Source organism: Myripristis murdjan, chromosome 14 (genome assembly GCF_902150065.1).
Source record: "Myripristis murdjan chromosome 14, fMyrMur1.1, whole genome shotgun sequence".
Classification (NCBI taxonomy): Eukaryota; Metazoa; Chordata; class Actinopteri; order Holocentriformes; family Holocentridae; genus Myripristis; species Myripristis murdjan.
In genome coordinates, this window is record NC_043993.1 from 60,062 (window position 1) to 204,240 (window position 144,179).

The 144,179-nt window shown below is 42.7% G+C and overlaps 2 long non-coding RNA genes and 1 pseudogene across 2 annotated transcripts; 2 read left to right on the top strand and 1 right to left on the bottom strand.

The window, feature by feature from the left end:
- The first annotated feature begins 36,174 nt into the window (after positions 1-36,174).
- Positions 36,175-110,380, top strand: LOC115371558 (microtubule-associated protein 11-like; annotated as a pseudogene).
- Positions 78,119-79,877, top strand: LOC115372084 (uncharacterized). Its single transcript, XR_003929414.1, has 4 exons — positions 78,119-78,208; positions 78,302-78,548; positions 78,759-79,028; positions 79,627-79,877. It is a non-coding gene; the product is annotated as an uncharacterized LOC115372084 (long non-coding RNA).
- Positions 80,068-82,233, bottom strand: LOC115372085 (uncharacterized). Its single transcript, XR_003929415.1, has 3 exons — positions 82,096-82,233; positions 81,832-81,933; positions 80,068-80,216 (listed from the first exon to the last, which is right to left on the bottom strand). It is a non-coding gene; the product is annotated as an uncharacterized LOC115372085 (long non-coding RNA).
- Positions 110,381-144,179: the final 33,799 nt, after the last annotated feature.

Below are 144,179 nucleotides of genomic sequence, written 5' to 3' on the forward strand. Positions count from 1 at the left end.
GCCGCTGTCAAGACTTTTCGACCATTTTGGACCCTGGTGTCCTCTCCTCTGCACTCTGCCCGGTCATGTGACTCACTCTAGGCAACGGACAGTTCCTGCAATACACACCCATTATAAACCGTCAGCGGGAGCAGAGAAAACAGTCAAACTTAAACTGCCATAATTCAAAAACTGGTACAAGATAGCAAAATAGTGTAAATACAAGAATTATAGAGCCGAGTCTTGTGTCTCGTTTAAACTCTGAATAAGTCTGTAACTGCAAGCGATAGTCCGAGCGGCGTTACCTCAAACAGGTGTGGGTTTTTATCGATTTCTCCATTGGATTGAATGTGGATTTCTCTGTCTGCCTGCATTTTGGGCTGATCATGACACAGATGCCAGTACTCATGTATTAGCGCAGTACTCATGACACTCACACACTAGGACATCCTAGGCATTTCAAAATAAAAGCCCAAAACTCTTTCCAACTGAAAGCACCGAAAAATACCCTTACAAATGGGAAAAATGGATGAATTGTCTGCACAAACATCGTGGCGGACCGGCACCGGTGCGAGGGCCGACCAACGCTGCTTGCAGCTTTAATTACTAATTTATTTTGTCATTAATGTAAAGCACTGCAGCATTCTGTACATCCATGCTGTGACAGGCGCTATAGGTCTGTAAATAAACAACAACGCTATAGGTCTGTAAATAAACAACAAAATATGCTACCACAGTTATGCTGACGACACACAAATCTACATAACCATATCACCAGGGGACTATGGTCCAGTTCAAGCACTGAGTAAGTGCATTGAAAAAATCAACAATTGGATGTGTCAGAACTTCCTTCAGTTAAACAAAGACAAAACTGAATTAATTGTTTTTGGAGCCAAGGAAGAACGATTAAAAGTTAGTGCTCAGCTTCAGTCAATAATGTTAAAAACCACAAACCAAGCCAGAAATCTTGGTGTAGTCATGGACTCAGACCTGAATTTCAACAGCCACATTAAGACAGTTACAAAGTCAGCCTACTATCACCTTAAGAATATATCAAGAATTAAAGGACTTATGTCTCAGCAGGATTTGGAAAAACTTGTCCATGCATTTATCTTCAGTAGACTTGACTACTGTAATGCTGTCTTCACAGGTCTCCCTAAAAAATCCATCAGACAGTTGCAGCTGATTCAGAATGCTGCTGCTCGAGTCCTCACTAAGACCAAGAAAGTGGATCATATCACTCCAGTTCTCAGATCTTTACACTGGCTTCCTGTGTGTCAAAGAACTGACTTCAAGATATTGCTGTTGGTTTATAAAGCACTAAATGGTTTAGGGCCAAAATACATCTCTGATCTGCTGCTAAATTATGAACCATCCAGACCTCTTAGGTCGTCTGGGACAGGTCTGCTTTCTGTCCCCAGAGTAAAAACTAAACATGGAGAAGCAGCGTTTAGTTTTTATGCTCCACATATCTGGAACAAACTCCCAGAAAACTGTAGATCTGCTGCGACTCTCAGTTCTTTTAAATCACAGCTGAAGACTTTTCTGTTTGCCGCTGCCTTCCATTAAACCACATTAAGGTTTAATATTTTACACTGCACGGTAACTTTTAACTTCCTTTAACTTTAGCTTCTTTTTATTAATTGTTTTTATGCATATTTTCTTGTGTTGCTTTTATATTGTTTTAATGCCTTTCTCCTTTTAGCTTCTATTTATTAATTGTTTTTATGTGTTCTCTTATATTGTTTTAATGCCTTTATGCTCTATGTAAAGCACTTTGAATTGCCTTGTCGCTGAAATGTGCTATACAAATAAACTTGCCTTGCCTTGCCTTGCCTTGCCTTTTATTTATCTACAGATGGAACAGTGCACAAGACATGTTAGAGAGATTCCTTGAGCAACAACCGGCCATCTGTGCTGCCCTGCTCACGAGTGAGGTGAGGAAGACGGAGAAGGATCTGTGCACACTGACCGAGTCAGACGTGACAACTGCTGAAGAAGTAGTTAGCGCGCTGAAGCCCATGAAGGAGGCTACACAGTACATGTCCAAGGAGAAGACCCCCACACTTTCAGTCGTCGCACCCCTCCAGGACACACTGATCAACGAACTGAAACCGATCGAAGGTGACTCTGCAGTAATAAAAGAGATGAAGGCTGTCATGGCTGGTGATCTTCAGAAGAGGTACATCGCCCTTAAAGCAACGCTCCATGTATGTTCAGTGATGGATCTAAGATTCAAAAGTCTTCCCTTCCTGACTGAGAACGAAAGAGAGGAAGTTTATGATGACTGATTGCAGAGGCTGCAAGACTGAGCATGCAACAGGTGAGGCAATGATGGTACTGCTAGGTTTAACCTTTGGCCTTTTATCCTATCCGGAGAGTAAGCATAAGCCTCAATAATACATTGTTCAAAGTTTAAAAGGCAACATTAACAGTTTAAAATGGATAAATATTGAATAGTTTAAAAATAATAAATACTATGTTAACAGCAGTTTAAAAGGGATAAATATTAAATAGTTTAAAAAGAATAAATACTATAATGTTAACAGTTTAAAATGGATAAATATTAAATAGTTTAAAAAGCATAAATACTATAATGTTAACAGTTTAAAATGGATAAATATTAAATAGTTTAAAAAGCATAAATACTATAATGTTAACAGTTTAAAATAGATAAATATTAAATAATTTAAAAAGCATAAATACTCTAATGTTAACAGTTTTAAAGGCATAGATATTAAATATAGTAATTAAAAGATTTATGACAGTAAAAGCTCATAAATTGCATTTCATGTTGACCTATTTAATTTAGTTGTCACTTTGGAGTGTGGACGAAAATGGGACAAATGCTAGCGCTGATGATGAGGGGGCGGCATCTGCAGAAGAAGCTGTAGATGATGGTGAGTGATGATGGTTGTTATCCAGTGAAGTGCACTGCATTGTCTGAACCTCTGTGTAGGAATTATGCGATGTACTTAACAATAAATAATGTGTTTTTGTTTTTATTGTTTATTTATTTGAAGGTCAGACTCAGCATCCTCCACCACCCAGGAATCCAGGGCCATCTTGTCCACTGGCTGCTCTTCTTGGTGAAAAATACGGTGGTGCAGCACGACCCAAGACATATACCCAAGAGGACGAGGCCAGGGATCAGATGACCCGCTACAAGGAGGCAGATCTCTTGGAAGTGAAAGAAAATCCACTAGTCTGGTGGAAGGAGCACCAGTATGAATATCCACTCTTGTCACACCTTGCTAAAAGATACCTGTGCATCCCCGGCACCAGTGTCTCCTCAGAGAGGGTCTTCTCGACCGCCGGGGATATCATCACTGCTCAGAGAAGTGCACTTCTCCCAGAACATGTTGATCAAATTATATTCCTGAACAAAAATCTGAAGACAATGTAGATCTGCTCTCTGCAGTTATGTGGAGATGAGTTTTTCTGTTTAGTGTTCACTTGTTGGTCAGGGCCTGCAGGCCTTAAGCTACTCTGTTAAGACGGGTACAATTTTAAGTTGGTTTAAATGTTGCTCCTATGGACTTTAATTATTGGCTGCCATGGTTTATTTGGTGGTGACTGGCTACCTCGTTAAAGTTTTGTTCACTTGTGATACTGCACTTTTCAAAGGCTTGTAAGCCACAGTTTGCACTTTCAATAAATCAAACTAATTTTCTCATCACATCTTTGATTCATTTTGTCCAGCATTTGCAAACTGTAGACTCTGTGTCAAGTCAGAGCCATATATTGTGTAACTGATCGATGCTTTCAGTTTTCAGTTCAATTAATTCAATCCAAGTCAATGGAACACTCACAAGATGTCACCAAAATCACTCTGTCCCTTTAAAATCTTTCAGAAAATGATTTAAGTGTAATGAATCGTATCGGATTGTATCGAATCGTATCGAATCGTATCGTTGGCCGAATATCGTGATATATATCGTATCGTGAGCTGAATATCGTGTATCGTATTCTATCGTGAGATTAGTGTATCACTCCAGCCCTACACTTGGGTGCCTCTCATCTCCCTTAAATGTGCCTGGAGTTGAGTGGCATTCATCATCCGGTTCCGCAGGGCACTGTTCACAATGAAGCGGTCATCAGTGTGGGATGTGGCCAAAGGATGTCCACTTCTATGCCTTTCTGTGACTCTTCCAGTCTCTCTGTATCTCTGTTGCAACCTGCTGATGACACTCTGTGACACTCCATCTGAGAACATCCTGTTTGAAGCCTCGCAATGGCGAAGTGCTGCTGATCAATTGTTAGGTGTCGTCTTGGTCTCATGATGTCAAAATGTGAACAGCATAATGAGGAGGACTGTTTAAATACCAATTCTAATTGAACCAGGAAATGTATTGGATCAAATCGATTCATGGATCAAACACCTGTTGTGAATTTTGCCGTTAAACTCCTTGTTAGAGAACAGCAACTTGTGCAAAAAGTACTGAAACATTAAACAGTTGGACATGTGCATTCAAAAGTTTACAGAAGGTCACATTAAGTTCACCTGTAAAGCTTATAATGCATTTTAGGTTCATCCTGAAATTTCACCCGAAAACCGAACATCCCTAACTTTTTGTGAGTAGTGTATATATATATGTGTGTGTGTGTGTGTGTGTTTCTCAGACTGTCAGCCAGAGCTGCCAACTCTCACGCATTGGCTGTGAGACTCACGCATTTGATTGGTTTCACACGCTCTCACGCCACACCTCCGATTTCTCACGCTGAAGTGCTCATCAAGAGCCTTTTTTTAAAATTTTGACTAAAAACGATTCTGTTTATCTGTGATCTATTGGCTGGGCCACTTTTACAAGAGGCCCAGCCAAATGAAGAATCTTTTCGATCAATCAGGGACTTCCACTCACCCCACTGGCATATTATCCAATGAAATGAATGAGTTAGAGGCTACTCACATTACAAAGTTTGTACCGCGCCCAAGCATTCATGCACGAGCACATGCACGGTCACGCACGCAGCGCAAACGTGGATACGGTGTAAATCATGCAACTTACCTCCTTCCTCCGCAAAATTGTTTAATGCGCGCAGCGCGATTACCGGCAAATCGCCGCGTTGCGCAATCAATAATGAAACATGTTGTCTGTGTCGCTGTCCATTGCACAGTAAAACTGACAGAGTTGTATTAACTCTTATAGAGTCAATTTTAACTGTCATAGAGACCTATTGGTCCCGCCCCACAGAGAGTAACTTTCACTCTGCTCCTAGAGTAAATTATTCAGAGTTAAATTTACTCTACAGAGAGTTAGAAAATCGCCAAGATAAACTCTCTTGCAACCAAAAACTCTTTCCAGAGTCAACTTACTCTTAACGGGGTAATCTTAGTTTATCTCTATTCAGAGTCTATTCCTACTTTCTCTTGCTAGAGTCAGCCTATTTGCTTATCTTTTTATTCTAGTTACCATTTAACAAGTTCTACAAATCTTAAGGACAAACTGAGACAAATTACAGAAAAATGTTTATTACAAAACACATTCAACACATGTATATCAATACAAAATATTAACAATTATTTAAAAAGGGTTTCAACATTTTTTAAACTTGTAAATGCATGTTCACAATACATTCAACACAAGCATATCAATATAAAATATTAAAATTGTTTTTAAAGGGTCAACATTTTTTAAACTTTTGTAAATGCATGTCTTACACAAGTGAATTAAGAGAATACAGGTCAATCTGGTGATCTTAAGCATACACACACACACACACACACACACACACACACACACACAGAGGATTAACAGAAAAACTTGAGTGTAGGCACACACTCAGGACAAGCTGGGGCGCACATCCTCCATATTACAGGTCAAGGTCAATCCATGCTAAGTCAACCAATGGCCTACACTAGGGTTTCTCAACGGGGGCGGTACCGCCCCCCAGGGGGCGTTCAAAGAAGGTCGGGGGGCGTTGGAAACAATTCTTTTGACAGGGGGGCGTTGGGGGGTGTTGGGGGGCGTTGGGGATCTTTGAAAAAAATATAAAAATATATATGTAAATATTTAATATAAAAGCCTTTATTATATAACACCTAAAGATTCATATAGGTTGAAATATAGAATTAGGCGTACTTGCAAAAACCTGCCAGTTTACAGGAGTCTCTTTACCTCTGAGTTTCCAGCAGTTGATGATTTCTGTTTCGTACTTCATGCTGCATTTACAAGAATGGGACATCGGAGCATCCTGTATTAAATGTCACCACAAGTATGGCTCTTCTCCAATAGCAGCGGAATTGGGGGGTTCGGGGCCTTTCAGGATTCCCGACAGGCCCTGAATCCCCCATAAGGTCTCGCGATGCTGTTGTCACCGGCGCGCAGTGCTTTTCATAGATATAGAAACGTTTCTATATCTATAGTGCTTTTGGCTAGCAGCGAAGGTGGAGATTTCCCATGAAAAGACTTTCTAACTTGATATTTGAGGAACAAAAACGTATTATTAACTGGGAAATCAACACCAGGCCTCAAATCCAAAGGAAGTGAGGTCTTTTCAAACGGAATGGTACAAAAAGAAAGAGCGGGTTGTGTGGATGTAGTCAAGCTAGCAGGTTGTTGTGCTTTCCGAGTCTCCTTTTCTCGGCGGGTCGCGGCAGCGTCTGGCTGAGAGAGGCTGACTGCGACCTGCACAGCCTGCCGAGGCTTTGCCGAAGCACCAAACCACTACAGCCCACATCCGAGGGGTGTACTACGAAGCAGGTTCAGTGGGTTAGCGAGGTATGTTGAGTCTAAAGCCAGGCTTTCCTGTATCACGAAGGTGGCTCTCTTTTAACCCGGCTAGATCACCATGGTAACTTATGCTTAACTCATAACCTGGTCCCGACCAAGTTATGAGCTTAGTTTAACCCCCCCTGGCTATAAAAGCGGCACTATCTCACCCAGGTGAAATCACGAAAAGTAATTTTTGTCCGGTGTTTGGTGGCACATATGCACAATGCAGGTATACTATTAGTGGTGCACAGACTTCACGTTTGTTAGAAATAGTCCGTTGTATCACAGACTTTGTTATAGTAGGCTACTTTTTTTTTTTAAAAGGAAACCCCTTATATTATAACGGTGACTGTCACGGCATGATGATTGGACGGGAGCAGCCCGTGGTGATTCAAACGCACTCCAAACGCCACTTATTCCCATTTAGAAAAAAAGATTTAACAAAAAAGGAGCCAACAAACATCAACAGAAATGGCTCCATAATTCAAGTTAAACTTCAAATGTAACGAACAGTTATCTGAAACTACTGACAAGTAGCTCTAAGCAGCGTAAATAGTGGTCAAAATTGTCATGTAACCATGGTAACCACCGCCTGCTCCGTCCGACACTGCTAGACTCACCCACACACACCTTCAGTCACCTGACTTAACCTCAGGCTTTACCTCCAATTCCTAGGCAACACTCCCATAAGGCTACTGAAGTTACATATTTCTAAACTAAAATTCATAATACTGAATGAATATTGCAGCAATTATTTAAAATGGCTATAACAGTGACAGAATCCACAAGCTTTGTGCTTCCTTTGAAATTAATCGCCAGCTCTCCTCTCTCGCCTTATTTGCGGCCACAGTGTTGCTCTTAGCATTAATTTTATTTTTGAAATTTTCATAGCTTTCCATGAGGACAAGCTGCTCCTCTTGCGTGAAATATGCAGCCCGTGAACGGTCCATTTTTCACGGAAGTAGAATCATATGACGCCAAAACGCCCCCTTTTCTGTGAACGCGCACAGAGCACAAAGCTGACAGCCGGGCTTAACAAACCTTGATGAGAACCAACGTCGTGATACCACTTAACTTTGACTGGAGCTTTAGGTTTTGTTGAGCCTGATAGTGAACACAAAGCCTGGCTATATTGAGCCTCCTTCGTAGTACAGCCCTCCGCTCTCTGATCAACCTGAACAGCTTTGGGAAGAGCCGGACAGACACAGCGCTGGATTAGCAGCTCAGGCTAACCCTAACATCACTGCACACAACGAAAAGGTAAAAGCTAACAGGGATTTAAAAGTCTTTCTCTCCTGGTTGTGCTCGTATGTGAGTGACTCAGTAGCTTTTTAGGATTTTCAGACTTAGTTGTACTTGGAGGTTTAATGGTGTGTGATCGGAGCGGGCAGTGTTTATAATGTATTGTTGTTGGTCTTATAGACTGCACTGCAGCTGGAAGTCCTGTGTTGTTGAGATTCAGCTGATTTCTTGTTGTGAGCTTGTCTTTAGGATCTCCTGGGGTCCGTTTCACGAAGCAGGTTCAACAAACTCCGAGTCTTACCCCGAACTCTGAGTTGATCTACTCTGAGATAGGAAACTCTGAGTTTTCGGTGCCAGAACAGCTGATTTGAGTTAGTTTGATCAACTCAGAGTAGTTTCACCTGGAGTTAAGCGTGTGTACCACAGCTATAAAAAGACAGCGTCAATGGAGCCCCGATTTGAAGAGTCACCATGGCAACGGGGAAGCGTCGGGCTGCGTTTTTCACCCCAGCTGAATTGGAAATCTTAATGCATTCATACAGCGAGTTTGAAAAAAAGTGCAACACCGCTGCAGCGGCAAAGGAGAGGGAGACGGCGTGGGAGAACACTGCTGCTCGGGTCAGTGCGTAAGTTTAAATGTAGTCCGTTGCAATCACAATAATATTTCTGGGGAAAACTGCTTGAATGGTAGCCTATTAATTTATTCATTTAGGTGCAATCCCGCGGGGGAGAAGCGCACTTGGCAGCAGTTTAAGATGAAATATAAAAACATTGTTCAAACAGGTAAGACCTCGGCATAAACATCTATGCGCGGTCACCATCTCCCGATGAAAATTTAATTCTCTGCGCAGTAACACTGCACCTTCATCCACGGGATCGTTGTCGAAAGGACATGCCATGTTCGTGAAAAAAGTCGCCACCTAACTACTAATGGACTTCTAATAAAGGCCTACTGACTGTTTATTATTATTATTATTATTATTATTTTAAATAACAGACGGCAGAACTGGAAACTAACCTGGTCCCGACCAGGTTAGTTTCATGGAGTCTGTTACTGCGGTAACTGACCGAGAGCTTAAGTTACCTCCCTCTGTGAAACAGGCTAGAGTTAGGCCTACCCCTCTTTCTCTGCTTTGAGTTACCTCCCTTTGTGAAACGGAAAACTCAGTTTCTCTCATTTCAGGGTTAACAGACTCAGAGTTTTCACTAAACCTGCTTCGTGAAACGGACCCCTGGGCTGTAAATCCTGCAGAAATGCAGGTGAATGTTTGTCTCAGAAAATTAAGTGGCAGTAATTACGTGCGCACTATAATTCGCCGATGTCAATTTGTCATTTGACAGTTTTTTCTTTTGCTTTTTCCATAAATGAAAATTGGGCTGTCATAGGCTGTTCTAGTCTAGTAAATGTTGTAATGCTGTTCTTGTTCTCCGTTCTGAAATAAACCCTTTTTCCCCCCATAATTCTGATTGGCTGCTGTTAAATCCAGTTTCTGATTGGCTGTGGATGGTAATTAAGCGACACCTCAATTAAGATTGTTTGTTAAAATTGTCAATTTGTAAAGAGCAGGTTTTTTTTAAAATCAGAAAGAATACTAATTATAGCTACAAAACAAGATAATAATCAACATTAATATTAAGGAAAGATGACCAAACTACATGATATTTACAGGGGGTCGGTAAGCAACCTGGATGATGTACAGGGGGGCGCTGACCCGAAAAAGGTTGAGAACCACTGGCCTACACACTTGCATTTCAAAAAAATAAATAAAAAATAATAAGAAAAAAAAACTAGAAAATGATACCAGGTGTAGGCCTAATCATGTTAATCAGGAGATTTTTTACTGAAGATCTAGGCCTATACTTTTCGAGATAGTTATGTGCGATAAAATAGTGTCTTGAAAATAAGTGAATTGCTTGGAAAGGAGAGCTATTAAGGAGAGCTATTCGCATATTTTATCAAGTTTGTGTTTTGTTTTTGCAGGAAGCTGATAAAAGGAAAATAAAATACCAATGTCAGTAGATTTCTCTTAAAAATCAGGAATTTACTGTTAAAGCTGAAGAAATTGCACAAAGTTACATTCAATTTAGCTTACTAAACCAATATTCAATTCCATACCCATTGTTTTTTTATATTTTCTACATACCTGTATATGGAGCCACCCCAATGGCTGGCATCCATAAAGGGGCATTTCAGCCCAGAATTAACAATATATTCCAAAGTATTCAAAGCAGTTTAGGTCAAGAGTTTGCGATGACAACTAAATGTCATAGAAATTATGTCCAGAGGCCTGTACCATAAAGCTGGATTAACATAGTCGGGCTTTCTCTTACTTATCTGGCTTCACTTAACAAGACATCAGCACTCAGGATTTTCGGTACCATAAAGCCGGCTATCAACTCACTAATTCAACCCAGGCTTTCCAATCTAGATCTGTGTGCGCTCACATAAAAAGGGCGGAGTTTGCTGCATGCGACCAATCTCAGACATGGAAAAATCTATCCGAGCCGCATACGTCACAACCGAGGAGTAGACAATAATCATTAATAAATACGAGGAATATAAATCAATAATCCAGGCAAAAAGCAACACAGTTGCAGCTGCCAAAAGCCGCAAGGAATGCTGGGAAAAAAATCGCCGACTGTGTCAATGCGGAAATTAGTGGGATTATAATATTACTTCCCCACCATGACGGCACAAGTAGAACTGACTACAGTAACCTGTGTGTTCAATAAATGAATGTGTCTCCCACTCAGCCATACACTCCCGCAGAGGAACTGGCCCTCTCTAACAATGAGGTTCAACCCCCGCTGGACGGCTGCCTTCAGTTTGAGTTTCGTCAGAATCGTCACTTTGATTCAACTGGTTTTGATATTTCATTTTATAAAGCATCTGACGCCTCGTATTTATTCTGCTGGTTAAAATATTATTTCACTGTCACTTAAAGACAGTAAAACATTTAGCATCAACTCCCATGTGGACTTTTCAGGGCAGACTCACTAAATACTAAATATGAGCAAACTAATGGAAACCTAAAGGAGCCCAGAGGCTGGCGTGTATTTTATCAAACTTTTATTTAACCCTCTGAATTAAATTCCCCTAATTTATTTTCATAAACATTCTCATTAAAATTTAAGAAGTTTAGGGCCAACCAGGCTTTGATGTCTTCAAGACATGCCAGAAGTGGTGTGAGTGAGAAGGCATTTTTCTTTTTGAGTGGCACATATATCTGACTGTCGTCAGCATAAAAGTGGAAAGAGATGCCATGTCTTCTCAGGATGGATCCTAGGGGTAGTAAGTACAAGGAGAAAAGCAGAGGCCCGAAAATTGACCCCTGTGGCACCCCATGTGGCAGAGGCGCAGAGCTGGATTCTGAGTCACCAAGGCTCACACTCATACTTCTGTCGGCCAGATAGGACTTGAACCACTCCAATGCAGTACCGCAGATGCCCACTAGGTGGCGTAACCGAGCCACTAGAGTGTTGTGGTCCATGGTGTCAAAGGCTGCTGTTAAGTCCAATAAAACCAGAACTACATGGTCACCGGAGTCATTTGCTAAGAGGATGTCATTAAACACTTTTAGTAAGGCTGACTCGGTGCTATGCAGATTTTTAAAGCCAGATTGAAAAACCTCCAGGACATCATGTTCATCTAAATATGATTTGAGTTGAGCATGGACAACTTTTTCTAAGATTTTAGAAATAAAAGGCAGCTTGGAGATGGGCCTGAAATTGGCCAGCACGCTGCTATGAAGGCCAGGTTTTTTAAGTAGGGGCTGGACCACTGCATGTTTAAAACTCAGGGGAACAACACCAGAGGCCAGACTACTGTTGATGATGGCCAGAACTGACTGCCCTATACTGGGAAAAACTTTTTTCAGGAAACCAGGAGGGACCACGTCACAGGGGGAGCCTGAAGGCTTAATGTGGCCAATCAGATCTTCTAAAAATGATAACGACACCGGCTCAAACTCCTCAAAAGCTGCAGAACAAGGGACAGGGACAGAGGGATCAGATGCAGGAGCTGGGATGAGAGCCCTTGCAGTAGCAACTTTATCAATAAAAAAGTGCAGGAAGCTATTGCAAGTTTCAGGAGATGCCTCCAAGCTGACAGGCTGTGGGGCATTTAGAACAGTGTCAATGGTTTTGAATAATACACGTGGGTTATGACGATTTGACTCAATGAGGTTTGCCAGGTATTTTCTTTTAGATTCTTTAACTGTGTCCTGGTAGCAGCACCAACAGTCCTTGAGGATTTGGAAGGAAACCTGCAGCTTGTCCTTCTTCCACCTCCGCTCAGCTTTGCGGCACTCCCGTCTAGCTGCACGAGTTGTCTCATCAAACCAGGGCTCAGATTTAGACTTGGGCTGCACAGTTTTTATTGGAGCCACAGAGTCCAGTATGGTTCGGCAGGAGGAGTTAAACCAGGAGCTGAGCTCCTCTGTGTTAGCAGAGGCAGGACGGACACAGCGCTGATTAAAAGTCGCAGAGAACTGACCAGCAGTTAAAGAGTTAAAAATCCGACGACTCAGAACAGAGGCGCCAGATTTAACATCAGCACAGGAGAAAACAGCTTCAAACACAACAGGCATATGATCAGAAATCACATCGTCACAAATCTCCAAGTTAGACACAGATAAACCATAAGAGAGGACAAGGTCTAATGTGTGCCCATGTTCATGTGTGGGACCAGACACACACTGCACCAAATTAAAAGAGTCAATAAGGCTTAAAATGTCCTTCAACAACGGCTTATCAGGACAACACACATGTATATTAAAATCCCCAAGGAAAATGGCACGATCATACTTTGGCATGATTTCAGCCAGGAAACCAGAAAAGTCCATCAGAAAGTCCTTATTGTATTTGGGGGGTCGGTATATGACACCACCTCAAATAAAGTCACTTCAAAGCTGGAAAGTGGGGATAAAACGGTGCGCTGCTTACATTTAAAAACGTTTTTATAAACCACCGCCGTCCCTCCTCCACGACCCGACATCCGCGGGGAGTTAAAATATAAACATCCAGCAGGTAAAAGTTCGACTAGAGCGCTGGACTCACCGGCACCGATCCAAGTCTCTGTCACACAGAGAAAATCCAGGGCACGGAAGCTAAAGAAATCCCTCAGGATGAAAGTTTTGTTCACCAGGGATCTGGCGTTCACCAAGGCCATCTTGCAGGGGGCTGGGGCCCGTAGTCCAGTGGATCGGGAAGCCCGGGGTAACGTCCTCACGAGCCGATAGTCCACCCAGCGCTGAGAGACCCGGGGAGGGCAGAGGCGGCGGGGCTGGGGTCCGTCAAATAAGCCGGCAACGGGCACCAGGCAGGCGTCGATTGGGTCGAGGAAGCGTCGGGGCACAGTGTGAGGATATAATAATCCATATCCTGTTCGGGAAATGGCCGAAGAGCGTGTCAGCCATAGCTTCAGCTTCACCAGCCGACCACCGCGACTGCCAAGGCGACGGGGGCGCTTCCGCCAAGAAGGTAGGGCCGAGGCCCGGCACAGGTGAGGCGGAATCCCGCCAAGAACGGGGGCAACGTATTTCCACCACCGTGATTAAAATCAGTGAAATTCCCGATTCTCTGCCGGAGAAGTAAAAGAGACTGGCGATCATATACCAGCAGAGACTCGATTTGTTTAGTGCCAATGCTTAAAAATAATAAAAACACAAAGCATTGCAGGAGCAGCAGACGGCCAGCCATACACACTGGCGCCATCTTGCATCTCAAGATGCAAGGAAAAAAATGTTACTGCTATTTTTTTGAACAGCTCAATATTCTTTCTCTTTGCCTCCTGCAAAAAAAATAGCACAAACTTGATCAAATGTGTTATTAGTTTGGGTGGGCACTGAATGTAGGATACTTCCAATGCTTCAGAAATGTGCAAATATCTTTTAATAGCACTTATTTCCACCAAATTCACTGCACTACTATTATTTTGCACATAATTGTACAACCACTTTTGTGAGGAGAGGTGGTATCAATCTAATCTGGCCTCATTTTTCCATGAAGTTTTACAAGTCCATTACTCCAGTGTTCCAACTATTGCCAAACCTACACTAAATACTTCTTTTCAAGACCATAGCTATTCACAGAGGGCGGCACGGTGGTGCAGTGGTTAGCTTCACAGTGAGAAGGTCCTGGGTTTGATTCCCACCCAAGGTCCTTTCTGTGTGGAGTTTGCATGTTCTCCCCGTGTCTGCGTGGGTTTCGGCCGGGCATTCCGGTTTCCTCCCACCGTCGAAAGACATGCAGGTTAGGTGAAGTGGAGAAGCTAAATTTCCCCTAGGTGTGATTGTGTGTGTGAATGTCAGTGTTTGTCTGTCTGCCCTGCGATGGACTGGCGACCTGTCCAGGGTGTTTCACTGCCTTCGCCCTATGTGCGCGACCCTAGTGAGGATAAGCGGTTTAGAAGATGAATGAATGAATGAATGAGCTATTCACAGAAAATGACAGTAAGGGACAATAAACCATTTGTTGTCCTCCATGTTGTGTGCCATTTGTAAATCAAATGGTTTGTGATAGGCCAGAACAGAAACATCAATAACACTATGCAACTCTTTTCTTGGTACATAAACGTTGAAAGCATACACATGCTCATCAAAACAAACCGTTTCTAACTTTTTAACTATTAAGACATTATCATCCTTCACCACCATAGCTGTGATTTTTTGAAAAACTGGCATATCATTTAACACAGCACTGCATATCACTAAGTTAGTTCGAAATTCAGTGCCATAGTATTTGGCCCATTTTACAGACAGTACTTTTTTTGAAAATGACAAGCTTAGAGTAGAAGAAAGCTGCTCCTTAGCAGGAAAAGAAGATACTGGTTTCTTTTTGCCAGGGCCAACTATCAACCTGTCTTTAGAAAATCTCTCCCAATGATATGCCATGTAGTTCTGGTGCTTCTTTGCTAGACTCCATGTCAGGTTTTTGAAACATTTCTTCTGTTTTATTAAAAAAAAATTGTGTTTGCCTTCATACCGCATACACTAAACATGAATAATTGGACCTATGTTTTGTATGCAGCGGGGATAATGAATCATTGTGTGGTGTTTTGGTAACAGATTTTTACCAGGAAACAACTCTTTGAAAAGCTGATGTTCCACAATCAGATACTTCAAGTAGACAGTCATGCCTTTAGTCAAATATGGGGCAAAGACTATGTTAACAGTCTGGAGCAGTAAAAGCAACAGATTCCAGTGCCCATCGTTTCTCTCATCACCAAACATTAGCGGGATGTTACGAAGTAGACACCAGGATTGAATGGCATTAAGGCCTAAGTCATTGCTTGCATCCTCCAGTTTTAGAGCAGACGGCTGATTCTTTCGCTCTATATATCCATAATTGAAAGACTGAATTCTATCACTTATCTCTTTAAAAGAGAGAGACTTCTCAGCAATGTACTTAAGAGTGAGCTTTACCTCAAACTGTGCTACACCTTCCAAAATGTCGTGCATAACATCGACTGCAAAATTATCAACTACGTGGAAGTATTTGAGAGAGCTGAGTAAACACTCACTTTTCACACCAAAAATATTTCCCTGCTCAGGGGAAGCCTTTATGAGCTGACAATGATCTGAATGCAACTCTTTAGTTCTTAAACGCATATTTGGGTGGTCTTCAGAGAATACGTTCTTATAGTCTTCTCTATTTGTTAGACAAAAACGGCAGCAATTTTTGGCACTGAACGACTCAACGTAGCCAAACAAAGCGTGTAGGCCAAGATTGTCACCTGTGACCTGAAAAATGCTCCCATTAATGCGCCCACCGAGTCATGGAATATCAATTCCATCTGTTTCCAAAATCTTGAGATCATTTGCAAGAGGCTCAAGAATGGTTGCAAAACCATATTTCTTAATATCCTGAGTATGGAAAAGCATACATAAATGAATATTGGCAAGACATGAATTGTATCTTGGTGGAAAGTTCCTCAAGGTGAAGTAAATTGCACCAAGTTTGTGTGACCCTTTTTTAGACCCCAATGGGTTACAGGGCTCAAAATCGTCGTAAAATAATTGGATCTGAAGGGATGGAGTGTCCTTGGAAAACAGGGGGTGTTTCTTAAAATAGGTCCCATCCCTTAAATCAGAGTACAGATTTGACCTTGATGATTGAACAGATGTAAACATGTCAATAACACTAGAATGTTTTAGAACGGACTGAAGTGTAAGTAAAAGTGGAATGTAAGCTAACGTATCACAAACAAGAACTTGATCAAATGTCCCAGTGTTTTTGTTCCATCTGTTGTCAAACCTTGAACCAAGCACTTTCTTCACGGGAGCAACTATACCCCATTTCTTAGAAAAATACTGGTGTCGCTTCTCCATAGAATTCAGCTGTGTAAATGGATTGTCAAGATGACTTAATGTTTGCTCAACTTTCTCAACACTTTTTTCATCAGTCAAACAACTTAAAACTGTTTCCTTAATCTGATCCTGTATCCCGTTGACAACTTCCTCCAAAGAGCAAACTAGATTATGTACATTTCCTTGACCAATCCCAGCAGACTGAAGCTCTGCCACAACAGAAGCACACATATTCTGGACATACTCTCCACTTTTCGACAGATGAATTAGAGTGTGCAACAAGTAGATCTGGTTGCATAACAGGAACCTCTGCATCAACATTTACTAAAAAGGCATTACTTCTATGACGACTGTTAATTTCTAAAACTTCTCTGCTCATGCAACCTTTTCATATGTTTCCGAAATCCAGAAAAGGTTCCAAAAACTTGTGCACACCCAGCTTCACCACATTTTAATCTGAGCGTCCTTCCAGGACATAGTCCATGCATCAATTTTAGATGCCTCACCAACACATTTGTGTTGGAGTGACGTGATTTGCAAATAAAACAAATCATGTCAATGTAATCTGGGAAAAAAGTCCATCAGGGCTACTGCAGAAATCTTGATCGGAGCTCAATGACACGAGGATTTTCTTTGACTAGTCCAACATCAATGTTGAAAATGGTTGTCTGAATGGAAGTGTACATGTTTCTGAGGGACTCACTGTACTCGATGCCAAAGACGAAATGGGCTTTGAAGAGCTCATCAAAGGCCCCAAGTGAAGTTGTTGCGCGGCACGGGATGTCGATCCTGTCAATGATGACAAAAAACCCATGGAGGTTGGTTCTAGACGTTCCAACAGCGAGGAAGTATGGCTGACTGGTCTGGGTGATAGCATCTAAATGCCCCTGGATGCTGTTCCCGGTCTGTGGGAGAAAAAAAATCTAATGTAAACATAATTCTACTGTACATATGGGACTAGTATTGTGCAAGGGACTAGTATTGCAGTGGTTATGTATGTTAAATGAGTATCATACATAACCACTGCAATACTTTTCCCTTGCACCTTACTGTATTGTGCTGTCACTGGCAAGTGAAGTGTGGGTGCTGTTTGTGTCAGTGTGAATGTGTAGGATGCTTGTGTGGGACACTTGTACCAAAGCATAGGTGGTGATGTTGTATGACTGCTGCAGTAATTATTTGCTTACTTATTCTACTTAACACTTTATACTTGTGCTCTTTTAACTTTTCTAATGGATGGGTTGACTGTAAAACAGAATTGCTCTTCTGGGATTAAAGGACAATTCCGGTGTAAATTGAGCCATAGCCCTATTCTTCGAGCTCACTACGTGCTGTGTGTACAAAAAGAATAAGAAAATTTGGCACAACCTAGACTGAGTTATGGACAGCTAGTTAAACCTAACGGGGCACAGAAATTGAAGGCTCTATGCCCCTATAGGTCAGCTTTAGCCCAGTCTAGGTTGCTCCAAATTTTCTTGTTCTTTCCTATGAACAGCATGTGGTGACCTCAAACAATAAGGCCAGGGTTTCCGCTACATGTAATTCATCGTGGCGCACCGCCACGGCAAAATAAAAGCCGCCACACCTTTGGAATGATTTTTTTTTCTTCCAGATGTTAAAACAATTTTAAAATGCTATATATACATATATACAGGCTATCTAGCCTTTTTTGCGCAAATATATTTATTATAATCAGTTTGAAATGATAATTTAAATATCATGAAATGGTACATAACACTGCAATTAACTTTATTTTGAAATATGAACACCGGAGTCATCACCCGCCTATTTGATTACTGTCTGCAGCGCGCTCGCAGAGGGAGAGAAAAGGGCAAGAGAAAGGTACCTAGGCAAGATTAAATTTAATGCAGTTTTTTGTTCAAGCCTGTGAAAACGACCCTAATGTTATCATTAATGTTAACACTGTAGGGACTATAATTTCTAATAATTTAACGACGCTGAAGCCCTCCCCCACAGTTTCAAAAAATCCTAGAGGAAACCCTGATAAGGTCTAAATCAGTGGTTCTCAACCTTTTTCGGGTCAGCGCCCCCCTGTACATCATCCAGGTTGCTTACCGACCCCCTGTAAATATCATGTAGTTTGGTCATCTTTCCTTAATATTAATGTTGATTATTATCTTGTTTTGTAGCTATAATTAGTATTCTTTCTGATTTTTAAAAAAAACCTGCTCTTTACAAATTGACAATTTTAACAAACAATCTTAATTGAGGTGTCGCTTAATTACCATCCACAGCCAATCAGAAACTGGATTTAACAGCAGCCAATCAGAATTATGGGGGGAAAAAGGGTTTATTTCAGAACGGAGAACAAGAACAGCATTACAACATTTACTAGACTAGAACAGCCTATGACAGCCCAATTTTCATTTATGGAAAAAGCAAAAGAAAAAACTGTCAAATGACAAATTGACATCGGCGAATTATAGTGCGCACGTAATTACTGCCACTTAATTTTCTGAGACAAACATTCACCTGCATTTCTGCAGGATTTACAGCCCAGGGGTCCGTTTCACGAAGCAGGTTTAGTGAAAACTCTGAGTCTGTTAACCCTGAAATGAGAGAAACTGAGTTTTCCGTTTCACAAAGGAGGTAACTCAAAGCAGAGAAAGAGGGGTAGGCCTAACTCTAGCCTGTTTCACAGAGGGAGGTAACTTAAGCTCTCGGTCAGTTACCGCAGTAACAGACTCCATGAAACTAACCTGGTCGGGACCAGGTTAGTTTCCAGTTCTGCCGTCTGTTATTTAAAATAATAATAATAATAATAATAATAATAAACAGTCAGTAGGCCTTTATTAGAAGTCCATTAGTAGTTAGGTGGCGACTTTTTTCACGAACATGGCATGTCCTTTCGACAACGATCCCGTGGATGAAGGTGCAGTGTTACTGCGCAGAGAATTAAATTTTCATCGGGAGATGGTGACCGCGCATAGATGTTTATGCCGAGGTCTTACCTGTTTGAACAATGTTTTTATATTTCATCTTAAACTGCTGCCAAGTGCGCTTCTCCCCCGCGGGATTGCACCTAAATGAAATAAATTAATAGGCTACCATTCAAGCAGTTTTCCCCAGAAATATTATTGTGATTGCAACGGACTACATTTAAACTTACGCACTGACCCGAGCAGCAGTGTTCTCCCACGCCGTCTCCCTCTCCTTTGCCGCTGCAGCGGTGTTGCACTTTTTTTCAAACTCGCTGTATGAATGCATTAAGATTTCCAATTCAGCTGGGGTGAAAAACGCAGCCCGACGCTTCCCCGTTGCCATGGTGACTCTTCAAATCGGGGCTCCATTGACGCTGTCTTTTTATAGCTGTGGTACACACGCTTAACTCCAGGTGAAACTACTCTGAGTTGATCAAACTAACTCAAATCAGCTGTTCTGGCACCGAAAACTCAGAGTTTCCTATCTCAGAGTAGATCAACTCAGAGTTCGGGGTAAGACTCGGAGTTTGTTGAACCTGCTTCGTGAAACGGACCCCAGGAGATCCTAAAGACAAGCTCACAACAAGAAATCAGCTGAATCTCAACAACACAGGACTTCCAGCTGCAGTGCAGTCTATAAGACCAACAACAATACATTATAAACACTGCCCGCTCCGATCACACACCATTAAACCTCCAAGTACAACTAAGTCTGAAAAGCCTAAAAAGCTACTGAGTCACTCACATACGAGCACAACCAGGAGAGAAAGACTTTTAAATCCCTGTTAGCTTTTACCTTTTCGTTGTGTGCAGTGATGTTAGGGTTAGCCTGAGCTGCTAATCCAGCGCTGTGTCTGTCCGGCTCTTCCCAAAGCTGTTCAGGTTGATCAGAGAGCGGAGGGCTGTATTACGAAGGAGGCTCAATATAGCCAGGCTTTGTGTTCACTATCAGGCTCAACAAAACCTAAAGCTCCAGTCAAAGTTAAGTGGTATCACGACGTTGGTTCTCATCAAGGTTTGTTAAGCCCGGCTGTCAGCTTTGTGCTCTGTGCGCGTTCACAGAAAAGGGGGCGTTTTGGCGTCATATGATTCTACTTCCGTGAAAAATGGACCGTTCACGGGCTGCATATTTCACGCAAGAGGAGCAGCTTGTCCTCATGGAAAGCTATGAAAATTTCAAAAATAAAATTAATGCTAAGAGCAACACTGTGGCCGCAAATAAGGCGAGAGAGGAGAGCTGGCGATTAATTTCAAAGGAAGCACAAAGCTTGTGGATTCTGTCACTGTTATAGCCATTTTAAATAATTGCTGCAATATTCATTCAATATTATGAATTTTAGTTTAGAAATATGTAACTTCAGTAGCCTTATGGGAGTGTTGCCTAGGAATTGGAGGTAAAGCCTGAGGTTAAGTCAGGTGACTGAAGGTGTGTGTGGGTGAGTCTAGCAGTGTCGGATGGAGCAGGCGGTGGTTACCATGGTTACATGACAATTTTGACCACTATTTACGCTGCTTAGAGCTACTTGTCAGTAGTTTCAGATAACTGTTCGTTACATTTGAAGTTTAACTTGAATTATGGAGCCATTTCTGTTGATGTTTGTTGGCTCCTTTTTTGTTAAATCTTTTTTTCTAAATGGGAATAAGTGGCGTTTGGAGTGCGTTTGAATCACCACGGGCTGCTCCCGTCCAATCATCATGCCGTGACAGTCACCGTTATAATATAAGGGGTTTCCTTTTAAAAAAAGTAGCCTACTATAACAAAGTCTGTGATACAACGGACTATTTCTAACAAACATGAAGTCTGTGCACCACTAATAGTATAACTGCATTGTGCATATGTGCCACCAAACACCGGACAAAAATTACTTTTCGTGATTTCACCTGGGTGAGATAGCGCCGCTTTTATAGCCAGGGGGGGTTAAACTTAACTCATAACTTGGTCGGGACCAGGTTATGAGTTAAGCATAAGTTACCATGGTGATCTAGCCGGGTTAAAAGAGAGCCACCTTCGTGATACAGGAAAGCCTGGCTTTAGACTCAACATACCTCGCTAACCCACTGAACCTGCTTCGTAGTACACCCCTCGGATGTGGGCTGTAGTGGTTTGGTGCTTCGGCAAAGCCTCGGCAGGCTGTGCAGGTCGCAGTCAGCCTCTCTCAGCCAGACGCTGCCGCGACCCGCCGAGAAAAGGAGACTCGGAAAGCACAACAACCTGCTAGCTTGACTACATCCACACAACCCGCTCTTTCTTTTTGTACCATTCCGTTTGAAAAGACCTCACTTCCTTTGGATTTGAGGCCTGGTGTTGATTTCCCAGTTAATAATACGTTTTTGTTCCTCAAATATCAAGTTAGAAAGTCTTTTCATGGGAAATCTCCACCTTCGCTGCTAGCCAAAAGCACCATAGATATAGAAACGTTTCTATATCTATGAAAAGCACTGCGCGCCGGTGACAACAGCATCGCGAGACCTTATGGAGGATTCAGGGCCTGTCGGGAATCCTGAAAGGCCCCGAACCCCCCAATTCCGCTGCTATTGGAGAAGAGCCATACTTGTGGTGACATTTAATACAGGATGCTCCGATGTCCCATTCTTGTAAATGCAGCATGAAGTACGAAACAGAAATCATCAACTGCTGGAAACTCAGAGGTAAAGAGACTCCTGTAAACTGGCAGGTTTTTGCAAGTACGCCTAATTCTATATTTCAACCTATGTATGAATCTTTAGGTGTTATATAATAAAGGCTTTTATATTAAATATTTACATATATATTTTTATATTTTTTTCAAAGATCCCCAACGCCCCCCAACGCCCCCCAACGCCCCCCTGTCAAAAGAATTGTTTCCAACGCCCCCCGACCTTCTTTGAACGCCCCCATTGAGAAACCCTAGTTTAGATGGTTGTCATCATTGGACGACAAGCCGGGGCTGAATGCCATGATGCTTGACATGCTGGGAAGAAGGTGTGAGGAAAACCCAAACCAGTATGGACGGGTGGCGTTGACGCTGGATTCCATGGCCATCAAGAGGCACCTAGAATACAACCCTCGAGCCAATAAAATGTGTGGTTATATAGATTTAGGAAACGGCACCAATGAAACTCAAATAGCCAGGGAAGCTCTTGTGGTGATGGTTGTTGGCCTTCAAGGCCATTGGAAGGCACCGATAGGATATTATTTTACAGACACAATAACATCAGACACTCAGAAAGAGCTGCTTGTCCACGCTTTAGAGGCATTGCACGACCATGGCATCACAGCAGTGTCCATAACCATGGATGGACATGCTACTAACATTGGTATGTGCCAGTTACTTGGGGCCGACCTGAGGGGTAATCCGAGAGAGCAAACCCTGAAGACCAGCTTCCCCCATCCCTCTTCAGGGGAAGAGGTTTTCATCCTGATGGACGCTTGCCATATGCTCAAGCTCTCCCGTAACATGCTCGAGGTAATTGATTGTTTACATTTCTCTATTTGTATTTGTGTCAGTCCTTTCTATGGCTATCTATCTCTTCTCCTGTTAGGTGTCACCACAGTGGATCATGATTTCCTTTTTTCCTATCTGTATCCTCCTCTCAGTCCAACCACTTGCATATCTTCCTTATCACATAACCTTCTTTTCCTTTCTCCAAGTAGCTCCTTCTCCTGACATATCCAGTGTGTGTCCTCTGTACATGTCCAAAACATCAACCTTGCCTCTCCCATTGTCCCCAGACACTCACTGGAGCTGTCCCTCTGATTGACTGAGTCCTGATCACACCTTCCCCCTGAACCCTCATCCGACTTAACCTATGTTCAATTCAATTCAATACTATCACGATTTTTAGGTACGGATTACATTTAAATAGCGATTCATTAATATCACAATATTAATGTAGCAGCATTTGATTAATCATGATTTATTTATTGTGATTTATTTTATGACTAATTCATAACAGAATTGGAATTTTACTTCAATTAGCAATTCGATAATTGTCACACCTGAGAATTACAATTTTTTAACATTGCATTTTTTATTTCCCATCCCTAAGTATTAGCACTGCAATACCACACCCGCTCTCTCAGCATCCTTTCATATGGTTGTTCTAAATTCAGAAATTGATAGTGCCTTCTGAACTTCTTCATACTTCTATCAACATTCTCGAAACAAACGTTGCATCTGTAGTGCTGGCATGAAACAAAACTGCTGCTCACTAAACATTACCTTTCCTCTTAGTCCACTATTATTTCCCATATCTTCATGCTGTGGCTGATCATCCTTGTGTAGCTGCCGAAGTTCTGGACATCACCCTTGTTCTTGTACTTGTGTGAGAAGTGACAAATAATGATTCTGATTCCATTTCTGTAGTCATATAAGTCTATCAAAAGCAGCAGTGGTTTCATCCAGTGGAAGCACATTGTTCAGCTGAACAATGTACAGAAGGAAGCAGGACTGCATGTGGCCAACAAAGTGACAGACAAGCATGTCAGTTTCCACAATCAAAAAATGAAGGTATGTATGTACTTGTCTGTTGTATGTAAAAGCACTCAGAGATTTGTGTCAAATGTAAAGTGTAATACAAATAAAATTCATTATTATCAAGGTGTCCCTGGCCGCGCAGACATTGAGCCACTCCGTAGCAGTGGCCCTCCGGACACTGAAAGATCTTGGCTACTCCCAGTTCAACGACTGTGCAGCCACAACAGAGTTCATCGAGGTAATGCAACATGTATCCCTTGATCCCCACTGTCACTCCCACTGCTTTTTTTTTTTCTTTTTTTTTTTGCTCAAGTGCTACTTTTTTTTTTTACCAGCTCATCGAGTGCTACTAAGTAATTTACATATTACGTGTATGTATTTGGGCATGTGTTTGTGAATCTGAGTGTCTTCCGAGTGCTATTTTAAGGGCTCTGCGTGCTAGAGTAGCACGCACGTTACCTATAACCCAAACCTAAATCAGAGCATCAAGAACAATTAATTGATTATGATATATTGTGATGGTAGAGTTGTAATGAGTTGTGATGGTAGACTGGCTTAGTGTAGGGACAATAATGCCTCTCACCCCCTTTCCAGGTAGCTTCCTCTTGCCATTATAACTTAGAGCCCCTGACCATCAGAATGTATCTGCAATACAGTAGTCTATTTGGAATTTCTTTTGATAAAATGTCCCCTTGATGGTGCCAACTACTTAAGCTTTATCCCGCGAGTTGCTGAAGCTCTGGCATCAAAGTACTGTACATGTTGTGGTGATTTAGATGAGTCAGTTAATGCAGACTATTTTTTAGATGATCGACCAGCTCTTCGATTTGATGAATAGCCGTAATCCCCGAGCCAGAGGATTCAAAGCTCCTCTTGGGAAACTCAATTGGCAGCAGAAAGTGTTCATGTCGAGAGCTAGGAAGTACCTGGTCGATCTGATGATGCTGGATGGCAAACCCCTTCACAAGTCCCAGAGGTTAAAAAAAATACTGAATGATCTGGGGTTCATTCAAGTTCAGCAAATAGAGCGAACGTTTGTCACAAACATTTTTGACAAATTGGACGAGCACCTCTTCAGACCATTCGCTTTTGTTAGCTTGTGTTTGCGGTGAACACACAGTTAACAAAAACATGTACCAGCATGAGTTTGGGAGTTATGGGAACACTGCACAGTAGAGCGAACACTGCACAGTAGAGGTCTGTGTAGCATGAGCAGTAGTGATGCAGCATGGGTGTGTGTAGTGCAAATGAGCAGCAAGTAACCACATTTAAGGTAGCAGCATGGTATGACATGACTCTTGCTCCAGTGTGTCTGCGGATTTGTCTGTGTTCGAATTCTCTTGTTTTTCCTCCTAGATACAGGTGTGGTATGTATATACAAGTGGTATGTATTGCACGTTCTGTATGTTCTTGTATGTTCTGCATGCTTGTCTGAATTGATTAAATATAAATTATTTCAAGGACCTTAAACCTGAGACTGACACTTTTTGGATAGGGATGCAAACTAGTAACAGTTGACATTCACTGTTTCTTCTAGAATTTTTCTCAGTAGTGTTGAGTTAAGTACCCAGTAAATTTGCAGCACTATTTTTCAGCATCTCCCTGACAGCAGAGTGGCGCAGTGGAAGCGTGCTGGGCCCATAACCCAGAGGTCGATGGATCGAAACCATCCTCTGCTAGGTCTAAGCTTGTATGGGATCAATAAACTATACCTATCTATCTATCCATCCATCCATCCATGACAGTAGAGCAATGAAAATATTCTCCCCAACAATGTCACCCTTTGTTGTTTCAAATGTCATGGACATGGTAGAAAAGTCAATAACCAAATCACTTGGTGGGTTCTAGAGCAGTGTTTATCAACCACTGTGCCATGGCACACTATGTGAGACCACACGGTCTTGCTGTATTACACAGAGATCATATGGTTAGCACAATTGTAAAGTACTGGCATGAATATTCCATTTTGGGATGGTGCTGAGCGATTTTCTCAATGTCAAGTTTCTCATAGTGTACAAAAGGTTGAAAAACACTGTTCTAGAGGTATCATGTTTGCCATGATCAGAGTAACAAAGCATTTTTCTTTTAAAAGGTACCTGTCTGTCATGGGGTTTGTGATAAACATCGATACGCTGACACAGATGATCCCCAAACTCCTGGAAGAACAACAGTATGTCCTGAAATACAGGTTCAGTCAGGATCATTTGGAGCTGCTCTTTAATTCGATCAGAGCATCAGGTATGATTTCGATTTTGTAGTATTTACAAGTAAAGTGTGTTTGGTTTCATGTTAAAAAAGAAATGGACTTGAATAGTGACACACCCGGGTATAATTTGGTGAATTTAGGTAAAACTTGATTGCTGAAATAGTCTACTGACATTCCATTCTAGCAAACCTTCCAGTCTGATATAACTTTCCAGACTGTTTTTAATTAGCCTGCATGCACCCTATGCTGATAAGGACCTCAGTTTGTGTGCCCCCTGTCTTGTTACATACACCCTCCATGTGAGCAGTGTGCGATGTGATTGGTCTACTTGTGGGGGCAGACAGAGCACAGACAGACAAACCTCTCTGTACCACTCCTCCTGCTACTCTACCATTACTCTCTACTCTACCACTCTACATTATAACTTTTTAGGGTTTCCTTATATCTGTATGATATGTTGTATGTGTTTGTTTGTTTCCCTGTAAGGCGGCTGGAATGACAGCCCAACTGCTGGACAGTTCCAGAGCATCTTTCGCAGGCTGATGTTCCGGTGTGGTGTGAAGCCAGTCGCATCTGGCAACGTGACAGAGCAGGATGCCACTGTGTCCCTGTCTGTTGACCACTTTGCCAGAGTGTCCCCTACCTGCTGCTGAGATGTCCTCTGCTGATGCCTTCTCTGCTGAAGAGCTGCCTTCCCCATTTGCAAACATCCCAGCCCTTGTGGGTGACCACAGCTACCTCCCTACTCGCTTTGGTGGTCTGGTGGACAACGCTCTGGTCTACATGTCAGGCTTCGTTGTTCGGTGCATTCTCCGCAGCCTGAAATGTGATGTGTGCCGGGCCTGCCTGGTGACAGATGCTGTCCCCACATCCATAGATATCAGCAAGAGTTACCACCTTCTTGAGCTGAGAAACAACGGTGGGCTGATGATTCCTTCTGAAGGAACAGTGAAGGTCAGTCAGAATATCCATCTGCCCCTCTGTACCCTCAGCTATCATGCTGCTCTCAATGGTCACGTACTTCGTCCGCAAACACATCGGTACAGAGGATGTCTTTTCACTTGGCCAGCAGGGGACCTGAGAGAGGGGAGGGGGGCATCAGTGTGGGAGGGGGGTAGAGTTTGTTTAGTAGAATCACAGCTCTATTGTAGAAGCTGTTTTTTAGTCTTGTTGTGTGGGCGCTCAGTACTCTGTAGCGCCTACCTGAGGGGAGGGGGGTGAAAAGGTAGTGCCCAGGGTGTGTGCTGTCTTTAAAGATGCCCTTAGCCCTCCGGATGCAGCGGGTCCGGTAGATGTCCTCCATTCTGGGGAGCTGGGTGCTGATGATCCTCTCTGCAGACTTGATGATACGCTGGAGAGCTTTCCTGTCCTCAGCTGTGCAACCAGAGTACCATACTGTAATGCAGTATGTGAGCACTGATTCAATGGCTGACCTGTAGAAGCTCACCAGCAGCTGTTTTGGGAGGCGTGCTTTCTTCAAGCACCTCAGGAAGTGAATGTATAACTGTATGTATATGACTGCAAAAATGTGCATAAAACTAAATAACCAGAAATGAGGTAATCAAAACAAAAAGGTGTGGCGAACAGGCAGTGTGGTGCAGGGATACTTAAAGCCTGTGTGGCGGCAGGGTGGCCATCACAGTGGTTGTTGCTGTTGTTGTACTGTTTTTTTGGTTTTTTTTACTGCTACTGCGGCAGAATCAGTTTCCCCCCGGGGACAAATAAATGTTTTGAACTTGAACTTTTTTTGTACAAAAATGTTTATAAAGACTGAAGTGTTTCGCCTATAGTTGACAGTGTCTGTTTTGTGCTGTAATTAAAATGATATTTAGGTAGACATATACTGCAGGTTTTTCCCAGCATGTATTTGACACAGGTGGTCCACCTATGAGTCTTCACCTACCACCTAAGCCAAATTAACATCTTAAGGCTTTTTAAAGGCATTTTAATGACTTGAGGACCATAGACCACTTTGTGGTCTAATGTTAGTGCATGACTTTCTACTGAGCCATCATTTGAATACTGTGTGTGATCCTTAGTGGTCTGGCAGAGTGTTCACAGGTACAATAACTACATGAGAACCTCAGATGAAGAACCATATTTTTTCACATTTTAGATAATCATCAATATTACACTATTTAGACTATCACATTAATATGTATATATTTACCTTGAGAATTTGATTATATCAGAAAGAAAATGATCAAATGAGGCCCTCTGACAAAGAACCACATATGCATGTTTTCACATTTTAGATAATCCTCAACATTACACTATTTAGACTAATATGCCTATCACATTAATGTGCATATATTTACCTTGAAAATTGATAATGTGTCCTTATTCTACTGACAAAACATATTTCTTACATAGGCCTAATCTTAATATATGGCCATGAGAAATCGAAATTGATAACAAATGGACGGACAGGCATCTTAAATTTCGCCATGTCTAATGATAAAGTATGCTTTCTGATGGGCATCTGAGGGGAAAAAACATGCTTCTAGCGAGAATTCAGCCCGGGTCTATAAATAATAAGTCTTGTGTGATAACAACTATACCACTACAACTTCAAAATATTCAAGGGAAATAGCTATTTATTTCCGAAAGCTTGTAGTGGTTATGCACAGTGAATCGCGGGCTTGACCGCAGCAAGATGGCGCCGCCGTCGGACGTCAGTCTACTGGGATTCCACCAGAGGGCGTCCAGTCTACCTGCAGAGCCCGTCTACGACGAGCCTTGCCACTCTCCATTAACCCCCATTGTATCAAACTTGGTTGCAGTTTCCACCGTAATTCCACTGGGGGGTGATCGTGGGCGAGTGCAGAATGAATGGGGATTAGATGAAAGTTTTATTTTATTTGTTGATTTTTACAAAGCATTTGACACAATAAGTCACCAGTTTATGTTTAAAACTATGAAATGTTTTGGTTTTGGAAGTCATTTCATGAAGGCTGTGAAAACTCTGTACAGTGGATGTAACAGCTCTGTTAAGCTAGCCCACAGCACGACTCCTAGATTTGACATCCGTAGGGGAATAAGACAGGGATGCCCTCTGAGTCCTCTCTTGTTCCTCCTTGTAACCCAAATTATGGCTGTACATATTAAAAAAGGCTTATTCCAAGGTATTAAAGCCTTGGACAGAGAATTTAAATTAGCCCAACTGGCTGATGACACCACAGTTTTTATTTCGAACAGCTATGAGGTGATTAAGTGGTTAATTGTATTGAGGAATTCTCGGCTGTGTCAGGCTTAAAAATGAATTTGAACAAATCTGTGTTACTACCACTAAAGACATGTGATCAAACTGAAGTGAATGGTATCCCTGTAAAGAATACGGTTACATATTTAGATGTTGTTATTGATAAAAATGAAAAACTCCGCAGTGACTTAAACTTTGACTCTATAGTGGAACAAATAACAAAAAAATTCAATATGTGGCTGATGAGAGATCTCTCATTGAATGGTAGAGTTTTACTCTCCAAAGCAGAGGGGATATCTCGAGCGGTATATGTGTCTTTATCATTGGAATTGCCTGCTGCAGTATATAAAAAATTAGACAAAACTTTATTTAATTTTATTTGGAGGAACAGAGCTCATTATCTAAGGAAAGATATTTTATGTAACGTGAGAAGGGATGGTGGTCTCGAGGTTCTAAGTTTTGAAACATTAAATGATACTTTCAAAGTAAAATGGTTAACTAACTTGATCAAAGAAAAAGACAATATATGGAATACTTTCCCAAAATACATTTTTAACTCTGTTGGTGGTCTACAATTTCTGTTAAAGTGTGATTATGAGATTGAGAAATTACCTGTTAAATTAGCTAATTTTCATAAACAAGTGTTGCTTGCCTGGAAACTGGTGTACAAGCATAACTTCTCTCCAACAAGATACTTCATTTGGAATAACAAGAATATTCAATTTAAGAATAAATCATTATACTACAAAAAATGGGTTGAGAATGGTATTGTTTTAGTTCAACAACTGGTGAATGCTACTAAGGGCAGCTGGACAGCTACTAAGGTATGAAGAATTCCTTGATAAATTTAGGTTACCAATTACCCCAAAAGAATATGCAGTGGTCTTTGATGCCATACCAAGAAGTGTACTTCAGCTGATTAGAGTGTCAACTGTTTCTGTGAAAGATCCATCCAGTAATGCTTTGTTTCTTGGAGGTATTGATATTATTAAGAATAAATGTTCGAATAAATTTATCAAGAGTCTCATCCTGACTGTAGCTACAGTACTGCACAACTATTGATGGACTTGAAAGCAAAAAGGTTCTAAAAACTGGCTCCGTTTTGGAAAAATATTATAAAAATTGATGACTGCATATTATGCATCTCTCTATGTATCTAATCTGTACTCTGGTCCATGTTTTATGTTTTTTTTTTTTTTTTTTTAATTTGTTTTTTGTTTTTCTTTGTCCTTTTGGTGTTTCTTTCTCTCTTTGTGTTTATTTTTTGTCTCTTTTTCTCTGACCCCTTTGTGTGATGTATATTGTACGTTGTTAATAAAAAAAAAAAAAAGCTCTTGTCGCGTCTCTCTTCAGTAGCGGTCAGGTTTTTTTTCAGCTCGCTCTTCCCTCGGTCTGTAATCACTGATGGTCAGTAGAGTTTATGCTAAACTTGACTGGTAACAGACGCGCTGCTTTTGAGCAGAGCTAGGGTTAGGGGTTAGGGGTTAGGGGTTGGGGCTGAATGCGACTGGATTCGCGTTCACTGCCGACACAGCGCTTTTTTAATTTTTTAATTTATTTTTTTATACCGTCTGCTCGCTCTTACCGGCTGGTTTCTGATATAAAGTAAGTTGGAAAACTTTGCTCGCACCGGACGTGGTGCAGAGTCACAGTCTTAACACACACGCACCACTTACACACATACATTAGCTCAACACACAAAGTATATTATTATTTTTATTTTATTTTGGCTGCATGCACTGAGAGTCTAACACTTTCTCACTGTAGTTCATAAAAAATAAATATAGTAGTAGTATAAATATTACAAATTAAGCTATATATCTATATAAATATAAATATATCTATATCTATTTATCGTATATATAGATAGATATAGATATATAGATATATATACACTCTCTCTCTAGCACTTCATAATTGCCTACTACATGTGTTGTACTATTCATGATGCACTTAAGAATATTCATGTTCTGTGTTTATAAAAAGCTTGTTCTGTAAATAGTTTGTTTACTATTGTGATCAAAAACATTGATCTGAAGCTTCTGAGGCTGCTCTGTAAATAGTTTTCCAATAAACAATAAAAATAGCAACTTCTGATCAGCCCTTATCAGTTTCAAGCTTTAAATAACCTACCGGTTAAGCCTCACCATTTCCGGTCAAACTCAGCCAACTTCCGGGTTAAACACCGCCCACTTCCGGTTTCGGCCTCGCCCACCATAGACATAATATACGTAGACGCCTCATACCCTGCGTTCCAATACCCATACTACCATACTATTTAGTAGGGAAAAAAAGAATTAGTATGTCCCAATACATACTAAACTACATACTTTGTAAGGGCAGCTGCAGTACATACTAAAAGTAAAAAGTATAAGTATGCGATTTGGAACGCAGGGATAGGCTGCCGCTGCCTATTGGAGCTGACGTAGCAGCGTGGCCGCCATCTTGGATGGGTCTCTAATGCGCTCCCAGTGCATTTATTTCTACTGTATCCCCAACTTAATAATCCATAACTCCCCGAATTTTTACCCGATTTTCCCACGGTTTGGTTTGTTACAAACAGCAGAGTTTCAGTTATGATACAGGATGCTGTCACACATTAAAATACGTACTTTCATGCTGAAAGACTTTGTATTATAACAAAAACATATGGTATGGCATATAGATACATGTATAAATGAATTAATTTTATAATTTAAAAAAGAAACAAGTTTGATTGTTCATTTGAATTTATTTCTCTCTCTTTCTCTCACTCACACACACACAGAGGACATCATTGACAGTCTGACCCGTCCTGCTCACTACAGAGCTTTGACGACTCGGTCGCAACAAAACCCTCCCGTCTTATAGCAACTTCCCACTGCCTCCTCAAGCCTGTATTACTGGGAAACCTTTAAAAAGAAAAAGAAAAAAAAAAACAGCAAGAGTCAAAGAGAGAGAGAGAGTACCAGTTCCTGCTGTAATAACGTTACATGTAAGTAACGATGATATAATATTATAAATGGTAAAATAACCAAAATTATTGTTCAGTCTTACTTCTGAAAGGTAATCCTACGCAATCTGGTTTAAATCCTGTGCCGGTTATTGCAATCATAAGCTGCACAAAATACCGGCATTTTTGCTAGCTCTCCATTGACTCTGGTTGACTCTGGTGCTAGCCTAGAGTGAAGAGACCCATCCAATATGGCGGCGACGCTGCTCACATTCCAGCACGTCATGAGGCGTCTACGTATATTATGTCTATGTCGCCCACTCCGAGTACGGATACGGATATGGATAATGTAGATGGTTAAACAGATACAGATACAGATAGTGGTGTACTCGCTCATCCCTAACACACACACACACACATCTATCTATCTATCTATCTATCTATCTATCTATCTATATATACATATAGATAGATAGATAGATAGATACAGGGTTTCCTCTAGGATTTTTTGAAACTGTGGGGGAGGGCTTCAGCGTCGTTAATCTTGCCTAGGTACCTTTCTCTTGCCCTTTTCTCTCCCTCTGCGAGCGTGCTGCAGACAGTAATCAAACAGGCGGGTGATGACTCCGGTGTTCATTTTTCAAAATAATTAAGTTAATTGCAGTGTTATGTACCATTCATGATATTTAAATTATCATTTCAAACTGATTATAATAAATATATTTGCGCAAAAAAGGCTAGATAGCCTATATATACTGTATGTATATATATCCTTTTAAAATTGTTTTAACATCTGGAAGAAAAAAAAAATCATTCCAAAGGTGTGGCGGCTTTTATTTTTCCGTGGCGGTGCGCCACGATGAATTACATGTAGCGGAAACCCTGAGATAGATAGATAGATAGATCTTTATTGTAATTGCATTGCATCATATACAGTATAATAATGCAACGAAATTAGGGCTCAGTACTTTCGGTGCAGGGCAGAATAGAAAGCATCGTGCAACCTGCTAGTTGAATAGTCGAGTCTCTGATATCAGAGAAATGCAACAGTCACGGAAACACTTGTTGGATGCGATGTGCAGGCACAGTTCATCGATTTTGTTAGTTATGGACCTGGCGTTGGAAAATGCTGGGAGGTGGCGGCTTAAAGGGTTGTCTTTTCAGCCGTGCTAACGCACCAGCCCTGTAGCCTCGCTTTTGTTTGTTTTGGTGTCCTCCGGAATGTCCTGGTAGCAATGAAAGTCCGATGAAATGGTGTTTCGCGCATAATCCCAAGCTCAAAAGGTCCTGATGACTGTTGTTTCCTTGTTGTTTACGTTTCCTCTTAAACTTGTCGCTGGGAAGAACTATCCACGGAGACCCCGGTGTTCTAATGGCATCCTCCGGAATGTCCTGGTAGCGATGAAAGTCCGGTGAAATTGGTATTTCGCAGCGTAATCCCAAACTCAAAAGGTCCTGACGACTGTACGCGTACATTGCCCAACATATGGTGGTGTTTTCAGCTAAAAACACAACCGTTCACACATACAAAAACATATAATACGGCACCGAGAGTGAAGAGCTGTAAGCCGCTGCGTCTATGCGCGCCGCCGTATATATATACACTATATTACCAAAAGTATTCGCTCACCTGCCTTTACTCATACTATGAACTGAAGTGCCATCCCATTCCTAACCCATAGAGTTCAATATGATGTCGGTCCACCTTTTGCAGCTATTACAGCTTCAACTCTTCTGGGAAGACTGTCCACAAGGTTGAGGAGAGTGTTTATAGGAATTTTTGACCATTCTTCCAAAAGCACACTGATGTTGGTCGAGAAGGCCTGGCTCTCAGTCTCCGCTCTAATTCATCCCAAAGGTGTTCTATCGGGTTCAGGTCAGGACTCTGTGCAGGCCAGTCAAGTTCATCCACACCAGACTCTGTCATCCATGTCTTTATGGACCTTGCTTTGTGCACTGGTGCACAGTCATGTTGGAAGAGGAAGGGGCCCGCTCCAAACTGTTCCCACAAGGTTGGGAGCATGGAATTGTCCAAAATGTTTTGGTATCCTGAAGCATTCAAAGTTCCTTTCACTGGAACTAAGGGGCCAAGCCCAGCTCCTGAAAAACAACCCCACACCATAATTCCTCCTCCACCAAATTTCACAGTCGGCACAATGCAGTCTGAAATGTACCGTTCTCCTGGCAACCTCCAAACCCAGACTCGTCCATCAGATTGCCAGATGGAAAAGCGTGATTCATCACTCCAGAGAACGCGTCTCCACTGCTCTAGAGGCCAGTGGCGGCGTGCTTTACAACCATTGCATCCGACGCTTTGCATTGCACTTGGTGATGTGTGGCTTGGCTGCCAGCTGCTCGGCCATGGGAAACCCATTCCATGAAGCTCTCTGCGTACTGTACTTGGGCTAATCTGAAGGTCACATGAAGTTTGTAGCTCTGTAGCAATTGACTGTGCAGAAAGTCGGCGACCTCTTTGCACTATGCGCTTCAGCATCCGCTGACCCCTCTCCGTCACTTTACGTGGCCTACCACTTCGTGGCTGAGTTTGCTGTTGTTCCCAACGCTTCCATTTTGTTATATAGAGCTGACAGTTGACTGTGGAATATTTAGGAGCGAGGAAATTTCACGACTGGATTTGTTGCACAGGTGGCATCCTATGACAGTTCCACGCTGGAATCCACTGAGCTCCTGAGAGCGGCCCATCTTTCACAAATGTCTTGATTCACAGTCTGCATGCCTGAGTGCTTGATTTTATACACCTGTGGCCAGGCCAAGTGATTAGGACACCTGATTCTGATCATTTGAATGGGTGAGCGAATACTTTGGTAATATAGTGTATGTGTGTGTGTGTGTGTGTGTGTGTGTGTGTGTATATATTCCATGTCATTCCATGTCATTTCAAACAATGGCCCATGCACTTGGGTCTCAAAAAATTCCGAAAAATTCACCAGTGTTCCTTATTTATCCAATAGCCACATTGTAAAATTTTAGTTTGCTCGGACTTTTGAGATATGGCCAGTTTAGTGACGGGGGAATGTGTTGATTTTGGTGTGATTTTCGCTTGTCCGTATTTTTCCTCCATTTTCAGGTGTCAATATCTCAGGAAACTACACCGCTTAGGAAACTGAAAATTTTGTACAGTAATACACCTCTACCAACTCTCTCAGAATATACAAAACATCTGTCATACATATAACTGGTAGGCATGCCAGCCCCTCAAAAATGAAATGAAATCATTTCTCACATAAACACGACACTTTTGAAAGGATTCTTAAAGCCAGCACCCCCTGTGTATCCTGCAGAATAGACAGTCCGGACTGTCCCTACAACTCTGGTACAACAAATTGTCACTCAGAGCATACAGATTACATCGTAAGTGATGTCAGCAAGAACGGAATCCGCGGCCGCGGGGCTCCAAACGAAAATTCTGCGGATTGTGAACACAACAGTGTTGCAGCCAGTCAGTGTTGCTGAATGCATCCTGTCCCCCAACACCATCATGTTCTTATATTTTACATACATGGGCGACACGGATCACTGCCAGAGAGAGGGCCGTATGAATCTGCCAGTTTTGTTTATGAGAGCGGGGGAGTGTTTGAGTGTAATGTTTGTCAGCCACTTGGTCATATCTGAGGAAACAGACCACTGTGGAGCATCTGAAGTCCCAAAGACACAACAACAGAAAGAAGAGTGGTTTGACTCAGTAATATATACTTCCTACTAGATGCTTAACAGGCTGAAATCATTTGAAATGAGCCATCGTCACCGCTGATCTAGTTTCTGTCATGCTGACAGCTAACTCCCAAAGCTGAACTCTGTAGTGTGCAACGGTGTCGCACGCGCACGTTAAAATATGTTATTTTTGCTCCAAACACATTGGTTATAGTACTGGATAACTGTCTAAAACCTTAAAAGAAAAAAAAAATCACTCCACAGAATCCCACAGATTTTCCTCTTGAATCAGCACAGAAAACCAGAAAAAAGTCCGCGGATTCCGTTTGGGCTTGTACGTAATTAATAACTCAAACAGGCAAGACTGCCCTCCTTCACAAAAGGAGCCTTGCCCTGCCCTTTCAGACTGAAGAGTCTTATTCTCAGCTAAATAATATCCCGTTCGCTCCTTTATTCTGAAAGCGGAGGTCGGAAGTCTGGGTTGTTTTATTTGCCCATGACTTAACCCTGGTCCTCCTCCTCTTCCTCGTCCTGCTCCGTCACCATGGTGCAAATGATGGAGTCCCAGTGTGAGTATTTCATGTATTTCCCTGCGGTTCCCATCTCGGACTTGTCGGACCCCTCGCGCTATCGTACCCTGCCCCGCCGCAGCCACCTCTACATGGGGGAGACGGTCCGCTTCCTGCTGGTGCTTGCGCTGCCGGGATGCTGGAGCCACGCCGACGTCGACCGAGCACGGCCCCGGTAAGGTTCAGGGCGCCGGCCCGCACCCAAAATGCACATATTTGCAAATATCCATCATTTGGCACCGAAAAAATATTTTATTTTTGCTGTACCAAAATATGCATTCCTATCAATATGTTTCCTGTCCCTGTGTGGTAGCCTCTGTTATTGTTTTAACCACTTTGGAATCCTCGTCAGTGTTGCCAGGTGGGAAATGTAGGATTATCGTACCAGAGGCTCAAAATTATCGTATTTTGAGGGAAATTATCGTACACATGTGATCACCAAAATAACAAGCCCAATGATGCGCTGTTGTCAAATATAGTCACTCTAGTGTTTAATAGCGTCCTGCAGGCACTCAGTGGCGTCAGTGCGGAACGGATTAACCCCCTGAACCCCAAACCCGTCGGCGGGATAGAAAGACATGTATTTTTTAAAAAATAGCGGTAGAAAAAAGGACGAAACTAAGGCTAAAAAAGTGATTTTTCATTCTAATCATTTATTATAAATGCTTCATTCAACAATTCGCCAAAAAATAGTCGTTTACCTCAATCCAGATCATTCAAAAAACAGAAAATTCTGCGGTCTTCAGCGATCTGAAACATCTTGATTGATTCAGGTGAGCCCAACAGTCGTGTGACAAAAATTCACTGAATTTCAGTGTGTCGGCAACAGTAGTAACATGGGAAGGGCACAAGGCAGTAAAAACGCCTAAGTTTATACAGGTTGGAAAAATGTTAATATTTCAGGAAATACATCATGTGAAGCCCTACTTTTTTTTCCCCTGGATCAGCGACACCTGTGGGCACCTGAAAAAATGTTCTGTCCAGTTTTTCTCGATTTTTGTAAAATAAATTATCCAAAAAAATCATACTATTTTTTTTTTTTATTATTATTTATGGCTCTATAACTCTTTCATACTGTGTGAAAGACAGTTTTGGCTTCAGGTGATAGCCACAGCTGTGCTGTTTCCATAGAGGTACAGCACTTGTAAGTGCAGTGAAAAACAAGCCCACAGTGAGCCAAAATGTGAGGGGAGCAGAAAACGCCCCTAAACTGCTTGGGGTTCAGAGGGTTAACAGCAACTGTTTTGAATCGCTGCTCGACTTCCTGACCTGACTATGAGCTGACCATTCAGCCAATCATGCTCGTTGTGCTGAGACAAACGCATAGACGGCATACACGATTGGCTGGAAACACGTCACATGGGGATAGATGCCTTTAGGGTTAAAAAAAAAACAAACAAAAACTCTCCGGCAGACAGTTGCGGCAGGCAATAATTTGAAATGGTCAAATTATCGTACATTTGGCCTTTTTGGGGATTATTGATCGTACATCGTACAGAGGGCCAAAATATTGTACAAAGACGATAATTATCGTACACCTGGCAACACTGATCCTCGTTGGCTTAAAGCGCAAATCAGCGCCGGTCAGCATGAAACGGCCAGAGGTGCGTTGATTTAAGGCGAAAAAAAGTAAGAGGGTAAAATAGTAAATAATAAATTAGATAGATAGATCGATAGATAGATTTTATTGATGCCAAATTGGTAAATTTCTGTCTTCCAGCAGCAGCTTGTCCAGACATTATGAAGAAAGAGTAGCAGACTGCAGAAAATATACCTCTCAACAATAGAAGATTAGAAATATGTATCTCTAGAAAAATTACTCACACAAGTAACAAAATAAAGTGGATCAATACAAAAAAATAATATAACAGATAGAATATTCTAAAACATATCTATAGAATATCTATAAACCTTCACCTTTGAACCTTTGCATAGACAATATCTATAATGAAATACAAATATATGTGCAAAATATCTGTTGAATAGAATATGTGTATAATAAAATAGACATATACTCATATAATTTCATGTGAGACTGTCAGACTTGGTTCAGCCTTATGGAAAACATTTTATATCATGTAATTATAAGTATACATACAATAACTAGTCAATTAAAATATTGATAATTAACAAAAAATGTATATATATATGTTAAATGTATATAGAAATACATAATCCTGTTTGCTACAGGTCCTGCTATTTTCTGTTTCCTGGTGTCACAGTAATATTCCTATAACATTCATTTAATGTTCAAATTATACCAGATAATCACAAACTGTGTTCCCATAGTATGGTATGTTTGGTTGAAAATATATAGGAAGCATATACAGTGGTGGAAAGAAACTATTTTTCAGAATCTCGATTACATTTGCACTTCCGGGATTTATGAACCACCACCCACAGCGGGACATCTTTGAAGCCGAGAATCCGCGTGTCCAGCACGGATCCTCGTTGACTTTCAGTGGACACTGTTTGTGTGGTGACCACACTAATTAAAACCATAGAAATCTATGAGTAAAACAGGTTACGTGCGAGGAGCACGCAATGTGTTATTAAGAGGTCGTGCTCATTTCACGGATTTCTGTGAGATAAGGTTGGGCAGACTCTACTTCCACGTTATATGACGCAGAAAACGTCACGTTACCATGACAACAAAGAGTTAGTTGACGCCCCAAATGCTTCCCGGTGGCGTCTATTTCAGACGTTGTGGGAGTTCTATGTAAGTCTATCGGATTACCCAGCTCGTCGAAAACTGACGAGAAACCGGTGCCTAATGAGTCGGCATGTGACGCCAAGGGACCCTGACCATTTGTCAGGCTGTTGACGCATTGGGAGTGAGAACGTGTTGCCTGTTCAGCACTCTCCCATCAGGCAGGCTGAGAACCATCCGAGCCAGAACCAACACACTCAAAAACAGCTTCTCTCCAAGAGCTGTGGATTCTCTTCTCAAACATAAACACACACCATTCTCATAAAACACACATACACTCATCTGATCAGTACAGTGCAATAGAGCCAGGACAAATGCAATTCACCTGAACATTATTTATTATTTATTATTGTGCAATATATCTGTGCATTATTTTAGCATTGTTGGTGCTGCAAAACGAAATTTCATTGTGTTTTTATATGCATGACAATAAATATCTATCTACATTAAAAAGGTAATAAAATCTGTAGGGGAGAGTGGGGTAAGTAGTGCCAATTTTACTTAACCCTCCTGTTATGTTCACATTTTTGAACATCTTTTATGTTTGTGGTCAATTTGACCCCTGCAGTTTAAACTTCCACAAAATTATTATAACCAAAATTGTTATCAAAGTTTATGTGTCAAGTACTTTATTTTTCTTTGTTGATTACCTAAAAAGCCCTTTGAATAAAACATAACTCCACTCCACCCCACTTATACATCCAGTATTCGTGTTACGTGACAATTGAAAAATATGCAAATCACCATAAAATCTCACTGATTGATCTAAAATTGGAAAGAAATTTGAATTTTGGTGTTTTAATGGCTTTATATTATTTCTAAGTACAGATTTTTGTTATTTATAACCAATGCGTTACAAAGTGTGTACAGGATATTGAAAACATATCATCATGTGAATTTCATCTTTACCCAGTAGTGCCCATTACATTAGGAACACTCATTACATATGAAGCAAAAAAAAATGATGTTAATCATTTATTTAGAGACGTTAAACATTGGCTGGGGTCAAATTGACCCCAAACATAATAGGAGGGTTAAAGTGCCTTTAAAGCGAGGGGATTACAGTAATGCCTCCAACTAAAATATGCACATATAGTTTAGGATGTTGTGCATCCCTGGGGACAATCACTTTGGATCTTATATAAACTGTTTGAGAAATATAGCTTTCGAAAAAAAAGTGGTTTTGTGGCACAACTTGCCCCCGGTGCGGGGTAAATTGTGCCATTAGAGAGAATACACTGGGGTAAATTGTGCCATTGATAATTGAAGTAAAACAGATCATTTTAATCTCACAAATGATAATGCTATATAAAAGCAAAACAAATTCAACACAAAATTATTTATTTAACATTTATTTATTATTTTAACAAGATCACAGACCACTTTTCTATAACAAGGCCTAGCGCCACATGAACACATACCCAGAACAAAATAAAAATTCCAAAATGAGCACCTAAAAATCATCTTCATCTGAATCTGAATAGTTTTAGTGATCAAAGGTAAGAAAATAATGTACAATAACAATAAAATACAAGAAAGTAATATAAAGTATATAATCACAAGTTGTGCCACTGGCACAACTTACCCCAAGGCCCTTTGGCACAAATTACCCCAAGCCCACCATTTTGAAAAAAATGCATCCCCCAGCTGTTTTGAGCTAACATCATGCTAACTGTATAGACTGATGGTGTAGCTTACTAAAGTACTAAAACCTGTGTGAACTGTTTTCCAAAGTTTTCTATCATTGTTCAAACATAGCATCAAAAAACCTCGATCATGGAAATTTTACTTTGGAGGGCAAAAAAATGTTTTTTTGAACTTAATTGTGCTTACCTCTCAAGCCATGTGTCTCCCTTCTTTGCAGGGTGAGTGAAATGGATGCCTCTTCAAAATATGTGGTCACATGACCAACTTCTTCTATGGTTTTTCTAGATAACAGGGGTGGCACCTACTTGCCCCTTGGCACAAATTACCCCCACTCTCCCCTACTGTGAAATTTTTAAAGCAGAATAATGTGATGTATCTTTTGCTATACTGATTTTATAGTGATGTATTTTATTATGTGCTGCCGTGAAAAGGCAACACATCTTATTCTCTTGCATACTTATTAATATGTGCTTGCCTTGAAAAGTCAACACATCTTGTTCTTGCAAATTTAGTATTTTTATTATCGCAACACCAATAACAACACCTAGCAAAGCCTTGGCAACCAACAAGAACACCATGGCACTGGCTAGCAATGCCTTAGAGCAGGGGTCATCAAGTAAAATTCCAAGAGGTCCACTTTGACAAAATGGCCACAGGCCTGGGTTCGGTGAATATGCATGTTTTATATGCCCTCAGTGATATTTTTCCTTGAATATTCCTATCGAATTATTGCATTTGTGTAATTTTACTGTGCAATACTCATTTGAAACATCAATCGCTTCAGCAGTATACAGTACTTATAATCAAGAAAGTACACTACATTTCAATAAATTTTCAACAATATTTACTGAGACCACATTTAAGATGGATTTCACATTTAAAAGGGATAAAAGGGGTGCTTCATTTTCACTATCTATTTTCCTCATTTTAGAACAGGACATGTTTATTGTTACCAGGAGCGCCGGAATTCACTTGAGAAGTCGGGGGCCAAAAAGTGCTGTGTGTTCAGCTTATTCACAGTGCCTCTATTCCGTGCACCTCACCCATGCCCCCTATACTGCAACACTTACGGTATAAAAAAAATAAAAGACGTTTGGCTCGTTCCCGTTAACTCAGACACACATGCCCCAAACCCATCACCAAGATTGAGGTGTCTTTAAAATTAATGCTTTGGACTTGTCGTTTCAATGTATATCATGAATTAAGGCGCAGTCAGGTCCGTGGCTGGGTAGGTAGGATCAGCCAGAGCTTAAATCGCATAGTAGGCTACATGCATGCAAAAATATATATTAAGCAGAACTCAGTATTAAAACCACTGCAAAGTCAATCAAGTTGCAGCTGTCAAAAATGTAGTTATTGACATCGGTGGATTATAGCGCGCACACAATTACTGCCAATTAATTATCTGAGAAACATTCACCTGCATTTCTGCAGGATTTACAGCCCAGGGGTCCGTTTCACGAAGCAGGTTCAACAAACTCCGAGTCTTACCCGAACTCTGAGTTGATCTACTCAGAGGTAGGAACTCTGAGTTTTCGGTTCCAGAACAGCTGATTTGAGTTAGTTTGATCAAACCGGAGTAGTTTTCACCTGGAGTTAAGCGTGGTGCACCACAGCTGTAAAAAAGGACAGCGTCAATGGAGCCCCGATTTGACGAGTCACCATGGCAACGGGGAAGCGTCGGGCTGCGTTTTTCACCCCAGTTGAATTGGAAATCTTAATGCATTCATACAGCGAGTTTGGACATGTTTTTTTTTTTTTTGTGTGTGTGTAACAAAGGAGGGGGAGACGGCGTGGGAGAACATTGCTGCTCGGGTCAATGCGTAAGTTTAAATGTAGTCCGTTGCAATCACAATAATATTACAGGTGAAAACTGCTTGAATGGTAGCCTATTAATTTATTTCATTTAGGTGCAATCCCGCGGGGGAGAAGCGCATTTGGCAGCAGCTTAAGATGAAATATAAAAACATTGTTCAAACAGGTAAGACCTCGGCATAAACATCTATACGCGGTCTTATAACCATCTCCCGACGAATATTTAATTCTTTGCGCAGTAGCCTAACATTGCACCTTCATCCAAGGGATCGTTGTGGGACATGCCATGTTCGTGAAAAAAAAGTCGCCACCTTTTTTTTAAAATAACAGACGGCAGAACTATATGCCATGCCAAAACTCGCCTGCTGATTGAATGAATGAGAAGTTAAATACTGTGTGTGGCTGAAAGAGGGCGGACACAGAGAGAAACGCGAGGTTTCATGAGAAAAAACCTGGTCCCGACCAGGTTAGTTTCATGGAGGTCTGTTACTGCGGTAACTGACTGAGAGCTTAAGTTACCTCCCTCTGTGAAACAGGCTAGAGTTAGGCTACCCCTCTTTCTCTGCTTTGAGTTACCTCCCTTTGTGAAACGGAAAACTCAGAGTTTCCCTCATTTCAGGGTTAACAGACTCAGAGTTTCACTAAACCTGCTTTGTGAAACGGACCCCCGGAGCACACAGGGGAGCTGCGGACTCCGTGCTCGGCCTTGTCATGTAGTAGCGGTCCATTAATCAACTTCGGAATGCTCGGTAAGCTTCGTGACCATGTGTATCGAGTCAGAGGTCTGATTTGATTGGCTAGCATCGCGCATTGGTTTAGCCATCGGGCTTGGGTCCAGACTGGACTCTTTCTGGGTCCCGATGTGGACCGCGGTCCGCCAGTTGAAGGACCCATGCCTTAGAGTGATTCTATAATTAGGGGTACATGTCAAGTCCACAGGCTGTATTTATCAATTTACTGAATATTCACCCCAAACAATGATCAATTTTAGGGCACAATTCTCTTTAATTTAATACAAAAGTCAACAGGTCTTATCATTTATTTTGCAGAAAACTCATATTTTATGCTGAATTTGCTGTTTTGGGCTGTCCGATTTTCCAAATGTCAGGTTTTGCTCTTCCAAATAACACTAAAATGCATGTTTTTGGATATAATTTTCAGATTTTTTCATCCAAAATAATCATTAAAAAGTCAGAAAGATGTTGTCAAAACTATTGGCTCATTTTTGTACATTAAATTATCCATTTTGCGTGTGTCTGAGAATCTCTGTCAACTGTTTTACTCAATGAAAAAGCCCCTATAATCAGCAATGGTTTGCTCCAAAGTCATGTGCCCCCTCATCACATGATGTCACTTCCTTTAGGGAGGGAAATCTGAAGACAGTGTGGTAATTTTCTATTCCTCCTCTTAATATTTATTCAATATTAATGTTTGTGCATAGACCGGGTTTATTGATCGTCAACTGTGTTTTCCACATATTCCCATGAACTTGCATTAAATGTTATATTTTCAAAATATAGAGAAAGTGTAGAAAAATATGAATTGCTCAAGGCCATGTGGTGACAGAGTCTACAGTTAGCACAAGGTCCTAAAAATGGCTGAATGTCAACTGTGTTGCCTGTCATCTGTGTCACCACTCAACTGTAGCACAGTTGATGGGGATTAACACGGTTGTCAATATTGGCAGTTTATTGTCATAGTTTGCTTAAATTTAGTGTTGTTTATATAAAAGATTTATTAACTGTTTGTTATTACACAGAAATACATAATAATTACTTAGGAATTGCCTAAAACATGATTTGCATGAGAAAGGATTAACTTAACTGATCTAAACACTTTATTTCACAATGATTTCATGGAGTATGGATGATTTTGATATTATTCAGTGGTTTGAAATGATCCTTACATAGTATTAAACAGAGTGATTTGTGTTTTAGGGAGATGGGTTTATCTGCTGCAGAGAAGCAGCGTCAGTACAGGGCTCGGTGTAATGCTGATCCTGTGAGAAGGGCTGCATATTTAAAGAAACACAGAGAGAAGTGGCATGAGGACAAAAAACAAGGGAGGTGAAGACAGTGAAAGATTTAAGTGAGAGGGAGAAGAGAAGGAAACAAGCTTATTGGAGAGCACCCAACGCCAGAGCAGAAAGAGAAAGAAAGTGCAGAGAACCAGAATACTCCACCCCAGAGTCCTGAAGTTGATCTACAACCTCAGATGTCAAGGTAGAGATTTATTGACATATTGATAAGGTAGACATTTACTGAACTGTTTAAACAATCAACTTCATTATGAAATAATGAAAAGACAAGAGTAACAGCTTTTTCTGTTCAGTAAGCATAGAACACATAATTAAGAAATGATCTGTGTATCACTTCAGACAGAGAAGTGCTGGAAAGAAGAAAATAAAGAGAGAGAGTCCATGTTATACAGCGAAATTAAGGCTCTGAAAGAATCACTCAAAAAACAGAAAAGAAAAACTGACAAATACAGAAAAAGATGTGCAAGACTACAGCAAGTTTCAGAAACACCCAGATCAAAAAACCCAACGCCTGTTAGGAAGGATTTCTGTGTCTAGAGAAGTGCAGAAAAACTTTAGTTTCCATCATGCCCTAGTGGACAGCATCCGCAAAAAGTAGCAACACACCAAACACAAAAAAACTAGTCATGTGATTGCAAGCTTGGTTCAGGAAATATCCTGAAAAATACAAGTTCAAAAAAGAATTCAGGAGACCCTAGAAATTTCAAGAAAACAGCAGAGTCATAGTGAGATATCACTTGCCAGAAAGTTGACGTATAGATCCCTGTGGCACAGGGTAAGCTTGACTGGTTCCATGGTGTCAAGCTTACCCTGTGCCCACACCATCTATTATCTGATTTTTCATTTTTCATATTATTATTTTCATCAGTATATCCTACATTTCTTACATTTCAACACTTAACATCTCATATTCTCAGGCTACTTTATTGTATATACTTAGCCCTTATTGCCTTTAGTGTATATATTCGCATATTTAGTCTCTACTGTATATACTTTTAATTTTAATTTTTAATTTTTTAAATTTTTGTTTTTATTGATGATGCTGCTGTAACGTGTGAATTTCCCAGTCTGGGATCAATAAAGTATACCTATCTATCTATCTATCTATCTATGCTATAAACTATGCAACAAAGTTATGTCCTTCTTGACAAAGGATGAGAACAGTCGCCTCACAGCTGGAAAATCACAAACAATAACAAGAGGGAAGATAAAGAAACAGAAAAAGGTTCTTAAACGACACCATGAGAAACCTGCATAGGAGATTCCTCCTTGAGAGCCCCGACTGCAGTATCTCATATTCTTTGTTCTGCCATATGCGGCCCTTCTGGGTGGTCCAACCATCCATTGCAGACAGAGAGACCTGCCTTGCAAGGTGCATGAGAATCTATGTTTTCTTGTAGAGAAGCTACATTCTCTCCGACTCATTGGGGGGGACTGACTTGGAGGAAATGGCAGAAGCAATATGCTGTGACTCAAATTCAAAGGATTGTATGTACAATGAATGTCCCAACTGCAAAGACAGAGACTTTCCAGTTGCAAGTGTCAGGGACTTGCAAGCAAGTATGTTTTTCACACAGTGGACAATGGAGACTGTTCTCAGAGAGAAGAACAACAAGAAAGGTGACAAAGAGAAAGTGTCTGTCAAAATCACAGTAAAAAAGAAGACAGAGACAACTTTACAGAATCTGCTTGAGCTCTTCCAATGCCAGCTTACAGACTTCAAAAGGCACCTCTTTAACATAAAACAGCAGTTCACCTACTACAGGGAACTAAAGAGGAGCATGACCAATCATGAATGCTTAAATTTTTCAGAAAACTATGCCTGCAAGTACTCCTCTGAGATCCAGGCTGTACATTTTGCATCAAACCAGCAGCAGGCAACACTCCACACTGGAGTTCTACATGTTGGTGGAGTGGAAGAACATGTGTGCTTTGGCACAATCAGCCCATCAAAGGAGAAAGGCCCTGCAGCCATATGGGCCCAACTATCCCCAATACTCAACCTGGTCAAGGCTCTTACCCAAATGTGAGAGTGGTGCATTTTTTTCAGCGATGGCTGTGCACACAATACAGGCAGAAAGGCAATTTCAACTCTGCAGCAATGTGGGTTTCAGGCAGGCACCTGGAACTTTTTTGAGGCGAGCCATGGAAAGGGTGCTCCAGATGGAATTGGAGGCCTGCTCAAAGAAACTGATTTTCTCACTTTTTGGTTGATACGAAATGTACCCCTAATTATAGAATCAACTCCTTAGCAACCACACAGAACACCATATCACCACCTCGTAACCGCACAGAACACCAAGCAATCGTATAGCAACACTCTTAGACACCAGACCAACCGTCTTACAATCTTTGCAACCATCAGGAACACCATATCAACCACCTAGCAATGCACTAGCAACTACCTGGAAGACCATCACAGCTGCCTTGTAATGTGATAATAATGATAACACCTATATTTGAATGGGGTGATCACATAAGCTTACAGGTCCAAATGATTTACATTTGAGAAGCTCTGCCACAGTTGCTGCTTGCCTCCACAGATTTGAAGGTGAATGACTGAGGTTCAATGATATTATATTAAATACACTTCTATGATTACAATACACTGCTTGAAGGTTGTCAGCATTATGCTCACCAAACAGGTTTTAGTAGCAGCAAACTGCAGCTTTAACCATATAGAACATGAAGCCATAGCATGGTGGCAAAGCTCTGTATATCACTTTGTATACCACAGCAACAGTTACACAAACAAATACACAACCATCTACAAATGGCATAGCAAAGGGGAAGGTGGTTTATCATATGGCCCACGGTTGGCAATGGAGGCAAGCACATTTAAAGTTTCTTCAGAAACATTAGCAAAGTGTAGATGCTAGATGCTAGATTTCATCTAGCATCAAACTTACTTTTGCTCATTGACAAACATCACCAGAAGCATGCTGCTAATGCTAAAATTTGTTAACTCTTAAGAGGTAGTTATTTGTGGTTGTCACAGTGTACTAACCTGAAAAACACAGGAAAACAGTCACTGGCTACAGAGATGAACCACCCGTGTTGTGTTTCCAATGTGTTCTGAAGGGAGGGACCGGAGTCCGTCACCTGGAGTCACCTGGGCGCAACACGAACTAAACTTTGGTTCCACCCTCCTGTTTCCCTGCTGTCTGATCACTTTATCTCCAAACAAAGATGATGTTAATATTTGGGAGTGTAAACCTTAATATGGAAATGTTTAATTAATTAAAATTGGCAAAAAATGTGCTAAAAAATTACTGAAATAATATGTAAACATTAGTCTCAAATATTAAACTCAACTATGACCATATAATTGGATACATATACATAACAAATGTACCACAGCTGCATCAGGAGCCCCGGTGAATATACTGGGGGTGGCGAAGGAGTCGAAGAGATTTAATCACAGTGATGGAGTCCGGTGTGGAGTGGGTGATGAGGTCGCGGAGCTCTGCAGAGGTGTATTGGATCCTTCCCATGGCCAAGGAAGGGCAGCAGCTATCGGTGGCTAATGCTAGTCATTGGTGGAGGAGCAGATTGATAAACCCTAACAGCCACAGCAGATTGGCAAGCGAGTAAAACTTTATCTTTACACGGTAGCTCAGCAGAGTGATAGTAAAGGGCACAAAAAGGCACAAGAAACGACAAAAACCGACTCAGATTCAGACTGAAAAGCGGCGACATACACGCCAGCGTCCTCTCGACCTCTTAACCTGTGATTACACAGAACACATATCAACGACCTAGCAACCACCCTAGAGCACCAGAGCAATCACATAGCAACACTCCTAGACACCGTGTCACCCACCTAGCAATGCCGTAGCAACCATCCAGAACACCAATAGCAACCACCTAGCAATGCCTAGCACTGACCCACAAGATCATAGCAATGCTTATGATTGCCTTTGCAACCACCAGGAACACCATAGCAACCCCTTGCAACCATCCACAACAGAATAGCAACTGCCTAGCAACACCACCAGACACCATAGCAACCACCTTGCAATGTCTTTGCAACCATACTCATTAGGCTCAAGTGTGGTGCGAGGCAGTTGCGTTGCAGCCGCTCTGAAGTAACGTGTGTTACAGTGTTTCTATATCATGTTTTTAAGCGTGTTTTTAATTGTTGTCTGTCACTCACGCATCTTTGATACTTTTTCAGCTGAGCTGAATATGGATACAAAATGCAAAATGAGTGCTGGTGCAAATCGGCTGAAATATTCACTGCATTTTCTCAAAGTCTTCAGGACAAACGCTTTTTCCCTAGCCCCACTACTCCATGAAGGATTACAGCCTACAAAGCGCCAACCAAGAGGGACAGAGAGGCAGTAAATCCAAATGGAGTAAAATACACCATAGAGGGACGCAGATCAAACAGTCAAAGCGGCCAATGTGGGAAGCGATTCTGCGTCCAGTGCCGATCAAAAGCAATGTCAATCCAAGTAAGCAGATGCAAATGCCGAAGGTTCTCGTATGCAATGCAAGATCTTTGTAAAAGAACTTTAGCGAACTTGAGCGCCTCTTAACAGCACAAACAGCAGAAAATGCCTGCATTACTGAAACATGGGCCACTCAAATATTCTGGATCAGTCACTTAAAGTGCCAACCTTTCAGTTGTTTAGAAAAGACAGACAGGCCAAAGTAAATAATGAACAGGGGCATGGGGGCGTGGCCATGTATGTACATCAAAGCATGCAGGTCAAAAGGAGAGCTGACTTTGAAAGAGATGATGTAGAATGTATGTGGCTACTGATCCTCCCAAAGAGACTTCCTAGCTCTGTGTCTACCCTGGTAGTGGGGACACTTTACCATCCCCCAGGAAATGCAAGGCAGTGCAGCAGATGACAGAAAACTATCTTAATGACACAGCGGATAAGATCAGATCAGCATCCTCCCAGATGGAGCTCTTACTCTGTGGAGACCTTAACCATCTGTCAATCAAGATGTTTAAAAGTTCTCATCCAGACATGAAGCAAATTGTAAAGGAAAACACCCGGGGAAATTCCATTCTGGACCTGATTGTGACCAACCTCCACAGCCTCTACCAGCCCCCCAGTGTTCTGGAACCACTTGGCACTGCTGACCACAAATGTCTGTCACTCTGTTCCAAGAGCCAACTAGGGAGGAGAGCGGACATGAACTGGAAGGTGGGGAGATTGAGAGGACATGACAGAAAGGAGGCCCTGGCATGTTGCCTGGCAAACAAGGAGTGGGCACCTGTCTATGAGGCTGAGGAAGTCAACACCAAAGTGGAGAAATTCAACTCCACCATAGAAACGGCCCTGGATGCCTGCATGCCCTTAAAGAGGATAAAGACAAGTCCACTTGACAAGCCATGGATGACAGAAAAAATAAAGATAGCCATCAGGAAAAGACAACAAGCCCTTACCAGATGGGGCCAGACAGCGAAATGGAAGGAGATGAGAAATAGGGTGCAACTTATCAAGACTGCCAAAGAAAATTACTACAAAACTGAAATCCAACATATGAAACCTAAAGGAGTGGTGGGATTTCATAAACAGAAATCTGGGAAGCAAAGCTCAGAGGGGAAGATCAGGCTGGAGGATGTTGAAGAAGACAAGGTAGCTGACACCCTAAACAGCTACTTCGCAGTGGCCTGGACCAGCAGCACCTCCTCCAGTCCTCCATCGGTCTTCCCACTACCACTGCCTACGGAAGAGACGGACCTGTGCAGCATAGGCCTCCTGAAGTGGGCACTCACAGGGCTACACCCACAAAAGGCCTGTGGGCCTGATGGTGTAGTTCCAACTGCATAGAAGAGTTCAAACGTGTGTCCCAAACCCAAAACAACAAATCCAGTCACTCCCAAGGACTGGAGGCCTATCTCCTTAACATCATGGCAGAGAAAGATACAGGAGAGATTTGTCATGAAAAAGCTGATGCAAAAACCAACACGCCTACCTACCAAAGTCCAGCACCAGGATCGAAAATTGAAAAAGCCCCTGAGAAAAAAACATGGTAGGCATTTTTGAGGAAAAGCACTTTATCTGTTGTTTCTGAATGATTTTTTAGTGGTGAATCCATTTCTGCTGTATGCCAAGCTGTAAAAGTTACCGTTGAGTCATAATTATTGACAGATGAAGCTGCAGCGGCTCTACAGGACTGTTTTGAATGCACGGACTGCAGATGTTCAGGGATGCTGCTACCCAGGAGAACCATATTGACCTTGAAGAATACGCATCATCAGTGACATCATACATCAGCAAATGTGCTGATGATGTGGTAAAAACAACAGTTAAATCATTCACTAATGAGAAAGCCTGGATGAATGGAGAGGTGAGAGCTCTATGTAGAGCCAAAAAAGCTGCCTTTAAGTCAGGTGACAAAGAAGCCTACAACACTGCCAGAGCAAAACTGAAAGCTGGCATCAAGGAGGCAAAGCGAAGGCATCAGCAGAGGACTGGAGAGAGACCTCAACACCAACAACAGCAAAGACTTGTGGCAGACGGTCAAAAATGTGACAGGCTACAAAAGCAGGAGCGCTCCCATCATGTGTGAGGCCACGTTACCAGATGAGCTAAACACATTTTATGCTCGCTTTGACCTCCTCAACAGAGAGTCAGCTGTAAAGTCTACTCCGCCTCCAGAGGACCGCCCACTGTCAGTATCCACAGTGGATGTGAGGAAAGTCCTGCTGAAAGTGAATATGAGTAAAGCTGCTGGGCCTGACAACATCCCTGGCCGTGTACTAAAAACATGTGCCAACCAGCTAGTAGATGTCATTACCGACATTTTCAACATATCACTGTCACAGGAGAGTGTTCCCACCTGCTACAAGACAGCCACCATCATCCCTGTGCCTAAAAAGTCTGCAGTTTCTAATCTAAATGACTACCGCCCTGTGGCACTCACCCCCATCCTGATGAAGTGCTTTGAGAAACTGGTTCTCCAGCACATAAAGAACAACATCCCTGCCAGTCTGGACCCTCAGCAGTTTGCATTCAGAACCAACAGATCCACAGAGGATGCCATCTCCACTGCTCTCCACTCAGTCTTCACTCACCTGGAGAAAAGCAGCACCTACATCAGAATGCTGTTTGTTGATTTCAGCTCAGCTTTCAACACAATCTCCCCCATGAAGCTGATTGGAAAACTGAACACTCTGGGCATCAGTACCACTCTCTGCAACTGGATACTGGACTTCCTCACAAACAGACCCCAGTCAGTTCGGATTGGCAGTCTCTCCTCCTCCACTCTAGTGCTCAACACCGGAGCGTCCCAGGGCAGTGTGCTCAGCCCCCTCCTGTTCACGCTGTACACCCACGATTGCAACCCCCGACATGGAGAGAACTCTTTTGTGAAGTTCGTGGATGACACCACCATCATCGGCCGGGATTTCCAACAATGATGAGTTTTCATATCGGGAGGAAATCAACCATCTTGCAGAATGGTGCACAGAAAACAACCTACTGCTCAACGTCAGCAAAACCAAAGAGCTGATAGTTGATTTTCGAAAAAAGGAGGCAAAGACACACAACCCTGTCTACATCAATGGAGCTGAGGTGGAGCAAGTGCAGCAGTTTTAAGTTCCTGGGAATCAACATAACAGAGAACCTGACATGGACTTCACATATCTCTGCCCTGGTTAAAAAAGCTCAGAAACCGGCTGTATTTCTTAAGGAAACTTAAGAAAGCAAAAATTCCCACGCCAAGTTCTTGTCAGCTTCTACAAAGGAGCGATTGAAAGCATCCTGACTGGAAACATCACAAACTGGCATGGGATGTGCACGGCCCAGGACATGAAGACTCTGCAACGAGTGATTAAAACAGCCCAAAACATCATTGGCACCCATCTACCAAGCATCACTGATATTGGGGAGGTGAGGTGCCTGCGCAGAGCCAAAAGGGATCCTAAAGACAACACCCACCCCAGCCACAGCCTGTTCACCCTGCTGCCGTCAGGCAAAAGATACAGAAGTATTCGCTGCCGTACCACCAGACTACAGAGCAGCTTCTTCCCTCAGGCTGTGAGACTACTAAATGCACCATCTGAACTCCTCCAGGCTTAATAATTCTATTTTCTACACAATCAATCAATTAATCAATCAAGAGGGAACCACACTTTAATTTCATTATTCAACCTGTTGTATAATGACAAATAAACTTCCTTGTATCCTTGTATCCTTGTATCCTTGTATGATTATTGATAGTCGCCCAAATTAGAAATGGCTATCAGTTTCCTATTTGTCAATATTCTATATATGATTGTTCGGTATCATTGTAAAGGGGACCTTCTCAGCTTTAAGCAGATTTAAGCCCATGGGTGTCTCTTTCTGACAAACACAGAGGTCACATGACCTCCTTAAACCATAAATTACACACATTTTTCCACATTTTTCACCTAAACTATATAGTTTCTTTTATCCCAGTGGGATCAAGGGATATCAAGGACCCAAAAGACAACGCCACAATACCTAATGGACTTTGAGGATTCAGGAAATGTATGATATACCCATACTATTTCTTTGTGAGAGGTTATTGTGAGCCTTAAAATAGCAGTAACTGACTCAGGCCCATTTACCTCCATTCATTCTCCAGCATTACATAAAAATGGCCTCACCAATTGTTTACTGTAGATATAATGATATTATCATATATAGAATATTGACAAATAGTAAACTGATAGCCATTTCTAACTTTGGGCGACTAATCAATAATCATGCTAATTAATCAATAATTATGACTAAACGGTAACTTTTACAGCTTGGGATATGGCAGAAATGGATTCAGCACTAAAAAATCATACAGAAACAACAGATAAAGTGCTTTTCCTCAAAAATGCTTACAGGGTTACATGATTCTGAAGTTACAGCCCAGTCTACCCTGGTCAAATCCACACACTCCTGGTTTATGGCAATGGATGCAAAAAATGCAAAAGAACAGTCCATGGTGAGGGTGCTATTGGCCGACATGTCTAAGGCCTTCAACAGGGTCGACCACGCCCAGCTGATGCAACATCTTGCATCAGCACACACTTGTGTGTGTTGGTGACCCTGCCCTCTGCCCTCTGCCTTCCATCCCTCCTAAGTAGGAGGGAACAGGCAGCTGTCATCCAACATCCACTCCACGACTTTCCCACAGACCAGGGAGGAAGACACACAGAGACAGCTACGCAGTACAAAGAATCTCACGACCATCACCTGCAATAAAGCCAGAATGAAAGCAGCAACGCTACCCACAGCTATCAGACTATACAATACATCAATGACGGGAAAAATGACACAAAGATGAACACACACTTTTTTCCCCATGCCTTTGTCCTGTTTGAATCTGAAAAATGTGATTTTCTAAGATACATGTTATGTGTTTTTGTTCTGTGGTTATGTTGTTATATGCTTAGCCTTTTTGGCTTATTTTAGACCTTTCGTAAATTTTGCTCTGATTCAGTTTTTAACTATAAAGCAAATGTAAATAAACTCAAACTCAGACTCATCAGGAACACCCTTGCAACTCCCTTGACACTCCTTAGGAACCACTCTAAACACAGCAACAGTTTAGCAAAACTTATACACAACCACCTACAAATGGCATAGCGAAGGGATGGTGGTCTACCATATGGCCACGTGGTCGGCAACAGAGGCAAGCACATTTAAGATAGATAGATAGATAGATAGATATATACTTTATTCATCCCGCAGAAAATTCGCAGTTTTTCAGCAGTATCCACAGATTACAGATTAAATAAATCAATAAAAAAAAGATTTAAAAAAATAAATAAATAAAGAATAAGATCTAAGTACAACAGAATAAGATCTGAGTACAACAGAATAAGATCTAATTTAAAGTTTCTTGAGAAACTTTAGTTCAACTTTAGTTCAAGTCTAGTTTTTCACAATATTGTTTTTGCTTAAGAATTTTTATTTTATTATTTATTTTAGTTTATAGTCCTGTTTCTTTATACAGCATTGTGTTGAGCATATATCTGAAATATTTGTATATTTGAATATGCTGGGGGTTCCAGTAGCTCGCCTGGTAGAGCACATACCACTTGTTAAGAGTCTTGATCACAGCCTCCTGGGTTCAAGTCCTGGGCTGAAGCCCAGGCAGTTTGCTGCATGTCATCCCGTCTCTCCCCTGCCTTTGCTGTCTCTCTCTACTGTCACTGTCAAATAAAGCAGAAATGCCAAAAAAATGCTGTTTCATTGTCACTGTAAGTCTCTGTGGGATTTAATCTGGGATGCCTCTTCTGTTTCTTCTAGCAGGGGGTGGCAGTGGAGGCGGTGGTCTGGCAGTGGGCTTCGGCACAGAGTCTGTGAGTAGCCGTGCATGGCGGGAGTTGGCTGGCTCTCTGTGTGCAGTGGCAAGCGTGAGTCCCGGGGAGAGTGGGCGGCAACGCAGTGGCCAGCAGCAGTTGCACCACGACTACCAGAGCAGCGGCGATGAGGCCAACGAGGATGGCGAGGACGACTATATGGCAGCGGCTGAGGTGGCCATTGCGGCGCTGGGCAGCAGGGTGGACACCCGGTGCCGCAGCTTCAGGGACTGCAAGCCGCTGCTCATCCACAACACCACTGGCACAGTGGTGCGGGACTTCCGCAGGCCGCCGCTCCAGGTAGGACAGCATCTGTCCCATGACGACGTGAGCAGCTGGACTAAATCTGTCTGTTGACATCACACATGAATTTTGACAAAACTGTGGGGAGAGTTGTGTGGTCATTACGCTGTTGTGATTGTCTCAGAATTTCACTGATTGACCAAAGGTGGGCATAGCAGTGTCTGCCCAATGTCTGCACACACACACATGTAATATGTGACAACACTCACAGCATTTTCACAAAACTTAGAGACAGCAGAATGCCAACACCAGCAGAAGACTTCTGCTGCACTGCCCTAGGGTTTCAGGTATGGTACACTTCTGGCCACACCCACTCAGTGGTGTAGCTGTGGGTATTTTGCCTCTGACAGCTGCTAAAAATACCTGCTGCCACATCAGTGATTGGGTGTGGCCAAAAACTGAACATGCCTGAACCCCTGGAGTGCAGTGCAAGTTTTCCTCCTTCTAATTTGAATTAAGTTAGTTAGTATGAGTAGGATTTTTTCTAAGGATGACAAAGTTACATTTTCGGTGTCATTTTATTCCATCACCATCCTAGGAAACGAAAACTCATCGTCAGCGGTTAGCGTAGCCAGGGAAGAGGGGCCAACTTTGAATGCTGTTGTTGTGAACTAGGGCTGCCCCTCCTTATACATAGAGCATGCACTGTGTGTAGGGTCTCCTGTTGTGCTGGGGGCCTCATGCTCAAATGCAGTGCATGCGCATTGCAGTGACCCTGGTGTGAGCAGTTTGTGAGACACATAAACCATTGTTCGCGAGGCCCACATGTGCCAAGTCGAGTCAGTTGAAGTCTGTCGTCTACCACACACATTGCTGTAATGATTGACAAAACAAGTCCTACAACTCCTATGACCATATAAGTAATTTGTTCCAATACGACCCACAGAAGCATCACTAGTACAGCCAGTAGTATTTCCTGAATGAGCTAACCCACTAGCTAGCAAGCTAGCCAGCTAGCTGCTAAAAGCACTTGCTTAAGGTGAAAAACATGTTATGATTAAGAAAAAGGCAACACTAGCAGCTTAATGTTTAACCAAAATGATGCTTGTGCAAGTATGACTATCGAATACTAGCTGTCTAACATTAGCTACATAAAAGCAAATACACTTGCCTGTATTCTACACTTCTGGTAACATTTGTTGTTGAAATATTTTTGTATTATTAATTGATGACCTAAGCTATTTTTTATTTCAGATATTACTTTTTCTTATTAAGAAAGATTGTTACATTAAATGGCATTTTTTAATGCAGTTTTTGCACCTATTGTATTCCTGGTGGGTGGAAACGCTTAAAAGTTAATTTAAAACAGTGGGTTTTAAGAAGAGATTTAAATGTAGATACTAATTTTGCCTGGATTCCTTACTGCATGTTTTACCATCAGGTGACTTGCGCTACTAGTTGTTGGAAGTGCATTATTTGTCTGTGAGATGTATTGATCTCACAGACAAATAATGTAGCAGAGTGATAGTAAAGGGCACAAAAAGGCACAAGAAAGGCAGATTTTCAAATCGGTGGGCAGAGCGGCGACACAGAAAAAGTTCCGAAAAGCTGAACTTTCAGGTGAGATCACCTGGGAAGAGCCAATAAAATTCACGGTTTGCTGTTTTTATCTTCCAAATGGAAACAAGGCAGCACACTAATATCGGGGGCCCGTTGCACAAAAGTAGGATTAAGACATCCGGGATAAGTGACTGAGCCTAGTTCAACAAATCCAAAACAAGAGCGTCCGGGCTTAATTGGTTGCACAAAGACCAAGTCAGGATGAGCAGACACAGATTTATCAAGCCAGCTGAAACCTATCCTGGATAAGTGCACGCACGCGGCTTCTTTCAAAGTAGACCCCGCCATCGATCACAGATTCACCAATCCACCATGGCAACCAGAGCGGCGTACTTTTCCCCGTCAGAGGCAGAAATCCTCATGGAGGCATACGAGGAGGTGAAGGATCAAATCGAAAGGAAGGGCAGCAGGCCACTGCTATAAACAATGAGACGAGCGTGGCAAAGTATTGCAGACCGCCTGAATGCGTAAGTAGTGCACAAATACACACTCACTGCTCCGCTGAAACCATCGCAATTACAATCCAAATAGTTAAATAACATCTTTGAAAACGTAGTTGTACTCTGATTATTAATCAATTGAAATTATAAGTGAAATTGACTGCAGATGTGAGTGAAATTGTGTAAATGTAAGTCCATCAGACTGTATAACACTTTGGTTTATTTTTTTTCCTCTAAAACAGGCTTAGAAATTTTTATGTAGCCTATCATACCTTGACAGTTTTGACTGCTTTAAGTGAAAGCACGTGAAAAAAAGTAATCAAAACAGTTAACTTCAATCTGAGCAATTTCAGACAAATAAGATCCTCAGTAACTGAAGAAGCAGCAAAAATATTCATGCACTCTATGATATTCTCACATATTGAGTACTGCTTCACAAATTGGTCTTTGACGGGAAAAACCATACTTAAACCTGTTGAATCTCTCTATAAAAAAGCCCTGAAAGTTTTTGACAAAAATCATTCTCTTATCATCACTGTGACATCCTTGACAACCTGTCCTGTGACAACCTACTGAGTTTTGACAGTCTTATCACCTTTAAACTTGCATGTTGTGTGTACAAGATTTTGAACGGACTTGCACCTCCACCCCTGAGTCAGTTTCTTGAACGTAAATCCACCAGCGGCTCCAGTACTAGAGTAACTACAAGAGGAGACTGTGCAATTCCATTTAGGCACATCTCCTTCTCACAGTCTGCTCTATCAGTCAGAGGCAGCAAAATTTGGAACGGCCTGCCAACCTCCATAAGAGACTGCTCTACCATTCTTATTTTTAAAAGGCAATTAAAGACTGGCTCAAGTCTAACCAGACCTGTAATCATTGTTGACTGAATGTACATGGCTCCCCATGTCGCTGCACATATTCCCTCATGGACATGCGCAGTGACATGGGTAAACTATAAGGAGCACTACAGCACTTTAATGTACTACCTCTTCTCAATTCACCATAGCACTGCAGCACTTTACAAATGTTACCTCTTCTCAATTCATCTTTAGCACAACTCCCAACAAGAAATCGTGTTCTGGCCCTTGCATTGTTGCACCTCCATACCACTTACTCACCTCTGACAGCTAACCCTTAACCTCAACAATTTTTGTGAGCACTGCAGCACTTTCCATGAGCACTGTAGCACTTTATACACTGTATATCTTTGGTTTCGTTGTGTTTCTTAATCCATCTTACCACAACTCCAGCAAGAAACCCTGCTCTGGTCTTTGCATTGCTGCATCTCCATCTCATTTATCCATCCCTGACAGTTCATCTTGGCCAATTTTATTTAATTGCATGATTGATTGTCTCTCTTTTAGTGTCATTGTCTGCCGGTCTTTGTTTCCTACATGGATATGTTGTATTCTTACTCTAAATTTTTATGTCTCCTGTGTCCTTGTTTTTATGTATTATGACCCTTGTGTCCCGTTTTTGTATATTTTAATGGTTCTTTAACATCATGCTGGAGGACTGCGGTTGTAAACTAGCCTCTGGCTAACACTGGCGCATTTACAGTAATGTTAATCAATGTGCATTGTCCTCTCTAAATAAATAAATAAATAAATAAATAAGTCCTGCAGTGGCAGGCATGCATGCTGTGAATTTCAGTTAAATATGGCCTACATTGGCAGAGGAATTTGAATATATTTTTTTTCTTCTTTTTTTAAAATTCAATTTAAATTGATTTGGCCTCTTATGTTGTGTGTGCTGTATACTGTGTGTATACAAGCCTGCTACTGCATCCATTCATTTGTCTGTTCATTTGTTGTGTATGGATTTGTCCTGCATTTATTTCAGTGTGCAGACATGCAGGGTGTATTACATATAGTGTCAAGCTCTTCAAGCTGTAACTGCTGAACAGCACCCCCTATTGGTTTCTCCTTTATATGTGCACCCAGCACAGTTTCCTGCCCTTTGCCACTTCCTGTTTGGAGCATGCTCCACTGCTGTGAGCAGCTCTTTCTTCTGGTGGGGAAATCTGGGCATATATATGTCTGTAAGTTGTCCTTTTATGTTTATTTCTTTGTTGATTAAACTTGTTAGACATTACCCTTGTCAGAGACCATCTGCAATGTCACTGGGGTGTTACTGTGGTGTTTGTTGCTAAGTACATGAATTGTTTGTTAGCATTAGGCCAGTCATCAGGCAACATGTTAGCACTTAAGCTAAGACTAAAGTCACTAGGGATCAATGCTGTGTCTTTGTTTTCACCCCAGCCTTAGTTTGGTTCAATTAATTTCCTGTGCATCTTATTTCATGTTGAGTTGTATTTATAAAACTAAGTTGTTGATTCATTTGTGGCTATATATGTTCACACGACTGCTTAATTTATTGCATTGTCAATTCAGTTCATTTATTATTTCATAGATAAAAGATTTAAAATATTTACTGTTAAAAACACATTGTTATCAACAATTCATTCTTTGTACCTGTCTTTTCTTTGCAGTTCTACAATATTAAAAGAAGGAAAGTGAAAACAATTAAGACCAAAAACAGACTTTACCTTCAAATTGAAATCACGTCTCCAACTGGTCTTATTTAAAACCACACCTTCTGATGTTATCTGTCTGCCTAGTTGTGCAAAGGTGGTTCACGCACTGCGAGGGCAGAACAGTAGAAAGACATCAACACGACAGATTCGCCTTCTGGAAAACAACTTACCTGCCACAGCATTCAGCTTCCTTCTTCAGTCAGCACGCTTATGAGTATAAAGATGGAAAGCCAGCACTCAGACGACAAATCAGAGAGGCAGACACGGCGCTCAGGCTCCAGGGCTTCAAGACAGAGCCGCATGTCATCAACAAGTGCTGCTGCAGTCATGGCGCGAGCAAAAGCAGAGGCAGCCCGCACACAAGCCGCTTATGCTGAAAAGGAAGCAAAAATCATGATAGAACAAGCTGAGATACAAGCAAAGTTGCATGTGCTGAAACTGGAAAAAGATGCAGCAGCCGCCTCCGCAGAGGCAGAAGTGTTAGAAGCAGCGGTTGAAAATGAAGGCTTAGCTTCTCAAGGTGAACTTGATCTCCAGTTGGACCCACTCCCAGCAGCCCAGAGAACGTCTGAATACGTACTTCAACACTCTCATGAAAGTGCTGGTGAACGCCAAAGTATAGATTCAGAGTCATCGACGCCACCTACACGACCCGAACCTATTAACAACGCTCCAGCTGCAGGAGCCACAGGCAGTAACAACGCTCCAACCACACGCTACACCACAGGAGCCACTAACAATATTCCAGCGACACCCTACCCTGCAGGAGCCAGCCATGCTGAACCAAGCTACAGTTCCCAGCGGGCACCTATCAACACCTATGGTCAGACATCTGGCATGCCCGATGTAGCCAAGTACCTAATGCGACGCGAGATGGTTACATCTGGTCTCCTCAAGTTTGATGATCGCCCTGAAAATTACTGGGCATGGAGATCATCATTCTTTGCTGTAGTTAGGGAGCTGGGCCTGAACTCAAGAGAAGAGTTTGATCTCCTGACAAAGTGGCTTGGCCCTGAGTCAACAGAGCTGGCCAAAAGAATGCGAGCAGCACATATTCACAATACTACTGCAGGGCTTGACATGGTATGGCAGCGGCTCGAAGAAAGTTATGGGTCGCCTGAAGTTATTGAACACGCTCTGTTCAGGAGAATAGAAGACTTCCCGAAGATCTCTAATAGAGACAACCACTTGTTACAGCAGCTAGCAGATCTCTTGCTTGAAGTTGAATACGCAAAATCAGGAGGGCAGCTGCCTGGCTTGGCAATTCTTGACACAGCCCGCGGAGTCAATCCAATTGTTGAAAAACTCCCATACGGCTTACAAGAGAAGTGGGTCAGTCACGGGTCAAGGTACAAGGAAGAACACCGTGTGACCTTCCCCCCATTCGACGTCTTCTCTCAGTTCATTCGTAGCCAAGCTAAGGCAAAAAATGATCCAAGCTTCATCCTCACATGCACCATGCAAAGCCAAAGCAAGTCAATCAAGCCCTGGAGACCCTCCAAGACGCCTGTATCGGTCAGAAAGACAGAGGTCTCAGCTTCAGCTGCATCTATCTCTTCAAGGGCACCTGAGAAAAGGCCTGATGATCCAGGAAAGCTGTGCCCAATGCATAACAAGCCGCACCCTCTGAAAAAGTGCCGTAGCTTCAGAGGGAAACCCCTGGAAGAGCGCAGAGCTTACCTCAAGGAGAAGAACATCTGCTTTAAGTGCTGCTCTTCAACCATACATATGGCCAAGGACTGCAAAGCTGTCATCAAGTGCACAGAATGCAACAGCGACAGGCACATAGCAGCCTTACATCCTGGCCCACCACCATGGACCTTTGCTGGCTCAGAGGAAGTGGAGCAAGGCGGGGAGCGAGACCCGTCGGCAGAGCAAGGCGGGGAGCTTGACCTGTCACCACAAGAGGTTACCTCGAAATGCACGGAGGTCTGTGCAGGAACTGCCAGCAGAAGGTCGTGTTCAAAAATATGCTTAGTTACAGTGTATCCAGCTGAACGTCCTGAACAGGCAGTTCCCATGTACGCTGTTTTAGATGATCAAAGTAACCGGTCCCTGGCACGTTCCGATTTTTTTGAACTCTTTGATGTAAAAGGAGGTCCAGTTCCCTACACATTGAAGACCTGCTCCGGTGTTGTGGAGACGTCAGGGAGGAGAGCGACAAACTTCGTTGTCGAGTCCATGGATGGAGAGTCGCAGCTCAGTCTACCTACGCTCGTCGAGTGTGACATGATCCCAGACGACAGGACTGAAATCCCCACTCCAGAAGTAGCCCGCCATTATGTACATCTCAGGCCCATGGCAGACAAGATACCACCACTCAACCCTAATGCCCAGATCCTAATCCTCTTGGGGAGAGACATCCTGAGAGTTCATAAAGTACGGCAGCAATTCAATGGAAAGCACAACGATCCCTTCGCTCAGCGACTTGACCTGGGGTGGGTCATTGTGGGGGACGTCTGTCTGGGGAGGGCCCACAAGCCTAGTAGTGTGAGCATTTACAAGACAAACGTATTGTTCAATGGACGGGCCTCTATTCTCAGTCCCTGCTCAAACAGCTTCCAAGTCAAGGAAAGAGTTTTCAAGTCAACACAAACTCCATCTCCCCAGAGCAGCAAGGAGTCATGTCAACTCAAAGGGGCTTCAGCTCTTGGGAGCACTGTCTTCAACCAGACACCGGATGATGACAAGCCAGGTCAGTCAATTGAAGATCAAGCCTTCCTCGCCATCATGGATCAAGAGGTCTTCATGGATGAGACAAATAGCTGGGTTGCGCCACTACCTTTCCGCACCCCACGCCACCGTCTCCCCAACAACTACAACCAAGCTTCAAAACGACTTGCCTCTCTGAGACGCACCCTGGATAAGAAGCCAGCTATGAGACAGCACTTCATTGAGTTCATGGAAGACATCTTCAATAACGGCCACGCTGAGCCTGCTCCTCCATTGGCAGAAGATGCTGAACGATGGTATTTACCTACATTCGGAGTCTATCACCCTCTGAAGCCCGGGAAGATAAGGGTAGTCTTCGATTCAAGTGCCAAGCAGGATGGAATCTCCCTAAACGACGTGCTGCTAAGCGGGCCAGACTTAAACAACACACTGCTAGGTGTTCTTATGCGTTTCCGAAGAGAACGTATCGCTATCACAGCTGACATCCAGCAGATGTTCTACTGTTTCAAGGTCCATGAAGAACATCGTGATTACCTACGTTTTCTGTGGTACAAGGACAATGACCTGGACAAAGAGATCACAGAATTCAGGATGAAAGTGCATGTTTTCGGCAATAGCCCTTCGCCTGCTGTGGCCATCTATGGGCTCAGGCGAGCTGCACAGGAGAGTGAGGAAGAATATGGCACCGACAGCAAGCAATTTGTGATGAGGAACTTCTACGTCGATGATGGCCTCACATCAGTCGCCACAGAAGCAGAAGCTATCGACCTGCTGACAAGAACAAGGGAGATGCTAGCAGCCTCCAATCTGCGCCTCTACAAGATCACCTCCAACAGCAGCGTGGTCATGGCATCCTTTCCAACAGTTGATCTCGCCAACGATCTAAAGGATCTTGACCTGGGAACTGACACTTTACCTCTTCAGCGAAGTCTTGGACTGGTCTGGAATCTCCAGACAGACTGCTTCACCTTTCAAGTGTCCAGCGAACAGAAACCGTTCACCCGCAGAGGTATCCTGTCAACGGTCAACAGCCTGTTTGATCCCCTTGGGCTGGTTGCTCCCATCACCATGCAAGGGAAAGCCCTGGTCAGAGAGATCTCGACAGGAGAATTTGACTGGGATACTCCACTCCCACCTGAAAAGGAAATGCCCTGGGCAGCATGGAAAGAATCTCTCTCAGACCTTGAAGGGCTGAGCATCCCAAGAGCCTACATATCTGCATCCCTTACCTCTGCTCGTCACAGGCAGCTGTGTGTCTTCTCTGACGCCTCCGCTATGGCCATTGCAGCAGTCTCCTACCTTCGGGTCATCGATGATGAAGGTCAATGTCATGTGGGATTCATAATGGGGAAGGCCAAGTTGGCACCTCGCCCAGCCCACACAGTCCCACGCCTGGAGCTATGCGCTGCCGTTTTAGCAGTTGAAATGGCGGAGCTGATTCTCAACGAACTGGATGTGAATGTACATGCTGTTGACTTCTACACAGACAGCAGAATTGTCCTTGGATACGTTCATAACACCTCTAGGAGGTTCTACATGTATGTTTCCAATCGAGTCAACCGCATACTCAAGTCCAGCCGCCCAGAACAGTGGCACCACATATCAACTGAAAGTAATCCAGCTGACCACGCCACGAGACCTGTGCCAGCTGCACTCCTGAAGGACATCAACTGGTTCTCTGGCCCAGCGTTCCTTGGGCAGGTGGAAGAGGAGAAACCTTCTCAAGAAACAGTTTTTGAACTTGTTGAGCCAGATGTGGATGAGGAGGTTCGGCCTGAGGTTACAGTGTTCTCTACCAAGTCCACGAAAAGTCAGCTTGGCTCAAGCCGTTTTGAACGGTTTTCAACCTGGAGGTCAATAGTACGGGCCATGGCAAGACTCATTACCACAGCACGAGCCGCAAGCAAAACCCCACAAATGCACACCACTGACGCACTTTGGCAAGCAAAGGCAGTTGTCATCCGAAGTGCTCAGCAAGAAGCTTACATGGAAGAGATTAAATGCTTGGAGAGGGGTAGTCAGCTTCCAAAACAAAGTCCACTCAAGAAGCTAAATCCCATCATCGATGGCGAGGGGCTGCTCAGAATCGGAGGGCGCATCTCATCTGCTCTTCTCCATTACGACGAAAAGCACCCCCTAATTATTCCGAAGAACAGTCACATTGCAACTCTCTTGGTGAGTCATTACCACGAGGAGGTAGCTCACCAAGGCCGCCATTTCACGGAGGGAGCCATCCGGGCTGCAGGGCTGTGGATTGTGGGAGGCAAACATCTAGTTTCCAGTGTGATCCATAAATGTGTGACCTGCAAAAGACTGAGAGGAAGATTGATGGAGCAAAAAATGGCAGACCTTCCTGCTGACAGGCTCACCACAGAGCCTCCTTTTACGCACGTTGGCTTGGATGTCTTTGGACCGTGGGCGATCACCTCCCGTCGTACCAGGGGAGGCAGCGCTGAAAGCAAACGTTGGGCAGTGATGTTCACATGCATGAGCACCCGTGCTGTGCACATCGAAGTAATAGAATCCATGTCCACTTCGTCATTCATTAATGCCTTGCGAAGATTTTTTGCTGTCCGTGGGCCTGCCAAACAACTCCGCTCCGACCGCGGCACCAATTTTGTGGGAGCCTGCAAGGAGTTACAGTTAAACACAGAAGACTCTGAGCTCAAGAACTACCTTGCTCATCAAGGGTGCACCTGGATCTTTAACCCGCCTCATTCCTCCCACATGGGTGGCGCGTGGGAGAGGATGATAGGGGTGGCGCGCCGTATTCTGGATGCAATGCTACTTCGTGATGGTACAGCTCACCTTACTCATGAAATACTTGCCACCCTGATGGCAGAAGTCATGGCCATGATGAATGCCAGGCCTCTGGTGCCAGTATCAGTAGATCCAGAAATGCCTACTCTCTTGACGCCTGCTATGCTGCTGACGCAAAAGATCAGTCCTCTGCCAGCCCCTCATGGAGATTTCGATGAGAAGGATCTTCATAGAAACCAGTGGAGACAAGTGCAGTGTCTGGCAGACACATTCTGGAAGCGTTGGAGAACGGAGTACTTGGCGACACTCCAGAAACGCAGGAAATGGACGGAGGACAAGCCAAACCTCCAAGAAGGGGATGTCGTCCTTCTCAAAGACAATCAAGCCAAGCGCAATGAATGGCCTGTTGGAGTAGTTCAAAAGACCTTCCCCAGTGCTGATGGAAGAACACGCAAGGTCGAAGTAAGGATCTTCAGCCAAGGCGCACTCAAGGCCTTTCACAGGCCCATCTCAGAAGTCGTGCTCCTTGTGTCAAAGCACACTTAATATTAGTTTGTAGGGGTGCTCAAATTATTTTGTGTTTAATAGTGGTATAACGGTGTTATACCAGGCGGGGAGTGTCAAGCTCTTCAAGCTGTAACTGCTGAACAGCACCCCCTATTGGTTTCTCCTTTATATGTGCACCCAGCACAGTTTCCTGCCCTTTGCCACTTCCTGTTTGGAGCATGCTCCACTGCTGTGAGCAGCTCTTTCTTCTGGTGGGGAAATCTGGGCATATATATGTCTGTAAGTTGTCCTTTTATGTTTATTTCTTTGTTGATTAAACTTGTTAGACATTACCCTTGTCAGAGACCATCTGCAATGTCACTGGGGTGTTACTGTGGTGTTTGTTGCTAAGTACATGAATTGTTTGTTAGCATTAGGCCAGTCATCAGGCAACATGTTAGCACTTAAGCTAAGACTAAAGTCACTAGGGATCAATGCTGTGTCTTTGTTTTCACCCCAGCCTTAGTTTGGTTCAATTAATTTCCTGTGCATCTTATTTCATGTTGAGTTGTATTTATAAAACTAAGTTGTTGATTCATTTGTGGCTATATATGTTCACACGACTGCTTAATTTATAACTTCTACGTCGATGATGGCCTCACATCAGTCGCCACAGAAGCAGAAGCTATCGACCTGCTGACAAGAACAAGGGAGATGCTAGCAGCCTCCAATCTGCGCCTCTACAAGATCACCTCCAACAGCAGCGTGGTCATGGCATCCTTTCCAACAGTTGATCTCGCCAACGATCTAAAGGATCTTGACCTGGGAACTGACACTTTACCTCTTCAGCGAAGTCTTGGACTGGTCTGGAATCTCCAGACAGACTGCTTCACCTTTCAAGTGTCCAGCGAACAGAAACCGTTCACCCGCAGAGGTATCCTGTCAACGGTCAACAGCCTGTTTGATCCCCTTGGGCTGGTTGCTCCCATCACCATGCAAGGGAAAGCCCTGGTCAGAGAGATCTCGACAGGAGAATTTGACTGGGATACTCCACTCCCACCTGAAAAGGAAATGCCCTGGGCAGCATGGAAAGAATCTCTCTCAGACCTTGAAGGGCTGAGCATCCCAAGAGCCTACATATCTGCATCCCTTACCTCTGCTCGTCACAGGCAGCTGTGTGTCTTCTCTGACGCCTCCGCTATGGCCATTGCAGCAGTCTCCTACCTTCGGGTCATCGATGATGAAGGTCAATGTCATGTGGGATTCATAATGGGGAAGGCCAAGTTGGCACCTCGCCCAGCCCACACAGTCCCACGCCTGGAGCTATGCGCTGCCGTTTTAGCAGTTGAAATGGCGGAGCTGATTCTCAACGAACTGGATGTGAATGTACATGCTGTTGACTTCTACACAGACAGCAGAATTGTCCTTGGATACGTTCATAACACCTCTAGGAGGTTCTACATGTATGTTTCCAATCGAGTCAACCGCATACTCAAGTCCAGCCGCCCAGAACAGTGGCACCACATATCAACTGAAAGTAATCCAGCTGACCACGCCACGAGACCTGTGCCAGCTGCACTCCTGAAGGACATCAACTGGTTCTCTGGCCCAGCGTTCCTTGGGCAGGTGGAAGAGGAGAAACCTTCTCAAGAAACAGTTTTTGAACTTGTTGAGCCAGATGTGGATGAGGAGGTTCGGCCTGAGGTTACAGTGTTCTCTACCAAGTCCACGAAAAGTCAGCTTGGCTCAAGCCGTTTTGAACGGTTTTCAACCTGGAGGTCAATAGTACGGGCCATGGCAAGACTCATTACCACAGCACGAGCCGCAAGCAAAACCCCACAAATGCACACCACTGACGCACTTTGGCAAGCAAAGGCAGTTGTCATCCGAAGTGCTCAGCAAGAAGCTTACATGGAAGAGATTAAATGCTTGGAGAGGGGTAGTCAGCTTCCAAAACAAAGTCCACTCAAGAAGCTAAATCCCATCATCGATGGCGAGGGGCTGCTCAGAATCGGAGGGCGCATCTCATCTGCTCTTCTCCATTACGACGAAAAGCACCCCCTAATTATTCCGAAGAACAGTCACATTGCAACTCTCTTGGTGAGTCATTACCACGAGGAGGTAGCTCACCAAGGCCGCCATTTCACGGAGGGAGCCATCCGGGCTGCAGGGCTGTGGATTGTGGGAGGCAAACATCTAGTTTCCAGTGTGATCCATAAATGTGTGACCTGCAAAAGACTGAGAGGAAGATTGATGGAGCAAAAAATGGCAGACCTTCCTGCTGACAGGCTCACCACAGAGCCTCCTTTTACGCACGTTGGCTTGGATGTCTTTGGACCGTGGGCGATCACCTCCCGTCGTACCAGGGGAGGCAGCGCTGAAAGCAAACGTTGGGCAGTGATGTTCACATGCATGAGCACCCGTGCTGTGCACATCGAAGTAATAGAATCCATGTCCACTTCGTCATTCATTAATGCCTTGCGAAGATTTTTTGCTGTCCGTGGGCCTGCCAAACAACTCCGCTCCGACCGCGGCACCAATTTTGTGGGAGCCTGCAAGGAGTTACAGTTAAACACAGAAGACTCTGAGCTCAAGAACTACCTTGCTCATCAAGGGTGCACCTGGATCTTTAACCCGCCTCATTCCTCCCACATGGGTGGCGCGTGGGAGAGGATGATAGGGGTGGCGCGCCGTATTCTGGATGCAATGCTACTTCGTGATGGTACAGCTCACCTTACTCATGAAATACTTGCCACCCTGATGGCAGAAGTCATGGCCATGATGAATGCCAGGCCTCTGGTGCCAGTATCAGTAGATCCAGAAATGCCTACTCTCTTGACGCCTGCTATGCTGCTGACGCAAAAGATCAGTCCTCTGCCAGCCCCTCATGGAGATTTCGATGAGAAGGATCTTCATAGAAACCAGTGGAGACAAGTGCAGTGTCTGGCAGACACATTCTGGAAGCGTTGGAGAACGGAGTACTTGGCGACACTCCAGAAACGCAGGAAATGGACGGAGGACAAGCCAAACCTCCAAGAAGGGGATGTCGTCCTTCTCAAAGACAATCAAGCCAAGCGCAATGAATGGCCTGTTGGAGTAGTTCAAAAGACCTTCCCCAGTGCTGATGGAAGAACACGCAAGGTCGAAGTAAGGATCTTCAGCCAAGGCGCACTCAAGGCCTTTCACAGGCCCATCTCAGAAGTCGTGCTCCTTGTGTCAAAGCACACTTAATATTAGTTTGTAGGGGTGCTCAAATTATTTTGTGTTTAATAGTGGTATAACGGTGTTATACCAGGCGGGGAGTGTCAAGCTCTTCAAGCTGTAACTGCTGAACAGCACCCCCTATTGGTTTCTCCTTTATATGTGCACCCAGCACAGTTTCCTGCCCTTTGCCACTTCCTGTTTGGAGCATGCTCCACTGCTGTGAGCAGCTCTTTCTTCTGGTGGGGAAATCTGGGCATATATATGTCTGTAAGTTGTCCTTTTATGTTTATTTCTTTGTTGATTAAACTTGTTAGACATTACCCTTGTCAGAGACCATCTGCAATGTCACTGGGGTGTTACTGTGGTGTTTGTTGCTAAGTACATGAATTGTTTGTTAGCATTAGGCCAGTCATCAGGCAACATGTTAGCACTTAAGCTAAGACTAAAGTCACTAGGGATCAATGCTGTGTCTTTGTTTTCACCCCAGCCTTAGTTTGGTTCAATTAATTTCCTGTGCATCTTATTTCATGTTGAGTTGTATTTATAAAACTAAGTTGTTGATTCATTTGTGGCTATATATGTTCACACGACTGCTTAATTTATTGCATTGTCAATTCAGTTCATTTATTATTTCATAGATAAAAGATTTAAAATATTTACTGTTAAAAACACATTGTTATCAACAATTCATTCTTTGTACCTGTCTTTTCTTTGCAGTTCTACAATATTAAAAGAAGGAAAGTGAAAACAATTAAGACCAAAAACAGACTTTACCTTCAAATTGAAATCACGTCTCCAACTGGTCTTATTTAAAACCACACCTTCTGATGTTATCTGTCTGCCTAGTTGTGCAAAGGTGGTTCACGCACTGTGAGGGCAGAACATATAGACCTTTGAATGTGACTTCAGTTTTGATGTGTATTTACCGTATTGACCCGAATAAAAGACGACCCTGATTTTAAGATGGCCCCTCTTTTTCAAGACCCTTTTTTGGAAAAATACTTTTTATATGGACATTCTGCCAGGAGTGGACTTACCATTAGGCAAAACTAGGCGGTTGCCTAGGGCCCCAAGTTCCTGAGGGCCCCATAAAACTCCTCATACACTTATGGTTAATACAGTTATTACTTATTTGCGCACCTTAATTATGTTTTTGATTAAAATACTTTTGCTAAAATGCCAGCAGAATGCTTATCGTATTATGTGTGTCTCGGGGCCCCTGTTTTGTGTGTTGTCCTCTCATCTCAGAGGGCCCCATGCCTGCCTTTGCCTTGGGCCCCAAATTTCTTAAATCCGCCACTGCATTCTGCAACACCAGCCCATGCTAGCTTTGAACTCAGTGCGGGGTATGTTGAACTCTGTGGCAGCTTCAAGTGCTTTTTGCTGCATCACAGCCCTCGTAACGGGCAGTCCTTCACTACGTTTCTCATTCACAAAATCGCACACCCTCCTGTCAGTCACGTTGAATCGACCAGTTTGTGGACCACGAAAAGCCCTTCTCTGGCTGTGGGCATTTTTTTTAGCTCTTCTTTCTGAGACCGCCACCGTCTCACATTGCACTCATGGCCAGGGTTAAGGAGTTAAGGGATGTTTATTTACCTCGACAGTTTCGGAGGTAACTTCAGAAAGCGTCCAACTGACAGCCGGAGCGGCATGTCAGCTGGCTGCTACATTCAACTGGGTGGCGGTGCACACCGGCTGGCCCACCTGATACCGGCCGGTGCCTCGGTCGGCACCGTGCCCACCCGGTCAGGTCTGCCGGATCTGACAGGTGCGCGGTGCACAGAGACTGCCATATATACCTTTCATCATAAATCAACTTTTGTTTATACGCGGTTGCAGCAGCACCACGGACAGCGACACAGACACCATGGTTGATTATTGATTGCGCGATGCAGCCATTCGCCGGTAATCGCGCTGCGCATTAATCGATTTTGCGGAGGCAGGAGGAAAGTTGCATGATTTACGTTGTATCCACGTTCGCCCGCTGCGTGCGTGACCGTGCATGTGCTCGTGCATGAACGCCCGTACCGTGCTGGAGCACACCCCTTCCAACCATGCCAGAGCGGGGGAAGTGTACTGTATTCAAGCACGGAACATATGCAAGTACAATACATGTGTATTTGCTTAGACCCCCAATATAAGACGAGGGCGTTTTTTCAGGGCAATTTCAATGGAAAAAATATCATCTTATATTCAGATCAATACGGTATATTTATATGGGATGTGTATTTTAGAGTGTATGGGAAACTGTAAATTATCTAATGATTGCAACATCATCTAAAATCATCATTTATCTACAATGATTGAAATTAATGTCCACAAATGTTTAAGTAGCTAATGACAGTGGGTCTAGTTTCGACACCTGCCTAAAATAATCGCCTAAGTCCTGTTTTGTCAAAAATGAGTTTTTTGTCTAAATCATCTCCTCTTGATGCTGGCCACCTCTGGAAGTATAACTCCCTAAATCAAGAGTGTGTAAAAACTGTGACTTAGGTAGTTTTATTTTGCCTAAGTCAAAAGAAAATGTGACTTAGGCAATTTTATGTTATTTAGGCTATTTTAGGCTATTTTAAGCATTTCCAGATGGCAGCGGTATCAAGAAGAAAGAAAATTTTCTCTGCCAATGAAGTTGTTTCAATGATCCAGGGCCCATCCCCAATTGGTAAGTGATGAGGTTTAGTATAACATTGGCATGTAACATATTACAATTGCCTAGGTCAACAAAGGCATGTTCAGAAATTTGCCTAAGTCATTTATTTCTGTTATGTTACATAATTGCCTGACATTGTTTTTAGTATGTCAGTGATCATCTTTTTTATAACCTTTTTGACTGAAATTATCAATAAATATCATACAGTTAATTTTTGGTGATTTTTTTGGGGGTGGGGGGTGGGGGTGGGGTCTCTCCCGAAAAACGTGAAAAAAATGACTTAGGCGATTATTTTAGGAAGGTGTTGATGTGATAATGTGTAGTGGGCAGTGGAATAACTTTTAGTTTCCGTTTGTGGTGACTGTTGACTGAGATAAGGGATGAGCTTAAATAGATCCTGGAACTTAGCCTGGTCTGGAGCAGGCTAGCTCCACAGAATAAATCTGCATGGTAATTGGCGCCACGCGAGGTGGCAGCCTGTTGCAGCAGCTCCCGTGTGTGTCTAAGTTTTTGTATTTTTTCTTTTGCAATTTCTCTACTGCCACCTGTATTTTTCTACCAATCATTGTCTAATCACTAGAGACAATGACTTTATCTCTCTTTTTAAACTTTCTGGCCGTTTTTTTGGACACTTTTGCACTTAAGGCAGCGGAAGGTCACAGACGCGACAGTGAGTGCATTGTTTACACTCGTGACCAGCTGATAGCGCCGCGTAAACCTGTGCTACTGCCCGGAGCGAGGCCTGACATCCCGGAGGAGCTGCTGAGGAGGCACCGGGGGTGCAGAGCTGGTGCCAAACTGAAGGCGAAATACAGGAGATTTTGCCCAGCGGTACCAGTGATTATCATGGGGAACGTGAGGTCTCTGGGGAATAAGACGGATGAGCTCGCCGCGCTGATTAAGACTCAGAGGGAATATCATGAGTGTAGTGTGTTTTGTTTCACTGAGACATGGCTGCACTCGCACATCCCGGACCACAGCGTGGCGGCACCTGGCTTCAGCGTTGTTCGTGTGGACAGAGATGTAATTAGCAGCGGTAAGAGGAAGGGAGGAGGGATTGCACTGTATGTGAGTGAGAGGTGGTGTAATCCCGGACATATGCATGTGAAGGTACGTCTCTGTAACCCGGACATTGAACTGGTTGCTGTGGGAATGCGTCCGTATTACCAGCCTCGGGAATTCACGTCCGCCATTGTGATCGCTGTTTACATCCCCCCCATCAGCTAATGCGCTGACGGCCTGTGACGTCATCACCTCCACCGTTGCCAGTGTACAGACTCAACACCCCAATGCCTTTACTGTGATTACTGGAGACTCACTGGACAAACTACTGCCAACTTTCCACCAGTATGTTGACTGCCCCACCAGAGAAAATAAAACCCTGGATCTGCTGTATGCAAACACCAGTGATGCATACAACACCACAGCCCTTCCTCCCCTTGGCAGTTCGGATCACAACCTGGTCCTGTTAACCCCCAAGTATGTCCCCCTTGTTAAGAGGCAGCCTGTTAACATGGTGAGGAAGGAGGATGGTGAGGATGTGCACTCAGGAGGCTGCTGAGGCACTGCGGGACTGCTTTGAGACAACGGACTGGGATGTACTCTGTGAGCCACACGGGGAGGACATCAACAACATGACGGACTGCATCACAGAATACATCAGGTTCTGTGAAAACACCACCATGCCAACCCGGACTGTACGCTGCTTCCCCAACAACAAGCCATGGATCACCAGCGACCTGAAAGCACTCCTTAACAAGAAGAAGAGGGCTTTCAGGTCTGGAGACAGAGAGGAACTGAGGAGAGTGCAGCACGAACTCAGGGAGAAATTGAGGGGTTGCAAAGACAGCTACAGGAGGAAGCTGGAGGTCAAACTCCAGCAGAACAACGTTAGGGATGTGTGGACTGGGATGAAGCAGATCACAGGATGTAAAGGGAGACAAAGGCAACCATCAGGCAGCCTGGAGAGAGCCAACAAGCTGAGCGTTTTCTTCAACAGGTTCAGCTCACAGCCGTCTGTCTCCCTCAGGGCCCACTCACATTGGCAAGTTTGAGCCCGTATCGTGCTAAACCCAAAACCCCCCCTCCCCAGTCCCCGGCTGGCCTGCACTTACATTACCTAAAGCCCAAACACGCCCAAGCACGATTGCCCCCGGTGTGCACGTCATCACGTTGAAATACGACAACAGGCATGGCCCGACGTCATTATAAATCAATGTAGTTCAAATACATTCATCATGTCTTCCTTTTAACTAAAAAACGTTTTTGGTCCTTTTAATCAGACATGGGATGTTTATTTACCTTGACAGTTTCGGAGGTAACTTCCTCCTTCTTCAGAAAGGTCCAACTGACAGCCGGAGCGGCACCTGTTAGATCGTACAGTGCCAGTGCCGGCCGGTGCCGACGCGGTGCCGGCCAGCACCAGATCTGCCGGATCTCCGCACACAGACTGCTGTACTTTCATTATAAACCGACTTTTGTTTATACGTGGTTGCAGCAGCACAACGGACAATGACACAGACAACATGGTTGATTATTGATTGCGCAACGCGGGCCATTCGCCGGTAATCAAGCTGCGCACATTAAACAATTTTGCAGAGGCAGGAGGAAAGTTGCATGATTTATGTCCGTGCACTGAGTGCGTGACCGTGCATGTGCTCGTGTATGCGCCCGTACCGCGCTGAAGCACACCCCCTCCAACCGTGCCAGAGCGGGGGGAAGTGTGCTGTATTCAAGCACGATACGGAGCGATCACACAGGTCAAAGAATCTGGATTTTAGGGGCAGTCGTGCTTGGGCGCAGATCAAACTTGCCAGTGTGAGTGGCCTCTCACATCCAGACCCCCCACCCCTGTGGTGAGCACTCCTGTGCAGCACCTCTCCTCCCCCTCCCCCTCTACCTCCTCCTCCACTGAAGACACCAGCACCCTCCCCCGCATGACTGTTACTGAAGGCCAGGTTAAGAGACAGCTGGAGAGACTCCACCAGAGGAAGGCCACAGGACCTGATGGTATCAGCCCAAGGATCCTGAGGACCTGTCCCAGCCAGCTGTCTTCAGTCATCCAACACCTCTACAACTTGGGCCTGAGTCAGGAGAGAGTCCCGGTGCTGTGGAAGACATCCTGCCTGGTTCCTGTCCCAAGAAGTCGACTCCATTGGACCTCAATGACTACCGACCAGTTGCCCTCACATCTCATCTGATGAAGGTGCTGGAGAGGCTGGTCTTGGCCCACCTGAGGCCGCAGGTGAAGGAGCTGTTAGACCCTCTACAGTTTACTTACCTATTTGGGAGTTGACGACGCCGTCATCTACCTGCTGCAACAAGCTCATATGCATCTGGATGGTGGTGGCAGCACGGTGAGAATCACATTCTTTGATTTCTCCAGTGCTTTTAACACCATCCAGCCACTGCTGCTGAGTGAGAAGCTGCGGGTGAGGGGTGTCGACACCTCCATTGTCTCCTGGATTACTGACTACCTGACAGGCAGGCCACAGTTTGTCTGTCTGGGCAGTGTTCTGTCAGACACGGTGGTCAGCGATACAGGAGCTCCACAGGGGACTGTGCTGTCCCCTTTCCTTTTCACCTTATACACCACAGACTTTCAGTACAACTCCGAGTCATGCCACCTGCAGAAATTTTCTGATGACTCGGTTGTTGTTGGGTGTATAAGTGAGGGAAGGGAAGGGGAGTACGGAGCAGTGGGAGATAACTTTGTGGAGTGGGCTGGACGCAATCACCTGAGGCTGAATGTCAACAACACCAGAGAGATGGTGATCGACTTCAGGAAGAAGAGGACGGCTTCACAGCCACTGTGCATTCTGGGAGAGGATGTGGAGGAGGTGGAGGACTACAAGTACCTGGGCGTCAAAATAAACAACAGACTGGACTGGAAATCCAACACCGACGCTGTCTACAAGAAGGGGATGAGCAGACTCTACTTCCTGAGGAAGCTTAGATCCTTCAATGTGTGCAGCAAGGTGTTGGAGATGTTCTACCAGTCTGTTGTGGCCAGTGTACTCTTCTTCGCCGTGGTGTGTTGGGGGAGCAGCATCGGAGCCAGCGACACCAACAGACTCAACAAACTGATCAGGAGGGCTGGCTTCGTGATCGGCTGCAAACTGGACACTGTGGAAGCTGTGGTGGAGAGGATGACACTGAACAAAGTGTTATCCATCATGGATGGATACCCTGATCACCCTCTCCACCACACACTGGACAGACAGCGGAGCTCCTTCTCCAACAGACTGTTACAGCTCCGCTGTCGAAGGGACAGATACAGGAAATCATTCCTTCCACACAAGCCATCACACTATACAACAAATCACATCTGTCAGACAGAGACTTGCAACTGTCTGCTGTATAGTTCTGTTTTTAACACTCCACTACTCAGCACCTTAACTATTTATTTATTATACATCACCCAGCACCTTAACTGTTTATTTATTATCCATTACCCAGCACCTTAACTGTTTATTTATTATTTATTATCTATATATTACATCCTAGGTTAATATGCATTCACACTGTTTTTCAGACTGGAGGGGAAGTGGTGATTCCTTAAGAGGTCAAATCAAGTCAGTTGGTTCCTGAATCCCAGTACCGGGCATCAGGTTCTGCCACTTGGTTCTTGGTTTTGGGGTATCATGCTAACTCTCCTTATCTATACAATCATGTATATACTTCAAATCCATCTGTATATTTCATATTCATTACCATCTGTATATTTCACATCTCATATCTCTTTTTCTTAGTTTAGCCCTTATTGTATATTTTTAGATTTTAGCCTTTATAGTCTTTATTGTATATATTTAGCTTTTATTCTATTTTATTTAACTTTATTATATGTTTCTACTGTTGCTGCTGGAACACCAGAATTTCCCTGGCTGGGATCAATAAAGTCTATCTATCTATCTATCTATCTATCTATCTATCTATCTATCTATCTATCTATCTAATGTCATAACATATCCCACTATCCACTATCCCACTTTTGTGCAACCGGATCAAGGATAAGTTAATCCAGGATGACCAAGATATCCCGGCTTAATCCCTTATCCTAGTTTTGTGCTACAGGCCCCTGGTTCCTATTTCCGACACATAAACAATGGATGAACACAAGCAAATAACAGGAGTCTACAGTAACATGAACCTGTATGATTACAGGAACAAACTTTTAAAAACTGATGTCTGGACAGGTGTGGCAACAGCTGTTTGTTTCCGAGGTAAGTTTTGAATTCAACTTAATTTATTTTTATTAATTGGAAATGATAAATAAACCTAGCAATGCAAAATGTGTTTTAACGTCAGCCAGCATTGTTGCAAAATTGGTCTGGCATATATTGTATGATAGTAATGTTATGTGCATAGGTATGGAGGACCAAAAGAGACAGAATGAAATATATAAATACATTTTTAAACTTTCTGGGGAGTTGGTTTTAGATATTTTAGACCTTGCAGAGTATGTGGAAGTGGGACCTGCTGACCCAGAGCATGCGGCATGTAAAGCAGAAGAATTTATTGAGGTTGTTGGAGTTATTTACGCACTTCACGACCAAGATATTGACCATAGAGTGATTGCCAATATAGAAGAAGTGCTCCACTGCTTCACTGATAACCATGGCTCAACAGACCAAGATATTGACCATAGAGTGATTGCCAATTTAGAAGAAGTGCTCCACTGCTTCGCTGGTACCAGGGTTCAACAGACACGAGGACCAGGGCGTTTGGCATTTGACATACCGACTGCAGTTCTGGAGCACCAGGTTCTTTCTGGTATACCAGCTTGTCAAATTGCAGCAATGTTCGGAGTGTCAACGAAGACTATCAGGAGGTGCATGCAACAAAGTGATCTAAGGTATTTATACTAAATGATTTGAATAGATTCAGTTCATGGGTTTTCAGTTTATGAATTGCTGGTATTGTCTGGATATTACGTGTAGTTTAGTATTACTTGTTACTGTTTGTTTTTTTTTTTTGTTTTTTTTTAAATTATTTTTGCAGAAAGAGAGACCTCTATTCAGCTGTGAATGATGAGGAGTTAGACCACATTATAACCGAACCCCACAGAAGACATCCAAACACCAGCTACAAGCTAATGCATGGTCATCTGAAAGCAAGAGGTGTGTGTGTTTCAGGGTAATAATATGGCCACAATGTATAATGTAGAATGACCTGGTCGTTATGGAGAAATAATCTCAAGTAGGATGAATGAAACCAAAGCGTAAAGGGTTTCTTTGAATCTCTTTGCTCCTTTGATAGGAGCGTCCATAGCAACAGTGTATTATACATAGCAACAGTGCAGCGATTGACTGATCATAATGCAGCATTTAACAGAACCGTGTAATAAATACATTTATTGATACTGTATTAGTTTAAGTAAATTATTGAGCTAATTTGAAGATAATATTTATGTAGCCTGTGTCCATTTGCAATATATCAGTCATTTATTTGCAGTTAATTAGAAGCCAATAGCCATGTATTAAAATATCCTATCTTGAACTTTGTAACAACTGCTTATTCTCTGTCAGAAAATGTAGTTAACTCAGGTTATTTTGAGGCTGTGGTGGTTCTGTACTGTAATAGTTTTACATACATCACTTGTCTTTTATTAGGACACCACTTCAAAATAAGTGACCTCACAAGTATCTTTGTTCCAGTACTAGTCAAGTAGATAGTAGAAGGTGAGTGTGTGGTTATTGTTTTCATTCTTCTCTCCTCAGTCTCAAGACTGCAAGAGTCTTTATGCAGAGTCGATGCAGAGGGAGTCTACATGAGACGTCTCAGGCTGTGTGTATTAAGGCGACGGCAGTATTCTGTTCCTGGCCCAAACTCTTTGTGGCATATAGATGGCAACCATAAGCCATCAGGTCAGTGACCCTAGAAGATAAACAATGCATCTTTCTATAGATGTCAGTAGATTTATTCTACAGTACATTTGTGTGTTCACAATTGCCTCACAGGTGGAGATTTCTTGTCCATGGTGGGGTGGATGGATTCAGTCATTTAGTGGTCTACCCTGACTGTGGCGGGCAATAACAGAGCTAGCACGGTCTTACAGAGGTTTAACACTGCTGAGCAGTATGGGCTGCCATCAAGGGTACGGTCTGATAAAGGGGGAGAGAATGCAGATGTTGCAGAATTCATGATCAGGAACAGAGGTGCCAACAGGAATTTGCACATCACAGGCAGAAGTGTCCACAATCAGTGGTAAATAAATGTTTGGCATCAGGGCTCATGCGACAATTATTACCAGTTGAATATGTCACACATAAATTAACACCAATTATCGATTGGTGTTAATTGTTTTGACTGTCGAACTTTATAGTTATATATATGTTATAATTGCACCTTAAGGTCCCTTTTCCCCACTGTGGGATAAATAAAAGTTTATCTTATCTTATTTTACCCTAAACACAGAATAGAGAGGATGTGGAGAGATGTTTATGAACATGCCCTGGACATCTTCTATCAGATCTTCACTTCACTGGAAGATCAGGGAACACTGAATCCAGACAATGAAGTTCATCTTACGCACTGCACCGGATCTTCCTTCCACTAATTCAGCAAAGCCTTGATTCTTTCAGAGATGCTTGGAACTTTCATGGTCTTAGAACTTAGAGAAATCAGTCACCACAGCAACTCTGGAGAAGATACAGAGAGCAAGGCCCAATGGAGGATCCTACTGAGGTTAAAGAAAGATCCATACTTTTTAAACTATCTCTTTCCCCAAGGGAATTATGGAAGAAATAATGTGCTAAATGTGCTACTTTAAATAAATCATAGGTTTAAGTATTTTTATAGTCTCCTGAGGTTTCAAAGAACAACCTCTGAGCTATAGTTTGTATGATCCATATTATTCATTGCTGTATATTTTACAAAACTAAATAGGCCACAAAAAACCCAACAGGGTCCAGATTGCTCAGGGAGTTTGTCATAATGTGGCGACAGTGCTCATTCAAGAGTGACATGAAATCACAAAGAAAAAATCCAAGGCACTCTTCACCCTGAAAAGGATGTTTGCTGCTAGACACGAGTTGCATCCCAGTCTCTAATTTAATTATGCACTGATCTGTTTAAACCATTTTGTCATGAAATAGCCATCCTGATAAAGGTTTTTCCTATTTTTATTGCTAGAGGAATGCCTTGGATTTTTCTTTATAAATCAATAGGACACATTTAATTTCTCACTGACTTGGTGACCAAAATAACAATCTTAAATACCTTGAGTAATAACATGTCAGACTAGTTTTAAGTACAAGATTGATCATGCTCTTCTTCTGTTCAGGTTTATGAAGACTATGGGATTGACTGGAACGGACCTCACAGTCTTCATGGAGGCACTGTGTCAGTACCCAAGATTCAGCTGGCCCGTGAGCGCTTGGATGAGGAGGTTGCCATTCTGCCAGCTCCAGGAGTTTCTGTAACTGATACACTTAGATCATATATAGAGACTGTGCAAGTTTTATCAAGAATCATAGCAGACTGATGTCCAACCTGTGCTTTTATTTGGCATCTTAAAACAAGCAGACATTTGTTGAGGCCTTTAGTTGAAGCCTTTTATTTTCAATTTAAACTACTGTCCAACTACTGTACAGTGTGTTCAATGTTTTCAAACTCAGACTCTGAACTTGTTAACTGACATAAATTGCTGAAAAGTGTATACAATGACATGTCTGGGAAAAAAAAAAAAAAAAAAAAAACTTAAACCAGTCCATGCTTTCATGTAGGTTTTGAAATGAGCTGGCAGCTTTAGTGTTTCAAAGCATTTGGCGGCCGTAGGAAGGGTTCCACCAGAAATCTCCACTTTCAGTACAGGGGGAAGCTTCTCCTAGCCAACCCAGAAAGTCAGCAGCTGAGCCAGTGTACCCGATGAAGCTAAAAGTAATAAGGGAATTCAAGACAACATTAAGATTAGGGCTGCACAATTAATCGAATTTTAATCGTGATCACGATTTTGGCTGCCACGATTAAATGAGCCTGATCGTCTGCGATATTTACATTTAAAATGCGGCTCTGCTGCCTATCTGATCAAGCACTTTCTCAGCCAGTAGTCAGCCAACCACCAGGGGGCGAACGCACGATTAAGGCTTCATTAAGCTGCCTAAATAACAAGCGAGCGCACCCTGCAGCGGCAGCCTCAAGTTACTCGGTGGACTGATGAGAACGAGTCATGTCGGGAGAAGAAGGTAGGCTACGGCAGTTCCTGCAACAAGTTCCCCGTCAGAAAGGCTCCTCAGGGCCATTTGCTGCGTATCATACTAAAGCAAAAATGCCCCCCTCCCCAGTCCCTGGCTGGCCTGCACTCATATTAGCTAAAGCCCAAACGTGCCCAAGCGCGATTTCCCCTGGTATACACATCATCACGTTCAAATACGACAACAGGCATGGTCTGACGTCATCATGAATCAATATAGTTCAAATACATTCACTATGTCTTCCTTTAATTTAAAGACGTTTTGTTTCTTTTAATCAGACATAGGTTAAAGGATGTTTATTTACCTTGACAGTTTCGGAGGTAACTTCCTCCTTCAGAAAGGTCCAACTGACAGCCGGAGCAGCATGTCAGCTGGCTGCTAAATTCAACCGGGTGGCGGCGCAGACAGTGCGGTGCTACGGCCGGTCAGGTCTGCCGGATCTGACAGGTGCGCGGCGCACACAGACTGCCATATATACCTTTCATCATCAATCAACTTTTGTTTATACGCGGTTGCAGCAGCACCATGGACAGCGATACAGACAACATGGTTGATTGCGCAATGCGGCCATTCGCCAGTAATCGCTGCGCGCATTAAACGATTTTTGCGGAGGCAGGAGGAAAGTTGCATGATTTCCGTTGTATCCACGTTCGCGCTGTGCGTGCGTGACCGTGCATGTGCTCGTGCATGAACGCCCGTATCGTGCTGGAGCACACCACACCCCCTCCAACCGTGCCAGAGTGGGGGAGGTGTACTGTATTCAAGCACGGAACGGAGCGATCACACTAGTCAAATAATTTAATTTTTTTATTATTAAGCATTTATTCTTATTAAAGTTTCATTTTGCACTGAAAACGGTTAATATATTGTTTGTTTAAAAGTAGTGCAATAAAAATACAGATGCTTTCCCTAACATGATGAATAATCGTGATGAATAATCGTGATTACAATATTGATCAAAATAATCACGATTATCATTTTGACCATAATCGTGCAGCCCTAATTAAGATTAACTTAAAGGCCATTTTCAGTCATAATCATGTTTGTCTCAGAAATCACGTCACCTATGATCAGTTCATCTCATACCATCCATACACCCAACTGCAAGAATTGATCATTTTGTCAATGTTAAAATATGGCACCGGATGGAATGAGATGAACTGATCATAGGTGATGTGATTTCTGAGACAAACATTGATATGACTGGAAATGGCCTTTAATTCATCATATCAATCCATGACACTTAGAAGCAATGGTAAAGAGAGCACTAAATTAGCCAAATAAGGTGTTTATACCTATTTCAATGAACATTCTTAGAAAGCCAGTGATGTGGCATGTGGACTCAATGTCAAAGTCTCATTGTCCTCAATTGGCCATGTGATTTTGTCCAGAAGCATCTTAAAGAAAAATTTATGTAATTATTTTAAAAGGGATAACTTATTTGTGAAATAATATGCAGATTACATTCTTGATAAAAGAAAAAAGAACCAGTTTAGTCATTGAAGATGTGTGTACATTCATCAAGTTAAGTCACAAATCTAACTAAATTACTGACTTACATGCGGTGTGAACTGCATTTCAGCCATTTTGGGGAGAAGAAGTGGAACGACATCTGGCCTAGATGTCAGCAGGGGCCATACCATCACATCTTTCAGTCCTTTTCCTCAATTGCTTAATTTGGCGCATGGTCCTCCCAATGACCTTAGAGGCACACCAAAAACTAAGCAAATAAGGCTACCGGCTTATTTTAAGTTATCACAGGTGATAACTTATTCACAACATAGACACATGGAAATAATTATGTCTATAAACATAAATACTGAGTACAACTGCATAATAGCCGGTACAATTTATTATGGTTTTGCTGAATTCTTGATACTCACCTACAAAGGTCACTTTTTGCTCTCCAAGTCTGGAAGAAAGTAGGTCTCCTTTAAGCTGTAGACTTGGGACTTTATCTGCTTTGTGATTAGCCAAACAACAGACCATGTGTGTGTAGCTTCTTCGACTGACTTGCATTTGTACATGTCGTCTTATATTCCTTCTGGCTCCACTGTACAGTGCAAAGAGTCTTGCAACCTTGGCTGAAGCACAGAAAAATGTCACAGCTCAATGGTCACCAGTCATATAAAACAGCTAGCCTCACCTTATCTTTGGTGGTTACTGGCTGCCAGCTAACACTATTTAGCCAATTAGCATTTAATGGCCATTGAACACACTTTCGGTCCATCTCCAAATTGTTCGCTAATTTAACCCACACGTGTTTCCTGAGTCACTGATCAATAGCACACCTGGCTAACATTAAATTATTTAGCTTACCTTGGACAGGTGTACGTATTGGAGTGGCATGTGTCTGGTGGGACTGAGCTGCCGGAGCCGGAGGAGTTTTACTGAGAGCCTCTTCAATTAAAGTTGCTGCTTCTCTGAGCAGTTCTGGGCAACTTTTCACCATTTTGTGGCTGCACCTATTTCGCACACATTGAACACCCGCAATAACATTTGCCCCTGCAAGTCCTCCACTTGCTTGAACCGAGTAAAGGTTGTGCCACCTAGTGTGTCTGAATATGTTTACTTGCTCTGCATCAATCGATTATCTGAAGTCGATCTGTCTTGATTTGATGTGCTGGGTAACCAATTAGGTGTTAGGATCCACCCACTGACTTTGATGCGTGAGTTTGACAGATAAAATAAATTCATGAAGCACTGCAACATCGGTCCATGAAATAATTAATTAATAGTGAAATAATTATATATATATGTTTTTACATTAAATGAGCTGGTATTTTAATGAATTAATGACACATTTAATGACGTATTATTTAATTCCCATTTTAATAAATTCATGACACATTTAAGTTAGGGCTGTCAAACGATTAAAAATTTTAATCTGAATTAATCACTAGCTGAGAATTAATCACGATTAGTCACGATTAATCAACATTCCTACATATGACCAAAAAATTCACTTTTCTCTGTATATTGTTGTTGGAATGGAAAGATAAATGACAGGGGGCACACACACACACACACACACACACATTGTTCATACAGTATGCCTGCAAGTCTGGTCCACACCTCTTCTCTTTCACTCTTGGGCAGGCTCTTCAAGTCTTTGAAACGTGGATCCAGTGCAGTTGCAAGCTTGAGCCATGCATTGTTGGTTTTTTCTTGGTGGCAGGCTCGGTCCTCCTGAATGTTGTCTTAAATTCATCACATATGCACGGTCCTCATCAGAGATTTCCATTACATGACGCAAGTGGCAGAGGGCAGGCAGTACTACTGAGCAGGAGACATGGACCTCTCCACCCAGAATCTCAGTGATATACCTGCAGTAGAACACACACACACACACACACACACACACACACACACACACACAGTCATTAGAACAAAAGTTGTTACATTTACAAATAAACATTTATTTTGAATTTAATCAGTTTAATTTAATTTTTAACTTGTAGTAGTGATAAATAATAATAATAATAATAATAATAATAATAATAATTATGATAATGTGGATTTCTTACCTGCAGGGCTCTAGAAGAGTACTCAGTCTCTGCAATTTGTCCCATTCTGGTGGTGTCAGCAAAACGAGTTTGTGTTTTTGTTGTTCCAGGGTTACTTTTATTGCTGCTTGATTACGGTTCAAACGCTTGACCATTCTAGTGTGGAATTCCAGCGTGTTGAGACGTCCTGGATTAGTGGCTCCTGCTGCAGTCCAAAGGCCGCTTGCTGTACTTGAGGCTCCATGGCATTTGCCGGGCTGTGTTTAAAGTGGCCGACATTTTTGAGACACTTGGCCAATACACTGACAATCCATTGTCAGAGAGGCTCACTGTGATACTCCTTGAAGAATGTGAGCTATACAGGGCATGTGCTCATAGGGCAGTCTTCTCGCTGCAGCTGTCATATTGCGAGCATTGTCCGCCTCAATAGTTGTGATTTATTCTTCAATTTCCCACTTGCGTGCTACTGTTAGAAACTGTTCTGCACATGCCTCTGCAAAGTGACGCTCTTCTGTTTTCATTACAGTTAGCGCAAATGATTTCAGTTCCCAGGTTTTAGTGATGTGATGCGCAGTTACACCCAGATAATTATTGTTACTCACTGAGGTCAGTGGTCTCCTGTCAGGGCAACATAATCTGCTGAAGCCAAATCCTCTTACTTTGTTTTCTTTTAGTTTCATAGAGTTCGTGGATTTAGTGTTTACCGTGCCTCTTGACGGTGGCTTGTAGAAGGCGTCGAGAGTTGCAACTTTCAAAACTTCTGTGAGGCCCTTGTCCTCGACAATAGTAATCGGTCTACAATCCCGGGCCATCCATTTTGCGATTGTGTCCGTCAACTTGTCAGAGGTAGACTTACTTAATGACCTGCGGTCGGTGAGGGTTGTCTGGCGTAAGCCAGGGTTGCACCGGAGGTTGAAGCCCCCACAAATGTATGATTGGTGTTGAGATGGTACTTTAAGCTTGAGGTGCTTTGGTGAAAGGAAACCTTCCTGCAGTGTGTGCAAATCACAATGTGTTTATTTATTTTTCCATCTTTGTCTTTTTTATATTTGAACTTTCCATCCAGTGGGCCAACAGTTTCTTCCTCCATCCACAGATGAGACGAGTAGGCGGGTTGGAGTTGAATTGTGGGATATACGAGGCTGGTCGCTCTGCGCATGCATTAATTGCGTTAAAAAAAATTGTCGCATTATATCCAGAAATTAATCATCCCGGGTTAATGCATTAATTTTGACAGCCCTAATTTAATATTTATATATTTCATTCTGTCTCTTTTAGTCCTCCATACATAGGATGTCTAGAAATAATAAAAAAGTGTTGGAGCATGTATGCAAATACGCTCCTGATCAAATTTTAAGACCAGTTGAAAAATTGCAAGAATTTACATTTGCACTGTTGGATCTTAATAAGGTTCTAGGTAGGGCTTCAAAATGCAAAAAGAAGAAATGGGAGTGAGACACAAAAAAAAAAAAAAAAATTGAGTAAGCAATTTATTGCAACAACCATGAACTGAAATAGGCTGTTTATCAGCTGATCAAAGTTTAAGACCACAACCTTTAAAAGCCCAAATCTTCGCAAAAATGTGGATTCAGTTGTCATTTTCTGTCAGGTATCCACACTGTCATGACCTCCTGATGGCAAAGGCAAAGGCAAAAAATAAATAAATAAATAAATAAATAAAGATCCAACAGTGCAAAATGTAATTTCTTGCAATTTTTCAACTGGTCTTAAAATTTTGATCAGGAATGTATGTCCTCATATGCTGATCTGTTAAAAAATATTTTCATGGGATCAGTGGGATACATAAAAAAATGATAAAGGACACATAACAACTACAGTGCATTCAGAAAGTATTCAGACCCCCTTTTGTTATGTTGCAGTCTGATGCTACAGTCCGTTAAATATTTTTTATTTCATTATCTACACTAAGTACCCTATAATGACAAAGTGAAAACAGAATTTTAGAAATTTTTGCAAATTTCTTAAAAAGGAAGTATAATTTAATATGAAAAATGAGCCTGCTAGATCATCTGAAAGGCCGAGTGTAAGCTGAGGCTGCCCATGGCCAAATTGAGCATGAGGGTTATTCTCGGAGTGGCAGTCTCAGGATTGTATGAGAACTACTGCCCCTAGTTTCATGTAAATTGAACTGAAAATTCCCGAAATATAAGTAATGAAGCATAACAGCGCCCTCTAGCAGCCGAGTTGCAAACCAAATTTTGCATAGACCCCTGAGGTTCTTATACATCACTTAGCTGCCTAATTTGGTGTTGATTGGGCATAGTATTAGAAAGATACAAAACACTTCCTGTGTTGTACATCTTGGAGAGGAAGTTAAAAATTTGTAACTTTGGCATTTTAATCAAATCAGGAATTCTTTTGATAAGTTTTGGTTTGAGGATCATAGATTCCATATGCCAGTTTAGTGAGAATCGGACTTATGGCCTAGGAGAAGTTTGAAAAGTTGGGTTGTGCAATTTCATTATTTGCGGAAAAAAATGATGGGCAGACATGGACATAGGCCTATATCATGACATTTGTCTCGACCCACAGAACATGTACATATTAAGCACTTGAATATGTGACGTACAGTTTGGGAGTTACAGGTCAAAAACGCGTTGAACTTGACATGTTGGGTGGACTGTTGTAAATGTTGTTGAGTGAGATTCCTGCACCAGTCTGAACCTCTGTGTAAAATTTCTTCTGATTAAGTCTTACAGGTTGGGCTGCGCGGGTTAAAAAAATCAATTCGGCTGGGGTTGCCGGTGGCCCACAGGGCTTCAAAATGCATAAAAAAAGAAAAAAGCACCACCAAGTGTTTGATTTGTGTCAAAGCTGGTGAGCAGACTCAGCATCGGCAATGGCATTGGAAACAGCATTGGAAACAGAAAGTTTCATGTTAGTCGGGCATATTGTTTCCGAGAAAAATGCAAATTTTAGTTTTTGGCGCCCCTCGTCGCCAACTGGCTCCAAATTTAATCGGACTTATGCTTCCTGTTTAGTGTTGTTCAGGGAGGAAGTTAAAAATTTGTAACTTTTTGGTCATATCAATATTCTTTTCTTGAAGATGGGACTTATGGCCCAGGATGAGTTTGAAAATGTGGGTAACGGCGAATTTTGCAATCTTGCGATTTTTCGAAGATAAATACAGGCAGAATTGGTGTGGCCTATATCATGAGATTCGTCTCAACCCACAGAATGCGTGGATGTAAGGCATTAATTAAAGGTGGAAATGGGAATGGCCTATATCACATGATTCGTCTTGGGCCAACGAACACGTGGATATAAGGCATTTGAATGTGCGACTTACGGTTTGGGAGTTATTGGCCAAAACGCGTTAGGGTTAGGGTTAGAGCCACACGGTGGTGGAAATGTGGAAATTTTGGTGTGTGAGATTGCTGCACTAGTCTAACCTCTGTAAAATTTCTTCTGAATAAGTCTTACGGTTTTAGGCTACACTGAAAAATCATTTTGGGGAGGGTCGCCGGTGAAACCACAGGCTTCAAAGACGCTAAAATCGGCGGCAAAAAAGTTCTCCTCGCATAAAAGCACCATCTAGTGGTCAATTTACGTCAGATTTGGCGAGCTGATTCTGAAGTGGATAGAAAACATCTCCTCCAACTTTCGTGTTAATCGGACATATTGTTCTGGAGAAAAATGCAAATTTTTGTTTTGTCTGTCTGAACAGTATTGTTATGTCTGTTTTAAAGGCCCCGTGGCATGAAAAATGCAATTTTTTGTTGTTTTTTTATGATAGGGAAGGTCTCGGGCCACATAAATACTGTCCCATGCTTTAAACCTGTGATAAATGGAGAAATGCACACAGCCAGTTTTTTGAAACTCTCCCTTTAAGACGCGGACAGCACTGCCTCCTTTTGTGATGTCACATGTAATGCTACTCCGCCCCACTTAAACTAGCCAGCCTGCCTCCGCTCCCCAGGTAACAAGGTAACAAGTTAGCGACATGTCGAAGAAACGTTGTTGCGCCATAGACCGATGCAAGGATACTAATGTTTCATTGCACAGTCTTCCAAATGAAACACACGTTAAGTGGCTGATGTAAATTTTTCCCCGGGTCCCACAGGATTTTAGTCCAAATTGCTTGTCTGTTCGGCTCATTTCAGCACCGACTGTTTTATAAACCTGACCACAATACAATGCCGGTTTTGCAAAGAAACTGTTGGTAAAGGATACTGCTGTCCCCACAACTGTCTGGATCAACGTCAACTCTGCGACCAGTAAGTGATTTTTTTTTCTCTGTCTCATCAAAACAGTAACATTTTTGGAAGTTTGAAAGTTTTTTCATTAGTACCGTTGATAATGTTATAGCTGTTAACCCTATAAAGCCCTGAACTATGAAAGAATTGGCAGAAAATTCATTTTTGTGAAATGACCCCTTTATTTAGTTATATAATATTATATATTATAATATATATATATATATATAATATAAAATAAAAAAATATGTTATTACACGACCTTTCTGGTGTATGATATATGATATGTACTTGAAGTGCCAATGGTATGGTCCAGGGTGAACAGGGGAAGTGTTCAAAGGTATACAACAGTATTTTGGTCAAGTATTGATTAAACTGAAAACGAAAACAGAATTGAAATGTGTATCATATGTGATACGAATGGCTTTATAGGGTTAAGTTGCCTATGATTGGCCCGACCATATGTCACTCAGAAAAAAGTCAGCCCAATCAGTGGAGAGGTGCTGATTCTCTCTTCTGATTGGCTAAACAAACCATGCTGCCAGAGTTCTGAGAGAAAGGTGAGAGAGGAGCTGTGAAACTATATTTAGCAGACCACAGGTACTCAAAACCACAAATACGTCTTGCTAGGGATGTCAACAGTTAAAATAGAACCCTGGAAAAGTGTTACAGCATGGGGCCTTTTAAAATCACGAGTGTAAGAGAGAACAGCAGATCCTCCATTACCCTTTTCCATCAAACCGCTCCAGGGCTGGTTTGGAGCCCGTGCCTGACTTAGCACCAGTTTTTTGGTTTTCCTACCGCCCAAACCACCGGCCAAACTGGTTCCAAATCAGTTTCCAAGCAAGCACCAATGGTGAGCAGGGCTAAAACAGGAGCCAGAGAAGAACTGATGACGCGGCCCACTGCGTCATTGGTGGGCGGGCTTACAGACTCAATCGAGAGCAGCGAACCGCTATAAACGTAAAGCTAAAGCATACTCACCATTCATTCCAACCACGAATATGACGGGTAGCCGGCAATAATTGCGTTTTTCTCCTCTGGACCGCAATGTAGGCTTGTAAACACACGAGCAGTATTTGCATCGCTACGGTGGGTCATCCATGTTTGTTATTGTGATTCTGAGCAAGCGTCTCGCACACCCACGTGATCACGTTTTACGATGACGTCATGACATGGCTCTGACTTGGCTCTGACTTGGCTCTTCTTGGCTCTTGGCCTGTGGAAAAGCAAACCGGTTCTTTGTTGGCACCAGTTAAGCACTGGCTCTAGTACCAGCTCCGAACTAGCACCAGGTGTTTTTGGTGGAAAAGGGGCACATGTGGCTAAAATGCAGCTTCTTCTGCTCATGTTCTTTTAAGTGAATTTTCTCTGTTGCCATCAAGACAGCATGTTTTCTGCCTGTAAAACTAAGCATTTCTAAAAAATTGTTCATCCCCTCAGTCATATTGGTAAATACTGTATTTAGTCGCTAACCAGCTCTGTAACTACTTACAGCATAATGAACTATTTGAAAACTTTCAGTCAGGATTTAGAGCACACCATAGCTCAGACAGCTCTGGTTAGAGTTACTAATGACCTCCTCAATCAATCAATCAATCAATCAACCAATCTTTATTTATATAGCGTCAAATCACAACAGAAGTTATCTCATGACACTTTACAGGTAGAGCAGGTAAAGACCACTCTCTACAAATTACAGTAAAAAAAAAACAAAGAAACCCAACAGATTCCCTCCTGAGCATGCTCTTGGCGATAGTGTCAAGGTAAAACTCCCCTTTAATGGGAAGAACCCTCAGGTGGAACTAGACCCAGGGCAGGCGGTCATCTACCTCGACCGGTTGGGTGGAGAGGGGAGAGAGAGAGACAAAAAGACAGACAGGGAGATAAGGGCAAACTGGGACAGATGACAACAACAGAAACAGCAGGGTATCCTGAACAGGTAGTCTAGATGGAAGTGACATGCAGCATCCAGCCTTCTTGTCTGCAGCTGGATGACCTTCCCGGATGAGCAGATAGTATGACCTAGACAAGACACAAAATGATGATATGAAGTCCCCCGACAGTCTAGGCCTATAGCAGCATAACTAAGAGCTGGTCCAGGGCAACCTGGGCTAACCCTAACTATAAGCTTTGTCAAAAAGTAAGGTCTTAAGTCTACTCTTAAAGGTAGAGAGAGAATCTGCCCTCCGAACTGAAACAGGAAGTTTGTTCCACAAACGTTGAGCCTGGAATTGGAAGAATCTGCCTCCCGTTCTAGTCTTAGAAATTTTGGGAACCACCAATAAACCATCATTTTGGCAGCGCAGTGCTCTGTCAGGGAAATAAGGAACTATGAGCTCTTTCAAATAAAATGGTACCTGCCCATTAAGCGCTTTATAGCTGAGGAGAAGAATTTTAAATTCTATTCTAGATTCTACAGGAAGCCAGTGTAAAGAAGCCAATACTGGAGTAATATGATCTCTTCTCCTAGCTCTAGTCAGCACACGCGCAGCAGCATTCTGGACCAGCTGGAGAGTCTTTAACGACTTGCTGGTACAGCCTGATTATAAGGAGTTACAGTAGTCTAACCTAGAGGTAACAAAGGTGTGGATTAATTTTTCTGTGTCACTCTGAGACAAGCTATCCCGGACTTTCGAGATATTATGCAGGTGAGAAAAGGCAGTTTTAGAGATCTGTTTAATATGGGAGTTAAAGGACAAGTCCGCATCGAAAATAACTGAGGTTCCTGGAGGCCAAGGTAATGCCATCCAGAGTAGCTATGTCATTAGAACCTGATTCCCTAAGGTTCTGAGTTTAATAGTAGAAAACTGGTGGCCATCCAGGCCTTTATATCCTTAAGGCAGGCTTCAAGTTTACTTAGCTGATGAGTTTCATTCGGCTTTACGGATACATATAACTGAGTATCGTCCGCATAACAATGGAAGTTTACGGAGTATTTCCGGATAATATTACCTAAAGGAAGCATATATGAGATGAATAAAATAGGGCCAAGCACAGAACCCTGAGGAACACCGTATTTTACCACAGATAGATAGATAGATAGATAGACAGATAGATAGATAGATAGATAGATTTACTTTATTGATCCCAAACTGGGAAATTCCCACATTACAGCAGCATCAATAGAAACATAAAATAAAATTAAGAAGTATATACAATAAAGACTAAATATACTAAATACACAATAAAGACAATAAGGACTAAGTATATACAATAAACTAACCTAAGAATATGAGATGTGAAATGTGAAATATACCGATGGTAATAATAAATATGAAATATACAGATAGTATGGCACAGAGTAAGCTTGAAACCATGAAACCAAGAAACCAAGTGGCAGAACCCAACGCCCGGTACTGGGATTCAGGAACTGTCAGACTTGATTTGGCCCCATGGAATCACCACTTCCAATAAATAAACTGTTAAGGTGCTGGGTAATGGATAATAAATAAACAGTTAAGGTGCTGAGTAATGGATAGTAAAATAAACAATTAAGGTGCTGAGTAGTGGATAATAAATAAACAATTAAGGTGCTGAGTAGTAGAGTGTTAAAAAACAGAACTATACAGCAGACAGTTGTGAGACTCTGTCAGACAGGTGTGAGTTATTGTACAGTGTGATGGCTTGTGGCAGGAATGATTTCCTGTATCTGTCCCTTCGACAGCGGAGGAGGATTCATTATTTATATGAACAAACTGATGTCGGTCTAATAAATAGGACTTAAACCAGCTAAATGCTGTTCCTTTAATGCCAGTTAGGTTCTCTAATCTCTGTAATAGGATGTGGGTCAATAGTATCAAAACTGCACTAAGATCCAATACTACAAGTACAGAGAAAAATCCATTATCTGATGCAGTTAGGAGGTCATTAGTGACTCTAACCAAAACTGTCTTTGTGCTATGGTTCGCTCTAAATCCTGACTGAAAGTTTTCAAATAGTTCATTGTGCTGTAAGTAACTACAGAGCTGATTAGCGACTACTTTCTCTAATATCTTTGAGAGAAAAGGGAGATTAGATATTGGTCTATAGTTGGCTAAGACATCTGAGTCAGTAGTAGGTTTTTGAGGAGCGGTTTAATTACAGCTACTTTAAAGGACTGTGGCACGTAACCTGTCAATAGAGACATACTGATCATATCCAGAAGAGATGTGCTAACTAAAGGTAATACTTTTTTCAACAGCTTGGTTGGAATAGGGTCTAGGAGAGACGTAGATGAATTAATGGAGGAGATAAATGAAGTTAGTTCTGAGAGATTAATCGAGGAGAAAGCCTCTAAATTATTATCTTTGACAGAGGTCTCTAAGGGGGTTGGTGAATGCCAATTGTGGGAAGGACGTTACCATTTTTGTCTGTAGCTTGAATCTTATGATTAAAAAAGTTCATGAAGTCATTACTACTGAGAGTTGAAGGAATACAGGGATCAGTCGAGTTATGACTCTTTGTAAGTCTATCTAAGGTGCTAAAAAGAAACCTGGGATTTGTTTTCTTCTGTCAGAGATGAATAGTAGGCCGTTTTTGCGACGCGGAGGGCCTTTCTGTTAATTTTTAGACTATCTTGCCAGGATAAGTGAGATTCTTCCGTTTTAGTAGAGCGCCATAACCTTTCGAGTCTCTGTGAGGTTCGTTTCAGTTCACGAGTATGGGAGTTAAACCAACCAGCTAATCTCTTTTGTTTTATAGTCTTCTTTTTAAGAGGAGCGATGGCATTAAGTGTCATTTGAAGTGAGACTGCAACACTATCAAAGAGATTTTCAATTTGCGAGGGACTAAGGGTAGCACAAGAGTCAGTTAAATTTAGACATGGTAATAAACTAAGAGCTGATGGGAGTTCCTCCTTAAATTTAGATACAGCAGTATCGGATAGGCATATAATAGAAACATTTTTTTCCAGCGGCAAGTAATCCTGAAGAAGGAATTCAAAGGTAATCAGGTAATGGTCAGATAAGAGAGGATTCTGTGGAAACACTGAGAAAAAGGTTCGAGAGTGTGGTATCTTTATGGGTAGGTTCATTCACTCTCTGAGAGAAGCCAATTGAGTCCAATAATGAGATGAACGCCGTGTTAAGAGGTTTTGGTGTGGATGTTAAAATCTCCAACTATAATCACTTTACAGGCTGAGAACTAAATCTGAGAAGAACTCTGGAATTCTGACAGAAATTCAGAATACGCTGAATTGGCGAGGGCGGTATATGATTGTAAATAAGGTTGGTTGAACTGCCTTCAAAGCTTGGATTAAAAAAAGTAAAAATTGGGCTTTCAAATGAATTATACTTAAATTAGGTTTCGGTTTATAGATAATTTTGAGTTAAAATTGCTCCACCACCTCGACCATCCTGAGGAACGTGAGTATTAATATGACTAGGAGGGGTTGACCTCATTCATACCCACATAGTCATTTTCGTTAAGCCAGGTTTCAGTCAAGGAAAATAAGTCAATATTCAAATCAGATATCAAGTCATAAACTAATAGTGTTTTAGGAGAGAGTGATCTTATATTCAAGAGCCCACATTTAATTATCTTGTTGTCTCTATTTACATTAGTAGAGGAGGTGTTGATTTTTATCATGTTTTGTGATTAATTCCTCCTCTTTTGCTTTTTGGTCGAGCTGGTTTCAGTGGTCGGGGGGCAGACACAGTCTCTATGGGCATTTTGGGTGGGTAACTGCTCTAATGGAAGCGCAGAGAAGCGTGTAGGACTGCAACTCTGCCTCGTGGTCTCATCTCTGGGTTGTCAGGGTTTATGTCTAAGAAACTTGTCCATATTACTAGAAATGAGAACTCTCTCCTAATTAGACCAGGTTTTCCCCAGAATGAATTCCAATTATCAATAAAGCCCACATCATTTTCTGGACACCACCTAGACAGCGGAAGGATGACATGCGGCTTAACATCTCGTCCAAGGTCAGATTTGGCAGGGGTCCAGAGAAAACTACGAAGTCCGCCATTGTTTTTGCATAAGCACACACCGATTCAACACTAATTTTAGTGACCTCCGATGGCGTTGCCGAGAGTCATTTGTGCCGCAGTGAATAATAATTGTACCATATTACATTTATCCTTAGCCAGCAGCTTCAAATTTGATTCGACGTTCCCGCCTCTGGCCCCAGGAATGCATTTGACGATGGTCGCTGGTGTTGCTAACTTCACATTTCTCATAATTGAGTCTCCAATTATCAGAGATTGGTTTCTCAGCGGGTGTGTTGCTGAGTGGGGAAAATCTCCTAACTGCATCAGATAATGGATTTCTCTCTGTACTTGTATTATTGGATCTTAGTGCAGCTTTTGATACTATTGACCATCACATCCTATTACAGAGATTAGAGCAGTTAATTGGCATTAAAGGAACTGCATTAAGCTGGTTGAAGTCCTTACTTCTTAGATCGACATCAGTTTGTTCATGTTAATAATGAATCCTCCTTCCTGCAGAAAGGTAAAATATGGGTTCCTCAGGGTTCTGTGCTTGGCCCTATTTTATTCATCTCGTATATGCTTCCTTTAGGTAATATTATCCGGAAAACACTCCGTAAACCTCCACTGTTATGCGGACGATACTCAGTTGTACTAAGCCAAATGAAACTCATCAGCTAAGTAAACTTCAAGCCTACCTTAAGGATTATAAAGGCCTGGATGGCCACCAATTTTCTACTATTAAACTCAGAAAAAACTGAAGTTATCGTGTTCGGCCCTAAATACCTTAGGGAATCAGTTTCTAGTGATATAGCTACTCTGGACGGCATTAACTTGGCCTCCAGTTCCACGGTAAGGAGCCTCGGAGTTATTTTTGATTTGTCCTTTAACTCCCAAATTAAACAGATCAGATGAAACTGCCTTTTTTCACTTGCATAATATCGCAAAGGTCCGGCATATCCTGTCTCAGAGTGACGCAGAAAACTAATCCACGCCTTTGTTACCTCTAGGTTAGACTACTGTAACTCCTTATAATCAGGCTGTACCAGCAAGTCGTTAAAGACTCTCCAGCTGGTCCAGAACGCTGCTGCACGTGTGCTGACTAAACTAGGAGAAGAGATCATATTACTCCAATATTGGCCTCCTTACATTGGCTTCCTGTAGAATCTAGAATAGAATTTAAAACTCTTCTCCTCAGCTACAAGCTCTGAATGGGCAGGCACCATCTTATCTGAAAAAGCTCATAGTTCCTTATTTCCCTGCCAGAGCACTGTGCTCCCAAAATGCAGGTTATTGGTGGTTCCCAAATTTCTAAGACTAGAACGGGAGGCAGATTTTTCCAATTCCAGGCTCAACATTTGTGGAACAACTTCCAGTCTCAGTTCGGAGAGCAGATTCTCTCTCTACCTTTAAGAGTAAACTTAAAACCTTCTTCTTTGACAAAGCTTATAGTTGGGGCCAGCCCAGGTTGCCCTGGACCAGCCCTTAGTTATGCTGCTATAGGCCTAGACTGTCGGGGGACTTCATATCATGCTCTGAGCACTTTCCTCTTTGCTAATCTTCCTCTTCCCTCTTCTTCTCTTTGCAGAGTCCTCCGCCCCTTTTTGCATTCGTTGTGCTTTCTGTGTCTTGTCTAGGTCAGGGGTTCTGAAACTTTTTTGGGCCGGGGACCCCCTGACACTCGCAACACCGATAAGCATAATACTTATAACCACATTTGTACTCTTAGCTAGTTGATTAGCAGCATTAGCACATAGGCCTCATCCAAGGGCGTAGGTTAGGTAAGCAAACAATCTTAATCAGAAAAAATAAAAACAAGTAAGGGATTGACATTAATGTTTATACTGCATATATGAATATCTATACTGACTACAAGTATTTAATAATTCTGTAATGTTGTAAGTTAAAGGCAACTAAAGAAAGACGCAGGCAATTTAACTGAGTTCTTGTCTTTAGTGCAACTGTGCATCATACTGTACGTCAACAACACCGTACAGAAACATAAATAAATAAAATAAATGTTTGACACTAAATACTAAATACAAACAGATTAGTGTCATTGCCTTGCTCTTATTTGGAAAAAAAAAAATCTCCCTCTCACATTTTAAATCATGGTTAGAAACATGCATGTCAAAGAAACATGCTGAACTATTGTTATAACTGCCACCTGATGAAATAAACAGTGAAGAAATCAGTATGTGTGCGTAGCTGCTGGCCAACAAGCCAAACAAACTCCGCTGTGCACGTCCTCCGGCGCTTTTTTACAACCACATGGAGTGACAGCAGGGATGGCCAATCACACATTAGCAAGAAACGGCCAACCCAGTCTCCATGGGGAAATGTCACCCTTTTACGTTTCTGCAAACTAGGTTAACGTTATCATATCAACGTTTCCAAGCTCAAATTCGTTAAATATCAACATTCAGTTGTTATAGTGGCCCCTGCGCCCGGGTCACATGACTTCCAAGTTTCTGACTGCAAAAGGAAGCAAGATGGCAGACATTTCGTTCATTCTCAGTGGAAAATGTAATATTTTAAGGTAGTTTCTGTATTTAAATGTGTTTTGATGACATTTCTAGCGAGAAATATGCACTTTGTTTTCATAATCTGTGTTCAGTGAATGTATACGTTCTCTAGTTTATTTAAAGTTTCATTTTGCACTGAAAACGGTTAATATATTGTTTGTTTAAAAGTAGTGCAATAAAAATACAGATGCTTTCCCTAACATGATGAATAATCGGGATTACAATATTGATCAAAATAATCGTGATTATCATTTTGGCCATAATCGTGCAGCCCTAACTTCCGGGTTTTAAATGGTCGTAAAAATGAATATTGAAACAAATATATAAACCATTTCCCGCAGCCGAAACATTAATTACCCTGCCTTTAGTTGGTTTTGTTTGGGAGGGAAAAAAAAACATTCAAACAATGTTGATTTATTTCGGATATTTTATCAAGTAGCCTATTCGCGTTGGTGGGTTCCATGGACAGTTATATTAACGCTTCAAGTTTGCAAGATATCCAAATTAAAAGTAATCAGATTTATAATATAAACGTCAACATATGTTGTCTTTGGAATAAAAACGGCTTGGAAAGCAAGAAAATAAAGGGCTTTTATGGGACAGTAAGCTGTTTGTGTCATACCATGGCACCATGGCAACGGATGTCAACAATGTTGGATTCCAACATTTGCTGGCGAGACCGGGCGAAATCTTCGTGATAACTAACAAATTAAAGACAGTATACATTCACTGAACCCACATTATGCAAGAAGTGCATATTTTTCGCTGGAAATATTATCAAAACACATTTAAATATAGAAACGACCTCAAAATATTGCATTTTCTAGGCTGCTTTGGCACTATACGGATGTCAACAATGTTGGATTCCAACGTTTTGCTGGCAAGTCCTGGCGAAATGATCGTGATTACTAACAAACTAGAGAACGTATACATTCACTGAACACAGATTATGAAAACAAAGTGCATATTTCTCGCTAGAAATGTCATCAAAACACATTTAAATACAGAAACTACCTTAAAATATTACATTTTCCACTGAGAATGAACGAAATGTCCGCCATCTTGCTTCCTTTTGCAGTCAGAAACTTGGAAGTCACGTGACCCGGGCGCAGGGGCCACTATAACAATTGAATGTTGATATTTAACAAATTTGAGCTTGGAAACGTTGATATGATAACGTTTCCCTAGTTTGCAGAAACGTAAAAGGGTGACATTTCCCCATGGAGACTGGGTTGGAAACGGCAGAGCTAATCCATGAGCGATATTAGGTTAGAGGCGGGACTTCTAGCGGAGACCGGCTGTGTACCATAAGAATTGACTAGACACTGATGGACAGAGGTGCTTTGAGTGTTTGTTGTCGCTATTATTTGTGAAGCCGTGCGAGCGCCTGTTAGGTGTCATACCAGATTGCCTGATGTGTAATCACATAAGTAAGGATACAAGGATACAAGGAAGTTTATTTGTCATTATACAACAGGTTGAATAATGAAATTAAAGTGTGGTTGATTGATTAATTGATTGATTGTGTAGAAAAGAGGGGGCTGAGCACACAGCCCCGGGGCGCTCCGGTGTTGAGCACTAGAGTGGAGGAGGAGAGACTGCCAATCCGAACTGACTGGGGTCTGTTTGTGAGGAAGTCCAGTATCCAGTTGCAGACAGTGGTACTGATGCCCAGAGTGTTCAGTTTTCCAATCAACTTCATGGGGGAGATTGTGTTGAAAGCTGAGCTGAAATCAACAAACAGCATTCTGATGTAGGTGCTGCTTTTCTCCAGGTGAGTGAAGACTGAGTGGAGAGCAGTGGAGATGGCATCCTCTGTGGATCTGTTGGTTCTGAATGCAAACTGCTGAGGGTCCAGACTGGCAGGGTTGTTGTTCTTTATGTGCTGGAGAACCAGTTTCTCAAAGCACTTCATCAGGATGGGGGTGAGTGCCACAGGGCGGTAGTCATTTAGATTAGAAACTGCAGACTTTTTAGGCACAGGGATGATGGTGGCTGTCTTGACGCAGGTGGGAACACTCTCCTGTGACAGCGATATGTTGAAAATGTCGGTAATGACATCTACTAGCTGGTTGGCACATGTTTTTAGTACACGGCCAGGGATGTTGTCAGGCCCAGCAGCTTTACTCATATTCACTTTCAGCAGGACTTTCCTCACATCCACTGTGGATACTGACAGTGGCCGGTCCTCTGGAGGCAGAGTAGACTTTACAGCTGACTCTCTGTTGAGGAGGTCAAAGCGAGCATAGAATGTGTTCAGCTCGTCTGGTAATGTGGCCTCACACGATGGGAGCGCTCCTGCTTTTGTACCCTGTCACGTTTTTGACCGTCTGCCACAAGTCTTTGCTGTTGTTGGTGTTGAGGTCTCTCTCCAGTCTCTGCTGATGCCTTCGCTTTGCCTCCTTGATGCCAGCTTTCAGTTTTGCTCTGGCGGTGTTGTAGGCTTCTTTGTCACCTGACCTAAAGGCAGCTTATTTGGCTCTACATAGAGCTCTCACCTCTCCATTCATCCAGGCTTTTTCATTAGGGAATGATTTAACTGTCCTTATTTTTACCACATCATCAGCACATTTGCTGATGTATGATGTCACTGATGATGCGTATTCTTCAAGGTCAATATGGTTCTCCTGGGTAGCAGCATCCCTGAACATCTGCCAGTCCGTGCATTCAAAACAGTCCTGTAGAGCTGCTGTAGCTTCATCTGTCCACACTTTAACTGTTTTTACAGTTGGTTTGACCCTTTTTGTCAGCTGGATGTAGGTAGGCAGGAGAAGCAGGGAGATGTGGTCTGACTGGCCAAAATGAGGACGACAGAGGGCTCTGTAGCTGCCAGGAACATTGGTGTAGACATGGTCCAGTGTCATGTTTCCTCTGGTGGGGATGTGGACGTGCTGGTGGAATCTTGGCAGAACAGTTCTGAGGTCTGTTTGATTAAAATCCCCAGCAACAATAATAACAGCATCTGGCTGTTTTGCCATTTGACTGCTGATGACCTCATACAATTCCTGGAGTGCATTTTTTGAATTTGCATCCGGTGGAATGTAAACAGCAGCAACAAACACACTGGTGAATTCTCTAGGCAGGTAATATGGCCGACATCTGAGCAGTAAAAACTCAATGTCAGGTGAACATTTTCCATCCACTCTGACTGCACCTGAGCACCAAGCATCATTGATGTACACACAGAGTCCGCCCCCTCTCGTCTTACCGGAGTCTTGTGTTCTGTCGGCCCGGAATAGGCTCCGCCCATCCAGTGTTAAAGCCTCATCCGGTATGTTTTCATGGAGCCACGTCTCTGTTAGGATGAGAGCACCGCAGCGTCTGATCTCTCCCTGCTGGGTCAGCCTGAGCCTTATCTCGTCCATTTTATTCTCCTGCGACCGGACATTAGCCAGGAGTAGGCTGGGTAGCGGCACAGCCTTGGGTCCAAGCCTACTCAGCCTCAGTCTCACCCCGGCTCGTTTCCCTCTCTTCCTGCGTCGACTACACCGCTTGCGATGACGTCTGATCCGAATGTTTTGGTTGTCGGATCTTGAGATGCCGAGAGCAGATACAGTCCCAAGGTCCACGGCACTCAGTGCAATTTTTGCACTTCCTTTTCTGATATTGAGGAGTGTATTACTGTCATAAGTAATACACCCGCAAGTGATACGATTCTCAGCAATAAAAATGGAAGAATCACTCCTCTTTTTGCTGAAATTGAGGGAGCCACCAGCTGCTGCATGCATGTGCGCCGCTGTTGCCATGGTAAGCTCCCCAAATCAATCATGGGAGACACTTAAAAACAAACTGTTTATTTCACAGTTTACCGCCCCTCCCCCCAAAAAAGTTTTTAGATAATTAATAATAATAAAAAAATACATTTCCGTGAATTTTTTCGCGGACCCCCTGGCTATGCGTCGCGGACCCCACTTTGAAAACCGTGGGTCTAGGTCATACTGTCCTGCTCCTCCTGGAAGGTCATCCAACTGCAGATGAGAAGGCTGGATGCTGCTTGTCACTACCATCTAAATTACCTGCTAGGATACTCTGTTGCTCTGTTGTTGTCATTTGTCCCAGTTTGTCCTTATCTCCCTGTCTCTGTCTCTTTGTCTCTTTCTCTCTCCTCTCCACCAAACCGGTAGAGGTAGATGACCGCCCACCCTGAGTCTGGTTCTACCTGATGGTTCTTCCCATTAAAGGGGAGTTTTACCTTGCCACTGTCGCCAAGAGCATGCTCAGGAGGGAATCTGTTGGGTTTCTTTGTTTTTTTTTTCTACTGTAATTTGTAGAGCGTGGTCTTTACCTGCTCTACCTGTAAAGCGTCAGGAGATAACTTCTGTTGTGATTTGACACTATATAAATAAAGATTGATTGATTGATATTATTTGTGTGGTGGGTTCTTTAATGAAAACACTGTTGTATAACTTTGAAGACATTCTTTATGTACTTTTCTGAAGTTGTGCACATGTTTACAGGAGATGCTGTCTGCATTTGAATGTAATTTATCTGACATGCAGCCTGATGCTGTCTACTGTGCATGCTCAATCGGCAAATCACTATTTGCTCTTAGGTATACTACTTAGGTTCGTTTTGTTATCTCTCATCACAGACATTTATATCATTACCACGTTGAGCTTTTATCCTTTTATTAGACTGATACTTTATATCTTTTGATTCAGGATAATAATTTATCAGTCTGCTTAACACTAGTATTTAAAAATAATAATAATAATAATAATAATAATAATACATTTTATTTAAAGGCGCCTTTCTTGGCACTCAAGGTCGCCGTACAGGACACATTTAAAAAACATCAGAACACATTTAAAAACATCAGGACATATTTAAAAAAAAACAAAAAACAGCAGCAATAAGAATAAAGAATAAAACACCAGAAAGAGGCAGAGAAATTAACATCATTTAATTTAGACTTTATTTCATACTTAAGCTCTTGTACATAATTTATTAGTGTCTGTATGTAAATGGGTTTTATTTACGTAGGTGATGTACGCGCTGCTCCATACAAATAAAATTGTGGAATCAATAAGGTTGTTTCAATTGAATTGAATTGAACTGAACTAATTGAGACAATTTCCTTATCTAAAGCATACACCCGTCTCCTAGACCCTATGAAATTTTACCCCCTGTTGGCACGTCTCTACTTAATATGATCAGTATGTCTTTATTGAAAGGCTATGTACCATGCTTCTTTAAACTAGCTGTGATTAAACCTCTTCTTAAAAAATCTACCTTAGATCCAGGTGTTTTAGCCAACTGCACAGCGATTTCTAACCTTCCCTTTCTCTCCAAGGTCCTTGAGAAACTAGTTGCTAAGCAGTTGTGTGACTTTCTTCATAACAATAGTCAATACATAACAATAGTTTTAGGACTTTGGATCAGGATTTAGAGCGCATCACAGCACAGACACAGCACTGGTTAAAGTTACTAATGACCTCCTTATTGCTTCGGACAAAGGACTTCTTTCTGTACTGTCCTTTTAGGTGTTGGTGCTGCATTCAATACCATTGACCATCTGATCTTGTTAGAGACTGGAACATTTAATTGGCATTAAAGGGACTGCATTAAACTGTTAGATCACTTTGAATTTGTACATGTTAATGATGAATCCTCCATGCACATGAAAGGTCTACATGGAGTTCAGCAAAGTTATGTGCTTGGACCTTCATCTTGTATATGCTCCTTTTAGGCAATATTATCAGGAAATACCAATTGTTTCTTTTCCTTGTTATGCAGATGATACCCAATTATATCTTTCATGAAGCCAGATGAAATCAGTCAGTTTACCAAACTTCAAGCATGTCTTAAGGACATAAAGAGCTGGATGGCCTTCAATTTTCTTCTACTAAATAATTACTACTACACATAAAATTGAAGTTATTGCAACAGGCCCTAAACACCTTAGAAATGCATTATCTAGTCATGCAGTTACCTTAGATAGTGCAAGCAATCTTGGAGTTATTTTTGACCAGGATTTGTCATTTAACTCCAACATTAAACAAACTTCTAAGTTTGCAATATTGCAAAAATCAGGCACTTGATTTCTCAAGAAGATGCAGTGAAACTAGTCCATACATTTGATACTTCTAGGCTAAATTACTGCAACTCCTTACTCTCAGGCTGGCCCGACACGTCTCTAAAGACTCTTCAGTTGATTCAGAATGCTGCTGCATGTGTATTGGCCAGAACTAAGAAGAGAGATCATATTACTCCCATATTAGTTTCTCTGCATTGGCTCCCTGTAAAATCCAGAATAGAATTTAAAATTCTTCTCCTCACTTACCAAGCCCTTAATGGTCAGGCACTAGTTTATCTTAAAGAGCTCATAGTGCCTTACCATGCCACTAGAGCACTGTACTCCAAACATGCAGGCTTACTTGTGGTTCCTGGAGTATCCAAAAGTACAATGGGAGGCAGAACCTTCAGCTATCAGGCTCCTCTTCTGTGGAACCATCTTCCAATTTAGGATCGAGAAGCAGACCCTCTCTTTATGTAAGAGAAGGTTTAAAACCTTCCTTATAATTAGGACTGTCCCATAGTTATGCTGCTATAAGCATAGACTGCCAGGGGTCCTTCCATGATGCACTGACCTCTCTCTCTCCCCTCTCCTTCACATATCAGTATTCTATTAATGCATGTTACTAACTGGCCATCTTCTCTCTCCCGTAGTTTTATGCTCTCTCCTCTTTCTTCTGACTTCCTCTGTCACTTTTCAGCAGGTATTTCTGCCTCTGCTCTTAGCATTTCCCTCTTACCTAATCTTCCTCTTCCCTCTTCTTCTCTTTTCTTTTCTTTTCTTCTCACCCTCCTAACCGCCCACTACCTCCCACACCCCGATTTCAACTCCTCTCCTTTTTACTCAGTGCATGTTATTGTTCCATGTTACTGTCCTGCTCATCCTGGAAGGTCATCCAGCTGCAGACGAGAAGGCTGGATGCTGCGTGTCACTACCATCTAGATTATTTGTCAGGATATTCTGTTGTTGTCATTTGTCCCAGTTTGTCCTTATCTCCCTGTCTCTGTCTCTTTGTGTGTCTCTCTCTCCCCTCTCCACCCAACTGGTTGAGGTAGATGACCGCCCACCCTGAGTCTGGTTCTACCTGAGGGTTCTTGGGTTTCTTTGTTTTTTTTTTTTTTCTGTAAGTTGTAGAGCGTGGTCTTTACCTGCTCTACCTGTAAAGCATCATGAGATAACTTTTGTTGTGATTTGACGCTATATAAATAAAGATTGATGGATTGATTGATTGATGGCTCTGGAGCTTGTGGAGTCTGCACCCCCACCCCCACCCTCCATGATCCTGATCAATACCCATTTCTAGTCACCCATTAGTAGTCATATTATTTTTATTATTAGTGTTATTAGTGTTATTGTTATTACTGCTATTATCACCACTAGTACTACTATACAGCCCTATGTTGAATTTGCATTGTTCTGTGTCCTGCAATGTCTCTCTCTCTCTCTCTCTCAACCCTTCCGGTCAAGGCAGATGGCCGTTCTGCTTGAGGTTTTTTGCCCTGTTAAAAGATTTTTTCCTTGCCACTGTTGCCTTGTGCTTGCTCTTGGGGAAGATTTTGGCCAATATCTGTTGGGTTTCTGTAAAGCGCCCTGAGATAACCTTTGTTATGATTTGATACTATACAAATAAAATTGAGTTGAAAATTGAAAAAATTTTTTTTATTCAAACAAGGTTTTGTCCATATAAAAAGTATTTTTCCAAAAAAGGGTCTTGAAAAAGAGGGGTCGTCTTAAAATCAGGGTCGTCTTTTATGCGGGTCAATACGGTAGTCTAGAAAACTGGTGATTTTTTTTTTTTTTTTTTTTTTTTTTGAGGATGCATTTTTTTTTTCTCATGTGCCCCCAAGTAGATTGCAGTTGCCATTCTGTAGAACGGTGAACTTGGTACGGCGATAAAAATCATATGTGATACCGAGCCGCTCCAGTTGAAAATCGATACATTATATATTGGGTCGACCCAAATATGTCGCTGGGTTGACCCAAATATACGTGAAAACACCCTAAGATGTGCTGCCTTTTCAAGGCAAGCACATAATAATCAGAGTCAGAATCAGAATAGAATCAGAATAGCCTATATTATCTTTGTATATAAATACAATGAAAGTGGTGGCACCTAAGTGATGAATTTCCAAAAAAACAAAAAAAAAAGACATAAAAAACACAAGACACAGGGCATTTACTAAAATTAACTAAGGCTACGTTTACATGTAGTCGGGTATTTTGAGAAACGAATATTTCCCTCCCTCCATTTTCCAAAATAACATCGTGCACACGGCATCGTTTTCAAAAAAAATTTACGCTTACATCAACCCGCATAAATACGCCGTCGAGCGCCATCATAACTACCCCAAGCCTAGGCGGTGGTGTAGAAAGAAGGAGAAAGCCATGCAAGCCAATCAGAAGCCAAACCCGACAGCAGTCTGCCCAGGTCAGACCCAAAACCGGCGATGCTGGCGGTGCCGCGGACTGGCTCTTTGTGTTGGAGGGAGGAGACTGACCTCTGAGCCCTCATTCATCTCTGCTCCTCGCTATAAAAAAAAAGCAGCTGTATTGCAAATGCAAACATATGGAAAGTGTCTGCACCAACAGAAATGCGACTGCTACTGTGAATGCATCCATGATCATCACCATCATAGACATAATATACGTATATCATGTCTATGATCACCATAGCCAAATGTAAACATTGGGCGCACTTTTGGTGCATAATGTGACGTCGGCTGCCTGAAACTCTGCATTTCTCCCTTTTTCTCAGTTTACATGCAAATGCGAAACAGGAGTTTTCCTAAATCTCCACTTTGGCCGGAGTTTTTAGAAAGAATCGTTTTCAGAGGCGAATTCGCCGTTTGCGTGTAAACGAAGGGCACAAACGAAGGGTAATGTCTCCGTTTTTAAAAATACCCGTGTACGTGTAAACGTAGCCTAAAATGAAGGGCAACAGATAAATAATAAATAAGTAGTGCAGAACCATCAGTGGTATTTAAGGTGCAGCAGTGCTAAGTGGATGGCAGCATAGCAGCAGTAAACATTACATGAGTCTTTGTTTATTTAGTGTGCTGATGGCTGTGGGAAAGAAACTATCACTGAGTCTGGAGGCATCTTCCAGATGGCAACAGTTCGAAGAAATGATAATCAGGGTGAGAGGGATATTTAATGATGTTTTTGGCTCTACTGATGTAGCATGAAGTGGTGAGTTCTTCCAGGGAGTGCAAGGGACAGTCAGTGATCTTTTCTGCAGACTTAATGACTCTTTGTAGAGCCTTTTTATCTGTAGCAGTGCAGTCTGCATACCACACTGAGATGCAATATGTGAGGACACTCTTCAGTGGTTGCCCTGTAGAACACCACCAGCAACTTCCTCTCCATGTTGTTCCTCCTGAGCACCCTGAGGAAGTGAAGTCTCTGTTGTGCTCTTTTAGCAGAATCCATGGTGTTGGGCGACCAGGAGAGATTCTCAGAAACGTGCACTCACAGGAATTGCACTCTTTCCACCCTTGCTCCATTTCTGAAGAGAGGTATCAGGTCCGAGTCGCATTTCTTTCTGAAGTCCACTATCATCTACTTTGTTTTTGTGGTATTCAGTGTCAAGTTATTCGCTGCACACCACGCTGACAGCCTCGTCTTTGTACACAGACTCATCTTCTACTGAGATGAGCCCGACATTGATGGTGTCGTCTGCAAATTTAATGATGGCATTTGACGGCTGGGCTGGTGAGCAGTCATAGGTGTACAGAGAGTACAGGAGAGGGCTCAGCACGCAGTCCTGTGGGGAGATGGTGCTGAGAGTAAAGGAGGAGGAGATCTAGGGGCCAGTTTTAACTATCTGTTGACACTCAGTGACGAAGAGACCCAGGTCCAGCAATTTACCAATCAAGATGTCTGGAAAGATTGTGTTGAATGCTGAGCTGAAATCAATATAGAGCATCCTCACATAGCTCTTTTGGTTTTCTAAATGACTCCACAGTGCAGTGTGGGTAGCGTTGGCTATAACAACAACAATAATAATAATAGAAATAATAATACTACTGCTGATAATAATTATTTGTAATTATAGTAACAAAAATGATAGCAAGAATGATTGTAGTGGAACTGAGTAATACTAATTAATAATTGGATCAGTAATGATAGGACCAATAAAATAAATATTATATAAATGGGTGTTGAGCAGGATCATGGTGGGGCAGTTGGTGGTTTGGAATCACAGATGCAGACACTACAGCTCAGGAGGCAGAAATACCTGCTGAAAAGCAACAGAGGAAAGGGGAAGAGAGAGGAGAGAGAACAAAGCTAGAGAGAGAAGATGGCCAGTTAGTAACATGCATTAATGGAATATGAATATGTGAGGAAGGAGAGACAGGAAAGGAAAGAGAGAGCCCAGTGCATGATGGGAGGGTCCATGGCAGCCTAGGCCTATGGCAGCAGAACTATTGGACAGTTCTAACTACAAGCTTTATCAAAAAATAACACTTTAAGCCTACTCTTAAATGAAGAAAGGGTGCCTCTCGGACCCCAGTTGGAAGATTTTTCCACAGAAGAGAAGCCTGATAGCGCTACTTTTGAATACTCAAGGAATCACAAGTAAGCCTGCACACAATATACTTATTTATTTACTGAATGAACGAATGAGTGCCTCCCAATGTTGATACCATAGCTACAGGCCTTGATGAATTTAATGCGAAGCATAAATATTTATAGGTAGCTAACCTGATATGCCATCCGTTTTTTTTTTTTTTTTTTTTTGTTTTTCCAAATTCACTGCCATAATCCAGGTAGCTAGCTACCAATAATAGATATGCAATTTAGCTCCTGTTTTAGGCATGAAAATGAACCAATATACATTATATCTCAGCAGATACCCAGATTATAGCTATGAATTTGAAAAGCTGATACAGTTTAGCTAGATAGCATAACACCTTCCCAGCCACTCACCAAAGACAAATTGCAAGCTGTTCTGCTGCACTGATGGGTCCCAGCCGTGTGATCCAATGCCCCACTCTGGTCAGCAGCGCATTGAACTGGGCGCTGCCCAGCCTTAAGTACTGCTGGAACCTCTCCCCTTCCAGCCACAGCTCTTGCACAAGCTGGTGATAGTCGCAGTATTGCTGGTGGTTTTGAAAAATGTTGTGGACCCACAAATGGGACCATTGGTGTTGCGGTTTCCAGCACAAGTAAATGTCTGCAATTGTTAAAAGCCTTCTGTGTTTGCAGTTCATGGTTGAAGTTAGCAATACTGCTAGCCAAATAATATGATTCTCCCTCCAAATTAGTATATTCAGAGGGGAAAAATGTTATTGGACATTAAAAATTTCGTAAGCACATCAGAACCAGTTCAAGGAGGCCCACATGCAGGGAACGCTCACTTAGCAATTTCTTCGCCTACAATTGCCTGTAGGTAAAACACACAGTTAAAGAGCAATTCAACTCTAAATCACATAAGGCAGAAAATTTCTGCTATGCTCTCCAAGGGTTCAGGCATGTTGTGCTTCTGGCTGGTTGGCTTTTTCTAGCTGCAGGTACTTTGCTACTGAAAGCTGCTAAAAATACCGGTGTGGCCAGAAGTGCATTGAGCCTGAATACTTAGAGGGCAGTGCAGCAGTTGTTTTCTGCCTTGTGTGATTTAGAGTTGAGTTGCTCTTTTAGGAACCTGGCACTGCAATGCAGAGTTTTGTTTAAAGACCATAATGATTTTTTTTTTTTTTTTTTTTTTTTTTTATGTTTCACGTATAATATCAAGAAAATGTAAGGTAGAATGAGTAGGATTTTCCTAAAAAAAAAAAAAAAAATCAATATATAGGTTCATACAAAAATAACCCCTCTCTATCATCACTTCTGAGTCACTAGTGTGTGTTTGTGTGTTTGTCTGTGCGCTTTGCCTGGATTTTATTGTTTTGCTAAGCTTTGGATTCTTTTGAGCAGTGGGTGGGTATCTCCCAGTCAGTCACAGTACAGTGCGCTGCCAGGTCGATAGTACCACAACCAACTGGAAGTGTGTAACCAAATCTGGCTGCCAGTGGCTAGCTTAGCCAGGGAGGAGGGGCCAACTTTGAATTCTTTTGTTGTGTACAAACCTACTCATTCTGCCTTCATTTAAAAGCTAATTCAAAAAGAAGGGTTTTGACAAATTACATTATCTACTACTGCTAAACTGATTTATTCTGACATTTTTAAAACTGCACTGACTGGCCTACATGCATAGACATGCAACAGCATAAATGTGGCACTAACAGACCCCTATACAATACTGCCCTCTTAGGAGCTACTCACATTACCAAGTTTGTAACGCGCCCAAGCACGTCTGCCCCTAAAATTCGGATTATTTGACTAGTGTGATCGATCCGTACCGCACTTGAATACAGCACACTTCCCCCGCTCTAGCATGGTTGGAAGGGGTGTGCTTCAGCACATGCACGGTCACGCACTCAGCGCGCAGACATAAATCATGCAACTTTCCTCCTGCCTCTGCAAAATTGTTTAATGCGTGCAGTGCAATTACCGGCGAATGGCCGCGTTGCGCAATCAATAATCAGCCATGTTGTCTGTGTCATTGTCCATTGTGCAAAGTCGGTTTATAATGAAAGTACAGCAGTCTGTATGCACGGAGATCCGGCAGACCTGGTGCCGGCTGGCACCGCGCTGGCCCCACGCCGGCACCGGCCGCAGCACCGCATGGTGTGCAGCCACTCAGTCAGGCCTGGTCTGCCAGATCTGACAGGTGCCGCTCCGGCTGTCAGTTGGACCTTTCTGAAGAAGGAGGAAGTTACCTCCGAAACTGTCAAGGTAAATGAACATCTCATGTCCAATTAAAAGGAACAAAAATGTCTTTTAGTTAAAAGGAAGACATGATGAATGTATTTGAACTATATTGATTTATGATGACGTCGGCCCATGCCTGTTGTCGTATTTCAACATGATGACGTGCATACCAGGGGCAATCGCACTTGGGCGCATTTGGGCTTTAGGTAATGTAAGTGCAGGCCAGCCGGGGACAGGGGAGGGGGGGGATTTTTGCTTCAGCACGATACGGAACAAATGGCCCTAATTTGAGTAGGCTATTAAAATGCTTTCTTCACACTGATGAAATGATTTCTGTGTGTATGTGTGTGTGTATGTGTGACAGTCTCCTCTGGATGAGCCAGTGGTTCTGAGCGATGAGGTGATCTTCCCACTGACTGTCTCTCTGGACAAACTTCCTGTTAGCACGCTCAAGGTCAAGGTGAGAACAAAAACACTGCCTTGCCTCCAAACACTGTCCACAGCCAGCCAGTGTGTAACGTGTGTGTGTGTGTGTGTGTGTATACAGGTGATGGTTACTGTGTGGAAACGGGAGGCAGAGAAAGCTGAGGTACAGGAGCTTGGCTACCTGAGCGTCTTACAGCAGAGAGTTCCAACACACACCTTCAGACACGACCTGAACACCTTCAAAGCTCAGGGTACACCCACACACAGGCCTACAAGGAAAACAGTATTACATTTATATTGATCAGCAGAACAGACGGTAACGCCCCCTGTGTGTTTGCAGTCAGCACCACTCTGACTGTCCTGCCTCCTCCCTCCATCCGCTGCAAGCAGATGAGTGTCTCTGGAAAACACCTGACCATCCTGAAAGGTACTGACACATACAGTGCACTATGGGACAGCACAGCAGACCACTACATACACTGCTGCAAGTAAATGCAACATGTTAAAGCACTGACACTTAAGCAGTGTTGGGAGAGTTACTTTTAAATTGTACTACAGATCACTGAATACATTTCCCTAAAATGTAATTTGAACCATCTGATCAGTGGCTCTCAAGCCTTTTTCAATAATGTACAAACTCACTTGTCAGCCAAGTACCCCCTGACCAGTGACAAAAAAGGTATAAAAATGCCTAGATAAAGAGGCCCAGTCTAGTTCCATCAGTGTCTGAAACAATAGCCTGATACTGATAATTAGAATTCAGAATATAAAATGTGGATTATCAAATGTAGCCACATCCCCCAGCAACTGCATCCATTCAGCAAAACGGCTACAAATCAAACATATCCCATAAATGGCATAGCAAAGGGATGGTGGTTTAGTGCAAGGCAGCATGGTTTGCCAACAGAGGCAAGAACACTTAAAATTTCTTCAGAAACGTGCGCAAAGTCACGTCATGTGCTTGCCTTGAAAAAGCCACACATATTATTGGTAAATAAATGGTAAATGGACTGCATTTCTGAGAAAGATGGCCGCAAGGACAAGGAAGAGCTGAGGCAGCTCCAACAAACACGTCCAAAACTTTTATCCACTAATCTAGTGGATAAAAATGTGCTCCAGAATGTAAGTGTGACATGAGATGGTCCAGTAATACTCTCTTAAATCACCGACCTCCACTACGACAAGGTAAGCTCACAAAATCAACGAGAAAGTGAGTGTTTGTTTTGGTGCCACGCGGGTGGACTGAAATCTGCGCCTGCAACACATTGATCGGCAGCACCCTTTCCCCCCTTTTTCTCTGGACGATAGTGTTTTGTAGTGTTTTAAACTGCAAGTTAAACAAAACAACATGATGAGTCGTAAAGAGCCAGTGACACAGAAGAAAGCATAGCATTCAATGTCGAGGAGTACAATAACGCCCTAATCGAGGAAATAAAAAAGGAAAACAAATTGCTCAAGAAGGAAGTCGCACATTTACAGTCAGTAACAACAACACTGTCTAACGAAAATGCAAAACTCAAAGCGACCCTTCTAGATCTGCAATACAGAAGCATGCGGGATAATCTTGTTTATGGGGATTGAAGAAAGGGAGGTGGAAACATATGAAACATTGGAGGCCACTGTGAGGAAATTTTTGAATGAACAATTAAAAATCCCAGAAGAGGAAGTCAAGAACATCTGCCATGAACGAGTGCACAGGCTTGGACCTCGAAAGGGGCAGAATAAAGAGAAACCAAGACCTCTGGTGGCAAAATTTGCGAGCGGAAAATGTAAGGATCAGACCTTGGCCTCAGCAAGAGATTGAAAGGGACACAGTTTTATCTGAGCAACCAATACCCAGCAGAAACAGTGGGAAAGCGACGAAAGCTTATCCCAATCATATGTTGCCTAAAAAATTATTGGGCCGGGTTCTTTCAACTGCTCCTTTGAAGAAGCTGACAAGAACTTGGCGTGGGAATTTTGCTTTAAGGATACAAGGATACAAGGAAGTTTATTTGTCATTATACAACAGGTTGAATAATGAAATTAAAGTGTGGTTCCCACTTGATTGATTAATTGATTGTATAGAAAATAAAATTATTAAACATGGAGGAGTGCAGATGGTGCATTTAGTAGTCTCACAGCCTGAGGGAAGAAGCTGCTCTGTAGTCTGGTTGTACGGCAGCGAATACTTCTGTTTCTTTTACCTTTTTGCTCTTTCTTAAGTTTCCTTAAGAAATACAGCCGTTTCTGAGCTTTTTTAACCAGGGCAGAGATATTTGAAGTCCATGACAGGTTCTCTGTTATGTTGATTCCCAGGAACTTAAAACTGCTCACTTGCTCCACCTCAGCTCCATTGATGTAGACAGGGTTGTGTATCTTTGCCTCCTTTTTTCTAAAATCAACTATCAGCTCTTTGGTTTTGCTGACGTTGAGCAGTAGGTTGTTTTCTGTGCACCATTCTGCAAGATGGTTGATTTCCTCCCGATATGAAAACTCATCATTGTTGGAAATCCGGCCGATGATGGTGGTGTCATCCGCAAACTTCCCAATAGAGTTCTCTCCATGTCGGGGGTTGCAGTCGTGGGTGTACAGCGTGAACAGGAGGGAGCTGAGCACACAGCCCTGGGGGGCTCAAGTGTTGAGCACTAGAGTGGAGGAGGAGAGACTGCCAATCTGAACTGACTGGGGTCTGTTTGTGAGGAAGTCCAGTACCCAGTTGCAGAGAGTGGTACTGATGCCCAGAGTGTTCAGAAGTTGCTATATTTATTGTTTATTAGAAAACTATTTACAGTATAGCCTCAGAACTGAGCTTCAGATCAATGTTTTTGATCACAATAGGAAACAAACTATTTACAGAATAAGTTTTTTATAAACACATAACATGAATATTCTCAAGTGCATCAGTGAATACAACACATGCAGTGGGCAATTATGAAGTACTAGAGAGAGTGAGAGAGCATATATACATATACACTAGGGGTGTAACGATACACAATAATCACGATTTGGTACGTACCTCAGTTTTGAGGTCTCGATTCGGTACATTTTTGATACAGTATGGGAAAAAAATGCAAAACATAAAATTGCTTTAAATAAGCAATTTTATGTTTGTTAGGAACTTGTAACATTATACTATATATATATATATATATATATATATATATATATATATATATTCAATAAATATTCTCATTATGAACAAAATATATATAAAATTAGTTTTCCAATAAATAAAATATTCTCAAATAATCCAAAAATATATAAAATATATATTTATAAAAACTCTGATGGCAGTTGTTATAGCTTTGGCCCGATCTGAACTGCTAGGGAGAGGCTGCATGAAAGCCATAGTTAGCTGCGTTTGCATTAGGTTTTTTTTTTCTTGTACCAGAGATATTCATAGTCGGATGACGCCGTTTCAAATGAAATAGCATGTTTGTTGTGTTGACATGAACATACCCGATCTCAGCTGAGCAATGTTGGCACACTGCCTTTGTTTTATCCACTTGTCTTTGTCCGTTGCAATATGTGAGTGAGAGACAGGTTGTCACTGTGTGTGTGAACTGCGCAGCTGCAGTGAACTGTGTGTGTGTAGGGGAGGAGCGCTGTGTGTGACCGGCCTATCACACTGTGGACACAGTCAGCTACCCAATGAGGAATTTCATTCATCAAGAGCACAGATATCGACTCATATTACTTGTATAATACTCGTACTCGTCAAAAGTTCTTTATCCGTACTGGATACTCGTTTCAGCCAAGTATCCAGCTCAACCCTAGTTTTCGAGCATGAACGGCCTGTTTAAGGTCATGCCACAGCATCGCAATCGGATTTAAGCCTTGACTTTAACAAGGCCACTCCAAAACCTTCATTTCACATGCAGTTAAAGAAGAGAACCACTAGATAGCAAAACCACACTGTTACATAAATGTGTGTCACTGGGCTCTAGTTTCGCAGACCGGGTGAGGTGGGGGCGCAGCGGAGCTGCGCTTCGCCAACTGGGTGTGGCCAGGTGGATTTTGCAAGTTTGGCACGCCGTGTGTACTGGTGCAAGTACTACACCGTCCCTCCTACCGGCGCAAGGGAGGAGAGAAGGCATGGAGTGGGTTTGACACAGCTGATTCACTTTAAACCAATCAAATGAGCCCCTGTCCTCGCCTTTAAAATGCTCTGCGTGAAGGCGTAATGAAAGTTGTTGCTAAAAAATGTTGCTAGAGCTACCTGCCATCCATCTATCCTTACATTCGTCTTCCTCAGTCCCGTCTTTCCATTACCTACCTGCCTCGTATCTCTTTTTTTAGCTCTGTCACCGTCTGTTAAAGGCCCCATGGCCTCAAAAATGCAATTTTCGTTGTTTTTGCGTGATAGGGAAGGGCTTAGGGCCACATAAATACTGTCCCATGTATTTCACCTATGATAAATGGAGAGGTGCACACAGCCCGTTTTTTAAAACTGTCCCTATAAAACAAGTGGACTGCACTTCCTTGAAATTGTGACGTCAGTGTTTGTTCTGACGTTAGTGACTCCGCCCTGAGCGTCTGCATCCCCAGGCAACCAGCTACCAAACTAGCAAACTTAGCCAGTTAACCTCAACTCCCTGGCCAAGAAGCTACCAAGCTAGCGAACTTAGCCAGTTAGCCTACTCCCCGGCCAACAAGCTACCAAGCTAGTGAACTTAGCCCAGGGCTCCCAGGGCAACAAGTTAACAACATATTTACATGTGTCCCGCCGGGTTTCAGTCCAAATTTGCTCGTCTGTTAGGCTCATTTCAGCGCCGACTGTTTTATCAACCCAACACAATCAAATCAAATCAAGCTTTATTGTTATTAAGCTGCACATACAGCTACAGCAGTAGGGCACACAAAATGAGATAGAGTTTCTCACTTGGGATCCCCAAGTGATGGGTAAAGTCAGCAGTTTAAAAGTCTAAGAGCTTTCTGGGTAAGCTGTTGCGCATTCTGGTGGTTTTACTTTCCATGCTTCTGAACCGTTTGCCTGAAGGCAGCAGTTCAAAGTATTTGTGGAGTGGGTGAGAACGGTCTCTGATGTTCAGTGCTCTACTCCTGCAGGGCTGGGATGTTTTCATGGAGCCATGTATCCGTAAAAGCAAGCACACAGCAGTCTCTCCAGTCTCTGCGGGTGTAGCTCATCCAGCTTGTTGTCGAGGGAGCGAACATTAGAGAGCAAGAGCGACGGTACTGCTGGTCTGGAGAGGTTAGCTTTTGGCCTAGCGTGGATCCCGGCTCTCTTCCCCCTCCTTTCTTTATGTTCGCACTGCTTGCGCTTCCTCCTCTCCCTGGTGACTGCCGGTGTAGACACAGGCAAAATTCTGTGCTGGCGTAGTATGTCCACATCAAAGCAGAGTGCCTAATTTCTTGCAGCATGCTTTACCCTGATGTTTAGTGAAGTTTCTCGACAGTTATGCAATCTGAGTGTCTGGGTTAAGCAAAACATTTAAAACATTCACTCGCGCTGATCCCTGGAGGGGCCGCTATGTTCATGCGTGCCACCATCACAATAGCAATACAATGCTGGCTTCATCTGTGGTTCGGGATCGGAGTCGCGCTCAAATACGTACGGTTGTATAACATCACGCTAGGCGGTAGCCATGACAATCTTACTTAAGATGATAACTCACTTTCGACAAGTTATCAAATAGTTACTGTATCTCATTGGCTCTGTTTTTCTCTCGCTCAATATGGCGGAGCGCTATTCTTTACGTCCCAGAATGCATTGCGCAGTGATTTCGGTTGATTGGCCTGACCATATGTCACTCAGAAAACAGTCAGCCAATCAGTGGAGAGCGGCTGATTCTCTCTTCTGATTGGCTCAATGAACCGTGCTGCCAGAGCTACGGGATAAAGGAAAGAGAGAGGAGCTGTGAAACTATATTTAGCAGACCACAGGTACTCAAAACCACAAATACATCATGCAAGGGATATCAGCAGTTAAAATAAAACCCTGGAAAAGTGTACACCATGGGGCCTTTAAAGTTATTGATTTTTACGAGCAAATATAAATTTAACTGTGAAGCTCCCATTTTCTATGAATGGTTTTACCTCAAAGGATAATCCTTGCCATCTTCATATAAATACATACTGCATTATTAATGTGCCTGACATTCTGGAAACCTGCCTGTGAGGTTGTGGTGACATGTGTGCACTGTGCGCCGTTCAGCCAAACTTCCACTACACCAGCTGCGCTCTGCCTGCGCTGACAGTTGACCTGGTTTCAGATTGCGAGCTTTGAGCGCACCTCAGCGAAGCCTTTTGGCACGAAATTGTCACTACGCCAAGCTGAATCTGTCGACACCTCCCCCTGTTGTGCCACCACTCCCATCTCAGCGCAGCTCGGTCTGCCAAACTACCAAACTGAGCGCCCCTTACCAAAAAGGAGTATACTCAAGTATACTTATAAAGTATACTTTTTATGAACTAAGTATACTTTCTGTGAACTAATACTTAGGTAAGTATACTTTTCAGATTACTTTGAATGTACTATCAGGAATATACTTAACAAAAGTATACTTAGTTTATACTGACAAGTACACAGACAAAGTTTAAGTATACTCCAAGTATAACATACTTGATATACTTTAAGTTTAAGTATATTATCCAATAGTAGTTAAAACTTAGTACAAGTATATAAAAATGTTGTACCTGCTTGCAACATGGAGTGTTATTTTACTGTATTAGCTGGCTTGTTGTATTTTTTTCCAAGAGGTGTTTATTCACATGATATATCTCTCCACTCAGCTATTTGATTCAAATTAGACTGTGCCAACTCAGTGGCCTAGTGGTAGAGCGTCCGCCCTGAGACTGGGAGGTCGGGGGTTCAATCCCCGGCTGGGTCAACAAATTCAAGTATGGTTGTAGTATGCATCAAGTATAAGTAAAGTATATTTCAAGTACATTGAAGGTAAAAGAGTAGTGCACTTTTAAGTTTATAAAAGTGCAAAGTAAGTAAAGCAATAGTGTACTTGAAGTACACTAATGAGTATACGAATGGTTTACTTTAACTAAAGAATAGTACAACTCAAGTACAGGAAATAGTATAATTTAAGTATACTTATATATAAGTAAAGTAACCTTGAAGTTTACCCGAGTATACTCAAAAATGGGCCAAATCAGGGTACTTTTAGTATAAGTATACTAACTAGTACATATGTAAGTACACTACTAGTACATAAATACAAGTATACTTGGTAAGGAAAGTATACTTGATAAAGTATACTCAAACTCCACTTAAGTATACTTGGAAAGGTAAACTAGAAGTTTAATTCTTTTTGGTAAGGGGCGCCTCAGGTTGCGCTGCTCAAAACTAGCTCTGCATGGGGGTTTGCCTCACTGCGCCACCCTGCACTGCGCGGGGAAACTAGAGCCCACTGTCTGTATATGCCTGTGATGTCCCCCAAGTGTGGGTCCCGTTACTCCCTGGGGTCCCCCTTAAACTTATCAAGGTGGTCCAGAAATGGCTGGCACGTCTGGCGGAATTTCTTGAGCTTGTTCATCATATCGTACTTTCTCCATATGGAGCACAGAGGTAAGTTCCGTTAGCCATGTCCTGAAAAGGGGCACCATTTCTGATTTCCAGAGTCCTAAAATCAGTTTCTTTGCTATTATCATTCCATACATAATGGTTTTCTGGACAGGGAAGCTATAAGTCAGTAAAGACAGAGAGTAACCAAACAGTGCCACCTCTGGGTCAACTTTAAACACACACTCAGAAAACCATTTGAATATTTTACACCAGCAATCATACAGTTTTGGACATGTCCAGAAAAGGTGGGCTAGAGAGCCATCAGCAGACTTGCATAACGGAGAAACAGAAGGATAGATTCTATAACTTTAATGTAACTTTCATTTTTGAATGATGAAGTGTATGCATAACTTTAAATTGAATTAACTGATGTCTGGCGTTAATAGAACAGTGCTGAATCCTGCTGAGGCTGTCCTTCCAAACATTATCATCAATTTGTAACCCCAGCTCCTTTTCCCAAGCAGTCATAAAATACTGAGTGGAGCAATTCACTTTATCCAAAAATACCTTAACAAAATCTGACATCAAATATTTTTTTTTATCAGGAGGGCTAAGCAAAAGTCTAAAAACCCTAAACCTTTTCCTCAGGGAGAGACTCAAAATTAGGTATGTTTTGATGAGCATAATTCTTGACTTGTAGGCAGGGCATAAAATTAATGCCGGGGGCCGGCATGATGTCAGCCCTTTGTTTGAAGATGCATTTCTCTGTATCCAATAGAAGCGCAGCTTTCGTTCTCAATCACACTAACAATAGGCCTACTAGCCAATCATAAGTAGGGCGGGGGCGGGACTTGGGTGTTGACAGTCAGGCGCTCCATTTGCCGTCAAAAGTGAGCCTCATTACCAGCCTTTAGCCTACAGTGATGCACTGCAACCCACAGGATGGGCTGCAAGCTCATGAAGCCCGGGGAACACAGCAAAGATGTCTCTTAAACCGATGATGTCGGCACCGACAGGATTCGGCATGCTTACATTACATATGGATATCTCCCAGACTGTGTATGAAATACAGAAACTTCAAAAAACGTCGGAAACCAGAGAAACAGAGCTTTGCGCCTATGTACAATGCCATTACGGCAACTCTGTACGACTACCCTGGTGTGTCACATGTTTGTAATATGAGCTTCTCAGTACCGTAACTGCTGAACCAATGGTGCGATCGAAGAAAATCAGACGGTTTCTGAAAGCAGAGAACCGGAGCTTTCCGATGGTGTGCAAAAACACTCACTCATTGCACAATTCTACAACCATAAAAAGCAAAATAAATCAAGGCGGATTTAGTTTAATTGCAGGGTTAAGAGGGTTAAGAATAAATGGCGCTGGGCTTGGATAGATGAGAATGGGAGCAATGTGGCAATAGATAGTTACAAGATAGTTAATAGGATTATTTTCAAATAATGTATATATGTTATATGATGAAGATTGCTGCATACATAGCACTTTTTAAATATATTTTTGATAGATGATGATGATGATGCAGCACCTTGAAATGAAATAACCTAATTTAAAATAAATAAAATAATCTAATTTAATCTGTACATAACTGTATTCTTTAAGTGTTGTTTAAATTGGATTTTCACAATAAAAACCTATGGTAATTACTTTAAATCAAATAAGGCATGATTTTTTTTTTTTTTTTTTTTTTTTTTTGGCCGGTGAAAAATGTTTTTGGCCAGTAAATTTTTGGAGGTCAGTAGCCAATGGCAGATGAGGTAAAAAGTAAATTTTTCACCCTGCTCGTAGGTATCTAAAAAAATGTGTTGATGGAAGAAAGAACTTGTCTTTTAACTGGGTGAATGATGCAAACCGTTTATCAATGTATAGGTCTTTTAAAGTGAGTATGCTCTTTAACTCAGGGGTTCTCAAACTTTTTTGGCCCAGGGACCCCCTGGAGCAGGAGCGCCGGATTCACTTAAGAAGTGGGGGGGCCAAAAAGTGCCGTGTTGTGTGTTAAGCTCATTCACAGTGCCTCTATTCCGTGCACCTCATCGACGCCCCAATATTGCAACACTTACGGTATAAAAAATAAAACGACGTTTGGCTCATTCCCGTTAACTCAGACACACATGCCCCAAATCCATCACCAAGATTGAGGTGTCTTTAAAATTAATGCTTTGGACTTGTCGTTTCAATGTATATCATGAATTAAGGCGCAGTGAGGTCCGTGGCTGGGTAGGCAGGATCAGCCAGAGCTGAAATCGCATAATACATCCATACAAAAATATATATTAAGTAGAACTCAATATTAAAACCACTGCAAAGTCAATCAAGCTGCCGTTGTCAAAAATGAAGTTACTGACATCAGCGGATTATAGTGCACACATAATTACTGCCAATTAATTATCTGAGACATACATTCACCTGCATTTCTGCAGGATTTACCGCACAGGAGCTCCCAAAGACAAGATCACAACAAGAAATCAGCTGAATCTCAACAGCACAGGACTTCCAGCCCCAGTGCAGTCTAAAAGAGCAACAACAATTAAGCAATAAGCCCCGAGAAGCCGTGGGTGACAGTGATTTACAACGCCCCTCAGCCGTTGTAAAATCACTGTAACCCACGGCTTCTCGGGGCTTATTGCTTTTATAAAACGGTTACCCTACATATAGCCCATAAAATAAACACACAAGAGAAAAATCAAGAATTTATTGGTAATAATGCAACAATAAAATTGAGAACTATTCATTCTTCCACCAAGCAAGATAGAGTGGACAGAACGGTTACCAAGCAACACAGACTCTAAGATTGCTTTTTCATCTAGTGACATCATCATGTCACATCAGGCTATTTGGGCTCATTAATGTTGAATTGGATATTTCCATTAATAGTGCAATTGTTAAAATAGTGTTCAATTATGTTTGGACTCCTCTTTGCAGGGACGGTGGCGTGCATTTCGTGACAGGTGCGTTTTTGCGCAGACGTATGCCTAACGTCGGATGTAACAATAACAATAATAATATAAGTATACTGTTAATTTAAATTTAAGATTCAAGATTCCTTTATTTGTCATTTCGCCCATAGTAAAAAAATACACAGGTTAAAACGAAATAGATGTATGGTAATTTACCATACATCGGCACTGTCACACTGTGTCCGCTTTGGGTGGAGATAAAAGGCAGGTGGATCAGGAGGCAGCAGGGAGAGGTAGGCTATTTCTCCAGGGAGGCCACCGGACAGTGGGTTACCCAGCTACTCATATATGAATCCCCGCAGGCTTTCTATGTTTTTTTTTTCGGCAGCATCTTCGTGATTTTTTTATGCATTCGTTCAAAGACAGGGTGACATATTTTAGGCCATTTCCGTCTTGGCGAATGCTGAAGGAGTCGGCCTTTAATTTGCGGTTGCCCTCGTTCGCCCTGCGTCCCATATGAAGCTGCACGTCAAACCAGACTTTACAGACAAGCCCCCAAGGTGTGTTTGAACTTCGTGCCTGAAAGTGCTTCATCTTCTGGCAGTCTGCCTCGGTTATGGCTTGGTGGTGGGAAGATTTGTCACGTCCTTTTCGGCGGAGTTTCTTTACCACACCGCCGAAAACATTGTTGCTGGTGGTGAATTCAGCGTCTTTTAACAGACACCAAGCACCTCCTCCAACCACTCATCCAGGCTCAGGCCACCCAGCAAATCAAAATTCACTACAAAGTCTGATATTTAACCTAACGAGTAAGTTGAGCGCAGAGTAGTTGGTTGCTAGGCAACGCTATGTCCGTTTACAGTGGCGCAGGGATATTTTGTGCCGCGGTCTGCCAGTGGGTTACACAGATTTTACAACAGCATGGAACGCGGCTCAGCCAATCACATTTAAGGATGGGAAGCACCCGTTTTAAAATACATTATAAACACCGCCCGTTTGGATCACACATTAAACCTCCAAGCAAAACTAAGTCTAAAAAACCTAAAAAGCTACTGAGTCACTCACATACGAGCACAACATAGGAAGATTTTATAACCAGAGAGAGATCTCCCTGTTAGCTTTTACCTTTTCGTTGTGTGCACTGATGTGGAATCTGAGCTGCTCCTCCAGCGCTGTGTCTGTGTCTGTCCGACTCTTCCCGAAGGCCTTCAGGTGGATCTGAGAGCGGATGTGGGCTGTGGAGGTTTGGTGCTCCAGCAAAGCCTCGGCAGGCTGTGCAGGTCGCAGTCAGCCTCTCTCAGCCAGACGCTGCCGCGACCCGCCGAGCAAAGGAGACTCGGAGAGCAACAACCTGCTAGCTTGACTAATCCACACAACCCGGTCCTTCTTTTTGTACCATTCCGTTTAAAAAGTCCTCGCATTTTTTGTCCCTTCCTTTGGATTAAATCCTTGAGGTCAGGTGTTGGTTTCCCAGTTTGTATTAAGTTTTTTCCTCAAATATCAAGTTAGAAAGTCTTTTCAAGGGAAATCTCCTTCTTTGCTGCTAGCCGAAAGCATCCCGCGCTGGTGACAACAGCATCGCGAGACCTTGTGGGGGGTTCAAGGCCTGTCGGGATTCCCGACATTCTTCATGAAGTTCAATTTTGTTTGGCAGTGTTTTGTTTTCTTTTTCACCAGTTCGGACATGTTTGCAGATGCAAGCAGTCAATTCACAACAACACACAGCAATGAAACAGTTTTATTGGCTGATGTATAGTACACTGCATGTATTTGAATTGTGTGACGTCCTCTTTGATTGGATAAAAAATGTAAATATTCTTCTCTTGTTTTATGTTTATGTACTACGGAGCCGCGGAGGGGCCATTGAGAGAAAAATAAAACACACCATGCTACGTTATACTACGCTGTGCACTAGAAATGTTTGAGTGCGAACCAGATATAATTTGTGAGTGCCTGCTGTCAGCTGTATCTTTCTCTCAATGGCCCCTCCCTGTATTTTACCTAACGTATGAGTTACCGTAAGTGTTGCAATATAGGGACTCTGATTGTGATTAAAAATAACGTGGGAGGAGGGTAAAAGTGGGGGGGGCCAATGGCCCCCTGGCCCCCCCGTTTCCGGCGCCAGTGCCCTGGAGGGGTCAAAATTTTCCGGGGACCCCCTGACACCAATAACATCGATAAGCATAATACTTGTAACCACATTTGTACTCTTAGCTAGTTCATTAGCAGCAATAGTACATAGCCTCATCCAAGGGGGTAGGTTTGATTTTGACATTGGTGGGGACGGAAAGGCGCTCCAAGGCGGCGCCCCTGAAAGTTGATGTTTTTTGCATTTATGACTGCAATTTCATGTCATGTAGAGCTGATCAAATAAACAAGCAAACGATCATAATCAGAAAAAATAAAACTAGTAAGGGACTGACATTAATTTTTATACTGCATATATGAATATCTATACTGACTACAAGTATTTAATAATTCTGTAATGTTGTAAGTTAAAGGCAACTAAAGAAAGACAAGCAGGCAATTTAACTGAGTTCTTGTCTTTAGTGCAACTGTGCATCATACTGCACATCAACAACACCATACAGAAACATAAATAAAATAAAATAAATGTTTGACACTAAGGGCCCTATCTTGCGCCAGACTCCCTAAACCCGCTATTTGCGGATTTAGGATTTAGGAAGAGGCGTTCCCCCGTAAAAGTTGCTATCTTGTGCACCTCCCGCTATCCGCAAAACACCTCCGCTACCCGCTATATTATGCATAGGTGTGTTTTGGGCGTTACGCCAGTTAAACCAATCAGTGTGCCAGGTGCCATTGCCTTTAAGGGCAGGATGCGCTATCCTAAATCCTAAATCCTAAACCCGCGATGAAGAGAGAGAGGTAGATTTTCTCAGGGCTTCTACTGAGGCTAAAGCAAGTTGGCTTTATATACATATTATATATTATATTATAGGCGAGTTAATTCGGGAGGTGGAGCCACATTTGTCCAAGTGGACGTGTCACAAGGTTGTACTGATTGAGTAAAATCCCCGGGTCACACCACACACACACACACACAAGAGGCAGAGGTGGAACTATGTGTAAACTAATTTATTGACAAGGTAGATTGGGCAAATAAAATATTAAAGATAAAAATATAGCACAGCTGCTGTCTTATGATAAAACAATAAAACGTGCTGGCATAAGTGTCCAATTAAAACAGTCTTTCCTCTGAACAGTCTATATGAGTAATATACTCAGTCCATTCCGGCGGCGTCCCGGTATCAGTCCGACCGTGTGTGTGGTGAGGCTCCGTCGGGGCGCGCATTGAAGCCGCCTGGACGCGCTCTCCTAACAGCCCAAACTTTAGGGAAAGCGGATAGCGGGTGGTCCTGACCACCCGCTATCCGCTATCCCTAAAGTGTGTGCGCAAGATAGCAACTTTAGGGATAGCGCATGAAACACGCCCACGACGCACCTCCAGGCGCAAATGATGCAGTCGGCATAATGGATAGCGGGTAGCGGGTGGCGCAAGATACCGTTTAGGGATAGCGGAAGTTCCTAAATCCGCAATTTGCGGGTAGCGGGTCGTGGCAGCGGATAGCGGGTGGCACAAGATAGGGCCCTAAATACCTAAATACAAACAGATTAGTGTCCATTGCCTTGCTCTTATTTGAAAAAAAAAAAAAAAAAAAAAATCTCAGTGTTGTTGTGGCTCTACAGTTCTATAAGCTTGACATTTTAAATCATGGTTAGTAAAAATGGATAATCCCTGCTTCCCTGGAGACAACAGGCCAATGTGCCTGATAAAAGTTCTCATTTCAAAGAAGGATGCTGAACTATTGTTCTAACTGCCACCTGACAAAATAAACAGTTAAGAACACAGTCCGTGTGCGTCTGCTGGCCAACCAGTGAAACAAACTCTGCTGTGCGCGACCTCCGGCGCTTTTTTTACAACCACATAGAGTGACAGCGGGGACGGCCAATCACGCATTAGCAAGAAACGGCAGAGCCAATCGATGAGCGATATTACGTTAGAGGCGGGACTTCTAGCGGAGACCGACTGTTAACCCTTTGTGTACCATAAGAATTGAGTAGACATTGACGGACAGAGGCACTTTGAGTGTTTGTTGTCGCTATTATTTGTGAAGCCGTGTGAGCGCCTGTGAGGTGTCATACCAGATTGCCTGATGTGTAATCACATAAGTAAGCTCCCCAGTGTTTATTTCCCAGTTTAACCCCCCCCCCCCCCCTCCCTCAAGTTTATAGGGAGTTCAGATGTTGAGAAAAGAACTGCTGGAAGTGAACTGTTTATAACCCCTGCTTTTTCAACAGCCGCCCAGGAGGGAGTATTCGTTCAAGATAGTATCAAGCCATCAAGATAGCTTTCCTGCCAGTAAGCCAGAGCTCAAAGATTCGCTGCCCAATAGTAATGCTGGAAGCATGGTAACCCAAATCCACCCTTCTCTCTTGGTTTTTGTAAATGAGTTTTTGATATTCTATGCGCTTTAAAACCCCAGATAAACGGCATAATTATTGAATCTAGTGATTTAAAGAATATTTTTTTTGGCATTTCTGCTTTATTTGACAGTCACAGTGGAGATAGACAGGAAAGGCAGGGGAGGGAATGACATGCAGCACCTGGACCTGAGGTCGGATTCGGACCCCGGTCGCAACGATCGGGACTGAGCCCTGGTACATGGTGAGCCACCTGGGCGCCCCGAATCTAGTGATTTAAAGAATGACTTTATTAAGAAAATAGGAAGATTTTGGAAGAGGTACAGAAATCTTGACAGGGAAACCATATTGATAGCATTTATACGGCCCACCATAGAAAGAGGGAGAGTAAGCTACTTGCCAATATCTAGAATCAGAATCAGAAACGAAACGAAATTGTGTGCGCTTCCGTTTACAGTGCCTTTCAATAGTGAAAGAATAAAAAGAAAAAAACCCTAATACATAAATTACTAAAACAAACAGTAAATAAAAACAATAAATTTACAATAAGTAAAAAGAATAAATATATTGCACTATTTGCTATTTTAACTATTTCAACAGCCCTGGGATATGTACTGTTTTTCAGTCAGTTTGTTTTAGTCTTCATTGACCTGTACCGCCTCCCGGAGGGAAGCAGTTGGAACAGGTGGTGTGCTGGGTTGAGTGAGTCCTTCAGGATACTGCAGGTTTTCTTGTGACAGCTCCTCTAAGGAGAGGAGAGTACAGCCGATGATCTTTTGTGCTGTGTTGATGACCCTCTGGAGCGCTGTCAGTGCAACAAACCACACTGTAATGCAGTACACCATTACACTTTGCGCAGAGCATCTGTAGAAGGACACCAGCAGTTCCTTGGTTAAGGCATTGTTTTTCAGGACCTTTACGAAGTGGAGTCGCTTCTGTGCCTTCTTGATCAGCGCAGTGGTGTTAGATTTCCAGGAGAGGTCATCGTCCAGGTGAAGACCAGGAACTGGGGCTGGGAGTCAGGTCGGATTCTCCTGAAGTCCATGATTATTTGTGTTGAGGCTGAGTGCTGGAGAAAGGCCCTGCTTTGACTCTCTGTGGGCGGTTGCTAAGGAAGTCCTTAATCCAGATGCAGGTGGAGTGTGGGAGGCCGAGGTTGATTAATTTGTTTACCAGTATGATCATGTTGAATACTGAGCTGAGGTCAGGGAAGAGAAGCCTGGCATAACTGTTCTTCTGCTCCAGGTGGGTCAGAGTTATGTGGAGGGCTATGGCGATAGCATCCTCTGTTGATCTGTTTTTCCTGTATACAAACTGGTGGGGATCAAGTGAAGGTGGGGTTGCTTGGATGATGTGAGTTCTGACCAGTTTCTCAAAGCACTTGGTAATGACTGGAGTGAGAGCCACTGGTCTGTAGTCATTTAGGCTGTGGATGGTGGTCTTTTTTGGGACAGGGATGATGGTTGAGGAGTTCAAGTAGGATGGGACTGTGGCCTGTGCAAGGGACAGATTGAATATTGATGTAAAAACCCCTGACAGCTGGTCAGCGCAGTCCTTCAGAACCCTCCCATGGACGTGGTCGGGTCCTGCTGCTTTCCTGGGGTTTACTTTCCTAAGCACACGCCTCGCCTCATGCTCCTCCACAGTGAAGATGTGGCTGGTGTTTGCTGGTGGATGTGATGTAGCTCCTGCTCAAGTGTTTTGTTCAAAGCGAGCAAAGAAGCAGTTTAACTCCTCTGCTAGCACTGCATTTCCATCCACTGCGTTGGATCTGGGTTAGTAATTTGTAATGTTTTGAACCCCCAGCCACACCTGCCTAGAGTTGTTGCTGTGGAGGTGGTCCTCAATCTTGTTTTTATAATCCAGCTTGGCCTGTCTGATACCCCTTTTCAGGTTTGCCTTGGCTGCACTGTACAATGTCACATCACAGGACCTGAAGCTCGTGTTTCTTTCCCTGGCAGGGTCCTGACTTCTCTCGTCATCCAGAGTTTTTGTTTGGCATACACCTGGATGTGTTTTTCAAGGGCGCCGGTGTCTGTGCAGTGCTTGATGTAAAGGAGTACAGATGTAGTGTACTCCTCTAGGTCCTGAGATTCAAAGATACTCTTTTCAACTTGTCCACCTTATCATGAAAATTTAATTTGTAAATTAATTAAGGATCTTTATGCAAAATTACTCCAAGATACTTCAGTTTATATGTAATTTTGAAAGGTAAATTATGCAAGAATTCTGCCTCAAACTGCATAAATTTGCTTTTTGCCAGTTAATAATATACCCAGAAACATCACCAAATGACTGTATGAGGTCTAATAGGATGGGAATGGACTTCTCAGGCTGCGATGTTAAGGTTGCTAGGTCATCTGCATACAGAGAAAGATGGTGATCCACATCTCTGAGCCAAATGGGTTTGATAGAATGATGTTGTGTAATACTAATAGCCAGAGGCTCAATAGCAATGGCAAAAAGAAGTGGGCTGAGGGGGCAGCCTTGGCGTGTTTTGCGGTGTAGCGGGAATGGGGTTGATCTTTCTTGATTTGTAAGATTGGAGGAGGATGGGTTTGCATATAATATTTTAATCCAAGAAACAAAGTGGCTACCAAATCCAAACTCCTCCAATACCCTCCACATATATGCTCATTCCAGTTGGTCAAAGGCTTTCTCTGCATCTAACAGGCCCCTTCTGATCCCCTTTATAACTATGGTATAATATGTTCAATAATCTTCTAACATTGAAAAAAAGAGAACGTTCCAGGGAAAAAGCCAGTTTGATCAGCATGGATTATGGAGGTAATATGTTTGTTTAACCTATTTGCCAATACTAGCAAGTAATTCCCCACTATAGGCTGATAAGATGAGGGTTCTGTTTCATCTCTTTCTTCTTTTGGGATTAGTGAAATATTAGCCTCATACAAAGATCTTGGGAATTCTTTAGTTTCAAATGAGTGCTTAAACATCCTCAGCAGAAGGGGGGCCAACTTTTCTGGGAACATCTTATACAATTCTATTCCAAAACCATCTGGGCCAGCACTCTTACCATTGGGGAACGATTTTATAGTGTCTAAAATCTCTTGAACAGTGATGTAATCATTAATCGTTTCACACGCAGCATCACTCAATTTAGGAAGGTTTATATTTTCTAGCCATGCAGTGACGTTCCCCTCAGCCCTCGATATACAGTTAACCCTACTGGACTTATTTTTCTACGAAGGTTTGAACTTTGAGAGTCTTTAAACAAGAGAGAAAAGTGAGAAAATGTTAATGCCTGTCTGAGAAAAGTGTATAAAGTGTGTAGTGAGGGGTTTTACAGCCTTAAAACATCTATAATAATTGCAAAAAATAAAGCTGACTACTTCGCGGATTTCGCCTATTGCGGGTTATTTTTAGAACGTAACTCTCGCGATTAACAGGGGACCACTGTATACAATTGCTGGTATTCCCTAAAGCACTTATGTATATGGCTCTACTAGTTTGCAAACCCCTCAGCTGTCGGGCTAACAGTTTCTGAAGTTTATCCCCCAGTTCAAATTGTTTCTGTCTCTGTTTAAATAGTTGGTCCTGTACCTGGATGGAGTTGGAATTAGCTTCTTCAATTTCTGCAACACCATTCCCCAGACTCACCAAAGTTGCTTGGGTGGTTGCTAGAGTTGCCTCTAGTGCAGTGGTTCTCAACCTTTTTCGGGTCAGCGCCCCCCTGTACATCATCCAGGTTGCTTACCGCCCCCCTGTAAATATCATGTAGTTTGGTCATCTTTCCTTAATATTAATGTTGATTATTATCTTGTTTTGTAGCTATAATTAGTATTCTTTCTGATTTAAAAAAAAAACCTGCTCTTTACAAATTGACAATTTTAACAAACAATCTTAATTGAGGTGTCGCTTAATTACCATCCACAGCCAATCAGAAACTGGATTTAACAGCAGCCAATCAGAATTATGGGGGGAAAAAGGGTTTATTTCAGAACGGAGAACAAGAACAGCATTACAACATTTACTAGACTAGAACAGCCTATGACAGCCCAATTTTCATTTATGGAAAAAGCAAAAGAAAAAACTGTCAAATGACAAATTGACATCGGCGAATTATAGTGCGCACGTAATTACTGCCACTTAATTTTCTGAGACAAACATTCACCTGCATTTCTGCAGGATTTACAGCCCAGGGGTCCGTTTCACGAAGCAGGTTTAGTGAAAACTCTGAGTCTGTTAACCCTGAAATGAGAGAAACTGAGTTTTCCGTTTCACAAAGGGAGGTAACTCAAAGCAGAGAAAGAGGGGTAGGCCTAACTCTAGCCTGTTTCACAGAGGGAGGTAACTTAAGCTCTCGGTCAGTTACCGCAGTAACAGACTCCATGAAACTAACCTGGTCGGGACCAGGTTTTTCTCATGAAACCTCGAGTTTCTCTCTGTGTCCGCCCTCTTTCAGCCACACGCGGTATTAAACTTCCTCATTCATTCAGTCAGCAGGCGAGTTTTGGCGTGGCATATTAGTTCTGCCGTCTGTTATTTAAAATAATAATAATAATAATAATAATAATAAACAGTCAGTAGGCCTTTATTAGAAGTCCATTAGTAGTTAGGTGGCGACTTTTTTCACGAACATGGCATGTCCTTTCGACAACGATCCCGTGGATGAAGGTGCAGTGTTACTGCGCAGAGAATTAAATTTTCATCGGGAGATGGTGACCGCGCATAGATGTTTATACCGAGGTCTTACCTGTTTGAACAATGTTTTTATATTTCATCTTAAACTGCTGCCAAGTGTGCTTCTCCACCGCGGGATTGCACCTAAATGAAATAAATTAATAGGCAACCATTCAAGCAGTTTTCCCCAGAAATATTATTGTGATTGCAACGGACTACATTTAAACTTACGCATTGACCCGAGCAGCAGTGTTCTCCCACGCCGTCTCCCTCTCCTTTGCCGCTGCAGCGGTGTTGCACTTTTTTTCAAACTCGCTGTACGAATGCATTAAGATTTCCAATTCAGCTGGGGTGAAAAACGCAGCCCGACGCTTCCCCGTTGCCATGGTGACTCTTCAAATCGGGGCTCCATTGACGCTGTCTTTTTATAGCTGTGGTACACACGCTTAACTCCAGGTGAAACTACTCTGAGTTGATCAAACTAACTCAAATCAGCTGTTCTGGCACCGAAAACTCGAAAGTTTCCTATCTCAGAGTAGATCAACTCAGAGTTCGGGGTAAGACTCGGAGTTTGTTGAACCTGCTTCGTGAAACGGACCCCAGGAGATCCTAAAGACAAGCTCACAACAAGAAATCAGCTGAATCTCAACAACACAGGACTTCCAGCTGCAGTGCAGTCTATAAGACCAACAACAATACATTATAAACACTGCCCGCTCCGATCACACACCATTAAACCTCCAAGTACAACTAAGTCTGAAAAGCCTAAAAAGCTACTGAGTCACTCACATACGAGCACAACCAGGAGAGAAAGACTTTTAAATCCCTGTTAGCTTTTACCTTTTCGTTGTGTGCAGTGATGTTAGGGTTAGCTAATCCAGCGCTGTGTCTGTCCGGCTCTTCCCAAAGCTGTTCAGGTTGATCAGAGAGCGGAGGGCTGTACTACGAAGGAGGCTCAATATAGCCAGGCTTTGTGTTCACTATCAGGCTCAACAAAACCTAAAGCTCCAGTCAAAGTTAAGTGGTATCACGACGTTGGTTCTCATCAAGGTTTGTTAAGCCCGGCTGCCAGCTTTGTGCTCTGTGCGCGTTCACAGAAAAGGGGGCGTTTTGGCGTCATATGATTCTACTTCCGTGAAAAATGGACCGTTCACGGGCTGCATATTTCACGCAAGAGGAGCAGCTTGTCCTCATGGAAAGCTATGAAAATTTCAAAAATAAAATTAATGCTAAGAGCAACACTGTGGCCGCAAATAAGGCGAGAGAGGAGAGTTGGCGATTAATTTCAAAGGAAGCACAAAGCTTGTGGATTCTGTCACTGTTATAGCCATTTTAAATAATTGCTGCAATATTCATTCAGTATTATGAATTTTAGTTTAGAAATATGTAACTTCAGTAGCCTTATGGGAGTGTTGCCTAGGAATTGGAGGTAAAGCCTGAGGTTAAGTCAGGTGACTGAAGGTGTGTGTGGGTGAGTCTAGCAGTGTCGGACGGAGCAGGCGGTGGTTACCATGGTTACATGACAATTTTGACCACTATTTACGCTGCTTAGAGCTACTTGTCAGTAGTTTCAGATAATTGTTCGTTACATTTGAAGTTTAACTTGAATTATGGAGCCATTTCTGTTGATGTTTGTTGGCTCCTTTTTTGTTAAATCTTTTTTTCTAAATGGGAATAAGTGGTGTTTGGAGTGCGTTTGAATCACCACGGGCTGCTCCCGTCCAATCATCATGCCGTGACAGTCACCGTTATAATATAAGGGGTTTCCTTTAAAAAAAAGTAGCCTACTATAACAAAGTCTGTGATACAACGGACTATTTCTAACAAACATGAAGTCTGTGCACCACTAATAGTATACCTGCATTGTGCATATGTGCCACCAAACACCGGACAAAAATTACTTTTCGTGATTTCACCTGGGTGAGATAGCGCCGCTTTTATAGCCAGGGGGGGTTAAACTTAACTCATAACCTGGTCGGGACCAGGTTATGAGTTAAGCATAAGTTACCATGGTGATCTAGCCGGGTTAAAAGAGAGCCACCTTCGTGATACAGGAAAGCCTGGCTTTAGACTCAACATACCTCGCTAACCCACTGAACCTGCTTTGTAGTACACCCCTCGGATGTGGGCTGTAGTGGTTTGGTGCTTCGGCAAAGCCTCGGCAGGCTGTGCAGGTCGCAATCAGCCTCTCTCAGCCAGACGCTGCCGCGACCCGCCGAGAAAAGGAGACTCGGAAAGCCCAACAACCTGCTAGCTTGACTACATCCACACAACCCGCTCTTTCTTTTTGTACCATTCCGTTTGAAAAGACCTCACTTCCTTTGGATTTGAGGCCTGGTGTTGATTTCCCAGTTAATAATACGTTTTTGTTCCTCAAATATCAAGTTAGAAAGTCTTTTCATGGGAAATCTCCACCTTCGCTGCTAGCCAAAAGCACCATAGATATAGAAACGTTTCTATATCTATGAAAAGCACTGCGCGCCGGTGACAACAGCATCGCGAGACCTTGTGGGGGATTCAGGGCCTGTCGGGAATCCTGAAAGGCCCCGAACCCCCCAATTCCGCTGCTATTGGAGAAGAGCCATACTTGTGGTGACATTTATATATATAAATATTTACATATATATTTTTATATTTTTTTCAAAGATCCCCAACGCCCCCCAACACCCCCCAACGCCCCCCTGTCAAAAGAATTGTTTCCAACGCCCCCCGACCTTCTTTGAACGCCCCCTGGGGGGCGGTACCGCCCCCGTTGAGAAACCCTATTCTATAGGATACCGACTGGATCGCAACCATTTCAAAGCAACCGAAGGTGGCTGCGGCTTCAAGCTATCATGTAGCTTCATGTAGACTGGACTAAGGACACGATCAAAAATGCTTGCATATGCGGTGTCCATTTTATATCAGGTTAGGTTATGTGTCTACTCTATGATTTCATTAGAATGCATGGTTTGCATAAACACAAATAAGTATCTTTTAATGTTATGACCGGGCTTGCAATTAACACTTGGGGCTCTATTTTCGCAGCCCAGGTGAGGCGGAAGCGCAGCGCAGCTATGCTGTGCCAACTGGGTGTGGCCAAGTTGATTTTGCAATTTTGGCACGCCGCGCGCCGTGGCGCAACTACTGCGCCGTTCCTCCTACCGGCGCAAGGGTGGAGAGAAGGCGTGGAGTGGGTTTGACACAGCCAATTCACTTTAAACCAATCAAATGAGCCCCTGTCCTCGCCTTTAAAATGCGCTGCGTGAAGGCGTAATGAAAGTTTACACAACTGACAAGGAGGAATAAAAACTTAATTCAGCAGCTGAATTAAAATCAAAAGTCTCAAGTGTCTCTCCGCAACTTGCAATGCGCATCAGTCTTGTGACTTTGTTCTCCCCCAGGCGACTTCGCTGCACTGTTTTGATCCGGTTCTGCAGAGAAAAACCTCTCTCTCTCTCTCTCTCTCTGGTACACTGGAGACAGGGATCACGCAGGCTATTTTTTAAATAAATAAATAAATAAAATTACGTGAAAATTGACTTGATTGATTGTTTTAATAACATTCAAATTGTGCTTAGAGGGAATATTTTCACCGGACATTTAAAAATTACCGGACTTTGACAGATTTTACCAGTCATAGTCCGATGATTATCCCGATAACGGAAACCCAGTGTGGAATATTTATATATATGGAAGAAGAACTGTGTAGTTAACAGGAGCAGCGCCAGACACCATGACTGGAAAAAAGACATCACCGTACTGGACATATTGTTTGACTGACAGGTGATCAGGTTGGGTTTTCATTACGTTGCCAAACGATGACAATCTCCTTTGATCTGACATCAGTTGTGATGGGACAGTTGATATGGAGATACATTTATGTGCTGATTGAGATTATAGCATTGAATAGTGTTTTTTTTGTGGGTATTTATTGCATTGTTAATGTGCCTGACAATCTGTGAGGTTGTGGTGACGTGTGCGCACTGCCCGCCTGTCAGCCAAAATTCCACTGTGCCGGCCCCGCTGCGCCTTGCGCCGAAAGTAGACCTGGTTTCAGGAGGCGAGCTTTTGGCACGAAAATGTCACTGCGCCAAGCTGAATCTGTCGACACCTCCCCCTGCTGCGCCGCCACTCCCATCTCAGCGCACCTCGGTCTGCGAAAATACAAAACTGTGCGCCCCACGGGTTGCGCTGGTCGAAAATAGCTCTGCGTGGGGTGCGCCTCACTGCGCCTCACTGCGCCACCCTGCGCTGCGCCGGGAAAATAGAGCCCTTGCTTGCCAATTTTTTAAAATGACTAACATGTTTATAACTTCTAAATTATTAAACATTTTAGCATGTATCAAACCTAAGTGCAATCAGGTATTAGGTGCAAATAAAAAATACTGGCTTCTGAAATTATGACCAAATTGCCACTATAATAGTAATAATAAATTTTATTTGTAAAGCGATTTTCATAAAAGAATCTCAAAGTGCTACAAAAACCTAAAATAACATAACAAAAACGCAGAGAGCAGTAAAACAGTAAAAATCATCAACAGGGAGAGAACAGCTAAAAGGAAGAGTAAGAAACACAGGATAAAAATACAAGGGCAACTAAGGACAGCTTAAAAATGCCTGCCTGAACAAGAAAGTTTTAAGTCCTTTTTTGAAGGTGTCCACAGACTGGGGTTTTCTGAGATTATCAGGGAGGGAGTTCCAGATGTGGGGGGCAGCGGAGGAGAAAGCTCGGTCTCCCATAGTGCGGAGTCTTGTGTGGGGAGGGTGAAGGAGATTGGAGCTTTGGGACAGGAGGTTGCGAGCGGATGAATGAGAGGTAACGAGGTCTTTGAGGTATTGTGGGACTTTGCTGTAGATGCAGAGGTGGGTGATTAGGGTAATCTTGTACTGAATTCTTGCGGTTATGGGGAGCCAGTGGAGGTTCTGAAGAATGGGGGTGATGTGATCATTTTTGCGAACTTTCATCAAAGTTCGGGCAGCACAGTTTTGAATGAATTGGAGTTTCTGAAGGTTTTTACCAGGTACACCGATGAGCAGGCTGTAACAGTAGTCAAGCCTGGAGGAGATTAGGGCGTGGATGAGTTTCTCTGCATCGGAGAGAGTGAGGAAGGGGCGTAGTTTGGAAATGTTCTTGAGGTGGAAAAAGCAGGTTTTGTACAGGTGTTTGAAGTGGTTGGCAAAAGTCAGTTGTGGGTCCAGCTTCACACCAAGGTTGGTAACTGTGTTAGAAAGGGGGATGTCTTCACCGGAAAAAGAGATGGTAGTTATGGGAGATGACTGGACCTGACGAGGAGTACTAATTAATATGGCTTCGGTTTTTGAGCTGTTCAGCTGTAGGAAATTGTGACTTATCCACGCCTTAACCTCCTCTAGGCAGTTGGAGAGGGCCGGAACTGATGATGAAGAAGAAGCAGATGATGATGATGGAGAAGAGGCCAGGGTAGAGCATTGGTTGGAGTCGGTTCACAGATACAGCTGAGTGTCGTCGGCATAACAGTGGAAGGAAATGCCGTGACGGCTGATAACATGACCCAGTGGCAGCATGTATAAAATGAAGAGCAGGGGTCCAAGGACAGATCCCTGGGGGACACCACACATGACAGGGGCTGCTTGAGACCTGGCAGACCCCAGGCTGACATACTCCATCCTGTCAGCAAGGTACGAGGCGAACCAGTCCATTGAGGAGTGGCGGAGACCAATATCTGTGTGGAGGCGGTTTAGGAGAATATGATGGTCGACGGTGTCAAATGCTGCTGTAAGGTCAAGGAGGATGAGTAGGGAGGGGGATCCAGTCAGCGGCAATAAGAAGGTCGTTGGTTACCCTCAACAATGCTGTCTCTGTGCTGTTCTGTTCTCTATGTAAAGATAATGAAAAAGTTAGCCAACCGTACATGTTTGAGCCCGACTCAGATCCCGAACCACAGACGGCAGGAGACCCTGAACCACCTCAAATCTGTTTATTAAAGGATGTTACCGTCTTGATGAGACAGAGAAAAAAAAATCACGTACCGGTTGCAGAGTTGACGTTGGTCCAGACAGTGTGGGGACAGCAGTGTCCATTTTCAATAGTTTCTTCGCGAAACCAGCATTGTATTGTGTCCGGTTGATAAAACAATCGGTGCTGAACAGACGAGCAAGTCTCCTTGCATCCGTCTGTGGTGCAGCAACGTTTCTTCGGTATGTTGCTAACTTGTTAGCTTGTTGCCTGGGGAGCGGAGGCGGGCTGGCTAGCTTCTTCCGCCTCTTTATGACATCATAAAGAGGCGAAGTGCAATCCGCTCGTTTTACAGGGAGAGTTTCAAAGAACGGGCTGTGTGCACTTCTCCGTTTATCAGGTTTAATGCATGGGACAGTATTTATGTGGCCCCGAGACCTTCCCTATCACGCAAAAACAATGAAAATTGCATTTTTCAAGCCATGGGGCTTTTAATGTTTTGCTTTAATTCATCGCCAGGAGAGGGAGACAAATCATGCAAGCTGCAAAATTCTGCAGCTTTAAAAGATTGTACCTGTCATTTTGAATGTTTGGTCAGTTTACTAAAATTCCCCCACATTTGCCATGGCAACAAACCATTTAGCAAATCGTGTGGGGGAAGTAAAGATTTCACAAACTATAATCAAAATGTGAAATTTTGGTTGAAACAGCCACCTTATAATGCTCTGCTTCTGCAGCTAACAAAGTCCTCAACATTCATAAACCACACAACTGATAATTGGCTGTGGAAAGAAAAACATTTCCATGGGAACTATTTTCCCAGGGGGAAGGAGCATTTTTTTCACTTCTGCAGTGATTTCAAAATGTCCTTAAAACTTTATTAATGAAAGTTTTCAGTTATTATGAAAGGACTTTTTACGGGGATGTAATACCGGTGTGAGGAAAGTTTGAAGTCTTGAAAGTTCATTTTCATATTGTAGTGGAATGAATGGAAACCAACAGCTGGATAAAAGGGAGGAAAGATGATATGGCAGTTCTAAAATACAACTGCTTGCTTTGGGAAAAAAATGAGCAGAAACAGTGTGTAGATGCTGACGTGCTGACGTGCTGACGTACTGACGGTGAGCGTATTTTTTCCTTCCGGTCCTAAAGCAGTGCTCGTTGCTACTGTTTGTTGTTAGCATATTTTTAGCGTATTTTTCCACATCTTAAATAACCCTAATCTGCCATATAGTAAGCTTGTAGTATATTACCTGCTGTACATTCACACTTTAACTCGTTTCACCAAAGCATACAATCTTTTCCTCCTTCTTAGCGCTTTCCTCTCTGCCCGTCACTTAACTTAGCTTAACTTAGCCTAGTGGCTAGCAATGGCTTCCTCCTCTCCCTCCCTCTCCCCTTCCTTCTCCTGCTTGGCGCGTGGTATGTTCAGCTATTCCTCTGCCTCCTTTAGCAACCATGCTCCTGGTAAATGTAAAAATTGTGATAGAATAGAAGCGCTCGAGGCGAGGCTCAGTGAGTTAGAAGCCCCGCTTCGCACTAAAGATAGCCAGCCAGTGCGAGCAGGACAAGCGTAGCTGCTAATCCCCCGACAGTCTCCAAGCACAGGGAGGGCAATGCGGCTGGGTGACTGCCCGAGCGAAGCATAGCTACAAAACAAAGCACACACGACTCCCCCAACCTCTTAACAGATTTTCCCCACTCAGTGACACACCCGCTGAGAAACCATCTCTGACCATTGGAGACTTGAATTTGAGAAATGTGAAGTTAGCGACACCAGCAACCATTGTTAAATGCATTCCAGGAGCCAGAGCGGGGAACGTCGAATCAAATTTGAAGCTGCTGGCTAAGGATAAGCGTAAATATGGTCCGATTATTATTCACTGTGGCACAAATGACACCCGGCAACACCAATTGACTCTGTGCACAAGACGAGTGACGCACATCCGGTTTCGCCAGATAGCGGCACTTCAGTTTCCGGTCTGTGTAGTGGCTAAGCCTAACGCTTACATGTTCTCCCGGTGCCTCACGGATTTGCCCAGACTAACGATAAACTATGTCCACCGAAACGTTGCTGCCTCTTCCCCTGCCCCCAAAAGCAAACAAGAAAAGGGTTTTAAGTTATACATCTCCAGCTATTTGCACAACATCGAAGGTATGTAATTTAGAGAACGTTAGCTAACGGTCGTTAGCTAGCTTTAGCTAACTAACGTAGATGGTTAGCACCAGGCGAATCACACTGTAACGTTTGTTGTGTAAAATGAATCTCGTTTTTGTATCCAGTGGCAAGTTAGCTGACTATACCTGAGGTCTGTATCATGAAGCGGGATTAAGGCGTTAGCGAGATAACTTCAGGCTCAACTCCAGATTTTCTGTATCACAAAGCTGGTTCACCTCTCATCCGGACAGGATGCCTATCCTAAACCTGTTCTGAGAGCTAGCCTGCTAGGGTTAGGGATAGGGCTGACCTGCTATCAACTTGATGTACTGACATGATTGGATTTTGGCGTCCGCTTTATTATTATAGCCTGTAAAACAGACACGCAACACGTCTGTGCAGTGCAGTGAGTTCATAGGTGTCAGCGTCAGATGTGGGCTACTTGAGCCACTGATGTGTAGTTTGCGCATTTATGCCGTGGCTGCCTTCTCTTCGCGGCAGCCACGGTGTTCGATTTAGTGTGTAAATTTTGTTTTTCCTCCTCATACTATTCCAGTCAGCTGCCTCGGAGCCCTCCCTTATACATGCGCGTTCACGGCTCTTGATGAGACAAACCTGGATTGAGTGAGCGAGTTGATAACCAGCGTCGTGATACCGGTTATCCCCGATCACCATGATCTCTGTTAGTGTAGCCGGATAGGTCTGAGAAATCCTGGGAAAACTGAGCTTGCTTCATGATAAAGGCCTTAGGTATAGTCAGCTAACTTGCCACTGGATACAAAAACGAGATTCATTTTACACAACAAACGTTACAGTGTGATTCGCCTGGTGCTAACCATCTACGTTAGTTAGCTAAAGCTAGCTAACGACCGTTAGCTAACGTTCTCTAAATTACATACCTTCGATGTTGTGCAAATAGCTGGAGATGTATAACTTAAAACCCTTTTCTTGTTTGCTTTTGGGGGCAGGGGAAGTGGCAGCAACGTTTCGGTGGACATAGTTTATCGTTAGTCTGGGCAAATCCGTGAGGCACCGGGAGAATATGTAAGCGTTAGGCTTAGCCACTACACAGACCGGAAACTGAAGTGCCGCTATCTGGCGAAACCGGATGTGCGTCACTCGTCTTGTGCACAGAGTCAATTGGAGATAACTAAAATTAGTGTTGAATCGGTGTGTGCTTATGCAAAAACAATGGTGGACTCCGTAGTCATGTCGCATGTCATCCTTCTGCTGCTGGTTGTCTCGGTGGTGTCCAGAAAATAATGTGGGCTTTATTGATAATTGCCATTCATTCTGGGGAGAAACCTGGTCTAATTAGGAGAGGTGGCCTCCATCCCACTTTGGATGGAGCAGCTCTCATCTCTAGTAATATGGACAAGTTTCTTAGACTTAAAGCCTGACAACCCAGAGATGAGACCAGGAGGCAGAGTTGCAGTCCTACACGCGTCTCTGCATATTAGAGCAGTTACCCACCCAAATGCCCATAGAGACTGTGTTTGCCCCCCGACCACTGAAACCAGCTCAACCAAAAGCAGAAAGATTCACTCTCTATCTTTAAGAGTAGACTTAAAACTTTCCTTTTTGACAAAGCTTATAGTTAGGGCCAAGCCAGGTTGACTCCATATAATGCTCAGAGCACTTTCCTCTTTCTAATCTTCTTCCTTTCCTCTCTCTAAATTTAACTAATGACTCTTATGCTACCTTTAGTCCCTTGCAAATTGAGAGTCTCTTTGATAGCGTTGCAGCTTCACTGCGAGCGTGGTCTTTACCTGCTCTACCTGTAAGTGTCATGAGATAACTTCTGTTGTGATTTGACGCTATATAAATAAAGATTGATTTATTGATTGATTGATTACACTGAACATGCAGAATCACTGGTCTGGGCCTTTAAGAAAGAGAAAAACAGAGATTTGATAAAACACAGAAGGAGCACAAGGCCCTGAAACACAGGTTGGTGCGTGGACTCTTTGCCAAGCTTTCTGTTATTTTGTTATTGTTCTTTTAGCTGTGTTAGTCACACAGCTACACAAGAATCAAGCCAGATTTCTTGCCAACTGGACACTTTAGGAAAAGCTGACAAGCTGGACACTTTAGGAAAAGCCGACAAGCTGAGAAGAATGTTTTACATTCTTGAGAAGAATGTTTACAATGTTTACATACGCCCCCCGACCTTCAAAGAAGGTCGGGGGGCGTTGGAAAGAATTCTTTTGACAGGGGGGCGTTGGGGATCTTTGAAAAAAATATAAAAATATATATGTAAATATTTAATATAAAAGTCTTTACTATAATAACACATAAAGATTCATACATGGGTTGAAATATAGAATTAGGCGTACTTGCAAAAACCTGCCAGTTTACAGGAGTCTCTTTACCTCTGAGTTTCCGGCAGTTGATGATTTCTGTTTCGTACTTCATGCTGCATTTAGGAGAATGGGACATCAGAGCATCCTGTATTAAATGTCACCACCACTATGGCTCTTCTAACTTGATATTTGGGAACAAAAACGTAATATTAACTGGGAAACGTCTTTTTCTTTTTTATACCGTAAGTGTTGCAATATAGGGGCATGGATGAGGTGCACGGAATAGAGGCACTGTGAATGAGCTGAACACACAACACGGCACTTTTTGGCCCCCACATCTTAAGTGAATCCGGCGCTTTTGCGCTCTGCTTTTGGCGCATGTCCGCTATAAAAATCTTAACGCTCAGGAGATGGCTGAAGAATTTATATTTGCCAGGTATTTGGTAACCGACACCCGGGGTCAGTCAATTTTTAATGCAGGGGATGCATACTTGTAAGGGAGGACCGTCCCCATCACCAACAGCCGCGCTTGCGTTTCTGATGATGTGTTAGCCATGGTGTGCCGGTACCGCGGATTCACCTCTCTGTTATAAGAGCGGGCTCCGCAGGTCCTTACTACTTACTGTGTCATTCAATGCCATAACCTATACACACCAAGCGCAGGGCTCTCACTAACGGTGCCATGGCGCGTCATGATGAGGCATCAAGAAAACCCTCTAGGGCTCACAAAATTTGGCTGTTTTTTCTTTAGCTTTTTCCACAAATGAAAATTGGGCTGTCATAGGCTTTTCTAGTCTAGTAACTGTTGTAATGCTGTTCTTGTTCTCCGTTCTGAAATAAACCCTTTTTTCCCCCATAATTCTTATTGGCTGCTGTTAAATCCACAGTTTCTGATTGGCTGTGGATAGTAATTAAAATTGGCAATTTTACCTAACAATCAGGGTGCAGGGTTTTTTTTTTTTTTTTTTTTGTCAAAAATAATACCAATTATAGCTACAAAACAAGATAATAATCAACATTAATATTAAGGAAAGATGACCAAACTACATGATATTTAATGGGGGGCAGTAAGCAACCTGGATGATGTACAGGGGGGCGCTGGCCCGAAAAAAGTTGAGAACCACTGCTCTACACCTCTGTGACCAACACAAATTCCTGTGCACATCTAGTGAATGCTGATTAAAACATTTCGGATGGTTATCCTCTGTGCTGTGTATTTACAGCCAGAAAATGAGTCTCATGTACTTTTACGGCCTGTGAGATTGAAAAGATCAAGACCTTGAGATAAAGCGGGCAATTTAAAGGAGGCCCGGCTTTGGGGTGAGGATTACAGGACAGCGCCATGGATGAAAGAGCTAAGACCTTGCTGGTCAGGAGGAATGAAATCAAGTGATCATCCAGAGATAAGATAAGAAAGCACAAACCCTTAAACCTCCTGACCAGGTAGAGGCTGCAGGGATTAAGAAAGAAATCAACCTGAGAGTCCTCTATCTGAACATGGACTTGTAAGGGAATCTTCTGCCTCAGCGCCAGCCGTTGTTTTTTGTAACTATATTTGAAGTGTTTTGTTGCAAAATGAGATATCTGGCACGTGAAGAAACATGATATGAACTCTTGAAAAGTGACAGAAATATAATGACTCATACACAGGGCAACTTAAAGCTCTGCTGTGGAATAATATTAAATAATCAGTTTGAGGTTTTTCCCTTCCAGAAAAGGATATATAGCTTTTTTGGAATAAACACTGAATTTAACATACACTCCTGATCAAAATTTTAAGACCAGTTGAGAAATTGCAAGAATTTACATTTTGCACTGTTGGATCTCAGGAAGGTTATAAGTAGAGCTTCAAAATGCAAAAAGAAGAAATGGGAGTGAGACAAAAAAAATTTGAGTAAGCAATTTATTGCAAACAACCAACTGAAATAGGCTGATCAAAAGTTTAAGACGACTGCCTTTAAAAGCCCAAATCTTGGCAAAAATGTGGATTCAGTGTCATTTTCTGTCAGGTATCCACACTGTCACGACCTCCTGATGGCAAAGGCAAAAAAGCTTTCTCTCCTTGAACGCGGTCGGATTGTTGAGCTGCATAACCAAGGCCCAACAACAAGGCCCTCACAGTGTGCCATTGCTGCTGAGGTTGGATGCAGTAAAGGCCGGATTATGCTTCCGCGTACGGGGGTTGTGCAAAGCACGCATTTCCTACACAGCGCATGTGTGTCCAACATATCTCTGTGAAACACACTGAGCAATTCTCCGCCCACCAACGTAGACCCTGTGACATTTTCAAACACAACCGACGAGTCGAGACACAACAGTTGTTTTAAAAATGGCGCTGCCGGCCGGCACAACAGGATGTGATGCCGGATGCAACGAAATGCTGGAAATGATGTACTTTGGCAGACCAATCACAGCTCTTGTGGGGCTGCTTAGGGTCCGCGTAGTTACAATTTTTGGGAGGTGCGCGGCAAGGCTCTGTGGCGGTCACACAACCCCCGTAAGCTTCACACAACCCCCGTACGCTCTTCTTACGCAGAAGCATAATTCAGCCTTAAGACAGTCATTTTTAACTTCCTAAAAGATCCTGAGGGTTATGGAACAAAAAAGTCAAAAAAGTCTAACCCTAACCCTAACCACCTGAGATGTTTTCTACACGGCACAGTGGAGGGGGCGCCATCATGATCTGGGGGGCTTGTTCCTTCAGTGGAACAATGGAGCTTCAGGTTGTGCAGAGGCATCAAACAGCAGCTGGCTATGTGGAGATGCTGAAGGGGGCATTCCTCATGACTGAAGGCCATCGTCTGTGTGGTAATGACTGGGTTTTTCAACAGGACAATGCTGTAGTTCACAATGCCCGCCTAACAAAGGACTTCTTCCAGAGAAATAACATCACTCTTTTGAACCATCCTGCGTGTTCCCCTGATCTAAATCCAATTGAGAACATTTGGGATTGGATGGCAAGGGACGTTTACAGAAATGGACACCAGTTCCAGACAGTGGATGCCCTCCGTGAAGCCATCTTCACCACTTGGAGCAACATTCCCACTAGCCTCCTGGAAACACTAGCATCAAGCATGCCAAAACAAATTTTTGAGGTGATTACCAAGAAAGCTTTTTTGCCTTTGCCATCAGGAGGTCATGACAGTGTGGATACCTGACAGAAAATGACACTGAATCCACATTTTTGCCAAGATTTGGGCTTTTAAAGGCAGTGGTCTTAACCTTTTTTCATCAACAGCCTATTTCAGTTTAATGGTTGTTTGCAATAAATTGCTTACTCAATTTTTTTTTTGTCTCACTCCCATTTCTTCTTTTTGCATTTTGAAGCTCTACTTATAACCTTCTTAAGTTCCAACAATGCAAAATGTAAATTCTTGCAATTTCTCAACTGGTCTTAAGATTTGCAGATTTGTAGATTTGTAGATTTATTTATTTTTTAAAAGAAATGGGACAGTACATGTTCAATTCAATTCAATTCAATTCAATAATGCACATATAAATGTAAACACGTGAGATTGTAGCCGTGCGGCTAATTTCCATCTCTAGTCCCACTGGCAGGTTGGTGTTGTACATAACGCTCATACACAATAGAATAAAAAGAAACAAAACAAAAGATTTTGATCAGGAGTGTATAATACACAGAATGGACTTCTATGCCAGCGAGGCAGTAAAATAAAGGGGAAAAAATGAAAAGGAAAATTATTACCTCAGTTGATCATTTCCCATAATATATTGAGAATCCAGTCTGCACAGGAGCTGCCATTTTGTCAACCAAGTCAAGATCCATGTATTTTCACTTTGTGCTATGAGTCATTTTGTAGGAATGGATCCATCAGTTTTCAAATGGTGGATCTGACACAAAATTGTGTGCTCAAAATAGCACTGCTACTACTGCTGCTGCTTCACAGAAGAAGAAGGAGGATGCTGAAGGAGAAGAAGAAGGAATAAAATCTGGACCAAGTCAATGTCTGTGTGTCCTTGCTCCTCCTTCATTCTTTCCTTCCCATATCTCTCAAATGTTCACATACAAAGACGTACAATGATGAGAATAACAGTAGAATGATAAGATTAATAAGTAATTCCTTAATCTCCAGCCAATAAAAAGGCAGCCTCGGGTCTCCATCCTCCCTATCTCTCACAAATCACAAATCTCATTATAAAATGGCTCTTAAGTCATTACTGCGATGCCTGCACAAAAATTCATTCATTAATTTATTTTAGTAGTGTAGAGGTAGTGTATCATATATTTACAGCTATAAATTTATTGTGCGGTTAAGTATTTTTATTATTCAAGTGGATAACTTGCTAATTGTAGATGAGGTGATGGCACGTCTATGGTGCTGCTACTCACAGCCCTGTCATTTTGAGTTTGTCTTTAATGGACATCATATGCAGTTTTTGAAATGGAAGGTCAATTAGTTAGTAGAAAAAATAAGACTTTTTCTGGTCTATGACATA